Source organism: Budorcas taxicolor, chromosome 4, assembly GCF_023091745.1.
Source record: "Budorcas taxicolor isolate Tak-1 chromosome 4, Takin1.1, whole genome shotgun sequence".
Lineage (NCBI taxonomy): Eukaryota > Metazoa > Chordata > Mammalia > Artiodactyla > Bovidae > Budorcas > Budorcas taxicolor.
Window position 1 is genome coordinate 57,433,822 of NC_068913.1, and position 117,776 is coordinate 57,551,597.

Here is a 117,776-nt window from a genome sequence, read left to right on the forward strand (position 1 = left end):
GTCTTCAAAAGGTCCAATTAAAAATCTAGAGTAAGGCTAATGGACCAATTAGGTTATGGCCTCAGACTTAAGTCTTGAAATAATATGTCAGAAAGTCTGAAAAATTGGTTAACTTATTACTTCTTCCTCAAACTGTTCACAAAATTTCAGTGTTTCATAGTTACAAATGCCAAGCTTTTCAAGACAAAGAGTTCAACCACAGTAAAATGCTGTAAACTGTCACAATTCTCTTTCTCTTTTGTCCAATATGGCGCTGGTGGTTTGGTTGCTAAGTCATGTCCAACTCTTGTGACCCCGTGGACTGCCAGGCTCCTCTGTCCATGGGATTCTCCAGGCAAGAATACTGGAGTGGGTTGCCATTTCCTTTTCCAGGGTATCTTCCCAACCTGGGAATCAAACCCAGGTCTCCTGCATTGCAGGCAGAGTCTTTACCAACTGACCTACAAGGGAAGCCCTATAGCCATTATGTAAATAAAATATACATATCTAGTTTGTCCATTCTGCTTAAGGTGGAGAAAAAACTTTTATAGGCTACCTTATCCTTTTAGCACTGATTTTGTGGAGATTCAAAATGTGGTACATATGTTCGTATATCTACTGACCATTTCCATGTCAGTGCGTGCGTATATGTTTAAGATAACTGGAAACTGTTAGAAATAACATGAAAATTTGTAAGTCCAAGGGTTACAGAGTAAATATTAAAAACAATGTTAGCTTTGCAATATTTCAGAAACAACCAGACAGAAACTATACTGGAAGAAATCATCCCATTTACAAGAACAGTAACAAGTTTAAATATTTAACTATAAACTTTCAGGAAATTTACAGAATCTATATGCCTAAATCTAAAACTACACAGGAGAGTATATGGAAGAGTTTAAATAAATTGTTATGCACACTATTCACTTGTATAAAAAGGAGACGATATTGTCATTTCCTTTCTAAATTACTCTGTAGGTTAAATGCTGTCACAAAACACAAAACAGATTTTTTTTTAAGCTGGACAAAATTATACTAAAGATCATTTGGAAAAATAAACACACAAAGATTATAAAGAAAATTCTAAAAGGGAAGAGTAAATGGGGCTAGCCCTATTAGCTCTTAAGACAGTCATGTAGCTTCCATAATTAAACAGATTGGAACATGAGAAGAAATAGATCAATGAAACAGAAAAGTCAAGTAGTGCACAGCGTGCATAGAGATTTTCCATTATGTTAAAGTTGTGTTTCAAATCAATGTGGAGTAACTTCTGAATGGTAAAAACTAAAATTATAACTATAAACAAAATCAAAGAATATGTAAGAAAAATATGTGTAGCATATTTACAAAGAACTCATAAATTAATAAGGAAAAGTGATCATTTTGTGAGAGATAAGAGGAATGATTTTATTTTTCCTCTAGAAAAAAGCAGCAAAATGGTGCCTATCATTATTTTACACAAAAAAGACTGTGGCTATGAGTGAAGATGCTTGGAGAGAGATGGGGAAGGGAGTCTCTCCCCTGGTCCCCTGGAGAAGGAAACGGCAACCCACTGCAGTATTCTTGCCTGGAGAATCCCGTGGACAGAGGAGCCTGGAGGGCTACAGTCCATGGAATCACAAAGAGTCAGACATGACTGAGTCACTAGCATACGCTTCTATGGTATGTATTTTTCCAATCATATTCAAGTATTTATTCATTTAATGTGTCAACATATTACCTGGGTAATGGAATTTTAGGTCAGTCTTTATTTTCTTTATTTTCATTATTTATTTATAAATAAATGCATTTTTTAAATTAGTTACCTCTTCTCTCCATTTATTGAGGTGCTCATGTTGTCAGAGAAACACTGATTACAAAAAGACAGCCACACAGCTGGAGAGACGTATCAGGAAAGGGACTTTGTTGCCTTTATTTTTATTTCTTCTCAACTGGGCTTGAAGGAGACTGGACAGAAGGGTTACAAATTTGAAATTAGAAGGTTCAATGGGGGTGCAAGAGAAACTGTGGGAAAGAAAGAGAAAGCTGAGTGCTGATGAGTGGCACCCCCTTCAAAGAGTATTGTTTCTGGAGGAGGGCATGGCAACCCACACCAGTAATCTTGCCTGGAGAATCCCCATGGACAGAGGAGCCTGGAGGGCTAGAGTCAACGGGGTAGCAGAGTCAGACACGACTGAGCGACTAAGCACACATATAACTGTTACTTTTAACATTTTAAGGAAACTGCTCTATATTGTCTGTAATTTACCCTAAAATACCCCAATGTGGATGGAGAGATATATGAATCTCAGTTTAATTTTACCCTAGAAGTAGCGTCCAGTTCTTTGTGACCCCATAGACTCTAGCTCACCAGGCTCCTCTGTCCGTGGGATTCTCCAGGCAAGAATACTGCAGTGGGTTGCCATTTTCTATTCTAGGGGATCATCCTGACCCAGGAATCAAACCTGGGTCTTCTGCATTGTAGGCAGATTGTTTACTATCTGAGCCATCAAACAGGTAATTACCACTGAAGTGTCCTAATAAGGAACATACATGGGTGGTCAGCTGGATTTTAATGGCTCTAATCAAAACAATCCAGAAGCATCTACACTAGCCTTTCAAATATCTTTATCTCCAATCAGCACATGAGGCTTTGTCAGAAGTAGTTTTTCACTGTGAAATGAATGGTGTTCATGGTATGTGCATTGGCTACAAATGTACAGATTTTCATAACCTAATATCTAAGCAACCCAATATCCTACGCCTTTTAGAAGAAAGCCCTGATTTATGATTTATGAGTACATTGTTTGGCTGCCTAATGGCAGATTTTCTCACCTAACTCTAAGTAAAAGTTTAGCTATATTTGGCATTACAATATAGCCATATTCATCTATACTGAAGTTTATATGCAAGATTCTGTCAGAGTGCCTAAAATGATGCAGTTTACAAAGCATCATAACTTTTTCCAATAAACATTGCTATGTAATGTTTGTATTTGTGACAAATTTGGACTTGCCTTCACTGTGACATTTCACTACACAGTGAAGCTATGCGGGAAAAGACCTATAGTCTCACCTTACTTATCTATACCAAAACTTTATTATGTATGGCCAAATTTCCTTAGGTCAATTTACAACAAATTTATAAAAGGGGTCATAGGGGTCAAAGCTCTGAGAAGGAGAAAGCTTGGAAATAATCTCAGCATGGTATCCTCCTTCCCAATTATTATAATTAGATTCCAGAAATATAGACATAGGAAATCTCAGATTTAATCATGACATTGATGAGGGTCTTTGTAGCTGTTTATTAAGCTTCTGAGATATCTATCCTCCCTTTTCTATGTCATTTGAGATTACTATTACATTCCCAATTCTCCATCCCAATGAGCCTCTTTGTCAGGTGTATTACCAACTAATCTCTGGAGATAATGCTGAGTATTCTGCTGATTTCTGAATTTGCAATATTCAAGGGCTTGTTTAGGGCCTTTGATCATTCTGCTAAAAGCCCTGAAAAACTCTGCTGGCTTGAAAAATGTCTGAATTAGCAGTCAAAATTCACAATGTAAATTTCTGTTATTCCAATTATCCACATTTAGCATTGCCAAGCAACCTGAACTATCTGAAATAATAGCTGAACATTTGGGCAAAGTTTATTTTCTTGCTAACTTTATAGGTATGTGTCACTTCTTAATCCCCATACAACCATCCATTAATAACTTATCCATTGTACATTTATTAATTAACTCTTTATTAATTAATTTATTTTAGGTCTGTTAAAAAATTATTTTTTTTAATCTAATGTAGTCTCTAGACTAGCTCACAAAAATTTGAATACCCTGCCTTTGCAAATCTAAATCTTCTGTGTACTTGATAGTACTAAATCACTAAAGCATTATTAATTCAGAATTATAATCAGACTTGCTTCAGCCTCATATCATCCTTCTCTAGGTCTCTTCACAAAATAAATTTAATGTTTTCATCTAGAAATAATTGATTCCATACCTTGCCATGAAAACAGAGGTCTAACAATCATTAGAAATAAAATCTGCAAAAGACTGCAGAGATATCTAGTTCAATATCCTTCTTTAGAGGTAAACTGTGTTCCCAGAGAGGTTTAGCAAGCTTTTCAGTTATTCAGCAACTTAGTATCAAAGTTGAATTATTCAGAACCCAAATTTCCTTCCTCCCTTAGGCCATCTCCCCAAGGATAACACAGCCCTTCCTTTTTCAATTGTTTCAATCACTAAGAGCCAACATCTCAGCAACGGAAATATGGTGAAATTGAAATAAAATCTATATCAAAATTTCAAGCTTTATTGATTATATCTAGAAATATACCCTAAGGAATAGCAACATTAATTTTCTGACATTTTTAACAACAACAACAACAAAAATGCTATCTCGTCTATACTCTCTTCTGTTTTTTAAAAATAATTTTATTTACTTATGTTTGGCTGTGCTGGGTCTTCATTGCTGCATGGACTTCTCGCTAGTTGCAGCAAGCAGAGGCTACTCTCTAGCTGTGGTGCACAGGCTTCTCACTGCTGATTCTCCAGTTGCAGAGCACAGGCTCCATGCCACGCTGGCTTCCAGTAGCTGGCACGTTGGCTCATTAGTAGCAGCTCCCCAGTTCTAGAGAACAGCCTCAATGGTTGTGGTGCACAGGCTTAGTTGCGCTAAGGCGTGTGGGATTATAGGAGGTAGAGAGAGCCATAGTCTTATTCTCTTTGCTTTCTATGGAGTCATCACATAAAGTTAGGAACCCGAAAGATCTTGCTCTGATTGAGCCACTCCCGAAGCATCCTTTTCATGTTCCATTCATCGTATAATAATTTGGCTTCTAACCCTAAAACGGTCCATTTCTTTCCCTGTCCTTTTTTTCAGCTTTACATAAATTGAAAAAGAATTAACAAATAGGTTCATAAACAAATGAGACTGTTATATGGGTTCTTCCATCCTGAAGGTAATTTTTCAGTTGTATTCATGCCTTCTGATAAGCGGCAAAGAACCTGAATGGTACTATTGTATCTGTATGACTAACTGACTCCATAGCATCAGAAATGATGGTGATAATATAGGTTATGGGTGCGTGGTAAATCACTTCAGTCCGTCCAACTCTGCAACCCTATGGACTGTGGCTCACTAGGCTCGTCTGTTCCTAGGGTTATTCAGGCAAGAATATTGGAGTGAGTTGTCATACCCTTCTCCAGGGGATCCTCCCCACCCAGAGATCAAACTCACATTTGTCTCCTGCATTGGCAGGCGGGTTCTTTACCGCTACCGCCACCTAGGAAGCCCAGTATAGGGTATGCTACCCAGAAGAATCCCATGGGCAGAGGAGCCTGGCGGGACACAGTCCATGAGATGACAAGAGTTTGACACAACTTAGCGACTAAACCACCACCCAGAAAAAACAAGGGTTTTACATCTACCAAATTATGCACAAAATCTAACATCTGCTAGAGCCTTTCAAGGTGCAAAATAACCTAATGTGTTAACATATACAATAACTTAGAAATGTCTAAATATTGTTAAGTATTGCTGATTAATTTTTTAAAATTTAGCTTGGTATTTTCTTGTTTTATTTGATCATGCTTTTGTTTAGCTTTTTAGTACCCCTCTCTAAAAAAAATTCTGCTATTTTTGCTATGTAATCTGCACTGTCAATGCAATCCCATCTCCCATTCTCATAGTGTAGTCTTTATCATCTTCAAGTACCAGAAATAAACATTTAACATTTTCAAACAGAAAACTCTGTGTTTCTACATGCATGAGACATGATACACTTGGAGAAATGACTACCAACTGAATTCATATATGGGGAAATGAAAGATGTCAATTTAAAAATAATTTCTTTCACTTCTTTAAGAACTTTCTGTGAACAGCTTCTGTGAACTTTCCTCATCTGTATAACAGGGATGCTAACCTATATAACCTAAGATCTAATTAGGAAATTAAAATAGCCACTTCAATGTCTATACCATGATATATCATGTTAATATAATCAGATAATAATATGGTCCAACAATTTGTTATGCAGCAAATGCATCTCTCCTTATATGCTGCTTTACTAAATTCAGGTTTTTAATACACATTCATTTGCAAAAGCTCTATAAAGATGTAATTATGAGATTTTCCCATTATGGTGGCAGGTCTACAGAGGAAGGAAGTGATATTCTCTAATTATAAGATTATAACACATGTGAGGTGAGAGACATTATGGTAAGCCTAACAGGTTGCTGTAAAGTATTCAGAATTTTAAAGATGACATAAAGTGGACATTCTATGAAGTTGCAACTAATACACATTATTTCCCTTAGATTTTTGAACTATTTCCTTTGTGTAGTTAGAACTGGAAAAAAAACTGACAATAAATCAGCATTATCCCATATACTGGAATACTCAGGGGTTCCCAGGTGGCTCAGCAGTAAAGAATCCACCTGTCAAAACCGCAGGGATGTGGGTTTGATCCCTGGGTCAAGAAGATCCCCTGGAGGAGGAAATGGCAACTCACTCCAGTACTTTTGCCTGGATAATCCCATGGACAGAGGAACCTGGAAGGCTATAGTGGGTGGGGTTGCAAAGAGTCGGACACAACTGAGCACCTGAGCCCAGAGCAGACACAAACAGTAAGCAAAACATCATATATTACTATTACAAAATTATATAAAATCAATTATAATATTGGGTTATAGATTCTTATGATAAAATATTTATTTTGCTAAGCAATACTAGCAATATAGGAAAGTGAACTAAACAGGAAAAACTAAAAATCCCCCCTCCCTTTGTCAAGAGTACACACAGGAATGATGATAAAAGATTCTTTATTCTGCAATGTTTGGATTTCAGTGATGCCTACCTCTGAAGATAATCTTGAGTGGCACACATGACGCTATATGAATCTAAAGTAAGTTTGATGCCACATCTTGAAATACAGTGAGATATTTATTACATTTCACTGTCAGTCTGTGTTTCTAGAGAATTTCAGAATCATTCAAGAGTTCTAAAGAATCAGATCCTATCTTCTTATTTGTGAATATGAATTATTTAAGAATAAAAAGAACAGGGAGAGGACAAGAAAACAAGAAAAATGATAGTATTACCTGGTCAGAGAAATCTAAATAGCTTTTAGTTAGAAACCCTAGTAATTAACATCATGAGTTTAATAATGAATAGTCAAGAAGGTTTCAGTCTTGATGTATCAGACCTCTTGGGCTACCATAACAAAGTACCACACTGGTACCTTAAACAATTCATTTTCTCTCAGAAGTCCAGGAGCAAGGCACTGGCAACTTTTGATTTCTGGTGAGACCTCTTTGTTTGACTTGCTGAGAGTCACCCTCTCCATGTATCCTCACATGGCCTTGCCTCTGGGCATGTGTCTGCAGGGAGAGTGAATGAGCTGTGGTGTCTCTTCCTGTAAAGACACAGTCCTGCTGGACTAGAGTCTCACCCTTGTGACCTCACTTACTCATAATTACTCTTTAAAGGCTATATGTCTAAGTACAGTCACATTGAAGGTTAGGCATTTTTTTCCTTTTGGGCCACACTGTGTGGTTTGTGGGATCTTATGTCCCTGAACCTCTGCCCTCTGCTGTGGAAGCTCGGAGTCAACCGCCGGACCATCAGGAAAGGCCCCGAGGATTAAGCTTTTAACCTAAGAATTTTGTAGGAACATGATTTAGTTTTTAATATCTGGTATCCATTGGAAATCCCTCAAGATATTGATCTCTCTACTTAAGGTCAAGCTAGCAATAATTGGCATGAGACACCTATTAACTGTGACAATCACAGGAAGTTTATTCTCAACTGGAAGAAACATCTCAGTATTCTCATATTATGACTTTTATCCTTTGCCCCCAGAAGAATAATACAGAGGCATTACAACATAATCTAGAGGAAATACATTTTAATACATTTTTCCTATTGCTTAGTAGTATTCCACTGTATAAACAGATCATAGTTAGTTTATTAAACTGTTGTTGGCCATTTGAATTATTTCTGCTATTAATATATGTGTTTGTAAGTATTTGTATGGATATGTTTCCATTCACTTGGTTAATTATGTTTCCATTCTCTTGATTAATTACTTAGAAATAGAAATACTAAGTCACAGGATGTGTATATTTCACTTTATAAGAAGCTGCCAAAACTTTTTTCAAAGTGGCTCTATCATTTAACACCCCCACCAGTAATATTCCAAAAGGATGGTCTATATCCTTGTTGACATTTGGTTGTCATCTTTTAAATTTTGACAATTTGGGGATATGAATGTTATTTCATTGTGTTTTTAATTTGCATTTTCCTGATGACTAATGAAATGTATCACTTTTCATATGCTTCTTGTACTTTTTACTTATAGAATTTCCATTTGGCTATTTTATATCATTTCACTTCCCTGCTGAGATTTGCTTATCTATTCACTCATTTTGATCACCTGTTTCCTAAACCACGAACATCATAATTATTTCTTTAAAGTACTTGAAAGCTAATTTTAACATCCAGATCAACTCTTTCTATCGATTCTTTTTTCATTTGACTAGGGATTATACCCTTTGTTCCTTGGTGTGTCTATTCCTTTTTTATTGCACACTGGATATTGTGGGTAATACATTCTAAAGACTCTAGATTTCATTATATTTCTCTGAGAACTGTTAATTTTTGTGTGACTAGACAATTAAGTAACTGGCTTATATGCATGAATTTGTAGAGGCTTGATTTGAAAGCAGCCAGACACAAAGGTATATTTACAGTATGATTCCTTTTATAAGAAGCTGAAGGACAGGAAAAATATTCCTAAGATCACACATCAAAGGAATGTGAGCACATTCAGACATCAGTTGTATATGGGAAGTGAAAACTGACTGGAAGGGGAGCAATGTAATTTCTTAGAATGATGAAAATATTCCACAGTTTATTTGAATTGATGTTTACATGGCTGCATCCATCTATTGTAACTCACCAAAGTGTATGCATATTTTCCTCAATAAAAATGGGTGTCAGAAAGTATCTGGAGACTACATGTTAACTTGCAAAATTTAAAGACCTCAACACCATTAGAGAACATGGACCTGTTGCATCTAATTATCATCTATGAATAATTATCACTGAGTATAGTTTTCCATGCAATAAATAGAAATAGTAAATATAGGAAGCAATGAGGGAAAAAAAGGAACAAGAAATTTTCCAGTCTTACAAAACAATGCTTACTTGGGAAAGGGAAACTCCAGATATTTTCTGTTCCTTGTTCATATTCTTTTTGCCTTCATGATTCAAATTTACATTCTAAGTGGGAGAGATTCAAATCATTCCTCTCCTCTGGGGTGGATTCTGTGTCTAGCTAAGGAGAATAATTCATTAAAATATGGTCTTTTATCTTGTATATTTGTTTTATTCTAAAATATTTTAAGTTAAAAAAGCAAGTAATGAAAAAAAGTAAATATTGACACATTGAAAGTAAACTCACACTCTGATAGAATAAAATGCCACTAGAGGTATATGGTCGGGGAAAAAAAAAAGTAATAAGGAGTATTCATCCTAAAGCAATGGTTCTTAATTCCTGCTGTACATTAGAATACTAATTTAAAATACTAAATACCAAGGCTTAAGACTCACTAATTGAAGCAGAATCCTTGAGTTATTATTCTCACTGAAATAAAAACTTCATGAGGGAAAAGTTGGGTTTTTTTTGTTTTATTTTTCTTTCTTTTTTTCATTCTTATATCCCCAGAGCTTAGAACAGTGCCTGGCACTATTATGCTCTTAATTTTTGATGTACAGATGAAGGATACACTAGTTATTATAAACCAAGGACAATCTTGGTATTGTTCATAATGGCAGGATTCTTCTAGATGATATAGAACACAGAAATGTAAAGCAGTTATTTTATTAAAAAATAGCTGGTGATTTGTACTCATTTTAGCCAAAAATTACTAAGCATTTACTGAGTATCTCCTATGTGTCAGTAATTATGCTCAGAGTAAGGTATACAAACGTGAATAAGGCATGGCCCTGCATTTGAGAAATTCCCAGGCTTTTGGGATTCGTGGTAAAGAGAAAGTCTAGTACAATAACGTTCAACCGTTTATTCATTAATTCATTATACTGGCTAAGTATTTACTATGCGCCATGCACATATGTGCCAGGATATGCTGTGGCAAACAAGGCAAATATGATCATTCTCTTCCCATTTAGTGAAAGAGAAAGATAGTAAACAGGGGGAAATACATACTTGGTGATAAATATCATGAAGAAAATGATAATGATGCTGCGATAGGGAATTTGGTCAGGTAAAAGTCACTGTTTTGTACTTGATGGTCAGGAAATACTTTTCTAGGGAGAAGCTTTAATGATGAGAGGAAGCCAAAAATTCAAAATGCATAGAGAATTTCTAGCAGAGGAAATATGTTCAAAATACTTGAGGTTGGAAAGAGTTTGACATGTTTGAGGGCCTGAAAGAATCCAATGGCTAAAGCATAAATGGAAAGTAGAACAAGTTAAAAGAGAAATAATAGATGTTGTTATTAAATTCACAGCCTGGTAGGTCATGGTAGAAAGTTTGAATTTTATTCTAAGGGCAATATGAATCTATAAAATGGTTTTAAACAATAAATGGCATGATACAACTTATATGTTTAAAAGATTAAAAGAATTTCTTTTTCCAAATGTAAAATAGATTGGAAGGTGGACAAAAATAGAGGCTTCTTAAAGATTAGTTAGGAAGTTTTTACAGAAGTCCAGGTGAGAAATTATAAAGGCAGTGAATTAGAAAGTTTCCAGGACCGATGGATAAAAGTGAGCTGCTATGAATATATCTGAAGAGAGGTTTGACAGGAGTTGGTGAGAAGTTAAAATGTGAGCAAGAAAAAGGGAAGAATCAATAAAGACCAAAGGTTTCAGATTTACAAGAATGGGAGGATTGAGGAAATAACTATATAGATGGGGAAGAATAGGTCAACTCCAACATTTAAAGCTTAGGTAGAAAAGGAACCAAGGGGGAATAAGGAATAACTAGAGAGGGAACAGAGAGTTCTACAGCATGAGGGATCTCAGAATCCAAAATTCTCCCTAAAAGAGGAGAGTATTTCAAGAAGGAAGAAGTGATTAAATATGTTCAATGCGGCTAAGGGCAGAGAAGTAAGTATCCACTGGATATTATAAAACAAAAGTTGGTGATCTTGACTAAAGTAATTTCAGTAGAACTTTTGAAACAAAATTCAGATGAAAGAGGTGTTGTGCTCAGTTGTTTGCGAGCACATGGACTGATGCCGACTAGGCTCCTCTCCGTCCATTGAATTTTCCAGGCAAGAATACTGGAATGGGTTGCCATTTCCTACTTCAAGGGATCTTCCCAACCCAGGGATCAAACCTGCATCTCTGTGTCTCCAGCCTTGGCATGTGCATTCCTTATCACTGTGCCACCAGGGAAGCCCTGAAGAGTAAATAGGAAGTAAGGCAATGAAGGGGCTTCCCTGGTAGCCCGGCTACCATGGGCTTCCCTGATCACCCAAGGGGCTTCCCCTGGCCCAGATGGTAAAGAATCTGCCTGCAATGCAGGAGACCCAGGTTCAATATCTGGGTTGGGAAGATCCCCTGGAGAAGGGAATGGCTGCCCATTCTGATTTTCTTGCCTGGGAAATCCCATGGAGAGAGGAGCCCAGTGGGCTAGGGTCCACAGGGTCCCAAGGAGTTAGGTATGACTAAATGACTAACACTGACTAGCTAAGGCAATAAAAGAAGCAGGAGTAGATAACATTTTCAAGTTTAGTTTTGAAGGGAAGCATAAGAATGGAATGAAAGTTGGAGGAAAATATTCAATCAAGAGGAGATATGAGAGCATATTTGTACAGTGATGGGGATGTCCTAGTTCAGACAAAGAGATTGATGGTTCAGAGAAAGAGGGAGTATTAAAGGGGAAGTCTGAGAAGGGAGCATGGTAATTGAGGAAGTCCTTGAGAGAATGATGGCCTGTGGAATCTAAGTTGGACAAGGAAGGGAATGAGGAAAGTAGGAGATTGCAGTATGATAAAGCTAAACAAACCAACAACAAAAAAGAAAACTAGAAACAGCAATGAATACCTGTCCCTCTGAGAAGCAAGCATACTTGGAAAAGGAAGAGGACAATCCCATGGAGACATAAGATTGAGCCAATGTTGTATTGTCTTCTGAGGCTATAATGGAGAGTGCAGGCAGTGAAAAGAGATGAAACTTGAAAGCTGGTTTTTGGAGGGTACTGTGTGCCTGCCAAAGAATTAGAACTTAATTTGTTGACAACTGTAATTATTAAGACTCTTTGAGTTGCAAAATAACAGATATCTACTTGGGTGATATCTATAATGAAAGGGGATGTAAAAATAAAGATACAAATATCTTACAGAATTCAAGAGTGGAAAAGCAGTTACAGCCTGGGAAGGGCTGGAATTTAGCATGCATATCGTCACTCATTTCTCCTTTTCTTTCCTAGTTTATTTCTTCTCCATTTCACATATTAGAGCATGGTGACTCCATTGCTCATAAGTATGACCTTTTTACAGGAGGGAGAGAGATTGAGCCAGTTCAGGTATCTACTCCTCCTGTTTCAGTCAACTATAGCTAGAGAGTGGAGTGTCATTCAATAAATATAGTTTCTCATGGCCCATTCTTGTGGATCAATAGCTGAGCTCATAGCAGATAATGTTTTTAGAAGTTAAGTAGGCAGCCCTGAAGTCATCAAGATACGTGAAGATTTTTTTAATATGAAGTAATATGATCAAATTCATCATTTAAAAAGATAACTCTGGCAGCAATATAAAGAATATATAAAAACAGAGACAAGTTAGATTCAGAGGTAAGTCCAGTTAAGAAAATACCAAGAAAAATGCCAAGCAAAAAAATAAAATGAATCTGACTTGGGATAGAAATAGTAGCAATGGAAAGGCATGTATGGAACCTTAAGAGGCGGAATGGATCAAACTTTAACGTAAGTAGTGAGGAAAGGTGAAAAAGAAAAGATTACTCCAAGATTTCTAGCTTGGGCAATAGGGTAAAATGATTGCTGATAACTGAGACCAAAAAAAAAAGTCAAACAATAACAACAACAAAAAACAGGTTTTGAAAGGGTGACATGAAACCTGAAGAGTTATAGTTAATCCAATGATACATCCAAAAGTCAAGAAGGGGTTGAAAAATCAGTATTTGAGAGATACAAAGACAATATCTGAAACACCAGTACTGCATGATATCACTCGGGAAGATCATGTAAAGTGGGAAAAGATAGCGGTTCCTTTGGAAAACTCCAGCAGAAGAGATGGAACTAGGAGAAAAATAAAGAGGAGGCAGAAACATAATGGAAAAAATAAGACATAACTGTGTCTGAGAAGTCAAGAAAGAGCTTGACAGGAAAGAAAAATGATCAACAACATCAAATTCTGCTGGAAGGCGAAATAGGCTGGGGGCTGAAAAGAGGCTAATGTATTTGGTGATCACATGATTGCTAACCTCTCTCAGAGCAATTTCAGTAGACTGGTGGGGGTGGAATCCAGATTGCAGTGGGTTGAGAAGTGACGGAGAGAAGAGGAAGTGGAAGCAGTACTTATGACCTGCTCTTTCCAAAAGTCATCTATAAACTAGAATATATATCAGTATAGAATGATTTATTCTATTAATACTTATTTTATCACTATACTGGGGTGAATGAAAACTAAATAATTGACAAAGGTACAATTGAACCATGAACTCCTTTCTCCCAAATATCTAGAGATCACTTTATCTTTAAAGAAATTAATTCTGTGGCCTTTTAGAGAGGTAGATCCAATGATATTATATCTCATCTTTATTTTCACTGGTTTTCATGCCATCTTCTTTAATGATTTCTCCCATCATCATTCCTTTTTACTCCATCTCAGCTCTCAGACACATGACCTTTTTGTCGATCTCATTAAAGCTTGTGCTCATTTTCTCAAGTTTCCTATCAATCGGGGTAATTGCTTCCTACACAAAACCCAGTCTCCTATTAACTGGCTCATTACCTTGAGTTAAAGGTTCAGAAACTTCTTCAAACTGAAATCACTGCAGTGTCCTGAAAAGAAACTACTTTTGAAGATGCTGACACATCTATAAGCCAAGACATTTTTTGGATTGAATTCATTGTTTTATAGATCCAACTTATTCTTTGTCAAGTTCTTATATTCACCGGTTTTCCTTCCTCATTGTAATGGTTTCATTTTTCACTCTCCAAGTCATAACAGTTACAAACATATGGAGTAGTAGAGGACACGGTAAAGTGTCCGCCTACAATGTGCAAGACCCGGGTTCAATCCCTGGGTCGGGAAGATCTCCTGGAGAAGGGAGTATTTCTGCCACTCCAGTATGCTTGCCTGGAAAATCCCATGGATGGAGGAGCCTGATTACAGTCCACAGGCTACAGTCCATGGGGTCGCAAAGAGTCGCACATGACTGAGCAACTTCACTACTACTACTAAAGGACAAAATCAGTACAGCTCTGCCCGATTGTACCTTTGCCTGTGGTTCAGAAAAGGTATCCTATTAAAATTCCTCTGTCCAGTTGAAGACAATTGGGTTAATAAGTATTTCTCCTCATTATTTGCAGGCTAACTAGTTTTATATTTGCATTTTCTAGGCTTACCTCCAGAGAAGGAGATGGCACCCCACTCCAGTACTCTTGCCTGGAAAATCCCATGGACGGAGGAGCCTGGTGGGCTGCAGTCCATGGGGTCGCCAAGAGTCGGACACGACTGAGGGACTTCACTTTCACTTTTCACTTTCACGCATTAGAGAAGGAAATGGCAACCCACTCCAGTGTTCTTGCCTGGAGAATCCCAGGGATGGGGGAGCCTGATGGGCTGCTGTCTATGGGGTCGCACAGAGTTGGACACGACTGAAGCGACTTAGCAGCAGCAGCAGCAGCAGGCTTACCTCACTGATGCTGAACATCCTAATAACCGTTGCTTCTTTGGATCAGTGAGAAAGACCGAGAGACATAAAGTGAAAAAAGAAAGATTGAAAAAAAAAATGTAATAAAATAAATGATCCAAGTTCATTACATCTAATAACTAAAAATATTCTTTAGTAGCACAAGTAAACATCTCATCAAATAGAATTTTTTACACAGAATCTATGTAAGTTCAAGACTACATCACTTTGAGCAGTATAATATCTCCTAGAAAGAACTAAGAGCTAAGATGCCCCAGTATTCAGCTGCCCTTGCTATCAAATCTTTATTTAGTATATATCATATGGTGGGCACTGTGATATAGAGATATGGACCTTGGTTTGTGGTTTCAAGAACTATCCAGTGTGTTGAGGAGAAAGAATATGTTATCTATAGGAAAGTAAATAATAATATAAGACAGTATATTTTCAATGACAAATGAATATTACAGGTTATAAGAGCTACCAGGTTTCAAAAGGAAAGGTTTACCATACCAATATGAAATAATTAGAAAAGGTTTCCCAAAGGACAGTGCTTCTTGTGTAAGATATGGGAGGAAATATAAGACATAGGTTAGCAAAAAGGCATGGGGAAGGCCTTATAGGCAGAGAAGATAGCTTAAACAATGATCCAGAGGAGATGTAGAACTACTCAAGATTATATTAGACCAATCAACCCTGAAGAAGGCCTGGAAGTGTCTTTTATGCTCTAGAGGAAGTAGCAACCAAGAAATAAGTCTAGCTACCCTGAGCCTGCTGCTTCCCAGTGGGGCTATTGGTAAAGAACCTGCCTGCCAATGCAGGAGACATAAGAGACGTGGGTCTATCCCTAGGTTAGAAAGATCCCCTGGAGGAGGTAATGGCAACCCACTCCATTATTCTTGCCTGGAAAATCCCATAGACAGAGGAGCCTGGCAAGCTATAGTCCATAGGATCACAAACATGACTGAAGTGACTTAGCACACATGTTCGCACCCTGAACCTGTGATGCTGTGAGAAGCCCCAGGTGAAACAGCACCAATTTGCCAGGAACATGAGTGAGGTCAGCTTGGAAGTGGGTCTTCTCCCAGTAGTTGAGCTATCCGCTTGATACCATCCCTCAGCCCTGCCTAAATTTTGGAATTTTGAGCAAAAATTTATTGATACTATTTTAAATCATTAAATTTTTTTCTTGATATGGGTTAAAATTATAACAAGCAAAATGGCTTCACTATTATTCACTTTCCCACCTTTGTCTTCTCCATCACATAGCATTTAGTCTTTATCCTCAAAATCCATATCATATGATGACTGGTTAATTTATTTTTAAAAAAGGTCAAAATATTCCTTCTAATGGCATTCATCTTTTAATAAAGGAAGATAGGAATTAGGGATATCTTTAAGATACAAAGGCTGGAAAGGATAGAGAGTGGGAACGTAATAAAAAAGAAAGAAAAGGAAAAGTATAAAATCACCATATAAAAGCCCCACGTGTCCAATTTAAACTATATTGCTTTAAATTATCTAGTTCACAATTTTTCTTTGCTTAATTTCTCTACTTCAAAGTGCTATGTCACTGACTGTAGGTTTTTTCAATTGAGCAAAGTTAATTACTAACTATGACTGTTTTATAAACCTCAAATGCCAATTTTTTATAGGCTAAAATCAACTTAGATAAATAACTAACAAACAAAAGATTTTCCCCATCTAATGCTTTTTCTAAAACATGTAAAGTGAATGAAAGGGTAAAACAGAAATGTATCATACTTCTCTTCAACTAGTCTGCCATTAGTTATCTTTAACTAAACTGATACTTTAATGGGAATTTTCTTTCTCCATTTAGGAAAACATATTCTCCTAAAATTAACTAGCACATATTTTAATTCAACACAAAAATCCAGTCTCTATCACTATTGACTTCTAGAAATTAATTCAAATCATGAATTTAAAATGCTGCCTGTCATTTTCTATCTTAAAGTCATGGGCACTGTTAAGAGACATATTTAAGAATTATTTGATATCTCTTTCACTTTTATATATCTTCTCATTTAATGGATATGCCAAGCCCTTTCTATTTTTAAACTAAATTTATCTAGGTAGCAACATAAATAACTAGTTTGTATCAAATTTCCACTTGCTTTATTTTATAAATAGTACATAAATAAGAATTCCACTGGTTTGCATCCTCTAACTAGTAACTGCAAACTTTATGAAAATACAATCTCTCTCTTTTTTTGCAACTGAAGACACAACACCTAGCAGAATGTCTGGCATATAATAGGTGCCAAATATATTATTTTTTATTATTTTTAACAGAATATACAATAGAGAACATGCATTTAAAGTGTATAGTGTGATAAATGTTTATGTTTGTATAGACTCATAAAACTACCACCAAAATCAGGATAATAAACATATCCATTGCCCTCAGAAGTTTCTTTATGTTCCCTTTTAATCCCTCCTATCGGAGAAGACAATGGCAACCCACTCCAGTACTCTTGCCTAGAAAATCCCATGGATGGAGGAGCTTGGTAGGTTGCAGCCCATGGGGTTGCTGAGTTGGACACAACTGAGTGACTTCACTTTCACTTTTCACTTTCATGCATTGGAGAAGGAAATGGCAACCCACTCCAGTGTTCTTGCCTGGAGGATCCCAGGGACGGGGGAGCCTGGTGGGCTGCCGTCTATGGGGTCACACAGAGTCGGACACGACTGAAGTGACTTAGCAAAATCCCTTCTATCATGACTACTGATCCACTTACTGTCACTATGGATTAGTTTGCATTTTCTAGATTGCTATGTAAGTGAAACAATAAAGTATGCCTTGTTTTCTCTCTAGGTTCTTTCACTCAGCTTTATTATTTTGAGATTAATTTGTGCTGTGTGAATCAATAGTTATTTGTTTTTACTGCTGACTAGTATTCTATTGTATGGCTAAGTCATAGCTTGTTTATCCATTTATCTGTTGAGAGACATTTGTTTCATTTGGGACTCTTGCACATAAAGCTTCTGTGAACATTCATGTATGTCTTAATAAAGATATATGCTTTCATTTCTCTTGGGTAAATACTTAGGAGTGGTATGGCTGGGTCATATGGTAGGTGTATGTATAGTTTTTTAAGAGAGTGTCAAACCTTTTCCCAAAGTAATCACATCATTTAACATTTGCACCTGCATTGTGTCAGAATTTTCCTTCCTCTATGTTCAAGCCAATATTTGGCATGGGCAAACTTTTAAAATTAGTCATTAGCACTGATGTGTAGCGGTAGCTCCATGATTTTAATTTGCTTTCCCCTAATGACCAATCAAGATTGCTGGGAGAAATATCAATAACCTCAGATATGCAGATGACACCACCCTTATGGCCGAAAGTGAAGAACTAAAGAGCCTCTTGATGAAAGTGAAAGAGGCGAGTGGAAAAGTTGGCTTAAAGCTCAACATTCAGAAAACTAAGATCATGGCATCTGGTTCCATCACTTCATGGCAAATAGATGGGGAAACAGTGGAAACAGGGGCTGACTTTATTTTGGGGGGCTCCAAAATCACTGCAGATGGTGATTGCAGCCATGAAATTAAAAGATGCTTACTCTTTGAAAGGAAAATTATAACCAACCTAGACTGCATATTAAAAAGCAGAGACATTACTTTGCCAACAAAGGTCCATCTAGTCAAACCTATGGTTTTTCCAGTGGTCATGTATAGATGTGAGAGTTGGACTATACAGAAAGCTGAGCACCAAAGAATTGATGCTTTTGAACTGTGGTGTTGGAGAAGACTCTTGAGAGTCCCTTGAACTGCAAGGAGATCCAACCAGTCCACTTAAAGGAGATCAGTCCTGGGTGTTCATTGCAAGGACTGATGTTGAAGCTGAAACACCAATATTTTGGCCACCTGATGTGAAGAGCTGACTCATTTGAAAAGATGCTGACCCTGAGAAAGATTGAGGGCAGGTGGAGAAGGGGATGACAGAGGATGAGATGGTTGGATGGCGTCACCAACTCAATGGACATGAGTTTGGGTAGACTCTGGGAGTTGGTGATGGACAGAGAGGGCTGGCATGCTGCAGTCCACAGGCTTGCAAAGAGTCAGACACAACTGAGCAACTGAACTGAACTGAATGACCAATGATATTGAGCACTTTTTCCATGAACTTTTTGCCAATTATTAGCCCAATTCAAGGTCATAAAGATTTTATCTAAAAGTTTTGGTGCTAGGTTTTATATTTAGGTCTGTATTCTATTTTGAGTTAATTTTTATAAATGGTATGAGGTAGGGATTGAAGGACATTGTTTTGCACATGGATGTCCAATTTTTCCAGTAACATTTGTCAAAAACACTATCCTTTCTCCACCAAGTGAGCTTTGCAACTTTGTGGAAAAATCAGTTATCTGTACATGTATCTGTCTGTTTCTGAATGTTCTTTCCTGTTTCATTGATCTGTTTGTTTCTCTGTAAGCCAATACATACTCTTGATTATTTTGGCCATATAATACTAAGTCTTTGAGATCTCCAACTTTGTTCTCCATTTTCAAGGTTGTTTTGAATCTTCTGGTTTTTTGCTGTTTTTTTTTTTCCCTCCATATGAACTTTAGAATCACTTGTCAGTTTCTACCAAAAGAATGGCTTGGACTTTGATTGGGGTTACCTTGAATCTTTACATCAATTTAGGGAAAATTGACGTCCTTAACAATACTGAGACTTTTGACCTGTGGCTGAATACATCTTTACTGAATAAAAGAAGAATTGTTGAAGTTCAGTTTTAAAATAAAGGATTTTCAGAACTCTAGGTAAATTAGAAATATCATTTTTATTAAAATTTTATGGCTGGAACTTTTGATTTGGCTTTCCAAAAAAAATTCTAATTGTATTTATTCTGAAGGAGATCAGCCCTGGGATTTCTTTGGAAGGAATGATGCTAAAGCTGAAACTCCAGTACTTTGGCCACCTCATGTGAAGAGTTGACTCATTGGAAAAGACTTTGATGCTGGGAGGGATTGGGGGCAGGAGGAGAAGGGGAAGACAGAAGATGAGATGGCTGGATGGCATCACTTACTTGATGGACGTGAATCTCAGTGAAGTCTGGGAGTTGGTGATGGACAGGGAGGCCTGGCGTGCTGCGATTCATGGGGTTGCAAAGAGTCGGACACGACTGAGCGACTGAACTGAACTGAACTGAACTGTAACAGTTGACTTTGGGAAATGTATTGTGGTTGCTTCCTTCTTTGACATATAACATCTTGTAATTTCAGATCTAGTATGAGATCTGTGTACGAGATCTATGGATGAGATCTGTGTTTTCTAAAGATCTTTTCTTTAGAAAAAGAAAAACAAAAGATGATTCAGTGACAAGCTATTAAAATCTAAGGGGAGACTGATGCACATTCAATAAAAGAAAGTCTAAATCTAGCTTCCAGCATCCGGGAAAATTTTATCAAGTCCCTTAAAAACAAATGATACCTATCACATTTACTTGCTTTTGTAATTCTTTAACCATTCAAAACATTTTCAGTTTATGATTTTCTTTTATTCAGACAACTGTGAAGTAAGAACAAGTCACCATCATTGGCAGCAGAGGAAGGTGAGGAACCCAGTAGAGAACAGATCACCAAAAGTCACAGTGAAGGCTGGTGAAAACTGCCTTCAGGTCTCTTCTGAGATGTCTCTTCACTAGACATTTCTATACAAAAAACAGGGCTCACTCCAGCTGTTCAAATAGACAAGGTACTTCTTAAAGGATGTCAGTTGTCCCCTCAATCTCCAGAAGGACCAGTGAGGAAGACTTACAGACCACCCAGCCTGGATCTACACCTAAGTCAGACCCAGCAACTAATGTGCTAGGTCAGATCTCACTGTCAGCTACTAATGGGTTAGCTCTCACCTCGCTGTTTTTTGCCTTAAAAGGCAAATGTTGGACAGTAGAAGATAGGACTTTGGTTGCTATTATCCTAAAAGACCCACACCAGCACAGTCTCCCTCAAAAAATCAAAAGTTTCCCTATAGCCTCTGCTTCATCCTTCTGCTCTTTTCTGAACCGACAGCTCATTCCAGATAATATGATTAGCAGACTCTAGTCATTTATTTGGGCCTGCATTCATAATAGTGGAAATTCCACGACATAAAAATGATGTTTAAAAGGCACTGAGTAGCCTCAACATGGCAAGGTACATCTCACAAAGCATTCTTAAAATCAATGTGAGTCATAGAATTACAGTGGTTTCAGGTTGAAAGGGATCTTTTAAATTGCCAGTGTTTTCCAAATTTTAAGCCATGACTCATTAAAACACTATAAAAATCAATGGAGTATGCTCCAAAGTTTTAAAAATTAAAATAGAATTGTAAATATCACCAGGGATTGCACTTAGGGAAGGTAAGTACTGTCTGGTGATAAAACATTTGTCCTAATTATATATGCACGTCTCTATATATGTATATGTACAATATAGATATACATATGTATAATATATATTTATATTTGTATATACAGTGTATATTTATATACACACATTTTACATCAGGACTTGGGATATGTGTGTGGGTGTATATATATGGGATATATGTATGTACATATATCCCAAGCCCTGATGTAAGATGCGTTTTTTACTATGAGTCATGGTGAACACAAAAACTTGGAAAACACTAGTCTAATCCACCCTCTTCATTTACATTAAAAGGAGAAAAAATAAGGCTCAGAAAATCAAGCACCTTGCTCTGTTAATTAACATAAAGATGGAATCAAGATTCAGAAAATCTCTCAGTCCTACTCTAAGGACAACATCCATCACCTGGAAGAATGCTTCCCATTTCCTAGGTAAATCTCCTCCTACATTAGCCTTGCTGTGGTAATTAAATGAACTTTATAATTAGTATCTCACAGAAATATTGTGAACTTTATAGTTGCAGTTGTGAGGCAATCGTTAATGGTTACCACTTGCTGTAATTAATACTAGTCAACACATTCTACATATTAACTCTGGAAAGACAGTTAATCTGTGTTATTTTAAAGATTTTTATGTTGGTCGATATGTTAATTACAGGGAGGACATTATACCAGTAACTATAAACAAATATTTAAAGAAAATAATTTTATTTTCAATAAATAGAAAGAAATCTAAAGTTATGATCTGTCATGCTGAAGGAAAATACACCACTGAAGTTTTTTTTTTTTTTTCTTCCCAATTCTCGGTTATGTTTGTTTCTATCAAAAACATTAAATACATTTTCCAAAAAAAAGTTTATATAATTTGAAATGAAATATGAAAAGCAAAAGCTTTTCAACATTTTCTCTACATGTACCAAATTAATGATACATCTACATTTTGAAAGCTCGAATTACTAGAAGAAAAGTACTTAAACTTCATGGATATTTTTATATTAATAGGTAAAAGCTATAAAAATAAGATATAAATATTTTTAATAACACAGCTTTTTATTTTTCTTGTCGTTATTTTAACTGAATTGCTAAAAATTCTATTTGTAAATAGCCGTGAGCTGAATATTTGCCCAGCTTGGAATATCTCTTTCTTCAATAACAACAAGTCTTTTGCACTATTATACACCATTGTGTATTTTATAAATATAAATTTAATATGAATACTTCTATTATACATTAAAACCTAATTGCTTTTAAGATTTTAATACCAAGGATTAATGCTTTCGATAAAGAACCCTAATTTCCATTGTGAAACCTTCTCCCTCCTAAAGGAAAACTCAATAAATGTAGCAATGAAAAGTACAACACTTTTGCAAAGTATGCCCAGAATCTTTCTATTTGCTAGTTCAGTGCCACCACCCAGATTTTGATGTGAATTTTACAAGTTTACTTTTCATCATCAATTAATATGTTTTGAATTCATACTGAAAATAGAATGCACTTTATTTTTACATCTTGACTCTTCTCATTGTCTATGGGAATTTAGTTTCCTTACAAAGAAGACATACTGTTCATGGGGTTCTCAAGGCAAGAGAATCCCCTTTATTTTGCGGGGCTCCAAAATCACTGCAGATGGTGACTGCAGCCATGAAATTAAAAGACACTTATTCCTTGGAAAGAAAGTTATGACCAACCTAGACAGAATATTTAAAAGCAGAAACATTCCTTTGCCAACAAAGGTCCATCTAGTCAAGGCTATGGTTTTCCCAGTAGTCATGTATGGATGTGAGTGGGATTGTAAAGAAAGCTGAGTGCCGAAGAATTGATGCTTTTGAACTGTGGTGTTGGAGAAGACTCTTGAGAGTCCCTTGGACTGAAAGGAGATCCAAGCAGTCCATCCTAAAGGAGATCAGTCCTGGGTGTTCATTGGAAGGACTGATGTTGAAGCTGAAACTCCAATACTTTAGCCACCTGATGTGAAGAACTGACTTATTGGAAAAGACCCTGATGCTGAGAGGGATTGGGGGCAGGAGGAGAAGGGGATGACAGAGGATGAGATGGTTGGATGGCATCACCAACTCAATGGACATGAGTTTGAGTAAACTCCAGGAGTTGGTGATGGACAGGTAGGCCTGGTGTGCTGCATCCCATGGGGTTGCAAAGAGTCGGACATAACTGAGCAACTGAACTGAACTGAACAAAGAAAACAAGTTATTTTTCTTGCCAAGGATATTTTTCTATACACAGTTCAATTCAGTCACTTAGTCGTGTCTGACTCTCTACAGTCCATGAGGTCGCAAAGAGTCGGACACAACTGAGTGCACACACACACAAAAAAAATTCATGTGCTAGTAGTAGCATGGAGGGAAAAATTCTTTTAACTACAATTCAGGACAAATGAAATTTAATACTCTCTTATGATTGTGTGTGTGTTAGTTGCTCACTCATGTCCAACTCTTGGTGACCCCATGAATTGTAGCCCGCCAGGCTCCTCTGTCCATGGAATTTTACAGGCAAGAATACTGGAATGGGTTGCCATTCCCTTCTTGGAGAAGGGATTGAACCAACCTAGGGATTGAATCTGGGTCTCCTGCATTGCAGGAAGATTCTTTGTGGTCTGAGCCACCAGGGAAGCCAATTCAGTACAAATGAAATTTAGTGCTCTCTTTACTATGATTATAACTTTCAAATATTTGCACCTCTTTTTGCCTTCAATAAATATTAAAATATGGAAAGAGCAAAACAATGTTGTCTTTTTAAGTTCCTCTTTTTCCCAAATGAAACTATTCCCACCCCAAATAAGATCCCATATTCTCATTTTATTTGGAGAAGGGCATGACAACCCACTTCACTATTCTTGCCTGGAGAATCCCATGGACAGAGAAGCCTGGTGGGCTATGGTCCTCAGGTTCTCAAATAAAAGACTCTGACACAACTGAATCAACTTAGCATGTGCACATTCTCATTTTATTAGGCATGTCTGTGTAATTTCTCCTTATAACTACACTTAGTTCTTATGAAGTTTATCTGTGTTTGATCTGCTTCTTCACTAAGGGTAGGGACATATCTTTCATCTTAAATTTCACCTGTCTTCTCCTTTCACTTCCACACTCTCAGTCCTCCTATGTTCTGGAGACTGTATAATGCTACTACCTTTTTCAAGATCTTCATTATTCAGAAGGTGGCATACAAAATGGTTACACAATGCAGGCCTCATTTATATTTATAAAATTACTGATCAGATTGTTATTGCAACAATTTGCAAACATCAGGTAACCAACAACTGCAGTGCAGTGGATGGGGTGGGAACACTACAGCCTAACACAATTCATTAAGGGGCCTCAGCTGGTTGAATCTCTGAAACTCCAGCACCCTCAGTACCACTTGAAAGCTAATGCTCTCTCTCTCTCTCTCAAGCAGTGTTCCTCCTTTCTGGGACAGAAGTCAATAACCATATTTCCCATAAGCTTCCCATGAGAAGAGTGAAGAGGAGGGAGGTAGAACAGGTTGCCAAATCCACTTAAGCACTCTGCCTAGATTAACCTAACCATTTAAAAGGCAGCAAGCTACCCATGCCAACATTAAAAGTGCTCAGAGTTCTGATGCGAATTAGACCAAGGCAGACTTTCTCGGACACCCAGGCCACCACAGACGTTCTCAAGGGCATCTGTTATGGACTCTCTAGCTTTCCTTTCCCCTCTTCCATCTTCCATCGCTTTTTATTGCCCCTCTCCTTTCCCCGGTTCCCATGATTTTCTGCCCAACTCTAGCACTAGAGGCATCATTCACTGCTGGCTCTTGAATTAAACAGTGCTTGGGCTTTCCAGGTAGCACAGTGGTGAAGAATACGCCTGCCAATACCAAAGACTTAGGTTCGATCCCTGGGTCGGGAAGATCCCCTGAGGTAGGAAACGGCAACCCACTCCAGCATTCTTGCCTGGAAAATTCCATGGACAGAGGAGCCTGACGGGCTATATAGTCCATAGGGTTGCAAGGAGCCGGGCACAACTCAGGACGCACACACTTGGTAGCCAGACCTCGTTTTGTGCCCACCAAACCATCCATGCCTGGGTTCCTTAAAATGTAAAATTCTCGTGTTCCCAAGTCATCTAAATGCTTCTCAGGGCCACGCAGCTAAAGGGAACCTACAACTGACAAGGTGAAGCTGAGGCTCAGATAAAGGACCCTGACTGCATCACACCAGAATGTAACTCTCAGGAGGGGAAATGGCTAGAAGACATGAGAAAGCTGGGCGGTACCAAAGATGCCCAACCTAAGCAAACTCAGTCGCGCAAGCGCATGGCTTGCAGCGCGTCTCCCGTGGCCTCATCACAGCGCCTGCGCACAGGATCCCTGGAGCGGCGGGGAAGGGAGAAGAGCTGTCGGGCCTAGAGCTCGCACTGTCTCAGCAACCTCAGCCTGCAAGCCCCGCCTCCTTCAGCTGCTCGCCTTCCCAAACAAGCGGGTGCGGCCTAGCGCTTTCCGTCTATTGGCCTTTGGCCTTTTCCGTTTCCGCCCAGCCCTCCAGAGTCCACCAATCAGCTTGTGCGCTTGAGTAAGTGGCCACCTCCTAGGCAGCCGCTCTGACTTCTCTGCCTCCTCCCGCTGCTGCCTCCGCTGCTGCCTCCTCCTTCCCCACCTCCTCCGTCAGGCGGGCGTCTGCGGGGGCCCGAGGGGCGGCGGCGGCGGCGGCAGCAGCGATATGGAGCCGGGGCCCGGCGGCCGAAGCGCTGCTCGCGAGCACGGGGCCGGACCCGCGAGCACTCCGCCGCCTAGGGAGCAGGAGCGGAAGCTGGAGCAGGAGAAGCTCTCCGGGGTGGTAAAGAGCGTCCACCGGCGGCTCCGCAAGAAGTACCGGGAAGGTAAACAGCGAACGGAGCGGGGGGAAGGGGAGGCCTCGTCGCCCCCGGCCCCTTGTCAACCTCTCCCCTCCCCCAAGGGGCCACCATTACAACCTGAAGGAGCTGCACGTCAGCCCCTGCCAGGGCCGCTCTCCCAGGCCAGGACGCCCCCTTCTCGGTCGAGCCCTCGGTTCGGCTTCAGGCGCCCTCCTCCCGCCCCCTTTTCTTCGAGGGCCCTTCAGGAGAGTTCCAGGCCTGTGGAGGAGCCGAGTCCCCACCTCTCCCATCCCCTGTCCCCAGCCTGGGTGCTGAGATTGTCACCACACACGAGAACCCAGACCCTCACACAGGAGGTGGCGGTCTATCGTTACGAGAGACTAGAAGCTCAAACACGAAGTCAGATAGAAATCCATTCGAGAAAGATGAACTGGAAGAAGCGCGAGTTGACCACCCTGCGCTTTGATCAGCCTGTTTAATTTGTTACCGCGTTTGACCCCCTTCTTACTACCTCATTCCTGCGGGTTTAGCCCGGGCCGGAGCTTCCTCGCATTGGCTTCCAGGGCTGCGAAGTCAGCAGGCCTTTTAGCTGACTGGACTTCACCTAAGGGGGAGGGGCTCCATCCTTGCCACCCCCGGCCGCCCCCCCACCCTTCCACCCCGTTCTTTAAATGCTGGATCTTAGTGTTTATTTAGGCGGGAGAGAAAGAGATCTGGGGCAGATTCTTAAAATATTCTTTAGATATGAATAGTATGTAACGACTAAGCCTCCTAAGGGTACCCCGCGAAACAGCCATCGCTGGGAACCCCTCTTACGGAAGATCTTGAGCAAAGGAGAAGCCATAGTAGCTTTTGCTTGGGCCTGATAACTGTTTATAGTTGGGATCTACAGTTATATTTGGTGTTTTAAAATACAAGCTTTTTTACAGAACTATTTTATAAGAAACTGACAGTGAAAATTCCCAGTTTTTTCATGTGCTCAGGAGACATTTCTTCTAAAGATCAAAACGAGGGATAATTTTTTTCTTGCTTTCTTCTGGCTTTAGCTTAATTGCACGTAGAGAAGTCGGCAGTCTTCTAGTGGTTGTCTTATACTTGGTTAAGCTTGGATTAAAAGCAAAATTATGACAGTGGGAAGGAACAGATAGCTAAGATAATGTTACTTTTGAGTTACAAACACTTTTCAATTACTCTGGAAGAGTAAAACTAAGTATCTTTTGTTCGTTTGAATGTAGGTGATGTGTTTCATTTTTCAAACTTTAAAGTTTTTTTCCCCTTGACAACTTAAGGCTCTTTTTTTTTTTTTTAGGCTCTTATTTTTTTAATAGCTGCTTAAATAGTAATCCTAAAAAATAACCTATAGTTATTGTTTAATAGTTAGCAGTAGAGACTTATCAGGCATATTGAGACATTGAAATTTTTTTCAAGAATGCTTTAACCCCAACCCACAATTTATTCAATAATGAGTAGTTACTATAGCAACGATTGCATCATTCTTGATATTCAGAGAATGCACTTACATAATGGCATTCGGTAGGTTCTTGTGTTATTTGGAAAAATGAGGAAATAAATGGACACACTTTATCGTGTATTTTGTACAAACTTAAGTATCTCTTTTTAAAGAAAAAAATGGGTAGCATATAATTCAATTTCCATTTTTACCTTTTTATAATAATTTGATTATTCATTATTAATTCATTCAAAAATTAGGTGTCATCGTGTCTGCTGTTTATTCTTAGTTCCCGAATGTTGAAGCATGTGTTTAAGCCTGAATATTAACCAAGGGAACGCTTGTTTATAACGAGAATTAGTATTTGGAAGTTACCAGAGCTAGGATAGATACATGTAGTTCATAAGTAAATGATACAGTTTGCTTTAGGGCAGGTAAAGTCCTGGCAGTCTGTAAGCATATGAACGAGACTGTTCTTTAGGTGTTTTAATGCCCTGAATTCCACCAATGATCTAGACTTCTCTGGGTTTTAATGATATACAAAGCCCCATCACTGAACTAGCAAAGTAAAAGGTCCTAAAAAGCATGCCCTTTCTATCTTTATTTCTGACATGTAGGTCAAGAATTGTGATTTGACAAAAATCTGTGAAAGCACCACCTGAAAAAGTCTGATTTTTCATATAATAATACCAAAGAATTAGTGCTTTATTAATTTAATGCTTTACTTTGAGGTCTTACTGTCATTAAAGTGTCATTTGCAGGTCTTCTCTGATTATGAAATAATAATACAAATGGTGCTGGGTCAGGTTACAAAGGCCTATTTAATCAGTAACATGCCTGTACTGTAATACCAATAATTATGGACACTGTACTCCTTTTATAACAATATTCCTATCAAAAAATACAGTGAAAATTCCAGCATAGAATCTTTGAATGTTAAACTAGAAGGAACTTTAGTGATTCCCAAACATGAATAAACAGTAAACTCACATGGGTGCCTTTTAGAAAATTACTCCATTCCACCTCAGATGTACAGTTTCAGAACCCCTGTCAATGGTGCTTAGAAATTTGTCAACCAGATTTTCAAGTGATAATCTAAATGACTTCCTTCGTTTTTATACATGAGTGAGCTGAGTCCTAAAACTAGTAAAATAACTTGCTTGAAATTTGGATAGTTCATCATTAGCACCAAACATATTTTATGAGATTCTAACAGATTTTATGAGATTAATGCCCACCCCCCAACCCAGTTCAAAGCCTAATGGTGTCTCCAGATGTTCTTGGAGTGAGAGGGAAAATGAGAAGCAGGAAGTAGCCCTAGAATTTGTGTTGGGTAAAAGGATGTAAACTGATGAGAATGGGGCAGTCCCTGGAATAATAAGTATGATTTGCTGAGTTAGAGCTATGTGAAGCATGGGTTTCTTCTGGAGTGACAGCAGAGAAGAAAATAAATTGGGATAGAATGAAGGAAGAGGCAAAAACATTCTCTAGATAGTAAAAGACAGGAGTGAGACCTGGATAATGAGTGTAGTGTTGGATAATACAGTTTTCCCTTTCCTTATCTTTGATAGTGGAATTGAAAATGAAAGAATAATATTGAAATTGAAAATGAAGGAATAATATTGAAAATAAGCTTGGTAGAAAAAAGTTTCTCTCCACCTTTCCCAGTGCATTTGTGCAAACTGATGCTTGTTGTGGCAATGAGCAGGCTTGGGGTTGGGGGTTGTGGATAAGATTGTGAAGCCTAGCAGTTAAGTTTAATGCACTCTTTTAACACTTTCCCTCTCTCTACTCCATTTTACTGCCTGTCCTCTGTCAGCACTTAGAGATCCTTTGCCTATTTGTATGAGTAAAGTGAGAATTGGAGATAAAGGTCAGTATTCCAGGCAGTGCTGATATCTGAAGTAGTTACCAAAAGGAAATGGTCAGGAAATGTTTAGCAATGGAGATGAGAAGGAGTGTTTCTGGTGTCAGTCATTTATAGATAAAGGATTGAGTTTATATAAATGGAAACCTTTATTTTTTTTAACCTATTTTGTGAATGTCTTTAGCAGTTTTCATCAATTTAACTGTCTCTGAATTTACTTTTTCTGCATGCCAGAACAGGTTAAAACAGTTTGTCACATAGACCCGTGCAGATTATCAATCAGAAAAAAGTTAAAATGCATGTTAACCTGTTAACAATGATATTCTCAAAACATAGGTTAATGAGTGATCTTTATTATACTTTTCTACATTTAAAAAAATCAGTGTTACTAGTAGCAGTGATAATATTTTAAAAGTAGTTAGAATAAATAGGATAGGTTACTGATACTGAAACAGAAAAGAAGAACACAGAATAGGTTGATTTTGTAGACTTAAGTCAGGAAAAAAAATTGTGTTACAAAGGTTAACAGCTCTGAGCAGCATTTTAAGAGTCAGCTACTAAATAGCCTAGTATAGATGTTCAATTCTTATTGATTATTCAAATTATTCTCCTTGTTTAAGACAAAGGGTACTGCAACAGCAGTTTAGGATAAGCTGCTCATTTGTGATTGATTTTTCCTTAGCATACAGCTAAAACAAGAGAATTGTAGGGGGAAGGGAAAAACCTTTGAATTAGAAATAATTTTAAACTAAAATCAGAAGGTCTAAAAGTGAAAGAATAAATGTATTGTTAGTGTTTTTTCATGAAACAAAGTTTTGAAATTACTTTTAAAATTAGAATAACAGACTGTGTTTTTAGTTGCACTTGCTAATTTTTTTCTCCTTTGGGGGCTTTCAATACTGCTTTAAATTACTGACCAACTCTTTGACCCCAAGACACTTTAACAGATTCCCTTTGTTTTACTTTTTTTTTTTTTTTAATGAAGTGACGTTTAACTCTTTTTTTCTTCACGTGTTCTTTTCTGATTCTGATACAGAATCTGAAAGCCCTGTTTTTTAGTGATGGAATCTGCTCAATCACCAAATGAGTAAGTTGAAAACTGTCCACAGAACGGAGACTCTCCTAGTTGCACTAGGAGAATTTGAACTGCATTTCTAGCAGGGAAAGAAAAATGGAAAAAAAAAACAGTAATCGGTAACACTGGAAGATAAAGGGAACGTGGATAAACTCAGTGAGGGACACATAGTAACTATTTGATTTTGTTATGTTTAGTCACCTTGTAGTAAGGTATCTTTTTAGGAAATTTTTACATTTTAAAAGATACAGTAAAAATCAACAGTATTGGTATACATCCTTTGATTTTGGGGGAAAAAAATGTAACAACAAATGCAGTGGGTATCAACCTTGATCCTACATTAGTATCACCTGTGGAACTTTGTGGAGCACAGGTATCTGTATTATTTTAAAACTCTGTAGATTATACAGTGGGCAAAGGAGTTGAACACCTAGCTAAAGTACAATAGATTGAAGTAGGAAGGAATCTAGATGAAAGTAAGCTAGGAGACTTACACCAATGTATTTTTTAAAGGTTAATAATAGTATAAGTAAAAGTAGTGTTCATGAAAATAGAGAAAGATAAGTCAAACACTTTTTGAAAGTCAGAGTGAACAGTTTTAGTGAAAGTAAAGGGAAGAGTCAATGATGATGCCAAGATTTCTTGCCTGGAAAAATATAAATAGCCATTTCCAGCCAGTTTAGAAATGTGTGTGTTGAGATGGAGGCATGGAGAAAAGAGTAGATAGGCACGTTGGCTTGTCATATGGTAATGGTAATGATTTAATTCAGATGTATCCCTTGGTAGTAAAGGATTGGAAGCCCTCTGTTAAAGTTTTGAGGGCAGATGAACAGGCCAATGGAGTGATGATAATGTATAACGGAGGATAGACTCTTGGAAGATACCAGTAGTATCTTACTGGGTTTACGTAAGTATGCTCCTTTATGCTCCCAAGATACCATTACCTTTCCTTTATTGCAGTTATCACTTGCGGCATGCTCAGTTGTGTCCAACTCTTTTGCGACCCCTTTGGACTGTAGCGATCCCTTTGTCCATGGGATTTCCTGGGTAAGAATACTGGAGCAGGTTGCCATTTCCTCCTCCAGGGGAATCTTCCCAACCCAGGGATCAAACCCACGTCTCCTGCATCTCCTTGCATTGGCAGGTGTATTCTTTACCACTAAACCACTTGGGAAGCCAATAGTTATCACTTACCAGTTCAGTTATCTGTCTTTCCCACTAAATTTAGTTCCTTGAGTAGGAGTCTGCCTTTTTATCTTTGTGTCCCTAGTATCTAGCACCTTGCCTTGTAGATTTAAGGCACACACACAAAAGAAGGAAGCTGATATAGAATATATCCATGTGGTTTGAATCTAATCTTTTTATACTCATAATTTTTAAATTTTAATTTTCAGTACAGAATTTTTGTAATGAATTTATGGTCATATCTTAAATGAGTGTATTAGATTAATTTAGCCTTTTGAAATGGTCCATATTATCATTATTAACATCAGTCCACTTTTTAAATTAAAACTGTCAATAGTGAGTATAGGTTAAAAAAATTTTTTTCTCAAAAAATGTGAACTAATAAGGATGTTGTGTGTGGTGTAAGTGTCTCTGTGTGTGTTGGTATGATAATAATTTTGTATATGTCTTTGTATTTATTTATATACTCTAACTTCACACGCAAAATTTTTCAACCCCAATATTCACTTCCCAAATTTTTGAGGTGAAGTTTGTGCTGGTTTTAAAATCTAAACATCTGAGAACCACTGATGTAAACTGTACTCATTTATTGTGCTTTATGTGTAGAATCACTGATGCTCATTGCACAAGTTGTTTTAGAACCCCATGCCTTTACAGGGACATCTGAGTATTACTTATTTATACAGAAATTCCTCTATTTATATGGAAATTCCTATTCCCAGTTACATAAAAATTAAGTCCCAGAAGATTCTCCATTAAGTCCTTTGTTTACACTAAACAAGATCTGTGTGGTGATATGCATTTAGGTAAAGTTGTTTCACAGGGGAATAACAGATACTGACTCTAACTTTTTTTGATTCTTTCCATCTCTTGTATAGGGTGTATTCAGAGTTTTACAGTTTGAATTAACTTTTCATCATAAATATGTTTGCAATAAGAAACAGAAAATGCACCATGGGTCAAATTATATTTATAAATGTAAACGTTTATCCGTGCAGTGTTTTGTTTTTGAATTAAATTTGTCTCTTCAGTTTGCCCCAAGCCTCAGTTCCTCTATATATTTTTTCACCAGGCTTTTGAGTTTACAGTCTTGCCATAAACCCTTGGTTTTAAGCCATGACTGCACAGTGGATTCATCTGGGGAGCAGTAAAATAAATGACCAGTTCCCAATCAAATGAAATGTCCAGGTGAAACCATTGTGCAGCCAGAGTTGAAATCGCTGCCAGGAATCTAACAAATAATGCAGTTGGAGAGGCTAAATCACCACCACCCAGAGACTAAGTAATTGCATTTGACTGACAAAAGACCATTTGTGTGTGGCTAGTAGAGTCAGTGTACTTTGCTTTAGTGCAAAGCTTTGTTCATATCCATGAAAGTTCATAAATTAGAAACTCATTATGGGAAGCAAGGTGGTACAGTGGTCAGGAGCATGGACTTTGGCACTTGATTGCCAGGTTCGATGTGTACCTTTGAGAGGGTTACTTAATCTTTGTGTACTTCAGTTTCCTTATCTGTAAAGTAAAATATCTGTCAAAATGGAAATAAAAGGAATCCAAATTGGAAAAGAAGAAGTAAAACTCTCACTGTTTGCACATGACATGATCCTCTACATGGAAAACCCTAAAGACTCCACCAGAAAATTACTAGAGCTCATCAATGAATATAGTAAAGTTGCAGGATATAAAATCAACACACAGAAATCCCTTGCATTCCTATACACTAATAATGAGAAAGTAGAAAAAGAAATTAAGGAAACAATTCCATTCACCATTGCAACGAAAAGAATAAAATACTTAGGAATATATCTACCTAAAGAAACTAAAGACCTATATATAGAAAACTATAAAACACTGATGAAAGAAATCAAAGAGGACACTAATAGATGGAGAAATATACCATGTTCATGGATCGGAAGAATCAATATAGTGAAAATGAGTATACTACCCAAAGCAATTTACAAATTCAGTGCAATCCCTATCAAGCTACCAGCCATATTTTTCACAGAACTAGAACAAATAATTTCAAGATTTGTATGGAAATACAAAAAACCTCGAATTGCCAAAGCAATCTTGAGAAAGAAGAATGGAACTGGAGGAATCAACTTGCCTAACTTCAGGCTCTACTACAAAGCCACAGTCATCAAAACAGTATGGTACTGGCACAAAGACAGACATATAGATCAATGGAACAAAATAGAAAGCCCAGAGATAAATCCACACACATATGGACACCTTATCTTTGACAAAGGAGGCAAGAATATACAATGGAGTAAAGATAATCTCTTTAACAAGTGGTGCTGGGAAAACTGGTTAACCACTTGTAAAAGAATGAAACTAGATCACTTTCTAACACCACACACAAAAATAAACTCAAAATGGATTAAAGATCTAAATGTAAGACCAGAAACTATAAAACTCCTAGAGGAGAACATAGGCAAAACACTCTCCGACATAAATCACAGCAGGATCCTCTATGATCCACCTCCCAGAATTCTGGAAATAAAAGCAAAAATAAACAAATGGGATCTAATTAAAATGAAAAGCTTCTGCACAACAAAGGAAAATATCAGCAAGGTGAAAAGACAGCCTTCTGAATGGGAGAAAATAATAGCAAATGAAGCAACTGACAAACAACTAATCTCAAAAATATACAAGCAACTTATGCAGCTCAATTCCAGAAAAATAAACGACCCAATCAAAAAATGGGCCAAAGAACTAAATAGACATTTCTCCAAAGAAGACATACGGATGGCTAACAAACACATGAAAAGATGCTCAACATCACTCATTATTAGAGAAATGCAAATCAAAACCACAATGAGGTACCACTTCACACCAGTCAGAATGGCTGCGATCCAAAAATCTGCAAGCAATAAATGCTGGAGAGGGTGTGAAGAAAAGGGAACCCTCCTACACTGTTGGTGGGAATGCAAACTAGTACAGCCACTATGGAGAACAGTGTGGAGATTCCTTAAAAAATTGCAAATAGAATTCCCTTATGACCCAGCAATCCCACTGCTGGGCATACACACCGAGGAAACCAGAATTGAAAGAGACACATGTACCCCAATGTTCATCGCAGCACTGTTTATAATAGCCAGGACATGGAAACAACCTAGATGTCCATCAGCAGATGCATGGATAAGAAAGCAGTGGTACATATACACAATGGAGTATTACTCAGCCATTAAAAAGAATTCATTTGAATCAGTTCTGATGAGATGGATGAAACTGGAGCCGATTATACAGAGTGAAGTAAGCCAGAAAGAAAAACACCAATACAGTATACTAACACATATATATGGAATTTAGAAAGATGGCAATGACGACCCTGTATGCAAGACAGGAAAAAAGACACAGCTGTGTATAACGGACTTTTGGACTCGGAGGGAGAGGGAGAGGGTGGGATGATTTGGGAGAATGGCATTCTATCATGTATACTATCATGTAAGAATCGAATCGCCAGTCTATGTCTGACGCAGGATACAGCATGCTTGGGGCTGGTGCATGGGGATGACCCACAGAGATGTTATGGGGAGGGAGGTGGGAGGGGGGTTCATGTTTGGGAACACATGTAAGAATTAAAGATTTTTAAATTAAAAATAAAAAAAAATGGATTGGTGTTAGAATTAAATGAGTTAATATTTGTAAGGTACTTAAATAGTATCTGGCATATAGAAAGCATTATTTGTGTTAAATACATACTTTTAAAAATAAAAGGTGTAATTGTTACTACCACTTGAATGCATTTAGGGGTATTGAAGATTGAATGGTTCCTGGAATTTCTATCTAGACTGTTCTATAGTGTCTTTCTTCTTCAGTATTAGGATTGCTGAAGCTTTTGTTGTCTTTTTTTTTTTTTTTTGCCCCCTTTGCTTCTTATATTTCTGTTAATAACATTGTATATGAAAGATCCAACCTTTTTAACACATTAGAATATTGGATTTTTCCCCTTATCCGAGAAATGACTAGTAGCAGCACGTTAGGTGTATATGCAAGTTTTTCAGGTGGTTCGTTTGATTCTCAGGAACATGTCAACATCAAACATCTTAGATGTTTTTGTGCCATCTTTAGGTTTGCTACTATATAAAATGCTCAAGAATACTGAGAAAGCTGGTCTGTGTGTGGTTTAACTATGTTTGTAAATAATCTGTTCCTGATCACTTTGTTTTAATGTCTTGGAATGACTGCTGAACTTGTTTCCACCTGGTCGTGAGTTTTTTGGCTTACTTCATTTATTCTGTTAACCGTCCGTCGTGACCTACTCTTTGCGATCCCATGAACTGTAGCCTGGCTCCTCTGTCCATGGAATTCTCCAGGCAAGAACACCAGAGTGGGTAGCCATTCCCTTCTCCAGGGGATCTTCCCAACCTGGGAATTGAACCCAGGTCTCCCGCACTGAGGGCCGATCCTTTACTATCTGAGCCACCAGGGAAGATCCAGTGGGAGGGAGGTAAACCCTCTTGAAGAATATGGGAATTCTTTTATGTTTTGAAAGAAAGAAATTTTCTATTTTAGATGGCATGAGAGAAGTTAATTCAGAAAGAAGGAATAGTATCCATTCTAAAGAGAAGGTGTAGAGATTCCATTGGTTCACTCAAGTTTGGACCTATAATCTAACTGTTCTTGAGGTTATTGAGTAAGAGCAAAAAGAAATGACTTTTTAGCTTCTTATTCTTGGTTCTTACAAAGATCGTTGCTATCAAAGTAATAATATCTTAAACTAATCTGAAAATTACTAAAAATGGAATTCTTTTTTTTCAAATATCAAGCTGGAATCAAGATTGCTGGGAGAAATATCAATAACCTCAGATATACAAATGACACCACCCTTATGGCAGAAAGTGAAGAGAAACTAAAAAGCCTCTTGATGAAAGTGAAAGAGGAGAGTAAAAAAGTTTGCTTAAAGCTCAACATTCAGAAAACGAACATCATGGCATCTGGTTCCCATCACTCCATGGGAAATAGATGGGGAAACAGTGGAAACAGTGTCAGACTTTATTTTTTGGGGGCTCCAAAATCACTGCAGATGGTGACTGCAGCCATGAAATCAAAAGACGCTTACTCCTTGGAAGGAGAGTTATGACCAACCTAGATAGCATATTAAAAAGCAGAGATACTACTTTGCCAACAAAGGTCCGTCTAGTCAAGGCTGTGGTTTTCCCAGTGGTCATGTATGGATGTGAGAGTTGGACTGTGAAGAAAGCTGAGCACTGAAGAATTGATGCTTTTGAACTGTGGTGTTGGAGAAGACTCTTGAGAGTCCCTTGGACTGCAAGGAGATCCAACCAGTCCATCCTAAAGGAGATCAATTCTGGGTGTTCATTGGAAGGACTGATGCTGATGCTGAAACTCCAATACTCTGGCCACCTCAAGTGAAGAGTTGACTCATTGGAAAAGACTGATGCTGGGAGGGATTGGGGGCAGGAGGAGAAGGGGACGACAGAGGATGAGATGGCTGGATGGCATCACCGACTCGGTGCACATGAGTTTGGGTGAACTCCGGGAATTGGTGATGGACAGGGAGGCCTGGCGTGCTGCGATTCATGGGGTCGCAGAGAGTCAGACACAACTGAGCAACTGAACTGACTGAACTGACTGAACTGATGACATATTTATTTAATAACTGAAAGGTTGCACCTTTTGACCTTCTTCACCTATTTTGCCTACTCTCCAACCCCCTTCCCTTGGGAACTACCAGTCAGTTCTCTGCATCTATGAGCTTTTTTTTTTCCTTCTTATATTCCATGGAACTCTGTCTTTTAATCCACTAATGAATGTACTATTTTTTCCTAGTTACTGTCTTTTCATTGGAAGTGACTTATATTGAATATTCTTTAGTTGTGGCATAGGCTTATGAAGGTGAGTTTAGTCAATAATTACAATTTAATCTTGAGAGTAAGACCAAGTTTCAGAGTAATTTGATTCATTGATTTTCATGCTGAATTTGGTTTCACAACTTTAAGTTGGCATCACTTGTGTTTTGAATTATTAATTAGTTTTTTAATTAGTGTTTTTAAAAGTCTAAATGTAAAGAAAGAATATGATAAATAGTCCTGTTAATGCAAACTTTATTTTAGAATTTTATGAGACAATCATGGGACTTTAAAGATTTGGCAGAGCTTTAACTTGATCTTAAAATGATGTATTTAAACAAATGAATACTGATGTCTTCTCTACATTTATTATTTTAGTCTGACTAGAAAATGTTTATTAATGATTAATTTCAGGTTAGGCTGCAGAACATCTAAATATAATTTTTGAATTGCCCAGATTTCTCTGTGCAATTCTTCCCTTTCCTTCCGTCCCCCCTTCTCTCTCTCTCTCCTTTTATAGATGCCTGTAAGAAATAAGTAAGAAAATAGGTTATTAATCACAATGATTTTGAGTTGTCACAAGTGCCAGTATATAAAAATCATTATAAGGCTAATTATTAATTACTCAAAGGCACTGATTCATTGAACTTAAATAAAATACTTAAGCATTTCTTGTTGAGTAGATCTTTGACACAGACCTCAGGAAGTTCTTCATTCTTGATTTACCTTTTGATAAAGAAATATTATCCTTTTAAATAAGATCATCTTTTAAGTCCAGTTGATGTAATGACTAAAAGGTAGCAATAACAACAAAAAATCCTCAGAACTGAGCTTCACCATACTTTTCTGCATATGCAGCTCACTGGTCAACCTTAACTTTTTTTGACTTTTAGAACACAAATCATAAATTATTTTGAAAATATACTACTTAAAACATAAACAGCATCATTTTGAATGGTGTAAAAACAAAACAGTGGACTGTTGTGAAAAACATGGGATTGTCCCATTCTGTTTTTAATAAATTAATTTATTTTAAAAATAAGTTTTCATGGGTATTCTGGAAAGTGGAATTTTCTAGTAACTGAAGGCTAACTATGTTTTTTGTTCAACTTTGTAACCACCAGACACGCAACATAGTGTTGTACCTAGTAGTTGGGGTTTGACAACTTGAATAAATACATGATTTAAAACTTCTGGGTCTGGAATGGCTTATGTGAACCATAGGGAATATGTCAGGTTTATATCTCTATGAGAACAGATACCACAGTTTAGTACATGTCTTCTCCCTTTTGTTTGATGCCAGTGCTCGCTCATTAACTCTACTATTCTCTGTAGTATTAAACATAGAGTACTTGTTCAGCAAATCTGGTAAAGAAAATGAAAATTGTGTACAATTGCATTTAATCTTGGTTATATTTTAAATGTACTATTAATCATGCTAGTCTCAGTATCAACATACTTGGAGAATCTGGAGACTCTTAAATGTTAGTGAAAACATTAAATTGAAGTTTGCAAACAGTTTGAGTTTATCGGCTTACAGACAAATTTGAATCCTTCCTCAAAATTTTAGTAGAGCAAATACTAATTGTAAGCCTTAAAACTTCATAAAAAGTTGTCAGCATTTAAGAGAATTTTGAATATAGTTTCACAGTATACAATGACATAGTAAGGACTCAGAGAATTTATAGTAGTTGCCTTTGGTGGCTTAGGAGTGTAACATAACATTGGTCCTTGGGTGTGATGGTCAGATACTGTGAGCTCAGAGAGACTAGCCCTGACAGAATCCCCATTTAAATGCTGCTTTCTTTTCAGCTTTTTCCAAAACTGCTGGAGCCCACTGAGGGCATCCCCTTTTTCAGTGCCTTAGTGTAGAGTAGAAGTACAGATTGTTAGCAACTCTTAATTAATGGGGGATAGTGACTGTAAAATAAATGCTCTAGCCTCCCATCCTTTGGGTGCACAATTCCTGAGGCACACTCTATGCTTCCATGTTGTCCAAAGCAGCAGCCTCAACTATGCATCCTTGCATTAGCATTTTCTCCTCCCTTAACTTGTTCTCCCCAACTCCCTCACTCCTGTCTCCTAGGGCTCCCTTAGTTTTACCTTCTGTAGAATCTAAACTAAGTCTTGAAAAAAGGAAATCTTTTTAAGTTAAACATAGGTTTTCCCAAAAATATATGATTACAGAACCTTTGTTTGAATGACTTCTATTACCAGAAAATATAGTAAGTTTATGTATTTACTTGTAATATATACATTACATAGGACAGTGAAACTTACATGTTCAAACAAAAGGGTCTTTTAGAATTGATAATTGTTTAGTTGATAAGTCAAGTCTGACTCTTTGGAACCCATGGCAGCATGCCAGGCTTCCCTATTCTTCACCATCTCCTGAGTTTGCTCAAACTTAGATCCATTGAGTCAGTGATTCTATCTAACCATCTCATCCTCTGCTGCTCCCTTCTCCTTTTGCCTTCAATCTTTCCCAGCATCAGAGGCTTTTCCAATGAACTGGCTCATCGCATCAGGTGGCCAAAGTATTGGAGCTTCAGCTTCAGCATCAGTCTTTTCAATGAGTATTCAGGATTGATTTCCTTTAGGATTGACTGGTTTGATCTCTTTGCTGTCCAAGGAACTCTCAAGAGTCTTCTCCAGCACCAAGGTTCAAAAGCATTAATTCTTCAGTGCTCAGCCTTTATGGTCCAGCTCTTACATCCATACGTGACTACTGGAAAAACCATAGCTTTGACTATATGGACCTTTGTCGGCAAAGCGATGTCTTTACTTTTAAATATACTCTCTGGTGTTGTCATAGCTTTCCTTCCAAGAAGCAAGCATCTTCTAATTTCATGGCTACAGTCACCATCTGCATTGATTTTGGAGCCCAAGAAGAGAAAATCTGTCACTGCTTCCACTTTTTCCCCTTCTATTTGGCGTGAAGTGATGGGACTAGATGCCATGATCTTAGTTTTTTGAATGTTGAGTTTTAAGCCAGCTTTTTCACTCTCTTCTTTCACCCTCATCAAGAAGCTCTTTAGTTCCTCTTCATTTTCTGCCATTAGAGTGGTATCATCTGCATATCTGAGGTGGTTGACATTTCTCCCGGGAGTCTTGATTCCAGCTTGTAACTTGTCCAACCCGGCATTTTGCATGATGTACTCTGCATATAAGTTAAATAAACAGGGTGAGAATATACAGCCTTGCTGTACTCCTTTCCCAGTTTTGAACCAGTCAGTTGTTCCATGTCCAGTTCTAAGTGTTGCTTCTTGATCCACTTTCAGATTTCTCAGGAGACAGGTAAAATGGTCTGGTATTCCCATCTCTTAAAGAATTTTCCACAGTTTGTTGTGATCCACACAATCAAAGGCTTTCACGCAGTCCATGAAGCAGAAGTAGATGTCTTTCTGGAATTGACTTGCTTTCTCTATGATCCAGTGAATGTTGGCAATTTGACCTCTGGTACCTCTGCCTTTTGTAAATCCAGCTTTTATATATGAAAGTTCTCGGTTCAAGTACTGCTGAAGCCTAACTTGAAGGATTTTGAACATAAGCTTACTAGCATGGAAGTGAACACAATTGTCTAGTGGTTTGTACACTCTTTGGCACTACCCTTCTTTGGGATTGGGGTGAAAACTGACCTTTGCCAGTCCTGGGGCCACTGCTGGGTTTTCCGAATTTGCTGACGTTGAGTGCAATACTCTAACAGCATGATCATTTAGGATTTGAAATAGCTCAGTTGGAATTTCATCACCTCCACTAGCTTTGTTCATAGTAATATTTCCTAAGGCCTGCTTGACTCTACACTCCAGGATGTCTGACTCTAGGTGAGTTGACCACACTATCGTGGTTATCCAGGTCACTAAGACCTTTTTGGTACAGTTCGGTGTATTCTTGCCACCTCTTCTTAATCTCTCCTGGATCTGTTAAGTCCTTACTGTTTCTGTCCTTTATTGTGCCCATCCTTGCATGAACTGTTCCTTTGATACCTCCAGTTTTCTTGAAGAGATCTCTCGTCTTTCCCATTCTGTTGTTTTCCTCTATTTCTTTGCATTTTTCACTGAAGAAGGCTTTCTTATCTCTTCTTGCTATTGTGTGGAACTCTGCATTCAGTTGAATATATCTTTCCCTTTCTCCCTTGCTTTTTGCTTCTCTTTCTCTTCAGCTATTTGTAAGGCTGCCTCAGACAACCACTGTGCCCTCTAGCATTTCTTTTTCTTTGGTATGGTTTTGGTCACTGTCTCCTATACAGTGTTATGAACCTCTGTCCATAGTTCTTCAGGCACTCTGTCTACCAAATCTAATCTCTTGAATCTATTTGTCACCTCCACTGTTTAATCATAAGGGATTTGATTTAGGCCATATCTGAATGGCCTAATGGTTTTCCCCACTTTATTTAGTTTAAGCCTGAATTCTGCTATAAGGAGCTAATTATCTGAGCCACAGTCAGCTCCAGGTCTTTTTTTTGCTGACTATACGGAGCTTCTCCATCTTCGGCTGCAAAGAATGTAATCAGTCTGGTTTCAGTATTGTCCATTTGGTCATGTCCACATGTAGAGTTGTCTCTTGTGTTATTGAAAAAGAATTGACAATATCCATTTCAAGTAATGATAAAGCATCTTGAAAATGATTCTGTACCTTAATGAACCATTTGGCATTAAATCTGATGAGTAAAGTCAGGAATAGTTTTATGAACATAATAGATAATATTGAAGAATCATTAATCAGTATATTTGTTTCAAAGACTGTACTTCCTGTAGTCCTACTTAGAGACTTAATAAGTACATCTGAAAGATGTTACTAAAACTGGAGAGTTTTTCTTTGAGAATTTAGAAAAGTTTGTTTGCCTGGTTGTTTCTAATGGCCAGTTTTTGCCAGTTTGCTATACAACAAATTGAGGGCCCTGTTACTACACAAGTATTGTTTCTGCTGCTGCTGCTGCTGCTAAGTCACGTCAGTCATGTCCGACTCTGTGCGACCCCATAGACGGCAGCCCACCAGGCTCCTCCATCCCTGGGATTCTCCAGGCAAGAACACTGGAGTGGGGTGCCATTTCTAATAGCCATTTATTGCCAGTCTGCTATATAACAAATGAGAGCCCTATTACTACACAAGTATTAGTGATTAATGAAAATATTACTGTATAAGAACATAATCTCACACAGAAAAGAAACAGCTTTTCATCCTTTGTGGGTTTAAAAGGAATATTCAGACCAAGTTTGAGACTGATACACATTCATCTTAACTGAGCAGTGTGTGTGTGAGGGCACGTTTGTACCCTTAATTGCTTTTTCTTGTATTGGTCAAACTAGAAGGATAATAGTTTGGTTTTGAACTCTGTACCTGCTGAACTGGGTGCTTAAAGTAACCAATAAAGGTTTGCAACTTTTTAATAGATAAGTACTGTTAAGTTTGAGCTATTATAATTCCTTTTCTATTTAAAAAAAAAACCCAAGTCTTACTGAAACTAATTGTCTTGCCTGGAGAAAGAACTTAATATAATTATCATCCCCCAAATTTGGTTGTCATATTTATGTTTCTAAGTTTATTGTGTCACTAAACATTTGCCTGTACTTGAGCACATGGCAAGAAAACCTAAATTATGTCTAAGAGCATTGATTGAAGCCACATTGATAATTTTTGTTTACTTTTTTTACCTTTGTAATTGTTTTAATGTTATTTATTTGGCTGTGGCATTTTCATACCTTTGTTAGAACTCACATTGATTTTTCAAATTTCATGTTAAATGTGATCACTAATTTAATTAAAAAGAAAAAGGTAGTAGATGGAAGTAATGCTGTGGCCAGATAATGTAGTCACCTTACAATTTTTATTCATCTTATATAGACTCAAAACTTTGGAGAGGTTTCCAGGGTAATTTCTCTATCAACATTTTGCCCTAGGAATATAATTTTTTAAAGTGTAGTATTCCTAGAGCAAATCCAAGTATATCAATGCAAACGTTTAACTTGCATGCTAATGTATATTGCCATCTCACCTATCAACCTTTTTTAATACAGGACACTGATAAATATGTAGAGCTCTAGCCTCACAAATCTGTTTAAAATGGTAAATTTTATTTGCTTGTCAAATCATCATGGTTAAAATGGTGAATCTGTTTGCATAAAAGAGCTTCAAATTTTATAAAGTTTTAAACTTCATGAAATTTTGCTTCATGACTTTGCTTACACTCATCTTTAAATAATAATTTTAGATTATGCTGAAACTTAAGAGCTTGACATATTTTAAGTAAACTTTTTTTTTTCCTTGTTTTTAGTGGGAGATTTTGATAAGATCTGGAGAGAACATTGTGAGGATGAGGAAACTCTTTGTGAATATGCTGTTGCAATGAAAAATTTGGCAGATAATCATTGGGCAAAAACTTGTGAGGGCGAAGGTCGTATTGAATGGTGTTGTAGGTGAGTGTTTCTATGAACTAACATTTTTGGTTTCTGATGTCTTATTTAAATTCTTAAGTCTAAGTAATGCTGTATATGATTCATTGTACCAAAATAGAAATTTTTAGAACAGATGATGTCTTTTAAATAGTTTCTCCCCCTTGCCTTACTTTCTCTAGGTTTATTTCATTCATCTCTTTTAATCAAATTGTTTTTCTTTGATATAACTTAAAATTTTTTGTTTCAACTTTTTAGAAGTATACCTTTAAGTACATTTAATATATTTAAGTATTGCTACATTTAAAATATGAGATTTAATTAGCACTTGAGTCATCATTCATAAGTTATAGCATAGAAATTTCTTTAGATAATTATATTTGAATTCAAGTAAAAATTAATATTTTCCATTCTTTAAAGCTGAAAACATCTGTATAAGTTTCCAGTTTCTGAATTTTTATATGTGATTCAGGGTATTCCAACTTTTATATTGACTTTGGATAATGTTTATTTTCTCATAGCAAAGCTTCTAATGTTATAAACATCAGAAAATAGAACACTGCTGATGATTTCTCTCAAGGGGTAAAATTATGAGAACAGATTTATATGTTGACTGAATTATGAATTCTCGAAAGCAAAACATTATCTTTCTTCTTGGACAATAAGTTTATGGTAACTTTAGGTTTATATTTCAATCCAATTATTTTTTATTCAAAGTTTTTGTTTTAATATCATTTAAAAATTACATAATAATTCCTATTTCATCCATTCAACAGATAGCCCAGATAAAAATATGTATTTTACTTAGTTCTTTTATTTATTCATTTAATAAATAATTTAAATGTTTGTCCACTGTGTATCAGTCACATCAGAGGCACTGTAAGTACAACAATCAACCAAACAGATAAAATGCTTGCTCTCATGGAACTTAAATGCTAGTGGGAGTTAGAAGCAAGAAACAATTCATAAACTAAATATATACAGGTCAGATAGTGATAAGTGCTATGAGAAAAGTAAAGCAAAAAATAAGTAAATAAAGTAAATAGAAAAGAAGGCCTCACTGAAGTGATGTGTAAAAGACATGAAGGAAGTGAGAGAGCAAGCCTGAACAAGTCCAGAGGCCTTGAGACAGGAGCTCGCTGGCATGTTTCAGAAATAGCAATGAGACCAGGGTGGCTACAGAAGAATGAAAAGGGGAGAGTGGTAGAACATAAGATAACAAATAGCTAGATTTTGTAAAATCTTGCAGACCATTATAAAGTCAGTGACCTTTATGCTGCATGAGATCAACAGTCATTAAATGTTTTAAGAAGAAGTAACCGACTCTTGTTAACATTTAGAAATGTGTCAATAATTTTTTAAGAATTAATTGTAGTGTTAAGATAGACTATAGAAAAGGCAAGGATGTTAGTAAGGAAGCCAGTTAGGAAGCTAGTACAATAATCAAGGGACAGAGTTATAGTGAAACAGTTTTCTTGGAGAGGGAGAGAGTGAGGACAGATGGTGTAGTAGGATTAATGCTCACAGGAGTGTAATGACTTAAGAGAGGAGCAGGGGCGATGCTGATGGATGCATGTGGTGATCATGATGATGTGTAAGAAAGGAGCTGGAAATACGAGGTAGGTGAGGAACAGTGAAAAGATGGGTATTGTCAGTGGATTGTGGAGCCAAAGAATTATGGAGTTGGGGAACTAAAGGAAGGAGCCAGAATCATAAGAAATGACATGCTTGAAATTAAAATGTTTGGGTGTCTTGTGTTTTTTTTGCCTCTTCTACAGCAGAAATTGGTTATAAACCTGACTGTTCTACAGACTATACATTTTCTCCTTCAAGCTAAGAAGCGCAGTTTGAGACATGTCATTTCCCTTGTGACACAAAGTAATAATGTGATCCAATCAGGAAATCAGTACTATCGCTACTGAAGACCATCAGCTCTTTGCTCTTAGCAGCACTGTTTTTAAATTAGTATTCCAGTACTTCAGGCAGGCTTTTAGACTTTATTTCAAATACCACTTTGATATGTGGTGTTCTCACAGGAGCATTTACTTGTACCTTCCTCTTGAATAATGAATCTGCCTCACACTTCACTCTTCCTTCTTTCTTCTCAGATTTGTGTTTTTATCAATAGTTATTGTATCTCCATGTGTTCTGAAAGAGGTCATTTTTAGGTCAAACTGCTAAAAACAAACATTAAGAAGAATTTAGATCAAACTGCCAAAAAAGAACAGTGGCAAAATATACTAAAAAGATTTTACTATGGGAAGTAAACACAAGAGAGGTTATAGTGGCTTTACCTTAAACTTAAAACTTGGGAGTGAAAAAAGACTTCAAACAATATAGAATTTGGAAATGAGTTATCCGTAATTCTAACTGGGGTTATATGTATTTCCTTTCCCTACTGACGATTCTAAGAGGGGCAGTGTCAGTCTGAAAGCTAAGATGAACTTTAAGTGGGGTTTGATAAAAGTTTGCTTCCAGTATTTATACTTAAAACTTAAGAGGAATTTGATATGTGAAATAAGACTTACTGACATCACCCTGCTGAGATTTTTGTTGACTGTTTAGCTTGAAGAAATTTATACATAAGATTTCCTTCTAAAAATGAGTAAAATTTTATTTGTAATATGAAGTATTTAAGTTAGAAACAAAACATTATATAAAGCTATAATTGTATGTTTAATAAAAGAATTTCCCTTTTCTAACTCTCCACACAGAGGAACCCATAAACACACCATTTCCTGAACCATTAAAGTAAATTGCAGATAACATGCTATTTCATCTCCATTTACTACATAACCATAATACTGTAAATACATTAAGACAATCAACAGTGATTTCCTAATTTCCTAAAATATCTAGTTCATAAATTCAGATTTTTGGTATTATCCCCAAAACATTCTTTATAATATTTTCCCTAAATCAAGGCTCATGTATGGTAGTTAGATTTTTTTAGGTTCTTGTTTTTGTTTTCCCTAACATTGAATTTTTAAAGAAATGTTAGTTGATTTGTAAAATATACCACATTCTGTATTTTTTTTTATTGTTGGTTCAAAGTGATTACTGGCATTTTTCAAATATTCTACGTATCCTTACCAATTTTTCTTTTTGGCTTTTTATTCTATTTTATTATTACCAAGAGAGATGTTTTCAAGACTTCTCTTGATTCTTCTATAATAATTTGGCTATTCTTTAAAGATTTCATTTTTCTGTTAAAGTTCTCCATGTTTTCATCTCATCAGTTAATATTTTCCTCCATGTAATTTAATTTATAATAGTTATTTTTAAGTCCTTGTCTGCTTATTCCAACATAAAGTTAATCTGTGGGTCTGTTTCTTTTGGCCATTTTTTCTTTTGGTCAGGGATCATTTTTTCCTGCTTCATTGTATGTCTGGTAATCATAAAAATATATACACTAGCCTAGTATTTAGAAGAGTCTGGGGTAAATATTTAAATATTATTTACCCAGAGAGGGCATGCTTTTTTCTGATGGCCAGCTGAGATGAGAGATTGAACACTTTGAACTCATCAGGAGTTAAGCTAGGTTGAAACTGGATTACCTCATTAGATAGTTCAGTTCACTTCTGGCTTTAAATGCCATGAGAGTGAGTCCTGTCGTGTGTATATTCCAGGTGCCATCGTCTAGCAGGACTCTGGGACGTATACCCATGGAAGTGAAGTGAAGTGAAAGTTGCTCAGTCATGTCTGACTCTTTGCGACCCCATATACTATATAGTCCATGGAATTCTCCAGGCCAGAATACTGGAGTGGGTAGCCTTTCCCTTCTCCAGGGGATCTTCCCAACCCAGGGACTGAACCCAGGTCTCCCTCATTACAGACGGATTCTTTACCAGCTGAGCCACAAGGGAAGCCCAGGAATACTGGAATGGGTAGCCTATGTCTTCTCCAGGGGATCTTCCTGACCCAGGAATCAAACCAGGGTCTCCTGTATTACAGATGGATTCTTTACCAACTGAGCTATCAGGGAAGACGCCCATGGAAGAGTGCAGAGAATTTTGCCTGTTTAGTCCCGCTCCAAGTCTCCAGTGAGTCCTCTCTCTTCCCCACCTTTTTCTTACTTGCAAAAAGACCTAAGGGGGAAAGCAGGAGAAGGGGGAGAACAATCTCTGCATTTGGAGTTTCTTAAAGTTTCCAGTCTGTCACGTTATTCTAAGCTGCCATTGAAAGCTTGGCTGCTTTTCCTTTAAGCAAACAAAATTCCTCTACTTTGGAAGGCTTGATCCTTTACCACTCGCCAGCCCTTTCTGCAAAGCTCTAAGTGCCTCTGATCCCTTCACCTAGGAGGGCTTGTCACCTTTTGAAATTTAGTTCCATTAGATCTCTTTGCACCCTCAGTTCTCTTGGTTTCTTTTTAATACATTATTTTTCAGATTGTATAGGTTTCCCCACCCCACCCCCCCTAGTTATAGTACAACCAGGGGCCTCTTGTAATTGTCTGTATCCTACTCCAAAACTAGCTTTTTGTCTTTGTTATGAATTTATTTGATTATTTTCTCATGGTGCCATTTAACTATTTCCTCAGTCTCCTTTTATTTCTTTTAAAGTGAAAGTTGAGTCTAAAATGTTGATTCAGGTCTCAGATTACTGCCAAAATATTTATTAGGTGGACTGCATACTTCATATTGCATTACGATAGTAAGTTCTTATTCAGGTTATTCCACAGTTGGAGATGCTAAATTTTGCCATTTGGTTACGGTGGTAACTACTAGATCCTTCCATTGTAAACTTATGTTTCCCCTTTGTAATTAGCAAGTAATGTGTAGATTGGCATTTTTGGCCTGTGGATCAATTCTGTTTCTCAACAGTCTTTCAAGTAACAGGTTTATTTTGTTTATTAAATAAATTACTCCATTTGGGGTTGCAAAATGTTTTTTTTTTAATCATATCATTCCTTTCATTTATTAGCGGTCATTCTTCTGTAAATAAAAAAACCTTCCTTTATGAACAGGGAATGATTATAGAAAGGCTAGGTAAAAATAAGCATATACTTGTAATTCTTGCTGTTTAATTACTGGTTTTCAATAATAGTTGATTGCAATTGTAACAAGTAAGTTTTTTGTGACTTTTTTTGTTTGGTTTTGTTTTGGGTGGATTTTGTTTGTTTTTGGAATATTATTGTAGCTTCCTGGATTGTTATTTATTTGCTTTTTCCATTAGTCTTTGATTTGTCTGTGAATGTGTATGTTTAAATTATTCCATATTTAGCCAGTGGGAGCCTCTTCAAAGCTGGCTTCTGTGTATTGACAGTACCTTTGAGCACTGTCTTGGTAGCTATTACAAGATAAATCTTTACTTTCCCAGTCAAGACCTAGAATCAAGGAACCTTAATTTCTTGTAGTGGAAAATAGTAATTAGAAATTAAGATCTGGGCACGAGATGTACTACTGGGGTGTCCTTTCTTCTAGAATTTTTCAGTGAACATAGTTTAAAAATATATATAGTCTTAAATTCATAACTGATATTTTCTATTCAAATGTAATATAGGTTTTTTACCTAACTTCGTTTTATCTTATCTCTCCTGTTACACTGAAGGACTTAGTTCTGAATAACAATAACATGTTTGCTTTGTTCTATACTTCACATAAAATGGTATCAAAATTACAGTACCAATTTTACTTCTAACAATAAGCTGAATGAAGTGGCTCAGAGGTTAAAGCGTCTCCCTCCAATGCAGGAGACCTGGGTTCAATCCCTGGGTCGGGAAGATCCCTTGGAGAAGGAAAAGGGTAACCCACTCCAGTATTCTTACGTGGAGAATCCCATGGATGGAGAAGCCTGGTAAACTACAGTCCATGGGATCGCAAAGAGTCGGACACGACTGAGCGACTTCACTTTCTTTCACTTTCACTTTCACTAAAAGTCAGAATACTGTTTGAAAGTTACTTTAAACAGTTCTTTTGTTTATAGTTATGTTACCAATTTACTATGCAGTTAGTTTCACTTTGTTTTATGGGGTTTTTTCTTATTTTCTTTTAACTTGCGGTAATACAAGGCATTTACATGGTTGAAAAGTCAAAACTTTACCAAGAAAGGTATACTCAGAAGAGGCTCCCTTCCATTTTCTTTGTTTCTTTTTTCTCCTTTTTGCAGAAATTTGCAAATTCATACAATGTGTATACATGGATACACCCTGTCTTATCTCTGCAAATGGTACATGTCATGTACTGTCTTTTGTACCTTTCATTTTTACATGCCAGAGACCTAAGAGAACCAAACCAGTGATATAATTCCAATTCTAAGGCCAGCAGGCTTGAGACCAGGAAGAGCTGCTGTTTTGGTTTGAGTCTGAAGGCAGGAAAAATTCAGTGTTCCAATCCAAAGGCAGTTTGGCAAGAAGAATCTCATACTTGGGAGGGTCAATGTTTTTCCTTTATGCAGACCTTTCAGTGATTAGATACAGCTAACCCCATTAAAAAGAACAAATCTTCTTTACTCAGTCTACCCATTTAATGTTAGTCTTATCTAGAAACATCTTTGCAGAAACACCCAGAATGTTTGACAGATATTTACTGACTGACTGAACTGACTGACTGACTGACTAGGCACCTCATGGTCCAGTCAAGTTGACACATAAATTGACCATCACCAGTATATAGATATCTTACTCATCTTATGTTACTTACAAGCTTCTCTTACAAATAGTGCTGTAATGAATAACCTTGTATATATTCATTTTGTATTTTTGACGTTGTATCTTTATAGATGTGGAATTGCAGAGTAAAAGAGTAAATACATACATGATTTTCTTGGATACTGCCACATCACCCTCCGTAGAAGTTATATCATTTAATTCCACCAGCAAAAATGAGAATACCTCAGTGATGTGTTTAAAGTTCCCTGTTTTAGTTGTGTCTGTTTCTCCATGCATTTCATAGAGTTTCTGCTTTGTAAAGATGGCTGCTATGATACATAGCACATTGCTTCATTGGGAATTGTAGCCTTCAGCATTATAAACTATCTTTAAGAATTAAAGATTTTAAAATTAAAAAAAATAATAATAAAAAGAAAAAAAAATAAAATAAAATAATGCATTTTGTTATTGTACATGAAAACCTCAATATTGTTAAAATCAAGTAATCCACATACCTGATTTTTATTGTATCAGATAGCAGAGATGAAATATTAATGGATCTGGAATAAAGTATCTAATTTTTTATAAATGTAAATATAAAAAATAATAAAATAAAATAAAATTCATTTAATGCTTTTTATTTGCCTCCAGCCTTTTCACCAACATCTCTGAAGTCATAGATGAAGCTCATGCTTTCAAAACATCTTATAATTATGATATTATATGAGTTATTACATACCAAAAGCTATTTTTTTAATAGTTTTGTTACAAGATGCATAGCTTGGCTAGATATAAAACCTTTGACTCACTTTGTTTCCTTCTGTTTTGAAAAAAATGTTGGGCTATTTTAGTCTCATTTTGTATCTTTTTTTCTCTTTTTCTCCCCACCTCCACTATTCCCTCTCCTTTCCCCTTTACTGTATTGAACCGTTTGAAGTCAACTGAAGAAATCACAATACTTTTGTTCCTGAGTACTTCAGTGTGTATTATTGCACTTAGTTATTACCCATGTGGTCGTCTTTAATCTAGGAAAAATTCTTTAGGGATTTGGGTTGTTTAGGATTTTTTCTTTTTTGGTGTTTTATGACATGGACATTTTATAAAGTCAAATTATAGACTGTCTCTCAGTTTGGATTTCTATGGTTGTTTCTTTGTAATTAGGTTCAAATTAAGCTTATTAGTAAGAATATCACATAGGTGACATTGTATCCTTCTTAGGGTACTATCAGGAGGCAAATGATATCTATTCTGTGTTCATTTTTTCCCTTTCAAATAGTCTTGATTTTGTTTTCGAGCAGTTTTAGGTTCACAGCAAAATTGGGCAGAAAATTCAGGTAGTCCCCATATATACCCTGCCCCACATATGGGCAGTCACACCACTATCAACCAGCCACATACAGTGCTACCTTTGCTACAGTTGATGAACCCACACTGACACGTCACTATAATCCAAAGTTCACAGTGTATATTAGGGTTCACTTTTGGTGTTATATATTTTATGGGTTTTGACAAAAATGTGATGATAAGTATCTACCGTTATAGTGTCATACAGAATAATTTCATTGCCCTAAAAATCCCCTGTGCTTCAGCTCTTAATTCATTCTACTCCCATTTTCCTCCTCCCCAAACAACCACTTAGTTTTTTTTTTTTCACTGTCTCCATAGTTCTGCCTTCTCTACAATGTATATATTTGGAATTACAGTATTGAACCTTTTCATAATGACATCTTTCATTTAATAATATTCATTTACAGTTCCACTGTGTCTTTGTTGGCTTGATAGCTTATTTCTTTTTAGTGGTGAATAGTATTTCCATTGTCTAGGTGAACCACAGCTTATTTATCCATTCAGCTACTGAAGGATATCGAAGAGACAGAGGAACCAGAGAACAATTGCCAACATTCGGTGATCATGGAGAAAGCAAGGGAGTTCCAGAAAAACATCTACTTCTACTTCATTGACTACACTAAAGCCTTTGTATGGATCACAGCAAATTATGGAAAATTCTTAAAGAGATGGGAATACCAGGCCACTGGTATTACCTGTCTCCTGAGAAACCTGTATGAAGGTCAAGGAGCAACAGTGAGAACCGGACATGAAACAACGGACTGGTTTAAAATTGGAAAAGGAGCACCACAAGGCTGTAGTTGCCATTCTGCTATTTAACTGCTGTGCATGTGATGTACTGATGTATGGGCTGAAAGAATCAACAAGCTGAAATCAAGATTGTTAGGAGAATAATCAGCAACCTCAGATATACAGATGGTACCACATTAATGGCAGAAAGTGAAGAGGAACTAAAGAGTCTCTTAATGAGGGTAAAGGCGGAGAGTGAAAAAACTGGCTTGAAACTCAGTATTCAAAAAACTAAGATCACTACAGACAGTGACTGCAGCCATGAAATTAAAAGACGCTTATTCCTTGGAAGAAAAGCTGTGACAAACCTAGACAGTTTATTAAAAAGCAGAGACATCACTTTGCTGACACAGGTTGGGATAGAGAAAGCTATGGTTTTTCCGGTAGTCATACATGGATACGAGAGTTGGTCCATAAAGAAGGCTGAGCACTAAAGAATTGTTGCTTTCAAATTATGGTGTTGGAGAAGATTCTTGAATCCCTTGTATTTCAGGGTAATCAATCCAGGGAATCCTAAAGAAAACCAATCCTGAATATTCATTGGAAGGACTGTTGATGAAGCTCCAGTACTCAGACCACCTGATGCAAAGAGCCAACTCATTGGAAAAGACCCTGGTACTGGGAAAGATTGAAGGCAAAGGGAGAAGGGGGTGATAGAAGATGAGATAGCTAGATAGCATCACTGACTTAATGGGCATGAATTTGAACAAACTCTGTGAGATAGTGGAGGACAGAGGAGCCTGGCATGCCATAGTCCATGGGGTTGCAGTCATACATGACTTAGGAACTGAACCTCAACAACTGAAGGATATCTTGTTTGCTGGCATATTTTGGCAGTTATGAATAAATGCTATAAGCACCCATGTGCAGGGTGATTTGTAGAAATAAGTGTTCCTTTTTTGGTAAATACCAAAAAACTTGATTGCTGGATTATATGGGAAGAATATATTTAGTTTTGTAAGAAGCTACCAACTATCTTCCAAAGTGACTGTACCATTTTGTATTCCCACTAGCAGTGAATGAGAGTTTTGTTCCACATCTTCAACAGCGTTCAGTGTTGTTAGTGTTCTGGATTTTGGTCATTATAATAATGTATTGTAGTAGCTCATTGCTATTTTAATTTGCATTTATTTCTCCAATGATATATGACATGGAGCATCTTTTTTTAAGCTTATTTGAAATTTATATACCTTCTTCACTATGGTATCCATTTAGGTGTTTTGCCCATGTTTTAATCAGGTTGTTTATGTTCTTAATGTTGAGTTTCAAGAATTCTTTGTATATTTTGGATAATAGTCCTTTATTAGATACATCTTTTGCAGATATTTTCTTCTATGACTTGTCTTCTCATTCTCTTGACGTTGTCTTTTGCAGAGCAGAAGTATTTTTATTTTAGTTAAGTCTAGCTTCTCAGTTTTTCCTTTTTAGATTGTGACTTGCATTTGACCATGACTTTTTAGATACAACATCCAAAGTCATCTAGATTTTCTTCTGGAAATTTTTAAAACTCTCTGAAGAGTTTTATAGTTTTGTGTTTTACATTTAGGTCTGTAATCCACTTGGAGTTAATTTTGTGAAGGTTGTATTGTCTGTGTCTAGGTTCATTTTTGGTATTCAGGATCCAGTTTCAGCATTATTTGTTTAAAAGACTATCTTTACTTCACTGTATTGCCTTTGCCCCTCTGTCAGAGATCAGTTAAGTGTATTTACATGTACCTATATCTGGACTCTCTATTCTGTTCCCATTGATCTATTTGTCTATTGTTTTGCCAACAATATACTGTCCCTGATTACTACTAATAATAGTATAGTAATGGCGTTATATTATGTCTTGAAATCAAAATGTATCAGTCCTCCAACTTTGTTCTCCCTCAATACCGTGCTGGCTATCGTGGATCTTCTGCCAATCCATGTAAACTTTAGAAGCCATTTGTTTTGTCGATACGGTATTTTCCTCTGCTTCTGATTGGGATTGTGTTGAGTGTATAAATTTGAGTAGAACTAACATAGTGACAGTATTGAGTCTTCCTATTCATATTCATGGAATATCTGGCTATTTATTTAGTTCTTTATCCTCAGCTTTTTAGTTAATCTCTGATTTGAAATGTATTTTCATATCTGCAATTATTTGATTATATATAATTAACATTGAAGTATTACAATTCTCTTTTATAGCTGTTTTTATTTTTTATGTTTTTAAGAATTTTCATCTACTGAAAAGTTTCGATTTAAGTGGAGTTCCTTTAATAAATACAGTCCTCTTTTGGCTGATGTATGAATTTTTTAATGGGTATAACTTATGTCAGTATGCTCTTTATTCTTCATTGCTTCATTCCTTCCCTTTATCAGCACACCTCCAGAGATACCCGCTTTTTGCATGGTGCTTCCTTTCTCCCTCAGAAATAATACCTTCTCAAGGCATTCACCTTTGGCGACAGCCCTTCTCATTCACCTTTCAAACTTTTTCTTTTTGGCCTTCCTGTGGCTAATGCTTTATTTCACTGCATTCTGCATTCTTAAGGTTTCTCCACTCAGAGTTGGACTGTCTTGGTAGTAAACCTTAGCTGGTATTAATCTGTTTTGGTTTTTTTTTTGTCACGTTAGAGATCCCACCATACCTTCCTCTTTTACATAGTCCTCATTTGACTCTCTACTTGGATAATTCCAAAGCCAACTTAGTTGGCCTCAGATTTTTATCTCCAAATTACATGTATGCTGCTGCTGCTGCTAAGCACTTCAGTCGTGTCCGACTCTGTGTGACCCCATAGACGGCAGCCCACCAGGCTCCCCCGTCCCTGGGATTCTCCAGGCAAGAACACTGGATTGGGTTGCCATTTCCTTCTCCAATGCATGAAAGTGAAAAGTGAAAGGGAAGTCGCTCAGTCGTGTCCGACTCTTAGCGACCCCATGGACTGCAGCCCACCAGGCTCCTCTGTCCATGGATTTGCCAGGCAAGAATACTGGAGTGGGGTGCCATTGCCTTCTCCAATTACATGTATAATTAGGTACTATTCCAGTTTCCTAGTTATGCCATAGGTATGAGCTGTGTGTGCTCTTATCCTAATGATTTATATATTTTTTGGAACTTGTGTATGGAGATTGGTATTTAGATAGTGGTTATTATCCTGTGAGTATCTGGAATCCTAGCCCTTTAAGTATTTTGCCATCTAGCTTCTGGGTAATTATGAGATTGAGCCATATAAATTTGGTTCAGTTTTGCAGTGTTTGTGGATCAAGAACTATTGACTATCAGCAGTTCTGTATGGTTCCACCTAATAGAAAGGTAAGCAATCTTTTTACCCTTGTGTATATGATAAAGGTATTATTTTTAGTATTAATTCCAAGGTTTTAAAGCTGTATTTAATTAACCCTACAGAGGTTTAATTAACATACAATAAAATACACCCATTTTAGTGTACAGTTCAGTGAGTACTGATAGTTGTTTACACTTATGTACCGCCACCATGTCAAGACATAAAACACTTCCATCACTCTAAAAAGCTCTGATGTATACCTTTGTAGTCAGCCTTATCCCCCACTCCAAGAAACCAGTAAACTTCTGTCATTAGGTGATTTCTAAAGGCCACATTCCTACATTGGCCTGTCAGTCTTTCATGATCTCAAGTTTGCTTATCTCTCCAAGTGTCACCTGGCTATCATCCCTCTCTTTGGCCTCAGGGCCTTTTCATTTATGAGTCCATCAATGCGTTTTCTGCCTGGCACTTTTAAATTTCACATGCCTTGAAGTGATGTCTGTCTCTGCAGGATCCATGATGCTTTTCTCTTCCTTGACTTTGCTCATGCTGTTCTCTACCAGGAAAGGACTTTCCTCCTCAACTTTCTTCCTAGCCTGATTTATTCCTCCTCATCTTTCTAAAATCAGATTTTATACTACTGATTTTAGACTGGATGATAGATATTTATAAATTGTATTTTCTTTATTATATAATTGTCTCCTTCACTAGTTTGAACTCCTTGAAAGCAGCAATGTCTTCTTCAATTTGCTTTCCCATCACCTGTGTGCCTGGCACATGATAGGTAGTTAATAAATGTTTGATTAATGATGAATGAGTTTCAACTCTTGTATATAATTTAAGTTAAAATTAAATCTCCATAGGATCAGTTAAAGACATCTTTCATCTTTAATATATATTTAGGCAAACTGAAATTGAGCTAATAGTACTTTTTAAGTGTGAGGAGAAATGGGCATTGTTTCCTTAGACACCATAGTTGTACTTGCAAAAATTAGTTTTAAAGTACTTTTTCATTTCTTCTCTAGCTATGTGTTTATGGAACTGTACCAGGCAGTGTCTGTGGAGAAAAATAGTCCATCTTTGTTCAGAGAATGAGCTATATGGAATAATAATGGTTTGAAGTGAAGTGAAATGAAGTCGCTCAGTCATGTCCGACTCTTTGCAACCCCATGGACTATAGCCTATCAGGCTCCTCTGTCCATGGGATTCCCCAGGCAAGAATACTGGAGTGGGTTGCCATTTGCCTCCCCAGGGGATCTTCCTGACCCAGGGATCGAACCCAGGTCTCCCACATTGCAGGCAGACACTTTAACCTCTGAGCCACCAGGGAAGCCCACCTTTAAGACTCTGTAAAGAAAGATTTGTTTACCTTCCATTCACGTTCACTTTAAACTTTGATAAATATATCAGTTAATTGTTTAATTGTGTGTCTCCTGTCATATAATAAGCTCAAGGGCCAGAGGTAAATCACAGCAGTCTTTTTTCCTTTAAGTTTCTTGTCTTTAATAGCTAGTGAATATCTTGAGTTGATTCTGTGGTTCATATTAATTGCCTTGTTACATACCCAGGCATGGTACCCTACTATATTCATCCTAAAATTGTATTGTGTATTAGTCACTCAGTCGTGTCCAACTCTTTATAACCCCTCGGATAGTAGCCCGCCACACTCCTCTGTTCATGGGATTCTCCAAGCAAGAATACTGGAGTGGGTTGCGATTTCCTTCTCCAAAATCGTATTAGGTATGAAGAAAATCATTTAATATTTAATGTTAATACCAGTCATTAGTGTCTGATTCTAGATAACAACCTGATATGGGCTTATATTTTCCAATATATCTTGAAAAATCTGCATTTTAATATTCATTTATATTATAAAAATTGGGACAAACAGTAATGGTCTCTTGATGGGTAGGAATAATTTCCAGGTATTATAAAAATCACTATTATATTCAAACCTTTGTTCTTTCTGAATGTATACCTTTATAATATGATACTATTTTTACCTGAACTAGATTTTTATGCTCTTCTTTCTATGTTGGCAACCTGATTTTGTGCCTTTGTCTTTATAAACTAGGAGGGATCTGAAAAACAGCTGTGCTACCAGCAGAGCTGGCTCAAAATTAACTGTGACTACTGTTCTTTTTGAATGTGTCACTGAATAGCAGAGTTATCTAAGCTCTTCTGGAGGAACTATGTTTTAGCTAAGAATAAAGTTCAGCAAAACATATAGGTATTGTGCTTCTGAAAAAACACTTCTAATTTATTAAACATAATCTATGATCATGCTTTGTTGTATGGTAATTTTAAAAATTTGAAAGTGCTACAGGTACTCAAACTTAACCTCTATGTGACATTTTAAAAATATGAAACTATAATTTGAAAATTTCCCATTTTTATTAATAAAGGGTAATATTTGTCCATTTTTATTTTATATCCATACCTATTGTTTAAAATATAACTTTATTTTGCATTGTAGTGTGTGCAGAGAATATTTCCAAAATGGTGGGAAGAGAAAAGCACTTGAAAAAGATGAGAAAAGAGCTATACTCGGCACTAAGACCACCCCAGCCTTAAATACACATGAATCTTCTAAACTTGAAGGTCATTTAACCAACCTCAGCTTTACAAACCCTGAATTTATAACTGAGTAAGTATATCTGTGTTAATAATGTAAAATAATGGTTTACAACAGGTAGTGGGCAGTTTGCTTCTCTGGTAGTGTTAGTTTGAGAAATGTAAATTGGTAATACTATTACATAGGAAAGTAGCATAAACCTTTAAGGGACATCTGGGAAACTAATAGTTCCATAGCATAGATTGGTCTTACTAAAACTGAGAAAGAATCATTCATTAAATGTTATAATAATTATATTTATGGTAATACAAAATATGAAAACAGCAAAATCCAATTAAATTTAAAGTGGCTGTCCACTAACAAAGAAATCACAAATAAAGAATTGATAGAAGATGATGATGATGACTTATCCAGTAGTCATGTATGAATGTGAGAGTTGGACTGTGAAGAAGGCTGAGCACCGAAGAATTGATGCTTTTGAACTGTGGTGTTGGAGAAGACTCTTGAGAGTCCCTTGGACTGCAAGGAGATCAGCCCTGGGACTTCTTTGGGAGGAATGATGCTAAAGCTGAAACTCCAGTACTTTGGCCACCTTATGCGAAGAGTTGACTCATTGGAAAAGACTCTGATGCTGGGAGGGATTGGGGGCAGGAGGAGAAGGGGACGACAGAGGATGAGATGGCTGGATGGCATCGCTGACTCGATGGACGTGAGTCTGAGTGAACTCCAGGAGTTGGTGATGGACAGGGAGGGCTGGCGTGCTGCGATTCATGGGGTTGCAAAGAGTCGGACACGACTGAGCAACTGAACTGAACTGATGATGATGATGATGACGACGATCGGGCTTCTGTGGTGGTTCAGCTGGTAAAAAATCTGCCTGCAATGCAGGAGACCCAGGTTCGATTCCTGGGTTGGGAAGATGCCCTAGAGAAGGGAATGTCTACCCACTCCAGTATTCTTGCCTGGAGAAGTCCATGGACAGGAGAGCCTGGCAGGCCACAGTCCATGGAGTTGCAAAGAGTTGGACATGATTGAGTGACTAACACATAGATTATTAATAGAATTAATTGCCATTATTTTATTGTCAATATAAAAACCTGCCTGCTAGTAATACATATGCATATAGGCACAAATTTTATTTAATAAATACATGAGTATTTTCCCAGTTTTATTGAGATATAATCGACATATAGGGGCTTCCCTGGTGGCTCAATGGTAGAGAGTCCACCTGCAATGCAGGAGAAATGTGGATTTAAGCTCTGGGTCTGGGAGATTCCCTGGAAAAGGAAAAAGCAACCAACTCCAGTATTTTCGCCTGGGAAATCCCACAGACAGAGGAGCCTGGTAGGCTACAGTCCATGATGTCGCAAGAGTCAGACATGACTTAGCAACTAAACTACCACCACCAGTCGGCATAGAACATTGTTTAAGACATAGAACAAAATGATTTAATATGTATATAATGTAAAAAGATTACCACAGTGAGTTAACCATACCTCACCTCACCTAATTACCCTTTTTTCCTTATGAGAACTTTTATTAACACCAGTTATCAAATATTCAATATAGTACTGTTAACCATAGTCACCATGCTGGACATTGTATCTCCAGAACTTAATTAGAAATACCTTTCACCCAATCTCCTACCTTCAGATCCTTAGCTCTGACAATCACAAATCTGATTTCTGTTCCTATCAGTTTGATTTTCTTTGCTTCTCCATAGAAGATCATATAGTATTTGTCTTTTCATGTCTGACTTCACTTAGTGTAATGACCAAGGTCCATCTGTATTCTGAAAATGGCAAGATCTCCCCCTTTTTTATGACTAAATAGTATTTCACTGTGTGTTCAATGTAATTAATTACTAATAGTATTTAAATTATTTATATATTGTAGTATCAGAATAAGTTTGTGGAATCAAGTAATATTTTATTACTCCCTTAGAATAATTCTAGAAACATTCCTGACAGACACTGAAGGCTAAACCATGGAAATTAAATTAGATTCTTTAAACAGTTACACACCTGTGATTTAATAACATTTCCTTTGGTTATTTTGATTTTATACCATGTTGAAATATCTAGTTGGGTAATTTTTTTTTTTTTTTTTGCTTAGTCACTCAGTCGTGTCTGATTCTTTGTGATCCCGTGGACTGTTGCCCACCAGGCTCCTCTGTCCATGGGGATTCTCCAGACAAGAATACTGGAGGGGATTGCCATGCCCTCCTCCAGGGGATCTTCTCAACTCAGGGATTGGACCCAGGTCTCCCACACTGCAGGTGGATTCTTTACCATCTGAGCCACCAGAAAATCCCAGTTAGATATAAACAATTTCACTAAAAAATTAACACATGTTTGATTAATTCTGTAGGAATAGATCTTTACCTTTATTCAAAGGTTACTACAAAGCTTACAAAGCATAATGAGTTGCTAAACAGCTTATACCTCGAGTATTCGTTCTTAAGTATTTAAAAAAAAAAATATTGACCAGTGTAAGAAATTATAGGGACTTCACTCGTGGTCCAGTGGTTAAGTCTTTGCACTTCCAGCACAAGGAACATGGGTTCAATCCCTGCTTGGGGAACTAAGATCCCACATTCCACATGATGTGACCAAAAAAAGAGAGAAAGAAATTATATAGTTACACAAATACCAAAAAACCAGGTACATATGGAAAATATGAATCTTAGCATTTTTATATGGTTCTTTATTACAGGCTCTGTTTCATTGTTGAGATAACCCTGTTTGTTACATCATTGTCATATTTTCCTTTAATTCTTTAAACATGGTTTCTTTGAATTTTTTGAGCATTTCTATAATAGCTGATTTGAGGTCTTGGCTAAATGCAGCATTTGGGCTCACTCAGAATCTTTCTATTTACTGCTGTTATTCTAGAATTTGGATTACACTTTCCTATTTTTCCTGCATGTCTCATCACTTTTTGTTGAAAAGTGTCCAATATATTTTTGATCATTTGTTATAGGAACTCCTGTTTGGATTTTTCCCGCAAGGAAGATGGGTACTGATGTTTTTTTTAGAAGTCTGCCTGCACTTCGTTTGTGGGATCTGTTTCCCTGGTAGTTTGTACATTACTATTTTTAATTTTTTAGGCTGGTCTAGACAGATTAGGGGTCAATGATAAGTCAGAAGTTGTGCTCAAACACCTCTCTAAACCTGTGAGGCCTCCAGCCTTTGCCAGTGGATGTGTGTTGATTTGGGAGAGTACATTTAAAATTAAGGCAGTTTTCAAGTCTGCCTCACCTTTTGCTCTCCGTCAGGCCCTCATGGGTCTCCCTTACACGTACATGTTCATTTAGCCTCCCAACCAGCCAAGGCTATGTGAAGAGTTTCTGTAGCCCTTCTGTGTGTCTCTCATTTCTGGAATCTTTGTGGAATTTCTAAATTTCTAACCAGCCTTCCAGTCTACAGTTCAGGCCAACCAAAACTGCAACCTGAAGCTAGCATAGCTGCTTACATTCCCTGTTTGTTCCTTACCAAGTTTGTTACTTAATTCTGTGTGTGTTTTTCACTCTTTACTCAAAATCCCTTTAACCCTTTCCAGAAGTGAAGTTGCTTTTTTTCACAGCCAGCCCTATCCTCAAATAATTTCCATACCAACTGAGCAAAGGGTGAAGGTAATGAGAGTGGCTTAAGGCAAAGGCACCACAAATCCCCACTGTTGTTAACCAGGTTCAGCTAATTTTCATGAATTAACATTTAGCAACATGTTTGTGTATGTTTGAGCCCTCAAATGGTTGTTTTTCATGATTGTGTTCTTTGTGATAGTTGTTTCTTGAAGAGTGTATTTGCCAGCTTCTCCCTTTGCTATAGTCAAATTTCAGTCTCTGGTTTACTTTTAAAGGAAAAAGAGTAGTTTTAAGTATTTAAAAGAAATATGATTGTTTATACATCATTGTTTAACTATTAATGTCATTGTTTAACTATTGATTGTTTAATATTGAAGTTAAGCATTGAAACATCTTAGCCTAAGATGGCTAGGTTTAGATTTTCTTCATTCTAGAAACTATTTCCTACAGCATCTGGCCCCAGTATGTTCAAGTATATTTATTCTTCCTATTCCTCTTACTCTTACTGCAGCCTGTATTCTAGTATTGTGGAACTATTTAAATTTCCCTAGTGGTATATGCTTGGTCTCACTGGCAGTTGCAAGTGCAGTGTATCCTTTTTCTGATCAACTATTGCTATATTACATTAGGATATATTTGAAATATCTTCCCTTTCAGAATTTAACTTGAACGTCTCAAAAGAATTGATACTCTGGTACCAAAAGCAAACTTTTTATAGCTCTATTACAGTACTTCTCAGGTTGTATTAATTATTTTTCTGACTACAAATTAAATAAGATAACAGTATGAAAATGTGGAAAAATTATTACTCAATTCTGGTTACATTTAGGTATATTTCTTTCCAGTCCTTTTAATAGGCCTCATTTCTTACACAATAGAGACCATATAGTATAAAAATTTTTATGTCAACTGCTCTTCCTATGCTATTGAAACAGTCATTCTGCATTAAATTTTATCATAAATAATCTACCACTATATGCATCTAAATATAAAGTGATCCTCAATACAAAATAATACTCAGTTTTCCCAAAGAGAATTTCTGCTCTCTTATACATAACACTTTCAGAGAGGTAGATGAACTAGTCAAAGGTCAGATGTTTATTTATAGATATTATTATAGGATTATATGTGCTTATTGCTATCTGAATCTGTTTGACTTGTGATTTTGCATAGCAAGCTGCTCAGTCGTGTCTGATTCTTTGTGACCCCATGGATTATAGCCAGGCTTCTCTGTCCATGGAATTTTCCAGGCAAGAATACTGGAATGGGTTGGGATCTCCTCCTCCAAGTGATTTTCCCCACCCAGGGATTGAACCTGAATCCACCTGCATTAGTAGGTGGATTCTTTATCACTGTGCTACTTGCAAATGTAGATAGCAAAGATTATCTTTTTCCCCCGTCTTAACCCAAAATAAAGTCATTTTGATTTCTGGGTTCAGATACATTCTCACATAGCAAAAATACCTTTGGTCTTTTTTCACTTACATTTTATGAAGACCAAAAATTTATTGTTGCTAGAGTCACTTTTTAAATAGCATCTATAGTTCAGAATTAAGATGTTACTTTTTGAATTTTATCCCAAGCCCCAGTTACTGCCATTCTTTCTAATAGTAAGATAGCTCTGTCCCAACCCTGCTTCATCTTGTACATATATACTTGTAAATGATATGAAATAAGTACTTTGATGCCTTTTAAAAAGTTTGATTTTTTTTTCAAAACATTTACCAAATAAACCATATTCTGGGTTGTAAAACACACCTTAACAAATTTAGAAAGATTTGAGTTAGAAGGTATTCTATAGAAGGTATTGTCTCAAACCACAACAGAATTAAACTATAAATCAATAACAATGAGAGCTCAAAAGGCCCAAAATATTTGTAGACTATCTAATTAGCATATGTGTCAAATAAAAAGTCACAGTAGAAATTTTTAAATATTGATACTTTGGACTAAATGAAAATGCATCTTATCACAATTGAAGAGCTCTAGTGAAAGCAGGCTTAGAGGGAAATTTTTAACATTGAATGTATATATTAGAAAAGAAGAAAGATGTAAAATCAGTAATATAAGCTTCTACCTTAGGAAACTAGGAAAACAAACCCAAATTAGATCTAAAGTAAGAAGAAAAGAAATAATGAAAATTAGAACAGAGATTAATGAAATCTGAAAGAAAACAGGGAAACCACAGAGAAAATCAGTGGAACCAAAAGCTGGTTCTTTGAAGGGCATTAAAACTAATAAACCTCTGGTCAAACTAACCAAGAAAAAAAGACAAATTACTAATATTAGAAATGAAAGAAAGCAATCACTACTGATACCATGGATGGTAAAAGGATAATACAGGAATATTATAAATAACTATGCCCACAAATTTGATAACTTAGATGAAATGGATATGACTGTATATATAAAAATGATGACCAAAAATTCTTTTTGGAGGGCTTCTTAAACTAAATATGCTTCCTTGGTAAGATATAAAGCATTCCCCCCAAATTCTGTTCACCTCAGTTTATAAGATTTTTATTATAGTTCTGTATATTATGCCCTCAATAGATAGTAAATTAAAGATTTACTATCTAAAACAGTTTATTATCTTAGTAATTAGAATTGAATTGAATTTGATCTAATAAAAATATAAAGCTAGTTAGACTTATGTAGAATTACAGAAAAGTAATTTAGAAAATAGGGTCTTTGGTGTTTTAACTAACAATTTACCATTTTCTAATGAGTTACTGCTGCCGCTGCTGCTGCTAAGTCACTTCAGTCCTGTCCAACTCTGCAACCCCATAGATGGCAGCCCACCAGGCTCTCCCGTCCCAGGGATTCTCCAGGCAAGAACACTGGAGTGTGTGGCCATGTCCTTCTCCAGGGCATGAAAGTGAAAAGTGAAAGGGAAGTTGCTCAGTCGTGTCCGACCCTCAGCGATCCCATGGACTGCAGCCTTCCAGGCTCCTCCATCCATGGGATTTTCCAGGCAAGATTACTGGAGTGGGTTGCCATTGCCTTCTCCGAATGAGTTACTTAAAGCCTAGTAAAACTCATCCTAAAATATCAGTGAATGTTATTCCCTTTATAGGGTTGGCAGCTGCTAAGTCACTTCAGTCGTGTCCGACTCTGTGCAACCCGATAGACGGCAGCCCACCAGGCTCCCCCGTCCCTGGGATTCTCCAGGCAAGAACACTGGAGTGAGTTGCCATTTCCTTCTCCAGTGCACGAAAGTGAACAGTCAAAGTGAAGTCGCTCAGTCGTGTCTGACCCTCAGCGACCCCATGGACTGCAGCCTACCAGGCTTCTCCATCCATGGGATTTTCCAAGCAAGAGTACTGGAGTGGGGTGCCATTGCCTTCTCCGAGGGTTGACAGAGGCATGTCATATTACCTGTTGTATAATTCTTAATGATAAATTAGTGGTTATTAACAATCAACCTCTTCCATTTCTTCTCTTTATCTTTTAAAAAAAAACTCTTCATCTTAATACATGTACTATATAAGGACATGTCCTTTTATCAGTCCATTTCTTGTCCATTCTTAATATTAGATTGGTGTAAAAGTAATTGTGGTTTTGCATTGTTGAACTTTGCTGTGTGATACTGGAATACATTCTTAAATAAATGTGGTTATTTTATACGTCATTTTAATTCACATTTCTCACTTTATGTTTTTTTGCTAATGACTTATTACTTGCTGTTTATTTTATATTTATTTTAGACTAGGGAAATGATGTTAGACAAAAAGCAAATTCCAGTGATTTTCTTACTAGAGTTCAAAATGGGTTGTAAAGCAGTGGAGACAACTTGCAACATCAACAGCACATTTGGCCCAGGAACTGCTAACGAACAGACGTACAGTGCAGTGGTGGTTCAAGAAGTTTTGCAAAGGAGATGACAGCCTTGAAGATGAGAAGCGAAGTGGTCATCTACTGGAAATTGACAGCAACCAATTGAGAGGATCATCAAAGCTGATCTTACAACTACATGAGAAGTTGCCAAAGAACTCAGCGTCAACCTTTCTACAGTCATTCCTCATTTGAAGCAAATTGGAAATGTGAAAAAGCTTGATAAGTGGGTGCCTCATGAGCTGACTGCAAATCAAAAAAGTTGTCATTTTGAACTGTCATCTTCTCTTATTCTGTGCAGCAACAATGATTGGATTGTGACATGCAATTAAAAGCGGATTTTATACAATAACCGGCAACAACCAGCTCAGTCATCAGACCAAGAAGATGCTCCGTATCCCTTCCCAAAGCTAAACTTGTACCAAAAAAAAATCAGGGTCACTTGTAGTGGTCTCCTGCCCATGTGACTCACTACAGCTTTCTGAATCCCAGTGAAACAATTACATCTGAGAAGTGTGTTCAGCAAATCAATGAGATACACCAAAAACTGCAAAGCTTGCAGCCAACTTTGGTCAACAAAAAGGGCCCCATTCTTCTCCATGACCATGCCCAACCGCCTCACAACAGCCAGTGCTTCAAAAGTTGAACAAATCGGGCTATGAAGTTTGCCTCATCCTCCATATTCACCTGACCTCTCGTCAGCTGACTACCACTTCTTCAACCATCTCGACAACTTTTTGCAGGGAACATGCTTCCAGAACAAGCAGAATACTTTCCAAGAGTTCATTGAATCCCAGAGGACAGATTTTTATGTTGTAGGAATAAACTTATTTCTCACTGGCAAAAATTAGTTTACTATAATTGTTCCTCTTTTGATTAATAATGATGTGTTTGAGCCTAGTTATAATGATCTAAAATTCACAGTCCAAAAGCACAATTACTTTTTCATCCAAAAGCACAATTACTTTTTCACCAACCTAATAGCAGCGCATCCCCTTTTTTCCCTTTTACATGTGGTTCCTGTGTTCTCTACTCTTCATTTTCATATCATCCTTTGGCACTTAATTTACTTCCATGATTTTGGTTACCATGTATATGATGATGATACCAAATCTGTATTTCCAAATCAGAGCTCTGATCTGATCTTCACATATCTAGCTGCCTGCTAAACTTCTCTGGTTGTGTTATTGCCTGTGAGATACCTTTATATCATGAGCAAGCTAATATTCTCCCCTTTTCTACTGAATCACCCAAATTTGTTCCTCTTCCAGTATTCCCTGGTTCATTAAATGTGTTTGTATGCCTAAGCTAGAAACTTAAAGATTTTTTTTCTTTACTCCTTCGCTATCTCAAGGCTTCCCTGGTAGCTCAGCTGGTAAAGATTCTGCCTGCAATGCAGGAGACCCTGGTTCAATTCCTGGGTGGGGAAAATCCCCTGGAGGAGGGCAGGGCAAACCACTCTGGTATTCTTGCCTGGAGAATCTGCATGGACAGAGGAGCTGGTGGGCTGCAGTCCATGGGGTCAGAAAGAGTTGTACATGACTGAGCAACTAAGCACAGCACAATGCAAGTTTAACAGTTCTCTGTATCAATGAGTTACTTCAATGGAGTTATTTACCTATTGTTGACAAAGCCTGTGAGATACCTTTGTATCATGAGCAAGCTAATATTTTCCCCTTTACTACTGAATCACCCAAATTTGTTCCTCTTCCAACGTTCCCTTTTTCATTAAATGCGTCTGTATGCCAAAGCTCGAAACTTAAAGATTTATTCTTGACTCCTTTCCTATCTCACTTTGCACATCTAGTATCACCAAGTCCTGTTATAGTTTCCAAGTTATCAATATCATTTCAGTCTGTCTGCCCCTCTGTGTCCTCTTCTCCCACCAGGGCAATTACAATAGACTCTCAACACTCTGAGGAAGAACTTCCTTTACTCCTAGGTTCGGTATCATCAACAAAGCTACATACTTCTCTAACTAACAGCAGATCTCAAAATATTATCCATGGATCTCTAGAAGTCTCTGAAGCCCTTTTGGGGAGGTCTGTGAGTTTGAAGTATTTCATGTTAATATTAAAATAGTATTTGCCTTTTTTACAATGTTGCTATTTGTACTGATAGTTTAGAAGCAGTGGTAGATAAAATTACTAGCATCTAGGCAGTGAAACCAAGTTATATTAATAGTCATTGTATTCTTCATCATGAACCCACAATTTTTTTTTAAAAAAAGGCCAGTTTCAATTTAAGATTGTTGGTGATGAGACAATAAAAATTATAAATTGTATTCAGTGTAACTCTTGAGTAATTATCTATTATGTCATATGATGAAATGGGAAGTACACAAAAGGCAAACTAAACCATCATGGCATGATTAGCTATTATCTATTTAGCCAGATTTGCAACAACAACAAAAAATGTTAAACAATGTCACTTTTCTCATTAACATTTTTATGTTGGAAAGTAGATTTTTTTTTTCAAAAATATTATGTATGTTAACCTATTATGATTTTTATTTTTGCTGTTTTTTAAATAAAAAATTTTTTTCTCAGCTTGTTTTTATACAGTAAGTATAAGTTGATATAATCTGTATGAACAGAAGTTCTTTGAGATCTTTAGTAACGCAAGAGTGGAAAGGAATTCTGAGACCAAAAAGTTTGAACACCCCTGCTCCAATGCATTATATTTTTCTTATTCTGTTTATGGTTTATCTTTCCTCTTAGACCACACTTTGTAAACCCTGTGAAGGTAAGGTCTACATCTGCCTTGCAGCTCAGCTCCTAGCATAGTGAAAACACATACAAGGTCCTCAATAGATACTTGTTAAGTTAAATAAATGAATTCAACAGGATATATTTATTATCTTGCATATTATTGAAAATGTGAGTCTCAGGCAAAGAAAATATTTTAAAAAACAGAAAATAGATATAGAAATATAATCTGCATCTGGGATTATTTTGATTGTTGGAAATACATAATATCATCTGGATATACAGAATATCACCTGAATCAGTCTGGAGAAAAACTGTATAGTAGAAGGAGAGAAAGGAAGAGCGAAACCTCAGTTATGGAACTTTAGGTAGTGCTTATGTATAATAGGAATGAAAAGGAAACTATAATGAACATAATAGTTCGGTATGGATTATCCAATTAAAGATAATCATTAATTGGACACAGATTGAGAAGATGTTCTTAAGAGAACCATGGTAGCAAGTGAAAAGGTTAAGATAGGATAATGTCTTTTGGGAAGTTCAGGAGTTTCCCCAAATGACTACAACACATGTATTATATTGTATTTGTTAAGTCTATAAATTTTTTTTATTATCTTGAATCACCTAAGTAGAATTTAACTGAATTTATTTTTAATGCTAATACAATAGCATTAACTAAATTAGAGAATGGAGAGATGCTGGCAATTGGCTAAAGTTAAAGAACAGAAGGCATATGTATATATATAGAATTGAGTGGGTTGAAGAATAAATTGTGTTGTTTTTGCTGCAGTTTTAAATCATCACCCCCTTCTTATCTCCAGGAAAATCACTTTCTTAATAAAAATCCCCTCTATAGTACTTCTCCAGAAGAAATGCTTTACTTGAAAGCTTTGTTCTCATCCCCCCTCCTTTTATAGATAAGTCTTTCTGGTCCAAAATTTTTAAAATCACTCATGACACTCAGAGAATGGATTTTTCGTTAGTTAATGCCATCTTTTCTAGTTAACTAGAATAACTTGCTCTTTTGGTATTGAATCTTAGAAAACATTTACTAATTTTTTTTCATTTAATAATTTTATATGGAGTGTTGGAGGGTGATGGTACTTAGTTTTCTTTGCCATTTTTAAATCACTTGCATTTTGCTAAGTGTAACTCATTCTTTGTCATAGCATTTTGATAGTGTCAAAATATTGCTGTGGTAAGTCATGGTTAAGGATACTACTCTGCATATTTTAACTGTTAAACATATAATAGTGATTTTCAGAGATTTCAGATAAAGTACATTTCATGATAAAGTATATTGAACATAGTTGGATTCTTCATTGTCTTATTTAGAAGCATCATAGCCAGTTACCAAGAGGGAAAGTCAGTTGAGACAAATTTTATTTTAACTGGTGGAATGTTTAACCTTCAATTTGCACTGTAATTTTTATTTTGTTACACACAGTCTGAAAGTCTGTATTTGAAAGGCAAAACTAGTGACCAGTAGGGTGAAGTCTAAAGTAGCCCCAGCAACCAGAACACTTAAGCAGGTATATTTTCAGTCATTCAAAAAAGTAATATTTACTAAATGCTTCTGTATTTCTAACTCTATGCTAGATACATGGAAAAGTGAGGTTTTAAAAAATATAGCATAATACCAAGGGGGGTAAATGTATGTAAATGTAGTAGGTGGCTTAGCTTACTTCTTCAACTTCATATTTCTGTATTTATTACTCTTGGTGGTTTACTTGGTAGTTTAAAAGTATAGGGTGGTCCCAGAGCAAAGCCATTGTTTTTCATGTCTTATTTTTAAATATTAACAGTATTAAGTCACCAAAGTAGTTGGCTTATTTGCATTTTAATTTAAATTCAGTTCTTTTTTGCTGAGTATAAGAAAAACAGATATTATGCTTTTCAGAATCAGTATACCCTGTTTTATGATTTGTCCAAGGAGGAGTGTTAATTTTTTTTTCGAAGTTTTGGTACATCAAAATATACACAGGAGCAAGGGAAAAGAGGTGGGACAGATTTAATTTCACTTAGACTCTCAGTGTGCTCAATGGCATTGGACCTGTAGACACTTAGAAACTCTTTGTGGGCAGGTAATTCCTTTTCAAAAGAATCAAGTGGATTCATATGAGAAAGTTGGAAAATTGTAAGAGATCTTTCATTCCCATTCCCTTAAAAAATAAGATTATTATACCTCATGTTTTAATCAGCATTGGTGATAATATATTTCCAGTATGTTTTACATGTTCTTTAATAATTATAAAATTGAGTACACAGTTTAATTTTAGCTTTTCTGTTGTTTGCATGCCCAGTAAGTATGAAACTGGGAGGTTGAAAATTCACAGCTTTAAGCAGGTTTAGTGAATTTTATCTTTGTCCCCATTGTACTAAGACTGATAACTAAGCTCGTTATCAAAGTATTATTTTAATTTTTCAGTTATTTTCATGAAGACAATAGTGCAATGAGTGGTGTAACTGATAATGGCATGTGCAGGGGAAAACATGAATCCCAGTTTTTAAATACCTTCATCTCGTGTTATTTAAGTTTCCCTGCTTTGCTTACACTCTCATTCTTTTGAGAAAGTATAGCTGTAATATTGTTTGAAAGCATATTTAAGAGGGGGAAACAAAAGTATCGGTAAATTAGAAGACTGCTGTTAAGTGAAACAAAGGAAATATAAAATTATTCTGAGATCTAGTACTTAGGCCTAGACAGGATTTATGGTGAAAAAGAGGGTTAGTGTCTTTGACTTTCTAAACCTTCTTTGAAGCTTATGGGGAAGCTGCTGTTTAAAAGAGATAAAATAGGAGCTGAAACTCTGTAATCAATAAACAACTGCCTTCTTGAGTTTCAGCCCACTCCTGCCTGACCACTTCTGTTTCACCAGGCAATAGCTATTGTAGCCACAGGCTGCTGGGTCACTGGAGGGCATGGCTTTTCCCTGATTCTCATCCATTTCCTTGCTTCACTTGGCCCATGGAAACTGCCTGCCCATGGAAACTACCTACCCATGGATCTGCCATAGACAGAGCTGGAATCTTTAGAATAGTCCCACTGTTACACAGAGTTCTGAATATTTCCTTGCACCAAATTTAATAACACATTGTTACTATGCTTATTCTTACTATACTGATAATAGCCAAATTAGTCCTATTGAGAACAGTATGTGGAGGAGTGAACAGATAACCTCAGTTCCCAAATCATATATTATTTATGATGTTTTCTGAAGTGGCAGTCAAGAGTTCGACACGACTGAGCAACTGAACTGAACTGAGTCCTCGTGTAGTACTATGTATTTATTATATTGTGTGTATTTCCCATTCTCAGTTCAGCTTTACTTATAGAAAGGCATGTGAAAATAATTTGTGATATTTTATTAATAGAGCAGTTACCTAAATTATATTCCTGCTGTGTAAATTTAAGGTCAGTAACTTTGCCTTGTAACTATATCATCAGTACCTATGAAATACCTGGCATACCAGGTAAAGTCACTCAGTCGTGTCCAACTCTTTGCGACCCCATGGGCTGTAGCCTACCAGGCTCCTCTGTCCATGGGATTTTCCAGGCAATAGTACTGGCGTGGATTGCCATTTCCTTCTCCAGGGGATCTTCCTGACCCAGGGATTGAATCCGGGTCTCCCACATTGTAGACAGATGCTTAACCGTCTGAGCCACCAGGGAAGTCCTACCTGGCATACAGTAATTAGTATATATTTGAATAAGTGAAAGAAAAATATGGAAACAATTGAGTAATATGATATAGAAAGTATGAGAACAATTGCTTTACTTCTGGAGAATATTTTAAAATTAAGAGTGTGGTCTTAAGAACATGACCATAGATGTAATGTGAACCTCGGATGGAAGCCTTCTTTGAAATATGTAAGTTGTTGAAGAACCTTAGCCAGCTGGATTCTTTTCTACCTCAGTTTGCCAATGCAGTGGTTTTTAGCCTTCAAAGAAACATTGTTACCTATGTTAACTTTAATCTAAACCAGTAGCAGTAGAGGTCATAGCATAGAGCTTTTAAACTATAAATATGAATGTAGAGTAGTAAGGCATTTCAGAATGACATTGTCTACCTCACACAATCTTTAAGCTTTTAGGCAATGTTTATTTGCATTAAGGACTGCTAAGAGGGAAAACTTGTTCTTCCCAGGATCTGGGTACTTTTATGATTAGCTCTAGATTGAATACATATTCCCAAAGGTAGAAATGGTTTTGAAAACCTGAGAAAGTCTGTATATTTGACAGAATTCACAGTAAATTAATCTACTCTGTCATGAAATCAGAAGAGAACTTGTGTCTGTGTCTAAAAGCCAGGTTTTCTTTAGGCTTTAATAATGGTTGAGAACTTTAAGAAAGGATTAGAGAATTGTAAAAGAATTAAGTTAATCACTTTAGTAACTTGCCCAAGGGTTATTATAATAATCTTCCTAACCATTATAATTTTCCAAACCATGTACTAGTGAGTACTTCAGGAGGGCAGATGTTCAAATTCTGTTATTCTCTGCTTTAACTCAGGGGCTTAACACAGTAACCTTGCACATAAATTGAAAAGAAAGTGCTAGTCGCTCAGTCATATCCGACTATTTGCAACCCCAGGGACTGTCATCTGCCAGGCTGCTTTGTCCATAGGATTTCCCAGGCAAGAATAGTGGAATGAGTTGCCATTTCTTTTTCCAGGGCATCTTCCCAACTCACATAAAGTGAAAGTGAAAAGTGAAGTCACTCAGTCGTGTCCGACTCTTTGCAACCCCATGGACTGCAGCCTACCAAGCTCCTCTGTCCATGGGATTTTCCATGCAAGAGTACCAGAGTGAGTTGCAAACACATCAAATCAATGAATGAATGAATTCTCTTAAAAGAGACCATAAAATGAATTTTAACCAAAACCCCAGATAGTGCCAATCTCATGATTAAGTTAACTGTGATTTTAGAACAAAGAAAACTTAATTGAGGTTAGAATCGGGAAATTAGTAGTACTTTGTTTCCTTTATTTTCTTGTTATCCCTACAATATCTTTTCAGTTCTGTGTACTATTGAGTACTTTGATGTTGGCCCACAGAATCTAAAGGAGGATAAATACAACATTATGGGTGCTCTTAATAAGAAAAACAAAGGATTAAAATGTTAGAAGCAGACTAAGAAAAGGCTTTAAAAAGGGGGGCTCAGGTGGTGGAGGGATTGTGTGGGATACTTCATATCTTGAGAAAACGGTGAGAATCTGATATCTCTATCTATTCTTTGGCTTCTTACCCTGGTTAATAAAAGACAATGTATCTAGTTTTAACCCACTTGAGTTTAACCACTCTGAACAAAGATGAGATCAGTTCAAGTAATTGCCATGGAAGGAGGCCTTCATACACAAAAATGAAAAAGAGGAAATAAAGGGGAGAATTTTTCAAAGCATAGTAGATTAGAAACCTTAAAACAGAAGAGTCTGTTACATAATAACAAAATGTGACACTGAGAGAAAAGACAACTATCTTAGAGGAAAACAAATAATTCTAGAAACAGGCAATTTTTTTTGTAGGAATAGAGTCCTGTATATCTGTAAAAATGATGAACAGTCATGATGAATATCTCTCATGTCAAGAAAAGGTATTAAGTCATTTTTAAGAAGACAGGTAAGAGTATAGTAACTCTTAAGATTCCTATTACATATAAAGTATATTCTCACTCAAGCACTAGACCCTTGCCTTTAAAGAATCATGCCCAGTCATAAAATTTTGAGTGGTTAAAAAATGTAGGTTAATCACTTAGGACAAGGTCATGAGTGAATATAAATCTGCATTTCAATTTATAATTTTGAATTTTTCTAATCTTGCCAGATCTGATTTAGTAATTCTTTTTTTGCTTCAATCTAGCTGAAAATGTTTTTACTGGAAATAGAAGTGTCAGATCTGTTGTGTTGTTTCTAACTCCCTTGCATTAGCATTTTTAGAGTATCTAAAACCTTTGGGTTTTTTTGCCAGGAACCTTGTTAAGCTTCTCTTTCATGAGGTTTAGTTTGATTAAGACCAATAATTCAGTCTATCTGTTGACTTATGTGGGAACAAGGAAACTCAGTATGTTGTGGTATGCTGCTAGGGAACAGTTAGTAGGGATATGCCAGTGGTATTTCTCTGTGTTTTGAAACTCCTTCTCATCTCTTCATCATTTCATGTAGGGTAGCCCTACATGAAAATAGGAATCTTGACCACCAGATACATAGGATTCTGTTGGGAAGTGTGTATTAGTGTTCTCCAGAGGAATAGAACTAATATAGTGTTTGGGAGTGTATATAGAGAGACAGACAGATGTATTTTAAGGAATTGGCTCACATGATTGTAGGGGTTGGCAGGTCTAAAATCTGCAAGATGTTGCACCTTGAGTCTAAAAGTGGTCTGAAGGAGGCAAAAATCCCTCTCCATATCTGTCTTTTTCTGGTAATGTTACCAATCAATTGACCAAGACAAGAGTGTCTGGGTGGGTCTAATCTAATTACATGAGCCCTTAAAAACAAATAGCTTTTCCCAAATGCAACATAAGAGAAGAGGGACAGAGTGTCTCAGGAGGATTTGAAGCATAAGAATAAATGTGCTGTTGTTGGCATTGAAAATGGGGTGGGCCATGAGCCATGGTGTACAGGTAGCCTCTAGAAGCTGACCAGTCAGCAAAAAAACAGTCCTGCATCCACATGGAACTGGTTTCTGCCAACAACCTGAATAAGCCTAGAACTGGATTCTCCCCTCACAAAACTCTTAAATAAGAGCCTAGTTCTGCTGAAACCTTAATTTCAGCTTTATCACACCCAGAGCAGAGTACCAGCCAAGAATGCCTGAACTTCTACAAAATTAGGTTGTATTTTTAAATTAACTTTGTGGTAGTTTATTACAAAATAATAGAAAACTAATACATATGATTAGCTTGTTTTTAGAATGCGGACCTACAATTATAGTAAATATTTCCATAGCATGTTTATTTTATGCATGGACAACTGTTAAGTTGTATCCACACTGGTACTTCCTTCTGTGGGAGACATAGTGGGCATAATTGTTAAAATCTCAGACTACACATCAGATTTTAATTCCATCTGAAATCACTTAACTAGCAAATGACCTTCAATATGTATTTAACTTCTCTAAGCCTCATTCCCCTCATCTGTAAAATGAGAGTAATCGTACCTACTCGTAAGAATTTTCAGAGAAGGCAGTGGCAACCCACTCCAGTACTCTTGCCTGGAGAATCCCAGGGACAGAGGAGCCTAGTGGGCTGCCGTTTATGGGGCTGCACAGAGTCGGACACCACTGAAACGACTTAGCATAATAATTTTACATTACTGATATAGTGGCCATTGTTATATGATGACAGTGATCACCGTGATGGCAACACAAAAAATGTTGTCAATAAGGGCAGCAATCTAAGCATTCATGTGAAGCCATGGCTGAGATCTTTCCACTTACTTCTTCATAAGCCTGCTGTGATCTCTGTATATGGATTTTCTGGGTTATCCTTTCAGTTTTTTTCATATGTTTTGCTTAAAAACTAGATATCCATGCCTTTCTTATTCATTCCTTATCTCCAGTCTCAAAGTTTTGTTTTCCCAAGAAATTCTGTAAAATGAGTAGGACATAATTTAAAAACGGGTTTGTCAACAAAGTAAATTTGGACATTAAAGCTGAGTTTTTTAATTAGAGAGCTATTATATGGTTACATGCCTGTAGCTCTTCAAAAAAGAGACTATGTTTTCATTTGACCTGTCGACAAAAAAGCATCTTCAGAGACTATTTTGTGAAATGCATTTTGGGAAAAACTGTCCCTTCAGATATAAATCATTAACTCCCTAAGCTAACACTTTTCTTTATTAAAGCCTGACTTCATCTACATAGTGCAGATTGTTTAGCCTATAAACAACCTTTACACACACTTAATCTCCTTCTAGTACATTTTTTTGGTTCTTTACTACCTAATGTGAAGGAGAAGCTATTGTCTGGTTTTACATATGCCATCAAAATCAGTAATGTTTAAGAATCATTTCAAGGATTTATGATACATATAGAAATGAAACAGACTATATGAAATATGGACTTCCCTGGTAGCTTAGATTGTAAAGAATTTGCTTGCAAAGTGGGAGACCCAGGTTCAATCCTGGCTTTAATGATAATAAACCACACCATCAATCAGAATCAAAAGTTTTCCGTTTAACAATTTTTTCTGCTTTTCCTTGAAGAAATGATTAAGACAGGAAGATGGGTGGAACTAAATGATTTTTAATGTGATCCAGGGTATCTAGTAATAAATTTCACCCACTTATTTGTTATCACCCCTAAAAGTTGGATTGTAAAAAATTTTCTCATATATATGATTGTCATGAATTCAGAGTGACAGTGCTATTTTACATACTAACTCTCAATAGTGCATTTTCTTCTTTTCTTTCTCCTGAAGAAGATACTGTATGGAAATCTAATTTCCCATTCCTCTATATCAAACCAGTAGGGTAATAAGCAAGGCCTGGATTATTGATTTCAACATTTTAGCCATAGACTATTTTCTTCAGAGGACACTTTGTGGTGCAGGCAAAAGGTATAGCAGTCGTCACCACCCAGTATCTCCCACGTCTGTCTTTGCTGGCCCTTGAATGGACTCTGGAAACACCGATGGCTTTGAAGAGAGCACTTTGAAAACCTGCTTAAAACTGTATACTTGGGTAAATATTGCCAGATTTTCTTATGTAACAAGCAAAACATTTTACTTAGAGTTTATAGCTCCCTCTTAAAGTGTCTTGAGGTGTTCAAGATTCTGTTGTTGACACTGGCAGCATGCCAGACAGAAAATTTTGTAGGAAATAAAATCCAGTATTTTCCTTATTAAGCTCCTTAACTAACAAGATGGGAATTGAGGGGGAGGGAATAAAGAAATGTGATCTTTTACTATAACTATTTTGAAAAAGAGAACAAAAGCAATGTTAAGTAAAACTCAACATAGGAAATTTAAATAGAAAGTTATCATTTGAACAGCCTAGGTAGACAGGAGTAAAGAAATACAGTCTTTTAATATAACTGATTTAGAAAAGAGAACAAAGGCAGTATTGAGTAAAAATCAACATAGGAAAGAAATTTAAATAGAAAGTTATCATATGAATAGCCTATACATTTTTACATGCAAGATTTTTACTTAACACTTTTGAGAAACTAAGTGAAGTTGAAGACTGAATTCTTAAATTTTAAAATGTTTCCAAATAATACAGTTTTAAGGTTCTCTGCATAAATCTATCTAAAGCAAAGTGAAAATTTACTGAGGAATGTAAATGAACATTTGAAAGAGGCGATAAAATGTAGAGAAACCATAACAAACTTTCTAACCAAACTTTGTCTTTTAATCAGTATGTTTTATCACTTTACAGAATGTAAATGAAGAGGATTCCTATATATTGAAATTAGAAACCGGTCTAACTGTATTTCCATTAGCTGTCCTGTAGAAAACTAGTTGTTTCCTGACTGATCAGACTGTTGATCTGTTCTATAGATTTTCCTGGTCAGAAAAACTAATATCTTCTAAATATTTATCTTACCAACATTAGTAAATTCACCCATTTCTTTCTGTTTTGTTTCTCATAAGGCATTATCACTTTGTTTTTCCTCAGTCTCTTTGGAATCACATTTGGCGTGTCTAAAAAAGGCTTGCTTTCTTACAGCCTAGTGCACATTTAGAAAAATGTGTTGAAATGCCTCAGAGTAGTCTCCAGAGAACACTAACACGTTCCAGCAGTGCTGCCGTAGACCACAAAATTGATTACAACTGTTTAATGAAGTTACAGAGCCTACATCACATTTCTTTTCAACATTCTTAATGGTGGCAAATAGTATATTGTGGTTGAATTTGATGTTTATTTTCAGAGAGATATTTCAGTAGAAAGTGATATAGCTGTAATAAGTCCTAGGTTTCAATGGAAAGAGAGAGAAAGCATGAAGAGTATAACCTGAGAAAGGCTGTCTGAGTCATAGGTGTCTTGGAAGGGAATTTAAAGAGCATATTCTAACAAAGAATGCTAAACTCAGAGAGGCGTTCACAGATGCTATTTATTAATCTAACCCATATCCTGACTGTGTATATAAATACTAAGTACTCTAAACTGAAATGAAAAATAGTTATACTTTAATAGTATAGTTCACGGGTATAGAACTGTCAGGCAAGTATATTCGCCTCGGTTCTGTCTTGTCTCAGCAAAAATTTGAAGTGACGGACGTTCGAGCCCTTGGCATGTCATAGCTCTCAGACAGACCATGTTATAGCTCAGGTCTTGGACAGACCGTGTTATAGCTCTCAGGCCTCGAACAGACCTTGTTATAACTCTTAGTTCAGTGTTACAACTCCATGTTACAGCTCAATTTTATTTAGAAATTAGCAGGAAAATACATCCTAGAGGCGTGAGGGCATGCCAACCAAAAGACTTGAAGAAAGGAGGGAGCCCTGGCCCTTCGGGTCCTCTTTTTACATGTTTTTCCCTCCTCCTGGGCCTGCCCTATGTAAATTGGGCTAGCCAGGAGTGCTGTTTGTTCTCCCTGAGGTCCTCTCTCCAGTCCTCTTTGTTCTATTTTCTTTTAGCCACCACCATCCTGGACTCCTGTTTCCTATTCTAACCTAACAGAACCATGTCTATTTTAATCATCAGTGTCAGGAAATTTTTTGTAGGCAACTGAGGCAGTTTTCTGGAAAGAAAGAGGAGACAAAAAAGTATCTCCTTGATACCTTTTCTGTTCCCATGAAGACCAACTGTGCTTCTTAAAGTTGAATTCCGTGAGGCATCTTTTCATATTTAAGATAAATTTGCCTTTTACTTAAGCTAGTTTAAGTGGTTTTCTGTTCCTTGCCACTAAAATGTACCAGACCAAGACAGTGATTCTATAAAACTTTGTCTTCATCATCACTGCATAAATATGGAAACTCAAGGTAATCCAAGCAGAGTCTGTGAACCACCCTGAAAAGTGTGACTTGTGTATCATATATGTATTGTTTTCTAGGCGGAAATGGCCATAAATTTAATCAGATACTCAAAGAAGTATATTACCCAAAAAATTAAGAACTGCTGGTAGAGAGTCTCAAGCAGAGGTATCCTAAGTGACAAGAGTCCCTTTCCATCCTACCTCCAGTGAAAGACTTTGGTTCATTAGAATTGTATCTGACAGAGTGCGGTAATTATGACAGTTTTTATCCTATATATGACATGTCGAAAAAAGTGCCCCTTAGAGCTTTGCTGCTCTTAGATGTCCATTAACAATCTGACAGAATAGATTTTCATGAAATTTAGACCTCAAGAGAATTCACTAGATAGTAGTATTTTTAAGTCTTCAGTTCACTTCAGTTCAGTCGCTCAGTCGTGGCCAACTCTTTGCGACCCCATGAATCGCAGCACGCCAGGCCTCCCTGTTCATCACCGTCTCCCGGAGTTCACCCAGACTGACGTCCATCGAGTCAGTGATGCCATCCAGCCATCTCATCCTCTGTCGTCCCCTTCTCCTCCTGCCCCCAATCCCTCCCAGCATCAGAGTCTTTTCCAATGAGTCAACTCTTCGCATGAGGTGGCCAAAGTACTGGAGCTTTGGCTTCAGCATCAGTCCTTCCAATGAATATTCAGGGTTGATCTCCTTCAGAATGGACTGGTTGGATCTCCTTGCAGTCCAAGGGACTCTCAAGAGTCTTCTCCAACACCACAGTTCAAAAGCATCAATTCTTTGGCGCTCAGCCTTCTTAACAGTCCAACTTTCACATCCATACATGACCACTGGAAAAACCATAGCCTTGACTAGACGAACCTTAGTCGGCAAAGTAATGTCTCTACTTTTGAATATACTATCTAGGTTGGTCATAACTTTTCTTCCAAGGAGTAAGCGTCTTTTAATTCATGGCTGCAGTCACCATCTGCAGTGATTTTGGAGCCCAAAATAATAAAACCTGACACTGTTTCCACTGTTTCCCCATCTATTTCCCATGAAGTGATGGGACCGGATGTCATGATCTTCGTTTTCTGAATGTTGAGCTTTAAGCCAACTTTTTCGCTCTCCTCTTTCACTTTCATCAAGAGGCATTTTAGCTCCTCTTCACTTTCTGCCATAAGGGTGGTGTCATCTGCATATCGGAGGTTACTGATATTTCTCCCGGCAATCTTGATTTCAGCTTGTGTTTCTTCCAGTCCAGCGTTTCTCATGATGTACTCTGCATATAAGTTAAATAAGCAGGGTGACAATATACAGCCTTGACGTACTCCTTTTCCTATTTGGAACCAGTCTGTTGTTCCATGTCCAGTTCTAACTGTTGCTTCCTGACCTGCATACAGATTTTTCAAGAGGCAGGTTAGGTGGTCTGGTATTCCCATATCTTTGAGAATTTTCCACAGTTTATTGTGATCCACACAGTCAAAGGCGTTGGCATAGTCAATACAGCAGAAATAGATGTTTTTCTGGAACTCTCTTGCTTTTTCAATGATCCAGCAGATGCTGACAATTTGATCTCTGGTTCCTCTGCCTTTTCTAAAACCAGCTTGAACATCAGGGAGTTCACGGTTCACATATTGCTGAAGCCTGGCTTGGAGAATTTTGAGCATTACTTTACTAGCGTGTGAGATGAGTGCAATTGTGTGGTAGTTTGAGCATTCTTTAGCATTTCCTTTCTTTGGAATAGGAATGAAAACTGACCTTTTCCAGTCCTGTGGCCACTGCTGAGTTTTCCAAACTTGCTGGCTTATTGAGCTGCAGCACTTTCACAGCATCATCTTTCAGGATTTGAAACAGCTCAACTGGAATTCCATCACCTCCACTAGCTTTGTTCATAGTGATGCTTTCTAAGGCCCACTTGACTTCACATTCCAAGATGTCTGGCTCTAGATTAGAGATCACATCATCATGATTATCCGGGTTGTGAAGATCGTTTTTGAACAGTTCTTCCGTGTATTCTTGCCACCTCTTCTTAATATCTTCTGCTTCTGTTAGGTCCAGACCATTTCTGTCCTTTATTGGCCCATCATTGCATGAAATGTTCCCTTGGTATCTCTAATTTTCTTGAAGAGATCTCTAGTCTTTCCCATTCTGTTCTTTTCCTCTATTTCTTTACATTGATCACTGAAGGCTTTCTTATCTCTTCTTGCTATTCTCTGGAACTCTCCATTCAGATGCTTATATCTTTCCTTTTCTCCTTTGCTTTTCGCCTCTCTTCTTTTCACAGCTATTTGTAAGGCCTCCTCAGACAACCATTTTGCTTTTTTGCACTTCTTTTCCGTGGGGATGGTCTTGATCCCTGTCTCCTGTACAATGTCACGAACCTCATTCCATAGTTCATCAGGCACTCTATCAGATCTCGACCCTTAAATCTATTTCTCACTTCCACTGTATAATCATAAGGAATTTGATTTAGGCCATACCTGAATGGTCCAGCAGTTTTCCCTGCTTTCTTCAATTTGAGTCTGAATTCGATAATAAGGAGTTCATGATCTGAGCCACAGTCAGTTCCTGGTCTTGTTTTTGTTGAATGTATAGAGCTTCTCCATCTTTGGCTGCATAGAATATAATCAGTCTGATTTTGGTGTTGACCATCTGGTGATGTCCATGTGTAGAGTCTTCTCTTGTGTTGTTGAAAGAGGGTGTTTGCTATGACCAGTGCATTTTCTTGGCAAAACTCTGTTAGTCTTTGCCCTGCTTCATTCCACATTCCAAGGCCAGATTTGCCTGTTACTCCAGGTGTTTCTTGACTTCCTACTTTTGCATTCCAGTCCCCTATAATGAAAAGGATATCTTTTTGGGGTGTTAGTTCTGAAAGGTCTTGTAGGTCTTGATAAAACCGTTCAATTGCAGCTTCTTCAGCATTATTGTTTGGGGCGTAGATGGATAACTGTGATATTGAATGGTTTCCCTTGGAGATGAACAGAGATCATTCTGTCATTTTTGAGATTGCATCCAAGTACTGCATTTCAGACTCTTGTTGACCATGATGGCTACTCCATTTCTTCTGAGGGATTCCTGCCCGCAGTAGTAGATATAATGGTCATTCAGGTAAATTCACCCATTCCAGTCCATTTTAGTTCGCTGATTCCTAGAATGTCGACGTTCACCCTTGCCATCTCTTGTTTGACCACTTCCAATTTGCCTGGATTCATGGACCTGACATTCCAGGTTCCTATGCAATATTGCTCTTTAAAGCATTGGTCCTTGCTTCTATCACCAGTTGCATCCACAACTGGGTGTTGTTTTTGCTTTGGCTCCATCCCTTCATTCTTTCTGGAGTTATTTCTCCACTGATCTCCAGTAGCATATTGGGCACCTAATGACCTGGGGAGTTTCTCTTTTGGTATTCTATCATTTTGCCTTTTCATACTGTTCACGGGGTTCTCAAGGCAAGAATACTGAAGTGGCTTGCCATTCCCTTCTCCAGTGGACCATGCTCTGTCAGACTTCTCCACCATGACCCGCCCATCTTGGGTTGCCCTGCAGGCATGGCTTGGTTTCATTGAGTTCGACAAGGCTGTGGTCCTAGTGTGATCAGATTGACTAGTTTTCTGTGAGTATGGTTTCAGTGTGTCTGCCCTCTGATGCCCTCTTGCAACACCTACCATCTTATTTGGGTTTTTACCTTGGGCGTGGAGTATCTCTTCACAGCTGCCCCAGCAAAGCACAGCCGCTTCAACGTGGGATAGCTCAGCCAGGGCTCCTCGGGATGCTCTTCCAGACCGCCAGCCCTGGCCTCGGGTGTGGGTGGTTCCTCCCAGCTGCTGCCCCTGGCCTCAGGCTCGGGGTGGCTCCTCAGGGTCACCGCCCCTGGCCTCGGGCGTGAGGTGGCTTCTCCCGGCCGCCCCTGACCTCGGACACAGGATAGCTCCTCCCGTCCGCCGCCCCGACCTCGGACGCAGGATAGCTCCTCTCGGCTGCTGCCCCTGGCCTTCGACGCAGAGTAGCTCCTCTCGGCTGTTCTGCACCGTCACAGCCTGGCACTTTAGGCCGCTGCCCCTGACTTCAGACGTGGGGTAACTCCTCTCGCAGCCGCCTGGGATGCTCTTCCAGGCCGCCGGACCTGGCCTCGGGCGTGGGCGGCTCCTCCCAGCTGCAGCCCCTGGCCTAGGGCTCGGGGTGGCTCCTCTGGGTCACCGCCCCTGGCCTCGGGCGTGAGGTGGCTTCTCCCGGCCGCCCCTGACCTCGGACGCACAGTGTCTCCTCCCGGCCACCCCTGACCTCGGACGCAGGATAGTTCCTTTCGGCTGCCGCCCCTGACCTCAGACGCAGAGTATCCTCTCGGCTGTTTTGCACCGTCACAGCCTGGCACTTTAGGCCGCTGCCCCTGACCTCAGACCTGGGGTAGCTCCTCTCGCAGCCGCCTGCGCCTAGTGCGCCGGCTCTCGCAGCCGCCTGCGCCTAGTGCGCCGGCTCTCGCAGCCGCCTGCGCCTAGTGCGCCGGCTCTCGCAGCCGCCTGCGCCTAGTGCGCCGGCTCTCGCAGCCGCCTGCGCCTAGTGCGCCGGCTCTCGCAGCCGCCTGCGCCTAGTGCGCCGGCTCTCGCAGCCGCCTGCGCCTAGTGCGCCGGCTCTCGCAGCCGCCTGCGCCTAGTGCGCCGGCTCTCGCAGCCGCCTGCGCCTAGTGCGCCGGCTCTCGCAGCCGCCTGCGCCTAGTGCGCCGGCTCTCGCAGCCGCCTGCGCCTAGTGCGCCGGCTCTCGCAGCCGCCTGCGCCTAGTGCGCCGGCTCTCGCAGCCGCCTGCGCCTAGTGCGCCGGCTCTCGCAGCCGCCTGCGCCTAGTGCGCCGGCTCTCGCAGCCGCCTGCGCCTAGTGCGCCGGCTCTCGCAGCCGCCTGCGCCTAGTGCGCCGGCTCTCGCAGCCGCCTGCGCCTAGTGCGCCGGCTCTCGCAGCCGCCTGCGCCTAGGAAATGGCAATCCACTCCAGGACTGTTGCCTGGAAAATCGCATGGACAGAGGAGCCTGGTAGGCTACAGTCCATGGGTCGCAAAGAGTCGGACACGACTGAGTGACTTCACTATTTATTAGTAAATTCTCAGACTTAGCATGCACGCAGAGCTTAGAGTTCTTTGTCACTTAGACTGGAATGGAAAGCATTTTCTTCAGAGCAGGGGTGTTCAATAACATTTCTGAGAAAGAATCAACATCTGGGGCTGTTTCAGGAAGGTGTGCTTTTTTTTAAGTCTTAGTTTTTGTTTATTTGATTATTTTCAGCAGGATATTGATATAGACATTTCAAATAAGTAAGAAGGTAATATATTCTATCAAGAACTGATCTAAAATTTTAGAATTAGAATGGCCTTTCATTTTACGTATGAGGAAACACACACAAAATGGGTAAGTAAAATTTCTAAGGTCACTTGGTAGTAAAGCACCAGTAAAAATAGAGTTGTATTATCTCTCTCCAGAGCCTTTTTTTAAAAAAACTATACTAAACTTTTGGTAATTATTCCTTCTTTACTCCTTGTCCTTATGTATAGTGTGTAGTTAACTCATTTAATCTTTATACAACAGTTTGAAGGTGGTGCTATTTTATCAATTTATAGAGATATTTTTCTGATTCTTTAAAAAAAAAATTGAGATCTTCTCAATAACAGAGAGCAGACATTCACAGTAGAAATTTGAACAACATAGTTAACAACCTAACAGCCCTATGTAGAATAGGTAATTGAAGTCGCTCAGTCATGTCTGACTCTTTGCGACCCCATGGACTGTAGCTCACCAGGCTCCTCCGTCCATGGGATTCTCCGTGCAAGAATACTGGAGTGGGTTGCCATTTCCTTCTCCAGGGCATCTTCCTGACCCAGGGATCAAACCCAGGTCTCCTGCATTGCAGGCAGACGCTTTAACCTCTGAGGCTACCATGTACTCCCCTCTGGCCTGAGGCACCTGGCTCACTTGCAGGTTAAACCAGGCCTAAGGAATGAATCCTGTTTCCAATCAGTTCCTTCCCTTGGCCTGCCTTCAACAGCCCCATATATTGATTCTTTCTCTGAAATGTTATTGAACACCCCTCTGAAGAAAATGCTTTCCATTCCAGTCTAAGTGACAAAAACTCTAAGCTCTGCGTGCATGCTAAGTTTGAGAATTTACTAATAAATAGTGAAGTCGCTCAGTCGTGTCCGACTCTTTGCTACCCCATGGCCTGTAGCCTGCCAGGCTCCTCTGTCCATGGGATTTTCCAGGCAACAGTCCTGGAGTGGATTGCTGTTTCCTTCTCCAGGGATCTTCCCGACCCAGGGATCAAACCTAGGTCTCCTGCATTGCAGGCAGACGCTTTAACCTCTGAGGCCACCAGAGTGGCTCATATGTAGAATAGTGTACCCCAAAACTACAAAATAATTCATTTCAACTATTCTGTACAGATAACATTTACCAAAAATGTTATTTAAAAATTATAGTAAATATTTTAAATGTTACTAATTTATAAAAATTTAAAAGGCAAATGTCAGTAAGACTCAAAGGGTTGAATTATACAGACAATGCTGTTAAGCAAGAAATTGGTACCAAATGGGAATTAGAAAGTACCCAAAGGTTTAGAAATTAGTAAATAACCTTCCCCAAAAAACCCATGAGCTGAAAAATTATAATAAAAAGTAGAAAATATTTTCAACTAAATAATATTTTTTGTGAAGAATTTTTGTCCAAAAATGTCACAAAAATGCTTTTTATTAAAACTTTGGGGTATAGCTATAGCATCACTTAAAGGAAAATTTATAGCTTAAATGCTATAGTATAAAGAAAAACTGAAAACTAATGAATTAAGAGTCTGTCTCAAGAAGTTAAAGATGGGCTTCCCTGATGGCTCAATGGTAGAGAATCTTCCTGCCAGTGCAGGAGACACGGGTCCGATCCCTGGTCGGGGAAGATCCCACATGCCACAAAGTAACTAAGCTCATGAGCCACAACTGTTGAGCCTGTGCTCTATACCCCAAGAGCTGCAACACAACCACAGAGTCCATGCTCTGTGGTGGCTCTGAAGCCACCACTGTGAGAATCCTGCACACTACCACCAGAGAGGATCCCTTGCTCACTGCAACTAGAGAAAAACCTGCAAAGCAGTGAAGACCCAGCACAGCCAAAGGTGAATAAATAAATACAATTATTTTTAAAGAGTTAAAAAGAAAAAGTCAAAGATAATTCAGCAAATAAGCTCCTTCCCCACAAAAAAAGTGAAAAAAGTAAACAGCAGGAAGGTAGAAAAAGTCAACAAATATAAAACCTGGATTTTTATAATGACCATTAAAATTAGAAATCTCTGGGTGAGGTACATCCCAAAAAACAAAAGTCACAAATAACCAATTTCAATATTAAAAAGGGTGAATATAGCAATACATACTGAAGACATTAAAAGATAGTAGAAGGATACTGAATAACTTTGTGGATGTTAATAATAAAGAAATTAAATTAGTGGTTAAAAATCTTTTCATAAATAAGACTCTAGGCCTAAATGGCTTTACCAGCAAATTCTGATAAGCATTAAAGGGAAAATGAAGTCTATTCTTACACATACTCTTAAAAATAGAATGAAAAGAATACTCCTGCACTCACCTTAAGAGTCTAGCATAACCTTTACATGAAAACTCTTGATAGTACAAGAGTGGAAAATTATAGTCTGGTGTCACTTATGAACATAGATGCACATATATGTGTCTGTGTGTATACACTGTTTATCTTCATTATTCAAAAATTCCATATCTGCAAATTCACCTAATCAATAAAATTTAATTCCAAGATCAGTACCCTTGGTATTTTCAGTCTCATTTGTGGACATACTCAGTGTGGCGAAAAAAAAAAGTCATCTGACATACACCTTCCTAGCTGAAGTTGAGCAAGGCAAGCTCTTCCTCATTGTTCAATTCTCAAGTATAAAAATGTCCCTTTTTCAGTCTATTTAGAGTACATTTTTTGCACTTTTTATTGATTTTACTTTTTAAATGACCCCTAAGCATAAACAAAGTATATCTAAAAACAAGGCTGTATTATGCCTTACAGAGAAAGTACTATATTAGTTATGCCTCCCTTATGCATGAGTTATAATGGTGTTGGTTTGTGAGTTCAGTGTTGATGCATTGTAATATATATTAAATAAGGTATTTTTAAACAGAAATACACATAAATCCAAGTTATATGTTGATCTGATAATTAAAGTATTGTAATCAGAGGCATAATCTTCTGTTTCCCTTAGGAGCATGGTTCAGTGATTGTGATGACTTTATAGACCAGAACCACCACAGATAGAACCAGCTATATATATATATATAAAACAAATCCTTTAATGGATAAAAAGAATAATTTATCAAAACCAAATCAGATTATTCCCAATAATGCAGGCTTGATTTAACACTACAGAACTGAGTGTACTGTATCACATAAACAAACTCATATCTCAGTAGCTGAGTAGAGTGCATTTCATAAAATCCAACATAGATTTCTGTGAATTTTTTTTTTAACGAAAGAAACTAGCAAAGTATAAGAAGAGCTTCTTCAGCTTTATCAAGATTTCTGTATAAAACCTGCAGCAGTCATTGTGTTTAATAGTGAATTATATATTAATGGTGAACTTATACTTAATGTCTCTCCTGAGACTGAAAATAGTAACTGCTTGTATTAGTCCTGTTTAGTACTGTATTAGAGGCCTGAAGTTTGAGCAAACACTGGGAGATAGTGAAGGACAGGGAAGCCTGGTGTGCTCTAGTCCATGGGGTTGCAAAGAGTCAGAAACGACTTAGCCACTGAACAACAACAGAAGTCCTGGGAAAAGCAGTGAGGCAAAAAATAGATGGATGGGTGGGTGGGTGGATGGGTAGATAAGAAAAGAAATAAGAAATGTTGTTTCTCACAGATTTCATATAACTATGTACCTAGACTAGGATACTCAAAATAATATACAGATTAGCAGTTGAAATAACAGAAACTTAGTCAAGCTGCTTGATACAAATCATTATACAAAATGAGTTGCATTTCTGTAACCAACAATGAAAAATTAAATTTTTTTTAAAAATAAGAGGGTTTATCCATAGGGGGAAAGCAGTAATAGCATCAAAAAATGATGCTAACAAGAAATTTCTTGAGCTAACAAGAAATATAAATCCAATAAAATATACATGGGACCTTTTAGAGAAATTGTTAAAGCTATTTGGAGACAATGAAAGAAACCTAAATAGATGGAGAATAATAGCATGTCCATGCATTAGAAGACTTGATATTGTAAAGATGTTAATTCTTCCCAAATGATCTTTAGACTCAGTACCATTCTCATCAAAATCACAATGGGATGTGTTATGTAAAAGGTACTACCACACAGCAATGAATCTGAATTAAATTATAGAAATACAGATGACCTTCACAGATTTATATTAAGTGAAAGAATAAAGTCACAAAAGCAAATGTGTAGTGTGAAACTATTACTCAGAAAACATTCATGGTGGGAAGACTATAAAAGGAAACCAAGGGAATGTTTATCACTAAAACCAGGAGAGTGGCTGCCTTTATAGAATGGGTTTGGGGATGTTGTCAGGGAAGATTGTGTTTCTAGGATGCAGAGTGTTATTTCTTGTCCTGGGTAGTATTTATTTGATGTTCTGTTCACTGTGTGATTAATGTTTAAACTGTAAATATATGTTTGATGTAAAAAAAAAAATTGCAGAGCTAAACCAAAGAAATTTGAAATGGATTGTGTATTACTGAGAGCAACAACCTCAGATATGCAGTTGATACCATGCTAATGGCAGGAAGTGAAGAGCAACTAAAGAGCCTCTAGATGACGGTGAAAGAGGAGAGTGAAAAAGCTGGCTTAAAACTCAACATTCAAAAAACTTAAGAACATGACATCTGGTCCCATCACCTCATGGCAAATAGAAGGGGAAAAAATAGAAGCAGTGACAGGTTTTTTTTCCCCCCCCTGGGCTCCAAAATCATTGCAAACGATGACTGTAGCCATGAAATTAAAAGACGCTTGCTTTATGGAAGGAAAACTTTGACAAACCTAGACAGCATATTAAAAAGCAAAGACATCACTTTGCCAACAAAGATCTGTACAATCAAAGCTATGGTTTTTCCAGTAGTTGGGTACAGATTTGAGAGTTGGACCATTAAGAAGGCTGAGCACTGAAGAATTGATGCTTTCAAATTGTGGTGTTGGAGAAGACTCTTGAGAGTTCCTTGGACAGCAAGGAGATCAAACCAGTCGGTGCTAAAGGAAATCAACCCTGAATGTTCATTGGAAGGACTGATGCTGAAGCTGAAGCTCCAATACTTGGGCCACCTGATGCGAAGAGACAACTCATTGGAAAAGACCCTGATGCTGGGAAAGATTGAAAGTGAAAGGAGAAAAGGGCAGCAAAGGATGAGATGGTTATATAGCATCACCAACTCAATGGACATGAATTTGAGCAAACTCTAGGAGATAGTGAAGGACAGGGAAGCCTGGCATGCTGCAGTCCATGGGGTTGCAAAGGGTCAGACATAACTTAATGACTGAACAATGTTATTAAGTTATTCCATTATATTAAGTTATATTAAAAAGTGTCTCTTTGCAGCTCCATGGACTGTAGCCTGCCAGGCTACTCTGTCCATGTAATTTTTCAGGCAAGAATTCTGGATTGGGTTGCCATTTCCTTCTTCAGAGGATCTTCCCAGTCTAGGAATTGAACCCACACCTCCTGTGTCAGCAGGCAGGTCCTTTACCACTATCACCATCCACTATCTGGGAAGAGCTGCTGTGTGGGCAAGAGACAAACTGGAGAACAATTATACCAAAGAAGTTCTCACATTGGTGTGAAAGTTCTAGGCTCCACAACTGACTTCCCAACCTGAGGATTTGGCAAAAAAAGACTGAGAATCCCCAATGGATTTGACTTTGAAGGCCAGTGGGATTTGATTACAGAACTTCCACAGGACTGGGGAAACAGAGACTCTTGGAGGGCACAAACAAAACCTTGTGTACACCAGGACCCAGGAGAAAGGAGCAGTGAGCCCACAAGAGACTAATCCAGACTATCCTGTGAGTGTCCAGGAGTCTCTGGCAGAGACGTGGGTTGACTGTGGCCTGTCACAGTGTCAGGGGCACTGACCACACCTGGGAGCCACCAGGGAAACTCCTCTTGTGGCTCAGCTGGTAAAGAAACCGCCTGCAACGCATGAGACCTGGATTCAATCCCTGATTGGGAAGATCCCCTGGAGAAGGGAAAGTCTACCCACTCCAGTATTCTGGCCTGGAGAATTCCATGGACTGTATAGTCCATGGGGTTGCAAAGAGTCAGACACAACTGAGTGACTTTCACTTTCATATTTAATGTCGAATCAACTTCAATGATTCAGAGTACTCTATTCAGGTAGAAAGTTTATAAGAGGCACCTTTTAAAAGACTATTACAAATTTTTTTTCTACCCAGTTTACTAGATCTATCAGAATAGTGTAAGGCAAATTCTGCTTTTACTATGTTTAGGAAGGTCATCAGTGGACAAACCACATAGGATTTTATAATATAACAGGATGTTAATAGCTAACAATATCTACCACTTTTTTGAGCATTTACCATGTACCACATACTAGGTCAAACATTATAAATGTATTATCTCATTTAATCCTGAAAACAACTCTTAAGTGCGATTATCATTGTTGTCTCCATATCGCACAGATAAAGAACTGTGTGATATGGAGACATGAATCACGTTTTAAGTCTCTGATTCCAGAATTCCTGTTCTTCACCATAGCTCCATGTAAAGATTAGAATGGCAATCTGGTTCTCATTTAGTCTAACTGGTTATGATTTGAGTATTCATATTTGTTAATTCAGCAGTAAATGTCAACTATATGCCAGGCATTTCCATGGTTTATATCTACTCAGTCTTTTGCCCCATTTGACAGCTTGCAACCTATACCACAGAAGTTCGCTTGTCACCTTCTTCCTCGGAGCTAGGGTATTGTGATATTTCAAGTATCACTAAATTTAATTCAGCTTTACAGATGATTGTTATACAAGTCACTTGGACTACACAATAATTGACTTCTTGATTTTGTTGCAGTACAGAAAATTACCTCTTGAGCCCAAGGAGCAGCTCTTTTTGCTGAGAGTGCTAATTCTTTTATTTCTTTATACCCCATAACCCCCTCTTTAGATGAGTTTTTAAATAAAATTTTATTGATAAAAATATTTTAATATGTTCATACTGTTTTTACAGTACTATAACCTGCCATGTCCTGTACCAGACTGATCCTGTATAGTTTATTTATGATCAGATGGTGATTCTGGTCATTTCTATAAAATGTTAGGACATCAGGCTCTTGATTAAAAACATACCCCTATTTATTACATTCATTTATGAAAAAAGAATCTTTATATTATTTTGACTTATAGTGCCTTTTCTAGGAGCTTAACCTAGTATAGTTTAACACCTCTCTAATGAATCCTATGGCAGTATACTAGCCAAGGTATCAGGAACAGAAGCTGGGCAGATTTTTTTGTGCCCTATAGACTTTAAAGAACCCAAGATTCCATTTATTTACTCAGTTATTTCACTATATTTCCTTCCTTTATGTTTCTAGTATCTACTCATAATTTTTTCAGAAAATTTTTCTAAATATCACTGAAAATGCATATGTCTGAAGTAGGTTTTTATTATTGCTTTACCATCTGAAAACTAGACCAACAAAATTCCACTGTTTTCCTTCATCCTTATTTGCTGCTCTGTAGATCCCTTGTGGCTCAGCTGGTAAAGAAGCCACCTGCAATGTGGGAGACCTGAGTTTGATCCCTGGGTTGGGAAGATCCCCTAGAGACGGGAAAGGCTATCCACTCCAGTATTCTGGCCTAGAGAATTCCATGGACTGCCCATAGGGTCACAAAGAGTTGGACACGACTGAGCAACTTTAACTTCACTTCACTTCTTCAGATCCATATTAGCTGCATTTGACTAACTTTAATGATCATGTATAGTTTGGTCACCTTCTTTTTTCCTACTACTTTTGTAAATGAGGCATGCTCTTGCACAAAATAAAATTTTTTCATTACTTAAAAAGTACTATTGTATTTTTTTTTAGATATTTGTTCACTTTCTTTTTTAAAGTTTTTTTAATATAAACTTATTTATTTTAATTGGAGGTTAATTACTTTACAATATTGTATTGGTTTTGCCATACCTCAACATGTATCCGCCACAGGTATACACATGTTCCCCGTCCTGAACCCCCCTCCCTCCTCCCTCCCTGTCATCCCTCTGGGTTGTCTCAATGCACCAGCCCCAAGCATCCAGTATCATGCATTGAACCTGGACTGGTGACTCGTTTCGTATATGATATTATACATGTTTCAATGCCATTCTCCCAAATCATCCCACCCAAAAATACTATTCTATAACAGCTTTTCTCTTTGGTCCTTAAGTCATTGACATCATTATATTGGCAACTGAGAATTAATTTGTGAATGGATTCTCTCATCTATAGTTTTCAAAATGCGATCTGGGAATCTGAGAGCCTTCCAGGGTCTCTTTGGGGAGGAAATTATTTTCATAATAATACTAAAATATCATTTGCCTCTTCTACTTTGAGTCTGTCTTGAATCTAGGGTTGAGTTTTCTAGAAATTTCATGGCATGTGATATTACAACAGCTTGAATGAAAAGCAGATAAAGAGAATCCATTCGTCTTCTATTAAGCCAGACATTAAAGAGACTTGTAAGAATGTAAAACAATAACTCACTTTTATTACCTTTCTAATTTAGATTTTCATTATGAATTAATGTTTTTAAACCACTGAGTTTTAATTTCAAACATGGTATTATTGGTAGATATAACTTGCATAAATGAAAGAGTTCTTCAAGGCCCTCAGTAATTTTTAAACATGTAAAGGGATCCTGAGACCAAAAAGCCAATAGTCTATGTATCTTTTTTATTCTCAAACGTTTGAATTTTTCTTATATTTTATTTCATATTATAAAAGGCATACACTAAAAATAATCTATTTTTAGGTTGCTACAAACCTCAGGAAAGATCAGATTACTTGACGTTGGCAGCTGCTTTAACCCATTTCTGAAGTTTGAAGAATTTCTAACTGTTGGCATAGACATTGTACCTGCTGTAGAGGTATGCATAGTTCTGTTTGTTTTGTTCTGAGACTTGAACATTTTATATATACAACGGAAAGCACTATCTTTACATTCCTGAAATAGCAAATATATTTCCTATGTACAAGTTGATAAGAGGCTCTTTCAGTTCAAAAATAAATGTATAGTCTATGAAAATTTGAGCATTTCTTTAACTAATATTAATTTGACCAATACCATATTTGTCGTTTTGTTTCTTGTTTATCATCTGTCATTGGAGTCAAGAAATTGTAGTAGGTTGCAAAGTTCCCAGATAGGTGTAATGTTTCAGCTTTTTATTTTTTATTTTGATTTTTTAAATGCATCTCTTTCTGAAATGTACTGTGATGTAGAGATAATATGGAATAGAAAAGAGCAGGGTCTTGGAGACTGCCAAATTTGTACTTAGTAGATAAAACTACTTTAACTTTACAAAGAATGTTTCCTCTGCTTTTAAAATTAGATTTATTTCCCTCAGTGACATAAATTCATAACTTTTGCAGTCTTAACTTTTGATATGGCACCAGGTACAAAAATTTTTTTACTAATTTTTATTGCTATGTAACAGTATAAACAGTATAAACTCTTAGGGTCAGAGATTTTTTTTATCCCCACCATTATGCTCCCAGGATCTAGAAGAGTGCCTGGCTTATTAAGTACTCCATACGAACTTTAATAAGAGAAAGAAATCTTACTTTCAATCTCACTTTGACTGTCTGAGCCTCAGTTTTCCCATCTGTTCAGTGAAGTTTGTAATGGACCATACCTATAAGATTGTCACGTTTACTTGAGAAAAAGTACTTAAAGCACCTAGCAAAGGGCCTGTTATATAGTAAGTGCTAAAGAAAAGTTTGCTGTTATAATTGAAAAATTCCTGCCTGAAGTGTCAACTTTTAAATGAATTTATTCTTTAATTTTAATGAGCTTGAAAATCTTTATGACTAACATTGACAAGAAAATGCTACAAACCTTTACTATTATCTCTGCTTTATAAAGGTAGACAAATACTTTGCAGAGAATTCCTGTGCCATCAGAAGCTATAGTCTTATTTTATTTTCTTTTAAATATTTACTTATTTATTTGGCTATGCCAGGTCTTAGTTGTGGCACACAGGATCTAGTTCCCTGGGCCCCCTGTTTTGGGAGCACAGAATCTTGGCCACTTGACCACAGAGGAAGTCCCAGAGTTATAGTTTAAAGTGCGGGTGGATTTGCACATGGATTCTCTCCCCTTCCTTCCTCAAGACACACATTAGAGATATCCTTCAGTGACTGCTAAGACATGATAACCATTTAATCTAAACCTCAAGCTTAAATATTATTCTTAAAATATTAAATTGTTTATAGATAGGGCTATAAATTTTCAACTGCAAAGCCATTAAGGAAGGCAGAAGAACATAAGTTTAGTAGTAGAATCAGACTTTTATAGTTCCCAGAACCCTATAACTAATTTTAAAACAAAAGGAAGGGACTTATACTTCCAAGCAAGATGCAGTGACAGGGACCAGTCTGATCCTCTTTCCTCCTGCCTGCAGCAACTAACATGTTGACAAAATATTCAGAATAATATACAAGAGACTGTACATCAGGTAATGAAGGACAGTGATCTCCAAGAGATGGAAAAACAAATGAGGCATACAGTTTTACCAGCACGTAGCCTTCAGAGAGTTTCCAGTATGTGGCACAAACAGTGGATCCCAAGCAGAGCACAGCTGGTAACCCTGAATTATGGAGGCAGAGGTGAAAGGTGTGGGATATCAAGACAGCTAGGGTTCATGGACAAAGTACCAAAGATGTGAGAGCTCCACAAAGAGAAAATTCCAGAGGTCTGCAAAGTATTATTCTTGTGTACTCAACTGAGTACTTACCAGTACATTTCTGTGAGAAAACTATATGAACCTGGAGGGTGTACCACTTCAAAGGTCTAAGGGTTATATCGTCTGGTGCACTCACACAGGCTGGAAAGCAGTACCTGTTCCCCCTAGCCAAACTGAAAACCTCAAGAGTCACAGTGTTTTGGGTAGAGTACACAAAACTGCCTTACCTCAGTGGTGGTGGTGGTTTAGTCGTGTCCGACTCTTGCAACCCCATGGACTGTAGCCTGTCCATGGGATTCTCCAGGCAAGAATACTGGAGTGGGTTGCCATTTCCTTCTCCAGGGGGTCTTCCCTGACCCAGGAATCGAACCCAGGTCTCCTGCATTGCAGGCAGATTCTTTACCAACTGAGCTACAAGGGATGCCCAGTAGTGGAGAATAATTAATAATTGCCTCAGTAGTGGAGAATAATTAACCTTCGACTGAAGGCTGCTCTAGTCCCATGAAACAAATCTGGAAACAAGAACCAAAAAAATCAAACTGTCTCCAGATAATTCAACTATTAATACATCCCAGAACAAAGTTAGAATATTTATAGCATTACAGAGTAATCCAGTACACAGCAATGTAACATTCACCATACCTGACATCCAATAAAAAAGTAATCAGCCAAGTAAAGAAGCAAGAAAATAGGACCCACAATGAGATCAGTCTTCTAACAGAAAGCAACTGTGAACTGCCACAGATGTTAAAATTAGGAAACAAGGACATTAAGATGGGAATGTTATAACTATATTCTATATGTATAAAAAGTAGAGCCATGAGAGATAATTAAAAATAGCCAATATAACTTCTGAAGATGGATACTATGGTGTATGATATGAAACATGTACTAAATGGGACTAATAGTACATTAGATATTACAGAAGTTAAACTGAGGACATAACAATTGAAATTACCCAAAAGTAAACAGACATTTTTTTTTTAATGGAAGAGCATCAGCAAACAGTGAGTCAATTTCAAGTGGCCAGATATAAACACAATTGGAGTTCCCTCAAAAAGGGGGAGAAGAGAATAAAAGAAATAAAATAATGGTCAGAATTCTTCCAAATTTGATAAAAGCTAGTAATAGAGCTGGCCTTGAGCATCCCAGGGGAATGGTTCCAGGACACCCCACCACCACCACAGATGTCAAAATCTGGATGCTCAAGCCTTTAGAGTCAGGTCTTCCCTGGGTTCTCTGTCCACAGATACAGAGAACTGACTGTATATTTCTTAAAAATAACCCCATGTCTAATTGGACATGTGCAGTGAAAACTCAGGGTGTGTGTTCAAGAGTCAACTGTAAAATTGAGTTTATAATCTATATAAAAATGTATAATAACAATAGCACAAGAGAGGAAAAAGGGAAATATACTATATGTTTAGTAATAGGTTTTTATACTACATATTAAGTGGTAAGATATTATGTGAAGGTAAAAGATGTAAGATATTATGATAGGTAAAAGATGTAGACTAAATTCTAAAGCAACTAGTAAATAAAGAGTTACAGCTAATAAATTAGCAAAGGAGATAAAATAGGATCATAAAGAAATTTCTTTAATCCAAAAGATGGCATATAGAGAAGAAAGGAAACAATGAACAGATGGGAAACATAGAAAATAAATAGCAAGATTATACCTTTAAATTTAAGCTTCCCAATAATCACATTAAATAGACATGGCTTAACCACCCAATTAAAAGGTAGAAATTGTCAGACTGGATAAAAAAACAGGATTCAAATACATGTTGCCTATAGGAAATGCGCTTCATCCCACACAAGTAGGATGGTCAAAAGACTTAGAATGGCACTATTAAAATCAGACAAAGTAGATATTAGAGTAAAGTATATCACTAGCAATAAAGGTGCTTATTTCATCATGATAGAAAGATCAGTTCATCAGTAGTACAAAACAGTCTTCAACATTTATGCATCTAATAAAAGCTTTAAAATACATAAGCCAAAAACTGATAAAGTAGCAATTACAGACATTTATAAAATTATAGTTGAAGATTTAATCAACTTTCTCTCAATAACTGATGGAATAATTAGAACATCAGTGAAAGAAAAACTCACTAAGAAAATTAGATATTTTGGAATGAAGATAAATAAAAATATAAGCTATCAAAAACATAGGTATGCATAGGATGCCTCTAAAATCACTAAAGTGTACTTAGAGAGACTCCCCTGGCAGTTCAGCAGTTAAGACTCCATGATTCCAATCCAGGGTGCGTAGGTTCAATCCCTGGTCAGAGAACTGACCCGCATGCCATGTGGCTCAGCCAAAAAATAAATTTAAAAATAAAGTAATACTGTACTTAAAGGAAATTATATAATACTAAACACCTTTATTATAAAATAAGAAATGTCTCAGAGCAATGACATCAATTTTCAACCAGGAAAAAAAAAAAAAAAAGCCCATACTAAATCCAAAATACAAGAAAGAAAATAAGATTATAGCAGAAATCAATGAAATAAAAAACTTTCAGAAATATAGTAGGGAAAAAATTGAAAGCAAATGCTACTTGAGAAGAACAATAAAACTGATTAAATCACTCAGCATACCAATTAGGACATAAAGAGAAACATGTGACATCCTACATATTTTACTAATATTAAAAGAAAGGATAATAAATATTGCAAAAAAAATCTACACCAATAAATTTCACAAATTAAATGGACAAATTCATTGGAAGACACATACTACCAGAGCTCACTCATAAAGAAATAGATAACCTTAATAGCTCACAATGTATTAAATAAATTTTAATTGGCAGTTAAAAACTTCCGCATAAAAAAGAAGACTCCAGGCTCAAATGACTTCACTTCTCAACGTATTGTGTGAGGCCATTCAGTTCAGTTCAGTTCAGTCGCTCAGTCGTGTCCGACTCTTTGCGACCCCAATCACAGCATGCCAGACCTCCCTGTTCATCACCATCTCCCGGAGTTCACTCACACTCACGTCCATCGAGTCCATGATGCCATCTAGCCATCTCATCCTCTGTCGTTCCCTTTTCCTCCTGCCCCCAATCCCTCCAAGCATCAGAGTCTTTTCCAATGAGTCAACTCTTCGCATGAGGTGGCCAAAATACTGGAGTTTCATCCTTAGCATCATTCCTGCCAAAGAACACCAGGCCTGATCTCCTTTAGAATGAACTGGTTGGATCTCCTTGCAGTCCAAGGGACTCTCAAGAGTCTACTCCAACACCACAGTTCAAAAGCATCAATTCTTTGGCGCTCAGCTTTCTTCACAGTCCAACTCTCGCATCCATACATGACCACTGGATATAAAAACCATAGCCTTGACTAGACAGACCTTTGTTGGCAAAGTAATGTCTCTGCTTTTGAATATGCTATCTAGGTTGGCCATAACTTTCCTTCCAAGGAATAAGCATCTTTTAATTTCATGGCTGCAATCACCATCTGCAGTGATTTTGGAGCCCAGAAAAATAAAGTCTGGCACTGTTTCCACTGTTTCCCCATCTATTTCCCATGAAGTGATGGGACCAGATGCCATTGTGTTCGTTTTCTGAATGTTGAGCTTTAAGCCAACTTTTTCACTCCTCTTTCACTTTCATCAAGAGGCTCTTTAGTTCTTCTTCACTTTCTGCCATAAGGGTGGTGTCATCTGCATATCTGAGTTTATTGATATTTCTCCCAGCAATCTTGATTCCTGTGCTTCTTCCAGCCCAGCATTTCTCATGATGTACTCTGCACAGAAGTTAAATAAGCAGGGTGACAATATACAGCCTTGACACACTCCTTTTCCTATTTGGAACTAGTCTGTTGTTCCATGTCTAGTTCTAACTGTTGCTTCCTGACCTGCATACAGATTTCTCAAGAAGCAGGTCAGGTGATCTGGTATTCCCATCTCTTTGAGAATTTTCCACAGTTTATTGTGATCCACACAGTCAAAGGCTTTGGCATAGTCAATAAAGCAGAAATAAATGTTTTTCTGGAACTCTCTTGCTTTTCCGATGATTCAACGGATGTTCGCAATTTGATCTCTGGTTCCTCTGCCTTTTCTAAAACCAGATTGAACATCAGGAAGTTCACGGTTCACATATTGCTGAAGCCTGGCTTGGAGAATTTTGAGCATTACTTTACTAGCGTGTGAGATGAGTGCAATTGTGCAGTAGTTTGAGCATTCTTTGGCATTGCCTTTCTTTGGGATTGGGATGAAAACTGACCTTTTCCAGTCCTGTGGCCACTGCTGAGTTACCCCAATAACAAAACCAGAGACATTACAAAACAACAAAAACCTATAGGTCATATCCATCATGAACATAAATACAAAAGTTCTCCACAAAATTTTAGCATATTGAACCCAACAATATTTCAAAAAGGATAATATATTATGGCAAAGTTTGATATATTCCAGGAGTGTAAGACTGGTTTAATGTTCAAAAAAATGCTCAATCTCTTTAACATCTATACAAAATCTACTCAACATGGATTAAAGACCTAAATATAAGACCAGATATTATAAAACTCCTAGAGAACAACATAGGCAGAACACTCTCTGACATAAATCACAACAATATTTTTTTAATCTGTCTCCTAGAATAATGGAAATAGAAACAAAAGTAAACAAATGGGAGCTAATTAAGTTTAAAAGCTTCTGCACAGCAAAGGAAACCATAAGTGAAACCAAAGAGAACCTACTGACTGGGAGAAAATGTATGGAAACAATTCTACTGATCAGGGATTAATTTCTAAAATACACAAACAGTTCATGCAACTTCATATATATTTTTAAAAACCCAATCAGAAAATGAGCAGAAGACCTAAAGAGACATTGTTCCAAAGAAGACATACTGATGGCCAACAAGCACATGAAAAGATGCTCAGTATCACTAATTGTTAGAGAAATGCAAATCAAAACTACAGTGAGGTATCACCTCCCACCAGTCAGAATGGCCATTATTAAAAAGTCTACAAGAAATAAATGCTGGAGAGGGTGTGAAAAAAAGGGAACCCACCTACTCTGTTGGAGGTTCCTTAAAAAACTAAGACTAGAATTACCGTATGATCCTGCAGTCCCACTCTTGGGCATGTATTTGGAGAAAACTCCAATTAGAAAACATACATGCACCCCAATGTTCAAAACAGTATTATTTACAATTGCAAAGATATGGAAGCAACCTAAGTGTCCATCAACAAGAGGAATGGATAAAGAAGATGTGATATATATGCACAATGGGAATATTTCTTAGCCATAACAAAGAATAAAATAATCCCATTTGTAGCAACATGGATAGACCTAGAAATTATCAGATTAAGTGAAGAAGTGGACAGAGAAAGACAAATATTATATGTTATCACTTATATATAGAATCTAAAAGATAAATGAATGTATATAGTAAAGCAGAGACAAACTCACAGATATAGAAAACAAACTTGTGGTTACCAGTGGGGAAGAGGGAAGGGAACAAGGGCAAGATAGGAGTATATGATGAAGAAGTATAAACTACTGTATATAAAATTGATAAGCAACAAGACTATATTGTACAACACTCTGGAATATAACTATTATTTTGTAATAACTTTTAATGGGATATATAATCTATAAAAATACTGAATCACTATGCTAAACACCTGAAACTATTAATAAAATATTGTAAATCAACAATACTACAATAAAAAAAAAGACATCATTAAGAGAATGAAGAGACATAATCTGAGAGAAATATTTTCAAACAATATATCTGATTAAGAACTTGGATCTATAATAAAGAACTCTCAAAATTCAACAAGAAAATAGGTTTTTAACAATCTAGTTATTTTTCAGCATGCAAAAAGTTGAACAGATACTTCACCAAAGTAGATACCCAGGTATACCTAATAAGATACCTTATTAGGAAGAGCCAAATTCAAACCTCAGTATACTACTACACACCTATGACTATGATTACAGTTTAAAAGGCTGGCCATTCCAAGTGTTGAGGAGGAGGTGGAGAAACTGGAACTCCCATAAACTTCTGGTAGAAATGTAAAATTCAGTGTAAGCACTTTTGAAAATAGTTCTGGAGTTTGTTTAAATGTTAAACGTGCACATGCTATATGATCCAGCCACTACTTTCCTCGATATTAGCCAGGACAATTGAAACATGTCTGTTCAAAGACAGGAATGCTCATAGCAGCTCTAGTTGTTACTGCCAAAAATTAGACACAACTAAGTTATCTATGAAAGGTATATGGAAAAACAAACCGTGGTATATCTTTTATATAGTATCATACCTCAGCTATTAAAAAGGAATAAATTATCAATACATGAAAAAAAAAAAGAATGAATCTCAAAATAATTGTGCTGTATGAAGGAAGCCAGGCAAAATAAGAGTACATTATTCTATACTATTCCGCTTGTTAAATTCTAGAAAATATACACTTGATCTATAGTGATAGAAATCACATCAGTGATTGCCTAGTGACAGGAAAGAACAGGGAGGATAAAAGGAAGGGCTATGTAAGGGGCACAAGAAAACTTTAGAGAGTGTTGGATCTGTTCTTAATTTGATTACAGTAGTGGTTTCAAAAGTGTATAAACATTAAAACTTATTAAAAATGTACACTTTAAATGTGTTGGTTATTACTTCAGGTTGTACATCAATTATACTTCAATAAAGCTATCCCAGTCTCCCCTCCAAAAGAAACAAAAGAAGAAAAACAATCTTTTTCCATATAATAGAACTTTATGTATTGCTTTTCTTGATAGATAGTCCAGATGCTAATGTGACCAGCTTGTCTATACACTAACAAGGGACTAAGGTATTAGCTCATATCTTTGATAATTAACTATTGTTTTATATAAGGATAGCTACTTTTATCTAATTTTAAAACTGCATTCTTATTCTGGATTATTTTCATACAATTTTAATATTCAGCAAATGATGCAGTGCTGTTTCTTGTAGTGTACTTCAGGGTCACTTGACTCAGTTAAATTTATTGTGTAGTTTATTTCAATAGATATATTATTAAAACTACTTTTGAGATGGTTAAAGTTAAGGATTGAACAGATGCTTTACATGACTTTAAAAAGATTTGGTATTTTGCTTTTTTATGAATTTATAAATCCACTTTCATTGTCCTCTGACTTCTTTGGTTCATCTTCATTTCATAGTATTTTTTGTTTAAAGTTATTTTTATACTAGCCTGTTTTAGGTAACTATAAATGTTTAAGTGAATATAAGTATGGCTAAGTATAGAAATAAATCATCCCTGTAAGTTCTTACCCAAGTTAAATTTCAAACAAAGCCTTAATATTTTAAATATATATATATTTTAAAAGTATTTTTAACTGTTTCTCAGAAATACATTTTTTTAAATGATGACTAGAAATTCTCTAGGCTTAATTTCTCTGAGATTTTTCTAATAAAAGTTTTGGTTGAATAACTCTGTGTAAGTGGAATAATTTAGACGTAAAAGGTGCATACTTAAAGCTTGAATTATATAGAAATGCTGTGAAATAGTTTGGTTTAAAATTTGTGTAGTTCGATGCAAGTAATCTTAAAATTCTCAATATGCCTTGTTTTTTTCTTTTTGCAGAGTGTATATAAATGTGACTTCTTGAACTTGCAGCTTCAGCAACCACTCCAGCTTGCACAAGATGCTATAGATGCCTTTTTGAAGCAGCTGAAAAACCCTATTGATTCTCTTCCTGGAGAACTTTTCCATGTGGTTGTTTTCTCTCTTCTTCTTTCTTATTTTCCATCACCTTACCAGCGATGGATTTGCTGCAAGAAAGCCCATGAACTGTTAGTGTTAAATGGTTTATTGCTTATCATCACACCTGATTCCTCCCATCAGAACCGTCATGCTATGATGATGAAAAGCTGGAAGATTGCTATAGAGTCCCTGGGCTTTAAACGTTTCAAGTATTCAAAATTTTCACATATGCATCTGATGGCATTTAGAAAAACCTCCCTAAAAACCACAAGTGACTTGGTTAGTAGGAACTACCCAGGGATGTTATATATTCCTCAAGATTTCAACAGTATAGAAGATGAGGAATATTCTAACCCTTCCTGCTACGTTCGATCAGATATAGAAGATGAACAACTAGCATATGGTTTCACAGAGCTCCCTGATGCTCCATATGACTCAGATTCTGGAGAAAGTCAAGCCAGCTCTATTCCTTTCTATGAGCTAGAAGACCCCATATTACTTTTAAGTTAATATAAAAGCAAAAGACCCTTTCAGTCCAGATTCCTAAACTTAATTGCTTACACTAATCAGAAATACTAACATGAACTCAGTACTTAAAACCTGGTTTGCATAGAAGAAATGCAAAGGTTTACAGAGTTTGCTATTTTTTTCTACTTCTGGATTTTAAAATTTATTCTTATAGAGAAAGCTTAATGTTTCATGCAGAGTGACTCCTGTCCGAGCAGAAACCACTGTTACTTAGCATTTAGCACTAAGATATTATAGAAAGGTACCTTTTTCTCTTTAGTGCTATTGTGAAAAATGAAGCATAATTTGCTATGTATTTTTATTTTCATCCTCTCAGTGTTGACTTAAACCATTGCAATGAGAAACTAAAATATGTATGTAGAAAGCTGTAGATTGCACTTTGATGACTCACAAGTTAAATGTGACAGAGATAGATTGGTTTAGTAGTTTTGTGATGCACTTATCTTATTCTTTTTTTCTAACTAAATTGTTACCTGTTATAGAAAGCCATTTTGGCTTTGATGATTCAGCATTCCCTAGACCTTTTGGAACTGATGATGATTCTTTTTCTTTCTTGCTCATTTGGCAACATCAGACATTGGGGATCTATTTCCCCTAACGTATGTATTCTAATTTGATTAGCACAGTACAGTAAACACCATTGCCAAAATAGAGTTTCCATATCCTTCTTGTTGATTTGGGCATTGGTGGTAAGTATATTTAACTATGAGAATTCACTTTTACTTTTTTAAATTTAGGTTTCATTACAAAATTTTCTATTTAAGCAAGGAACAATATAATACTCGATACTGACCTAACTCACCTTTGTGAAAGGGTTTGCACTTGTAAGAGAGCTTATGTTCTACCTAGACCAACCTTAATAGGGTCCTCACCTTTCCGTTAAGGAGGTGCTGCACTACAAGTCTGGAAACTATATAGAAAAATTTTAAATTAACCCTCTGCTGGTAATCTCATAAAATGGTTTTGACCTTTTGGTATTCTAGTTTCTATCTAAAGCCCTAGCAGAAATTTGTCTTTGAATATATAAACATTAGTTGGCTGTGGGAATTTTCCCTTTCCACATTGATAAATGCCTTTCTGTGTTTCTGAATCAGAAGCAAATGATTAAGGAGAAATATATGTCCAACAAGACAAGATCAGTTTAAATGTTTAAATGGCTAAGAACATTTAGTCCACATTGTCTTGTCAGCCAGCAATTGTCATGTAAACTATCATTTTTAAGAGTGCCACTGTGTGGATTTTTTTTTTCAAGTGGTTATTACATTAAAATTACCTCATACTGAGGTTTTTGCACTGAAATATCACAGTTTCAGATTTCATGGTTAATGTTATGTGTGTGTGTTTTTAAAGGAAACTTGCATTTTCAGTAGTTGATCCTAAATTCATAAACTGCACTTCTTTACTCTGGTAAAAGTGTTTTTGTGCTTATTGTGAATTGCTGTAGTTAACTTTGAATGTCAAACTTTACTTAGAAAATCAAAATTTACCCTGTAAGATATAAATGGCTGAGTGTGTGTACCCAGTATTTCAAATTAAATTTCAAATTCTAAATTAATGAAAGTAACAAGATTGTAATTAACCTAAAATCAGTTGAGTAAATGCAATAAATATTGGTTGCTCAAATGTGCCAGAAGTAACTTGAAGTTTTGCATTTACTTTCAATAACTAAGATTACTTAATTATAAAGAAAAATTAGGACTTTCTTTCCAGTTAAGTACTACAGGTCAAATCTTGTAGCTCACCCAGAAGAAGGAGGGGAAAAAAAAAGTACTGTGTTCAGGGTAACATAGAAATGTGTGTTGGTAGTACCCCCTTTAGCATACAGTCATTTTCTGTGATTGGGCTAAATGCCATCTTAAGGGCAAAGAAAACAACATACGAAACAAAAGTACTTTGAAAGTAAAACCGTACTTTTGAGAGACTGGTATAAGTATTTGACCTTGGGTTTAGCCTTTGTGTTACAGCTAAAATGTTGGTGCTATAAAATCTTCTGATTGTTTACAGATGTTGATTCTGCTTATGCTCCAAAGTGTGCATGGTGTATTTTAAATAGTACTTTAAAGAAATATCTCTTTATAAAAACCTATACTCTGATTTAGTATAAGTTCATTTGGATATATAAATCTCATTTGTTACTGTAAATTCATCTTCAAAATTAGGTTGGCGCAGAATTTAAACTAATATGTATTAATATCCACCAAAGCCAATTTAACATATAAATGTTAAAGTGTAAGCATTCCTGTGGCTTGGAGCCAGATTCTCTACATAATGACAAGAGAAGTCCATAGAGCCTTCTAATACTGTATGGGTACTCTTGAAAATGATTTCATTTGGATATAAAGTTAAAGGGCCTCCTGTCACATTCACAACAGTATTCTCCAAAACAATTTGATGTTTCAAAAACAAATGATCATTTGCTTGGTTTCTTCAGGATTATGACTAGATCAAGTGGTTTATATGGTAGTTGCCAAGTGGTGGGAGGTGGCTTACCTGAAAATGTATGTTTGTGTTTGTTGTATTTTTTCACATTTTGTGAACAAAGCACATTTATTAAAAATTTTAAATTTTCTAATATTCATTGTCTGTTATTTACAAATTGAAAGTTTTGTGGTCTTGACCTAATCTCACTAAGTGATTTCAGAATTAGGGAGCAATTTGAAACTTAAATGACTTAGAATTTTCTAGCTGGTTTCATCTAGTCCAGTCCCTTAATTTCATAAATTAATTCACTGAGATTCAGAGAGCTAAAGTGACCTCCCTATTGTCATACTATTTACCGAGCAAGGACAACCAACAACATAAATTCTTGTTCATTATTTGTCAACTATATCATATCCTACTTTCCTTGAAAATTACATCCAAGATAAATTACCTAAGTATATCAGTTATTTTAGGGCAGCAGATGGTTTTCTCATGATGTGAAGGAATTCTTTATTCATGGAAGAAACATTTGAATTCTGCCGTGTACAACATGCTGGGGAAATAGCAGGGCGTGGTATGTTCACAGGCCCCTAATTTCATGGAACATGATCTAATGACGATGACAAGCATTCTACATGGAGTTAATATCAGTATCTAGGAATGATTGCCTACTGCTCCTATACCTTTGCCCCTGCTTAACTCCATTAATTTGCTTCATAAAAATAGAAAAGGTTAAAAAAAAAGTTGTAAGACAAGACAAAAACTGTTTAGCAAATCACAAACATATTGTAGATAAGAGGAATATGTTGTTCATCCCTCTAGAAGAGTGCAAACTAAAATTCTGATTGTAAAAGGCAAGAAAAAAATAGAACTGAGCTTTTGCTCCATTTTCCCACACTTTTCTGATCACAGGGCTGCAATGGTATTCCTCTTCAAGAGTTTACATACTACGTAAAAGAAATGTAGACAAGATTTGGGTCCTTGGTGTTGGAAATTATTAGCAAATAACTCAGATGGTAAAGACTCAGCCTGCAGTGCAGGAGATCCGGTTTGATCCCTGGGTTGGGAAGACCCCTGGAGAGGGGAATGGCAACACATTCTTGTGTTCTTGCCTGGAGAATTCTATGGACAAAGGAGCCTGGTAACTACAGTCCAAGGATCACAAAGAGTTGGACACGACTGAGCAAATAACATACTTAAAGGTGAAAAACATTCCTCTAAATTACCAGTCCAAAAAAGCATAATACAAATGTTATTCAAAGAATGTTGGTATCATGATAATTTTATTCTTCCTCAAAACCAGAACGTCCATAACAGTTTACAATAAAAATTCAAATCCATGATCCACTGAACACAAAGCTCCCCAAGATTATTAGTGGTGGCCCATGTGGTTGCAAAGAGTTGGATGAGACTGAGCACTCACACACATACACAAATTACATACTACCCAACAAACCACCATGCTACAATAGCTAGCATTTTAGTGAAGGACATCCAGATGTTACCAAGGGAGAAAAGTAATTAGGTTTGTGAGAGTTGGACTGTGAAGAAATCTGAGCGCCCAAGAATTGATGCTTTTGAACTGTGGTGTTGGAGAAGACTTGAGAGTCCCTTGGACTGCAAGGAGATCCAACCAGTCTATTCTAAAGGAGATCAGTCCTGGGTGTTCTTTGGTAGGAATGATGCTAAAGCTGAAACTCCAGTACTTTGGCGACCTCATGCGAAGAGTTGACTCATTGGAAAAGACTCTGATGCTTGGAGGCATTGGGGGCAGGAGGAGAAGGGGACAACAGAGGAAGAGATTGTTTGATGGCATCGCCGACTCAATGGACATGAATTTGAGTGAACTCCAGGAGTTGGTGATGGACAGGGAGACCTGGTGTGCTGCAATTCATGGGGCTGCAAAGAGTCGGACACAACTGAGCAACTGAACTGAACTGAAACCCTAATTTGTCTTCAGTTCAGTCCCTCAAGTCATGTCCGACTCTTCACAGCCCTATGGACTGCAGGACGCCAAGCCTCCCTGTCCATCACCAACTCCCGGAGTTCACTCAAACTCATGTCCATTGAGTCAGTGATGCCATCAAACAATCTCATCCTCTGTTGTCCCCTTCTCCTCCCTCCTTCAATCTTATCAGGGTCTTTTCAAATGAGCCAGTTCTTCGCATCAGGTGGCCACAGTACTGGAGTTTCAGCTTCAGCATCAGTTCTTCCAATAAACATTCAGGACTGATTTCCTTTAGGATGGACTGGTTGGATCTCCTTGCTGTCCAAGGGACTTTTAAGAGTCTTCTACACCACAATTCAAAATCATCAATTCTTCGGCACTCAGCTTTCTTTATAGTCCAACTCTCACATCCATACATGACTACTGGAAAAACCATAGCTTTGACTAGACATGCCTTTGTTGGCAAAGTCATGTCTCTGCTTTTTAATATGCTGTGTAGGTTGGTCATAGCTTTTCTTCCAAGGAACAAGTGTCTATTAATTTCATGGCTGCTGTCACCACCTGCAGTGATTTTGGAGCCCAGAAAAATAGGCTGTCACTGTTTCAACTGTTTCCCCATCTATATGACATGAGGTGATAGGACCAGATGCCATGATCTTAGTTTTCTTAATGTTGAGTTTTAAGCCAACTTTTTTCACTCTCCTCTTGCATCAAGAGGCTCTTTAGTTCTTCATTTTCTGCCATAAGGGTGGTGTAATCTGCATATCTGAGGTTATTGATGCTTCTCCCAGCAATCTTGATTCCAGTTTGTGCTTCATCCAACCCAGCATTTCTCATGAAGAAAGCTGAGCGCTAAAGAATTGATGCTTTTGAACTGTGGTGTTGAAGAAGACTCTTGAGAGTCCCTTGGACTGCAAGGAGATCCAACCAGTCCATTCAAAAGGAGATCATCCCTGGGTGTTCTTTGGAAGGAATGATACTAAAGCTGAAACCAGTACTTTGGCCAACTCATGCAAAGAGTTGACTCATTGGAAAAGACTCTGATGCTTGGAGGGATTGCGGGCAGGAGGAAAAGGGGATGACAGAGGATGAGATGGCTGGATGGCATCACGGACTCAATGGACGTGAGTTTGAGTGAACTCCGGGAGCTGATGATGGACAGGGAGGCCTGGCGTGCTGCAATTCATGGGGTCACAAAGAGTCGGACACGACTGAGCAACTGAACTGAGCTGAATCTGCATATAAGTTAAATAAGCAGGGTGACAATATACAGCCTTGGCGTACTCCTTTCCTGATTGGGAACCAGTTTGTTCTTCCCTGTCCAGTTCTAACTGTTGCTTCCTGAGCTGCATATAGATTTCTTAAGAGGCAGGTCAGGTGGTCTGGTATTCCCATCTCTTGAAGGACTTTCCAGTTGGTTGTGATCCACACAGTCAAAGGCTTTGACATAGTCAATAAAGCAGATGTTTTTCTCAACTCTCTTGCTTTTTCGATGATCCAGTGGATATTGGCAATTTGATCTCTGGTTCCTCTACCTTTTCTAAATCCAATTTGAACACCTTGTTCAAGTTCACAATTCACATACTGTTGAAGCCTGGCTTAGACAATTTTGAGCATTACTTTACTAGTGCGTGAGATGACTGCAATTGTGTGGTAGTTTGAGCATTCTTCGGCATTACCTTTCTTAGGGATTGGAATGAAAACTGACCTTTTCCAGTCCTGTGGCCACTGCTGAGTTTTCCAAATTTGCTGGCATATTGAGTGCAGCACTTTCACAGCATCATCTTTCAGGATTTGAAACAGCTCAACTGGAATTCCATCACCTCCACTAGCTTTGTTCGTAGTGATGCTTCCTAAGGCCCACTTGACTTCCCATTCCAGGATGTCTGGCTCTAGATGAGGGATCACAACATTCCGATTATCTGGGTCGTGAAGATCTTTTTTTGCATAGTTCTGTGTATTCTTGCCATCTCTTAATATTTTCTGCTTCTATTAGGTCCATACCATTTCTGTCCTTTATTGTGCCCATCTTTTCATGAATTGTTCCCTTTGTATCTCTAATTTTCATGAAGAGATCTCTAGTCTTTCCCATTCTACTGTTTTCCTCTATTTCTTTGCATTGATCACTGAGGAAGGCTTTCTTATCTCTCCTTGCTATCCTTTGGAACTCTGCATTCAAATGGGTATATCTTTCCTTTTCTCCTTTGCCTTTCACGCCTCTTCTTTTCACAGCTATTTGTAAGGCCTCCTCAGACAACCATTTTTCCTTTTTGCATTTCTTTTTCTTGGGGATGGTCTTGATCCCTGTCTTCTGTACAATGTCACAAACCTCTGTCCATAGTTCTTCAGGCACTCTGTCTACCAGATCTAATTCCTTGAATTATTTTGTCTTAGAGAAATTCAAACCATAACAATTGGAGTCAATTTATTTTAAAGTCAGATTTAAATGTGTGTTTCATCCCAGATTTGTTTCAGAATGAGCTTGGTAGTTTAGTATGTATTTTTCAAATAAGAATTTTTTTACAGATGGCACTACTGAGTAGTAATCTTGAGTCTATATAAGCAGTGTTCAACTGTGAATTTTATTTTTAAACATAACACCTTTGCTCAATAGAAAGCTATTCCACTTTTTACAATAATATAAAACATTTATTATTAATGTCACTGATTGTCTTTAATAATTGAATATATTGGTAACTGTTTTCCATTGTGTGTGTGTGTCTGTGTGTGAGAGTCACTCAGTAGTGTCTGACTATATGTAACCCTAGGGTCTGTAGCCCACCAGGCTCCTCTGTCCATGGAATTCTCCAGACAAGAATTCTGGAGTGGGTTTCCATTCCCTTCTCCAGGAGATTTTCCCAACCCAGGGACTGAACCTGGGTCTCCTGCATTGCAGGCAGACTCTTTACTATCTGAGCTACCAAGGAAGCATTATATTTTAACAATTTCTAAGATTGGGCCTATCAGCAGTACCAAAAATTAAACCTGTTTTTGAAGTTAAAAGAAAATATGAAGAATTAGGCTATAAGCTTATATGCAGAGTACACCTTGCGAGCTGGGCTGGATGAAGCACAAGCTAGAATCAAGATTGCAGGGAGAAATATCAATTACCTCAGATATGCAGATGACACCACCTTTATAGAAGAAAGTGAAGAGGAACTTAAGAGTCTCTGGATAAAGGTGAAAGAGAGTGAAAAAGCTGGCTTAAAACCCAACATTCAAAAAAACTTAAGATCATGGCAAATAAATGGAGAAACAATGGAAACAGTGACACTTTATTTTCTTGAGCTCCAAAATCACTGCAGACTTTGACTGAAGCCATGAAATTAAAAGATGCTCACTCCTTGGAAGAAAAGCAATGACAAACCTAGACAGCATATTAAAAATCAGAGATGTTACTCTGCCTACAAAGATCCATAGTTAAAGGTATGGTTTTTCCAGTAGTTATGTATGAATGTGAGAGATGGACAATAAAAAAGGCTGAGCACCGAAGAATTGATGCCTTCAAACTGCGGTGCTGGAGAAGACTCTTAAAAGTCCCTTGGACTGCATGGAGAACAAACCAGTCAATCCTAAAGGAAATTAACCCTGAATATTCATTGGAAGGACTGATGCTGAAGCTGAAACTCCAGTACTTCGGCCACCTGATGCAAAGAGCCAACTTATTGGAAAGACCCTGATGCTGGGAGAAATTGAAGGCAGGAGAAGGAGACGAGAAGGGATGAGATGGTTGGATGGCATCTCTGACTCAGCGGACTTAAGTTTGAGCAAACTCTGGGAGATGGTGAAGGACAGGGAAACCTGGTGTGCTACAGTCCATGGGATTGCAAAGAGTCAGACATGACTGAGCCACTGAACAATAACAGATGACTTGCAGAACCATCTCTTGACTTTGTCATCAATAATTAGAAGACTGTAAAGCATAAATTTGTTCTTATTGTTGGATTCGAATGCCCATGTAAACCATAAGAGTAGTAGGAAACATTACTCAAAAGACAAAAACAATGCCTGAAAGTGTTTCTTGGCTCTGGGCCTATTTACAACTCTTCACAAAGAGCCAGGATAATACACATACATTTTTGAATTGAAGGTATATCTAACCTGTTGAAGGGGCAGTCACAACCAAGTAAATCAGTACAGTCTCCTTGACATTTTTTCCATATACCTTTGAGCTGGTGTGGGGAGATTCAGATATTGAGGAGAATAACTAGTCACAGAGATATATTCCGCTTGAGGCTATTATAGATCTCCATAAGTTATTTACATTTATACCCTAGACCTACAAATCTTTCTTACAGTTAACTAATACCACTTTAGCTATTCCCATTCTCTTCTTCTAAGGGAAAAGGATACAAACATGGCAACAGCCATTATTAATTTAGTTCTCCCTCAAACTCCTGTCCCCTGTTTGGATGTGAGTTTGCCCAGACATGCTGAAACATGTAGGAGACATGAAGTAATTCAGAAACAATTATAGTTTTTAAATCACCCCAGGCCTTTTCACTAGGAATCTAGGAGATAACATGTTTCCCAAAGCAGGCCTAGAAGTAAAAATTCATGCTTGCTGGAAAGAAGAGAAGTAAGCAGGCTAAATCTCTGGAGCCTGCCTATAAGTAGAAAGATGCTTAGGAAACAGACTTGAGCCAGAGGGTCTAATGGCTTGACTGTGAAAAGGAACTTACATGTTTTTTTAGTTTCATTGAAATATGAGTATAGATCAAAGTACCAGAGTACAGATTACTTGGAAAGTAGGAAGTCAGGAATTTGAAAGTTAAGAAGATAATACTTTGATAGAGAGCAAAAGATCTGGAGCTTGTGTAAGCACAAATATTATCAAGGTAGGAGGGACCCCAGTGACCTGGAGAATGATGCCAACTGGAATGAGCTACAGAATAGGAGTTAGAATGTCAAACCATCTCCTTAGCCTTGCTTGATTCATCAATTGAAGCTTCATTACTACACTATTACACTAGACTAGGTACTGTAAGGAATAAATGTCTGTGCTCTTTAGGACTGAAAATGTAACTGAAGAAAAGAAATTCATTAGTATTAATATAAAGCCAGAAAAACTTTAAAGAAAAAATTTTAAATTGAAGAATAGCATATCCTGGCACTGTTGCATCTAGTGGTACATATCAATGAAATCTGTTCATGAAATTGTGGCACACTGTTCAGAACCAGCTTAGATGCAATTTATCTAAATATGGATATCTCTCATCATGGAAGTACTAAATGCAAGTGATGCCCGTCCCTGCATTATTTCCAAAATGTCAAAGAAGTGGCTTCCTTTGTGGCTCAATGGTAAAGAATTTATCTGCCAATGCAGGAGACAAAGTTTTGATCCCTGATCCAGGAAGATCCCACATGTCGCAGAGCAACTAAGACTGTGCGCCACAACTACTGAAGCCCGCAATCTCTACAGCCTGTCCTCTGCAACAGGAAAAGCCACCGCAATGAAAAGCTCATGCACCAGAACTAGAGTAGCCCCTGCTTGTCGAAATTAGAGAGAAAGCCCATGCAGCAATGAAGACCCAGCACAGCCCAAAATAAAATAACTTATTTTAAATGTCAAAGGAAAATTAGCAAAAAAAAAAAAACTTTCAAAGACAAAATATTCTGCAGCTGAAAATGTAGTTCATTGGCAGCAGTAACACAGAATGATTCCTTTCTGGCAAGAAAATCAGCAGTATTAGTTAAGAGTCCTAAAAACATTCATATTCTTTAACCCATCTAGGAATCTATCAACATTATAATCAGAAATGTAATAATATCACAAATGCAATGAGCTTAAGTGCTCACCATTATAGTATTTTCAATAGTAAAAAGCAAATGCATCCTCAACTTTTAAAATTAAGGAAAACGTTCACTAAATCATGGTTCAAGCACATGATCAAAAATCTATCATCATTGATACAGTGGGGAGGGCTTCCCTGGTGGCTCAGTGGTAAAGACTTTGCCTGCAATGCAGGAGAGGCAGGAGATGAAAAGTTAGTTAAGTTAGCTAAGCTCTGGAAAAGGCTGCTTCTTGTCATCTATTATTTTTTCTCCCTTATTTCTCAGAAAGACAACTCTGGTTTTTGGATGGGGTTGTGGCCACTCAAAAACATGACACATTTCCCAGACTCTATAAATGCTAAATACTGGTCAGTGTGACATAAGCCGAAATATCTTATACAGCTTCTAAGGAGTGTCATTAAAGTAGGGGTGAGGGGGAATACTCTTGTCTCTTGTACTTCCTTCTTCCTGTTGATGAGAATTCAGAAGTGACAGATGGAAATTAAGCAGCCATCTTGAACTGAGGAGGGAGCTATGCCCTGAATAGAAGGGCAACAAGGGGGAAGGAATCCGGAACTTTAACACTGAGGAGCACATCTGCTCTGGAACACCTACTTCTAGAAATAAACTTCCATGAAGTCAGTTATGAGCTTTCTGATACCTACATCTGAACATAATCCAAAAATCTGGGGTCTATGCTTTGGGTTTCTGATTCAGTTGACCTGGGGGGCTGTAGGTCCTGATAATCTGCATTTCTAACACTTGGACAATCACGACACTAACGAAACTAATAACTCAGTGGTTCTCAACCCTTGCTTCATGTTAAAATCACTGGGGAGGTGAAAGGGAGGGTCTTTTAAACCGCACACAATCTACCTGGGACTCACTGCAGAGGAGACTCTAATTGATCTGGACTGTATGGGTGTGTAGGCTAAAGATCTTCCAGATGATTATAGTAAGTGTACCAGGACTAAACATTGTAATCCTTTCCCTGCTTACTCTGAACAGCAACAATGAGATTGTGTTTCCTGTAAAGGGGAATGGTAGAAAGTTGTACTTGATGGCCTGGGACTTTAAGCCCAAAGACCAAGGTTTAAGTCCCTGCACTGGGACAGTATAGTTTCTCTGGACCTTGGATACTTTATCTATAAAATGGTGATGAAAATATTTACATCATTGTGTTTTTGTAAAGATTTGATTATATGTTTGAGGTGAAATAACTGTAATCTCAAAGTATTACATAGAAATAAAAAGGAATCAGGCCAAGAAGATTGCTTATGGAGAACCTGAGTTGATTCAGCCCTGCTGCTGCTACTGCTGCTACAGTCGTGTCCGACTCCTAGCGACACCATGGACTGCAGCCCACCAGGCTCCTCCATCCGTGGGATTTTCCAGGCAAGAGTACTGGAGATTTAGCCCTAGAACAGGATTGAAGAATTGAAAGAAGTAGGAGAAAAATAAACGAGAACTTAGAAATAATGTAGGAGCCATCTGTGACCCGGTTTCTACACAGGACTGAAATGGCAAGACCATCCATTTCCCCTGCCATGGGTGCTGCCCCTCCTCTTTTTTAAAAAATTATGATTCTATTTTCAACAGGTTTTCTTAATCTGAAGTAACTCCTCTGGTGAAATTCCTGGCCTGGAGCACACAGATCTTGCCTGCAGAGAAGCAAGTGTTGGAAGAATGGATGTCCCAGTTAGGATCATTACACTGTCATCAGCAACTGCAGCTTGAATTCTGTCACTGAAATAGTTCCCAGGTGGCTGTTTCATATCCAAGTGTTTGGCTATCCATGTGGCTGACGTCCAAGAACTGACCCTATTAGTTCTAGTTTCCAGATAAATGGCACCAGGCGAGGGCTTGGGGCTTAGAACATACCCCTCAGGGCTTCAGTTGCCAGATTAGGAAGTTTGGGCTTAATTTTTCTAGTTAGTATAACTCATGATTTTAATCCAAGAAGTGACACAGAGTGTCTGCAGAGTATATCTGTCAGGGGTCAGGGCCCCCATGTGGTGGGTTAGGCTGTGGTGAGGCTGACAGAGAAGTGACCAGCATAGAAGTTACTAAAGTAATTCAAGGTCAATACCTCAGCTCACATAGTGGCAGTGCAAGTCGATAGGAAATGATAAATGCAAGAAATATCGTGAATGAATATAAGCAGCACTTGGCCTTCACAATCGTCAGGTCCTTTTAGTAAATGCTGGCAGATTTCAACAACTGAAGATGGGTGAGAGGTACTCATCTCCTCCCTCGGCCCAAGATAGTGTCCTACAATGTAAGCAAATCTCAGACAGAATAGTACTACATAAATATTTATCAACAAGCAGGTACACAAAATAATAGCACACAGACAATATTTTGTGACAAAGTACAAAACAGAAGTCTAGACTCCAAAGGAGCCACTCTGATGGGTGTCCCTCTGCTAGACTCAACAGACATACCACATTTATGCAAAGACAGAAGTGCCTGTCCAATAGTCTGCTGCTGCTGCTGCTAAGTCGCTTCAGTCGGGTCCGACTCCGAGCAACCCCATAGACGACAGCCCACCAGGCTCTGCCGCCTCTGGGATTCTCCAGGCAAGAATACTGGAGTGGGTTGCCATTTCCTTCTCCAATGCATGAAAGTGAAAATTGAAAGTGAAGTCGCCCAGTCGTGTCCAACTCTTAGTGACCCCATGGACTTCAGCCAACCAGGCTCCTCCATCCATGGGATTTTGCAGGCAAGAGTACTGGAGTGGGTTGCCATTGCCTTCTGCGGTCCAGTAGTCTAGCCAGCCACATATCCTGACCACCAGTTATTTCCACAATGAAAAATTCTAATCTTTTATTCTAATTAACATACCTCTAGTGAAGATTTGCTTACTGACGTAGGCACTCGGAGAAGGCAATGGCAACCCACTCCAGTACTCTTGCCTGCAAAATCCCATGGATGGAGGAGCCTGGTGGGCTGCAGTCCATGGGGTCGCTAAGAGTTGGACACGACTGAGCGACTTCACTTTCACTTTTCACTTTCAAGCATTAGAGAAGGAAATGGCAACCCACTCCAGTGTTCTTGCCTGGAGAATCCCAGGGACGGGGGATCCTGGTGGGCTGCCGTCTATGGGGTTGCACAGAGTCGGACACGACTGAAGCGACTTAGCAGCAGCAGCAGCATTTTAGGCACTTGTGCATCCAACTTTGAAGAGTTCTGATTAATCTTTCAAATGCTAATTACCCACCCTGGAGTGTGCTGATTAAAGTTAAATAGCTACCCACTCCCTGGAGAAGCCCGTGAAACAGAGCCTGGCAGGCTCCGTGGTGTCCCGAGTCGGACACGAACTTAGCGACTAAACTGCCACCACCAAGAGCTATAAACAGTAGAAAATAATGGTAGGTACAGAAGACTGGCAAACAGGAACTGCTTCTTGGAGAGGGAGGAGGGAATTCATCCTTTTTGAGTACCTTATGATTCCAGGGCGGGGGGAAGTTTCCCTGAATATCACAATATTTTTTAGATGGAGAAACCGAGGTCGCACATACGAATAGGAGAAACCAGAGTGCAAATCATCAGCTCCACAGCTGTTGTGAAACGCTGCCTCTGAGTACTACCCCCTTACGTTTATTCAGCGAGTTCAGATACAAGAGAGAATCAGCCGTGCACTCAGATGGACCCTCGGGCTGTGGGGCGGGTGAAAGGGTAAGAGACTGGGGGAGAAAGCGAATGGAGCAGGCCGTGATCGGGGAGCTCAGCGTTGATGGCGGAATTAAGACCTAGCCGGTGGACTAAAGGGAGGCTTTAATTAGAAAATGGAGCCAGAAGGGCTTTGAAGGCGAGACTAAAGAGCCTAGGCTTTTAGCCGGTCAGTGGACACAAAGTCATATATTCTGCGATATATACTAAAGAGCAGCAACGCCTCCTACAGTAGTTATCGTCCTTGGGTAGCCAGCCTGCCGGTCCTGCCCCAGCTTCCGTCCAACCCGAAGCGGCGGCCTAGACGCTTGATGGACACGGCCGATCC

The 117,776-nt window shown here is 37.6% G+C and overlaps 1 protein-coding gene across 1 annotated transcript; it reads left to right on the forward strand.

Moving 5' to 3' along the window:
• The first annotated feature begins 25,936 nt into the window (after nucleotides 1-25,936).
• BMT2 (base methyltransferase of 25S rRNA 2 homolog) lies at nucleotides 25,937-103,614 on the forward strand. The gene is made up of 5 exons (XM_052639131.1): nucleotides 25,937-26,096; nucleotides 43,740-43,881; nucleotides 58,313-58,483; nucleotides 93,471-93,585; nucleotides 102,985-103,614. The coding sequence occupies exons 1-5, from the start codon at nucleotides 25,937-25,939 to the stop codon at nucleotides 103,612-103,614; spliced, it is 1,218 nt and encodes a 405-aa protein (XP_052495091.1).
• The last annotated feature ends 14,162 nt before the right edge of the window (nucleotides 103,615-117,776 follow it).

Excerpts from the sequence above, each read along its gene's own strand:
- BMT2 (XM_052639131.1), top strand. The coding sequence starts at position 25,937 with ATGGAGCCGGGGCCCGGCGGCCGAAGCGCTGCTCGCGAGCACGGGGCC. Across the intron at positions 58,484-93,470 it reads AACCCTGAATTTATAACTGA|GTTGCTACAAACCTCAGGAA; the intron begins GTAAGTATATCT and ends ATCTATTTTTAG. Across the intron at positions 93,586-102,984 it reads ACATTGTACCTGCTGTAGAG|AGTGTATATAAATGTGACTT; the intron begins GTATGCATAGTT and ends TTCTTTTTGCAG.